A 144,179-nucleotide genomic window follows, 5' to 3' on the forward strand; every position below is an offset into this window, starting at 1 on the left:
TTTCGGGCCAGATAAATAAGGTCAAAAAACCCCCCTATCAACACTGGGCAATGTAAGTGTCTCACAGAATGGAAATGTACACATATCCCCATCTTCTCCCTGTGGTCAGACCCATGTGGGAAGCCAGAATATAACGGGAAGTCTTTTGGTGAGTAAGAAATCAAATAGTTTCCAGTGTTTGAAGACATCAGGTTAGGATAACCTGGGGCCTCCACCCCCACTCTAGGGAAAACCTTGTCAGTGGGGCCATTATTTGTGAAGTCCACTTTTTGGCCAAGATTCTGTCTGCCAACATTGCTCGGATGGGTTCTGCCAGCCTGGCCTCTCCGATTCTTTCCCTTTTCTAGGTTTCCATTCTTATGATGGACACATTGCTTCTTAAGATTTTCCAACCCCTTCAATCATGTTGGAGGGTATGAGGAGGTCTGTACTTGACTCTCAGCAAAGACAGTGTAGCATCATGTGAGTGCTAATTTAAAGGCTGGCATTGACCCCACTCAGGAGTTCACATTCCAGGGACAGTCAGCTAACATTGATCAAACCACACCCAAACCCATTGCCACTGAGTCGACTCCCACTCATGGTGGCCCCACGTGTTACAGAGTAGAACTGAGCTCTGTTGGTTTTTCTTGACTGTAATCTTTATGGAAGCAGATTGCCAGGACTTTCTTTTACGGTGCTGCTGGGTGGGTTGGAACCAGTAATCTTTAGGTTAGTAGTTGCGTGCAAACCACTTGCGCCGCCCAGGACCTTTAACTATTCATCAGGGAGTCCATATTTCAGAAGCGGCCACCACAAATGCTTTGCTAAATAGCAAATTGAAGGTTAGAAATGGGGTTTCATTGGTGACATTAGCTTGCTGACCAGTACAAGAGATGTTAGAAATGACCTCATATTGGTGAAATCAGTGATATTCAAGATATGTGGGGTGGCTAAAATATTTGAGACTCTCCCCATCCTTGCATTAACAGAGTCTAAAAATCTAGCAAGTCCGAAGTCTGTTTCTTTATGGATTATACTCTAGGCTAAACCTTTAAATGGTCCCGTGTCCAGCTATTAACTCTGAAGATTCCATTCCCTGATACTGGTTATAAGCCAAAGGCATCCTATCCTGCCTCTATCATAGTGGCCAGTTGGCTTCACTGAAACTTTCACGCAAAATGATGCTCAGAGCACCTCAAAGGACAAGAGAGCTGGGACATCGTTGAGCTTACAGTCCTATGCATTGTTTTGTGCCTGCTTGCTCATGACTATTTAATAACGATTCAAATAAATGGGAACATATTCAGGTTATATCCACAGCCCTTGAGGAGTCTAGGGAGAATATTCCCTTCCTCCTCCCTCTCACATTGAGCAGCTGTGTTTTCCTGTAGTCTTTACTCTCCTGGAGTCCCTGGGTAGCACAAACATTTAAGCAGTGGTAGGCTACCAATGAAAGGTTGGCAGTTCGAACACACCCAGAGGTTCCTTGGGAGAAAGGTCTGGCAATCTACTTCTAAAACTCGGCCATAGAAAACCCTATGGAGTGCAGTTCTACTCTGACACACAAGCTGCTGCCATGAATCAGAATCGACTTAAAGGCAACTGGTTTGATTTTTTTGCTTTTTTTACTCTGCTGGTAGGCATAGTTCTTAACAGGCAGTGATTCCTGCAGCAAAAGTGAGAGCAATTAATGTCGACAGAACAGAGTGTGCCCCTTAAAGACTTGAAGATAAAGAAATGATGGCCCTTGAAGACCTAAAACTGATTCAACAATGGTTCCCAACACCAATAATGGATCCCAGCAGAGATAAGTAAAGTGCTTCACAGAGCCTAGGCAACGGCTTGACAGTACCCTCTTTGAAGGCTGAAGATGAAAACCTAAAGAAGGAACGAGTCTATCAAAAATGAGGTTAGTCTGACCCAGGGAAGAAGAGAGTGATGGTGACGCAGAGAGCCAGGCAGAAGCTATTATTCTTTTTCTCACATAACTTTGGAAGTTATATATCTCTTCTGCTACACTGTATTCCTTAGAAGCAAGTCACTAAGTCTGGCCCCCATTCAAGGGGAGGGGCAGTAACTCCACCTTTTGAAGAGAGGAGAACCAAAGAGTTTGTGGACAGACTTAAAGCCCACCAGGTTGTTGTGTGCCATCGAGTTGATTTCGACTCACAGTGACCCTATATGACAGAGTAGAAGTGCTCCATAGGGTTTTCCAGGCTGTAATCTTTACAGGAACAGACGGCCAGGTCTTTCTCCCATGGAGTGCCTTGGGGGGTTTGAACTGTCAGCCTTTTGGTTAGCAGCCAAGGGCTTAACCATTTGCATCACCAGGGCTCCTAAAACCCACCATCCAAAAACCAAACCTGTTGCCATTGAGTTGATTCCGACTCACAGCAAGGCTATAGGACAGAGTAAAACTGCCCCCATAGGATTTCTAACTTCACAAGGTGAAAGGAGAACCAAGATCAACATCAACAGTCCAAGGCTGATGCCTATGAGGCGAAGGTCAGGCATACCTCCTCCCTGCAGACTTTCTAACCAATTCTGATACCAACCATCCTGCTCACTGCACTCTCTACTTCTCTGCTGGGTTCGATAATTCATTGCAATGGCCACACAAAACTCACAGACCACACTCAAAGTTAAGTGGTTTATTAGGGAAGTTGTTGTTGTTAGGTGCTGTACAGTCAGTTCCGACTCACAGCGACCCTGTGTACAACAGAACGAAACACTGCCCAGTCCTCTACCACCCTCACAACTGTGGCTGTATTTGAGCCCATCATTGCAGCCACTGTGTCAATCCATCTCGTTGAGGGTCTTCCTCTTTTTCACTGACCCTCTACCAAGCATGATGTCCTTCTTCAGGGACTGGTCCCTCTTGATAACATGTCCAAAGTATGTGAGACAAAGTCTCGCCATCCTTGCTTCTAATGAGCATTCTGCCTGTACTTCTTCCAAGATAGCTTTGTTTGTTCTTCTGGTAGTCCATAGTATGTTCAATATTCTTCAACAAACCCATAATTCAAAGGCTTCAATTCCTCTTTGGTCTTCCTTATTCACTGTCCAGCTTTCACAAGCATATGAGGTGATTGAAAACTGGTCAGGAGCACCTTAGTCCTTAAAGTAACATCTTTGCCTTTAAACAGGTCTTTTGCAGCTGATTTGCCCAATGCAATGCGTCCTTTGATTTTTTTGACTGCTGCTTCCATGGGTGTTGATTGTGGTCCAAGTAAAATGAAATCCTTGACAACGTCAATCTTTTCTCCATTTATCATTATGTTGCTTATTGGTCCAGTTGTGAGGATTTTTGTTTTCTTTATGTTGAGGTGTAATCCATACTGAAGGCTGTAGTCTTTGATCTTCGTCAGTAAGTGCTTCAAGTCCTCTTCACTTTCAGTAAGCAAAGTTGTGCCATCTGCATAATGCAGGTTGTTAATGAGTCTCCCTCCAAGCCTGATGCTCTGTTCCTCTTCATATAGTCCAGCTTCTTGGATTATTTGCTCAGCATACAGATTGAATAAGTATGGTAAAAGGATACAACCCTGACACACACTTTTCCTGACTTTAAACCACAGAGTAACCCCTCGTTCTGTTCAAACGACTGGCTCTTGATCTAAGTACAGGTTCCTCATGAGCACAATTAAGACTCTGGAATTCCCATTCTTCTCAATGTTATCCATAATTTGTTACGATCCACACAATCGAATGCCTTTGCGTAGTCAACAAAACACAGGTAAACATCTTTCTAGTATTCTCGTTCAGCCGTGATCCATCCAACATCAGCAATGACATTCCTCATTCCATGTTCTCTTCTGAATCCAGCTTCAATTTCTGGGAGTTCCTTGTCGATGTACTGCTGCAACTGTTTTTTAAATGATCTTCAGCAAAATTTTACTTGTGTGTGATATTAATGATATTGTTTGTTAATTTCCACATTCTGTTGGATCTCCTTTCTTTGGAATGGGTACAAATATGGATCCCTTCCAGTTGGTTGGCCAGATAGCTGTCTTTCAAATTTCTTGGTATAGATGAGTGAGCGCTTTCAGTGCTGCATCTGTTTGTTGAAACATCTCAATTGGTATTCTGTCAATTCCTGGAGCCTTGTTTTTCACTAATGCCTTCAGCGCAGCTTGGACATCTTCCTTCGGTGATCAGTTCTTGATCATATGCTACCTCCTGAAATGGCTGAATGTCGACCAGTTCTTTTTGGTACAGCGACTCTGTGTATTACATCCATCTTCTTTTGATGCTTCCTGCATCGTTTAATATTTTTCCCATAGAATCCTTCAATATTGTAACTTGAGGCTTGAATTTTTTCTTTAGTTCTTTCAGTTTGAGAAATGCTGAGCATGTTCTTAGGGAAGTAACAGGTTACAGTTCAGGTTCAGGAACGTTCAGGATATAGTTCTTCCATCAGGACAGCCTCTTCTCAGCTGTGCCACAGGAAGGCCTCTCTCTGGCCCTTGGCCCCTTGGGCCTCTTGGGCCGGGGGCCCACTCAGGCAAGTGTTACAAAGCTCTGCTGATAAGTGCCTGGAGGCATCCCACTCTGCCGGTAAGCTTTCGCCTGAAGGCGCTCAGCTCTCTTACTCCATGGATTGCATACCCACTGTAACGGCCTTATTCCGTGGGCCGGGAAGCCCACCATGCTGTCTCCTGCTGGTCTTCTGGTTCTGCTACCTCTAATGCTATTTCTCTGTTGCTGCTTCTCGACATGTCCCACCATCTCTGATGCTACAGCTCTCTCTCTTTCCTGGGTCTAGGAGCTTCTCTGCACAGAGAGCCCAGGTCCAAAGGATGCACTGCACTCCTAGCTCTTCTTTCTTGGTGGTAGTGAGGTCTCCCCTTTCTGCTTCTGGAATGGCTCATTTTAAGCCTAGCAGGATAGCTAAACTGACCAGTCCCCTCGTTAGGGTTCCATACACCTGATTTGCACAGTCCCACCCTCACAAGGGTGCCATGCACCTTATTTACATTATTAGCAAGCTACTCAATCCCCTTAGTGGGCCACAACACACAAGCACCTCATTTACATAGTTCTACCCAGTCATTTGGTGAAAGTTATGAAGGTTATGGCTAGAATGGCCATATTAAGTAATTCACTGCACCGCACCAATGCTGTCAACCTTTATGGAAGCACACTGCCACATCTTTCTCCCGTGGTGAGTTTGAACTGCCGACCTTTCGGTAAGCAGCAGAGTGCTTAACCACTGCAGGGCCAGGGCTCTTTAAAACCCATCAAACCTTACGTTAGAAGATGTTATAAGAAACAGACCTCTAAAATTCCTATTTCTCCCAGGACCAGTAATACGTACGCTTTTCTTGAGCAATCAGTTTGTTTTTATTTAGTGATGCTGTGAGTCACCAGGGAAACCCTGGTGGTGTAGTGGTTAAGTGCTATGGCTGCTAACCAAAGGGTCGGCAGTTCGAATCCGCCAGGCGCTCCTTGGAAACTCTATGGGGCAGTTCTACTCTGTCCTATAGGGTCGCTATGAGTTGGAATCAACTCGACGGCACTGGGTTTGAGTGAGTCATTCTGTTGCTTTCCTCTTTTTCTCAGCTATCAAGAAATCCAAAATGAGAAAAAGTTGGCTCACCTCCAGCTTGTGTACAAAACCTTAAGGCATGTGCTTCTAAATGTGCTTCTACTGTACCATAATTTAACTAACTACAGTGGATTTCGACAGTCAGTTCCCTAGATGAGTTAGGAGGAGCATTACCGATATATTTATTCCACATCTCGCTGGGACTTTTGCCCTTAAGAAGGTGTCATTCTGGTCTTTATATAGTCTGGGTATGGGTCCATCATCTACCGCCATGTATGCTTCAAGCTATGCTCTAGGTTTGAAATTTCAAAGCTGGACTAAGGTGTTCCAGCCATGAAACAAAACAATGGCACCTTTTCCAAATTTACAGAAAAAATGAAAATTAATGGATGGAATCTCTGGAATAGTAAAATTTACTATTGCTTATGCTCTTATATTTTTGGTGCCTGCCACTATTTTGCATTCAACTATAGTTTAAAAGAAATGGTAGGGGATTTAGAACAAGTTTTCACACTGAATTATGTAATAGGTCAGGATTTCCTCGGGGTCTGTAACTTTCAGAAGTGCGGTCATTGGAGATCTGGTTACATTACATGAAAATCGGGAATATTCCTGAGGAACACCCCTCACCCTATCACATCAGGGAAAAAATCGATTCAGCAGACCGAGTTTATTGAAAAATCTAAGTGATGAAATGCTTGGCGGAGAAAGCAGGATCCATTCAACAGTTTTTTGGTCGCCAACTAAGAGCAGAGGAGAACTGTGCTAGCAGCCAGGGAGCTGGCCAAGGTGAACGTACGCGGCCCCACCCCACAGGAGCTCCGGACAGGTACAGGTAATGCTCTGGTGGCGGGGCAGGACTCTGGCAGGTGTCTGAGTCCGGAAATTCCAAATGTGAAAGCCATTACACCTCCCCCTTGAAAATCGCGAAGTACTTCCCCTTATCCCCAAATCATTTGGGGTCTCTGCCAAAGAACGGCAGGCGAGGCCCCTATCGGGTAACACAACAAAAACAAAAACCCAACAACTTGTCACTGATCCCGCTACTTCCCAAACAACGGACTACTAAACTTTACCCACTGGATGATAAACTAAAACCAAACCCATTGCCATGGAGTCGATTCCGACTCACGGTGACCCTATAAGGACAGAGGGAAACCCCACAGGGTTTCCAAGGCTATAATCTTTATAGAAGCCGACTGACACGTCCTTCTCCTGCGGAGCTGCTGGTGGGCTCGAACCGCGGACTTTTCTGTTAGCAGCTGAGCGCTTAACCACTGCGCCACCAGAGCTCCTCCACGAGACGATAACTAGTACCTTTGGGTATCGGGACACCGCCCCACAAAACTACACATCCAGGTAGGCTGCCCGCGCAGCCAACCGGCTACGCTCCCCTTACCGGAACGCCGCACTACGCTCCAATCCCTATCCGGCCCTGCAACCCGTGGCCGCATAGCCCACTGGGACTTGTAGTACGCTCCCGCGAACCTTTTTCTGGTCCGCGCAGACTCGCGCGGCCTCTGTCTGCCCTTCGGTCCTGCGGAAGCCCAGCCCAGGCTTCAAGGCTCCCCACCCCCATTCCGCACCCCTCCCTCGGGGCCCAACCTCCTCCGGTCACGTGAGGAGACTGGCGCGCGGCGATTGGCCGTGGGGGTTCGGGGGCGGGGCACGAGGTCCTGCGGTTCCGTGCCCCTTGTCGGGCTGCTTGTTTGGCTGCTGCCGTCACCTCATGGCGACTCGGTTAGAGGAGGCAGCGCGGGGAAGAGGCGGCGGCGCTGAGGAGGCGACTGAGGCCGGACGGGGCGGACGGCGACGCAGCACGCGGCAGAAGGTCAGTCCGGGGAACACCCTGGTTGCTGCCGGGCGGGGGAGATCCACGGGGTGCCTTTTTCGGAGGCCACCTCTTCACTCTCCCTGATTACCTTTAGCGACGGGACGAACATCCGGTCCTCTTCCCTCCTGGGGCAGACGGCTGTAGGAGCAGGTGGGGGGGGTGGGACAGCTGGGGCCTGGGGGCGCGCGGCTGGAGGGGGAGGGCAGGCAGGGGGCGCAGCCAGGTCTGCGGGCGCAGGGATGCGAGGGGGGCGCGCCAGGTGTGACAGCCACGTGCGGTCAGGGCCCCGGCGCCAGGTGTCCTCTCCCAGCTCTCGCTGTCCCTGTGCGCCCCGCGCTGGGCGCCTCCGTCGAGGGGCTGCCTGGGGTGCCGGGCGCGCCCCCTTGCCTTCGGGCAGGTGCGCATGGCGCGCTTGCGGGGTGCGCGCGGGCCGCGCCGGCGAGGCTGTTGCGCAGTAAGATAACCGCGCGGGAGCCTGGGCTGCGCGGCGCCCCCTTCCCCCCGCCCCCTGCGCTCCCCGCCACTGCGCGGGCGGCCAGCGGGCTCTGGGCTGGGCTGCACGTGGGGCCGCTGATGAGAGGTGATGCCGGGGCGCCTTGGTCCTGCAGCATGGGGAGCAGCATCGCCTGATCACCTGTCTTCCCAATCCAGTCTTTTTTCCCATTTTCTTTATTTTTGATTTTTCTCCTTTTATTTCTTATATGTAATGTGTAAAATATTGCGTATTATATATATGTTACGTATAGGGAAGCAATGCGTCGGAATTCACTCAGTGGCACACAGCAACAATGTATATATATATATGTGTGTGTGTGCAGTTTGTGTGTAAGCTTGAGCTCCTCCCAGACCCTGGCCTTTGGTCTGTTAATCTGGGAGACAGGCTGGACCGTTCCCCTTGCCTTACTTGACCCATGTCAAGTTTTCAGCTTCTCCCTGGATACAGGAAATAGAGACGTCTTCTGAATGGAAGAATTACACTTGTTCTGGAGTTCAGTGGGTGAAGTTCGAAAAGGATTGCGCAACAAATGGGCTACAGGGTACAGGGCCCAGGAGTGGAGAACTGCGGGGAAAGGGCCTGGGAAGAAGGAAACCCGGTTTCTTTTGTCTTTGCAGTTGGACATATTGAAACGTTCAACTTGTTGGACATCCTCCTTGATCACTCAGGGCTATTTAATGTTACTTAATTATGCATTTGAATACCCTTAAAAATCACTCCTGTATGAAATTACGAAATAATATTTTTCTAATGTGGCTAATGAACTTCAAAACGGAGAGAGAACAAAGGGTCTGGTTTGCATCTGAGCAACGTGTCAAGAAAAAAAAAAACCCGTTGCTGTGAAGTGGAATCTGACTCATAGCGACCCTGTAGGACAGGGTTTCCAAGGGTCAGCTGGTAAATTCGAAGTGCCGACCTTTTGGTTAGTAGCCAAGCCCTTGACCACTGTCTGTCTCTCAGATCAGGTATTTTCATGCCTTTCTGCATGAGGGTGTTACTACTTCTCAGTTACCTCTGTTTTTTTTCTCTTTGTACTCTGAAAGAAAGATCCAGAGCTTGCCAGACTGAAAAAGAAGCTGTGGACCAAATGTACTCTAGGGATTCAGCATTGTCACTTTGGACACTTCACTTATTCCCAGAGAGTGGGGAGTCAGTCTCAGTGTTTGATTTCATAGTTCCCCCAGGGGAGAACTCTGATAAAAAGCCACTGCAATTCAGGACATAAGCTCCCTTTTATGCCACTGGGATAAGGACAAAAAGTAGTTGAATTAGGAACAGAAATTTAATCAACTAGCATTTTAAACTACCAGGATAAGAGGTGATGACCCTTTGAGGCTCAGAGCTCTGGAAACAGCTGGATATGAATAACCAGAACCTACTCGTATCTGTACTGTCTCATTTTGGTAGAGTGACCTCATATTCCTCTCGTCTTTGCTGATGCTGTTCTGGGTGCCTTTTTCCTTTGGATTTCTTCCTCATCGAACTAGCCGATGATGGAATGGAAGTACATGGTTAAACCAGTTGCTATTTTTTTTTTATTGAGTCAGTTCCGACTTACGGTGTCCCCAGGTACGTCAGAGTAGAACTGTGCTCCATAGGGTTTTCAACAGCTGATTTTTTTTGGAAGTACATTGTCAGACCTTCTTTTGAGGCACATCTGGGTGGGTTCAAACTGCCAAACTTTTGGTTAGCAGCCGACGTGTTAACCTTTTGCACCACGGAGGAACTCCAAATGCACGGTTAAATATTAGTTTTTGAGTTTTCATTTTTAAAAAAATTCGGTGAATATCTTGTGTCTGCAAACATCACTTTTAAGTTACTTCCTTGTGGCTCTTAATTTTTTATTTCCTCTGGGTCACTGCCTTGAAAAAATATCCCTTAATTCTAACCTAACCTGTTCCTTCTTTTTCAGGGAGCAGAAATAATGTTTAACAAATTGGGTTGTAATTTTAAAAAATATTGAAGGAATTAAAGAATAGTGATTTTTTTTACATGGTTTGGCTGCATTATTCAACTTGAAGTGAGGAGCAATTGGAGATGGGCTTTATTGATTCCTGGTTGTTTTAACCATGTATTTAGTCACTTTTGACCTGCTTTAGTTAATTGTAGCATTGTTTCTTAACTACATCCATTTGAATGGTCTCTGGAGTGACTTTTTTCTTCTAAAGTTAATATTACAGTACATTTTCAGGGTTCCCTTGAAGAATTGTCTAAAACTACACTAATACGGTAGCTGCTGGCCCCATGTGGCTATTTAAATTAATTAAAATGAATTCCGTTCCCCCATCTCATTAGCCTCATTTCAAGTCCTCAATAGCCAACGTGGCTAGTGACTACTGTATTGGACAGTGCAGATCTAGAACATTTCCATCATTGCAGAAAGTTCTGTTGGGCAGCACTGGTCTAAAAGGGATCATTGTCAAGTACTCTGGACATCTTTTTGAACGTCAGGCTCATCCATATAACTTCTTAAATCTCTACTTAGAATTTATCTTATAAGGATTTTGTATTTTGCTTGGGAATGTTAAAAATTTTCTAACTACTATTAAATTTATGTTTAGGCACATAAACCATTTGTAAGGATAAAAATACGTGGAACCTAGGCCTAAATTAACAAGGTGTCTTGTAGTATTTACAGTATGTGTGCACATACATTAAGTCTTTCAGCATCACTCAGATACTGTGGAGAAGTCCAGGCTGCTGTCCTTGCCCTCATTAACAGGTGAGAAACTGCTCAGCAAGGTCAAGTGATTTGCCCAGGGGGTGAAGCCGAGTCTGGCCCCAGTAATACCCTTTCATCTACACTACAGTAATAAGTAGTGTAGTAATGGGTAAATAGTATGGATTTGGAGTCAAGACTCTTGGCTCTTTAGCCCTGCAACCTGGGGCAGATTTCTCAGTCTTTCTAAGCCTCAGTTCGATCATCTGTAAAGTGGATGATGCTAATACCTACCACCTAGGATTGTTACGAAGGTTAAGAGTTCAGGTAACACACTGGGCACAGTGAGGGGTGTGGAGAATTTTACTTGATTTGGAGGGGAGGATATATAAAAGATACATTTTTCTTTTGCTTTTTGGGTGCTATTTTCTAACCTTACTTTGTATTCTTCCTTCTTCCCAGAACCTCTACGTGATAGATGTAATGAGGAAAAATCAGGTCAGGGTTTGGCAGGAGTATGTGGGTAGGAAGAAACCACTTCATTGTCTTGCTTCTCTTCCCCGTCTGAGGATGCCCTGAGCTTCCAATCTTCTGGCACAGTGATTGATAAGAAACAAAGTGATCTTCTCTTTGAAAATTGTTGTCAAATTTTATCCCCACACTTGGGTAAATTTCATTTTTGCATTGAGCCAAAGGAAAAGCAGTAATGAGAGCAGGCAAGGTGCAGCACACTCCTCTGATAATGCCACATTTGTGTATCGTAATATGCCACATTTACTCATTATGTTGTTACCAGAAGATGTTCATGTTGTTTTGTGTATCGCTTCTATTGGCCTTGACTGGAGCAGTTTTATTTGGAAAAGTATACGTCAGATCCAGAGGACACAAAACGAGGCGTGTGTGATTTGCTTTCGTGGGATTTCTTTATGAAAGCATTCACTGTAATAGATTTCTTTTAAATAGATAGCTGTTCAGACTTTATACTTTTTGTAGAGTTATGTTTCAGAGGAAGGAAATTTGAGTCCTCACTGTTTCATGTACTGTGCTAGGCACTTACAGTGTACATGTGTTCTGATATCTCCTCTCTGCCAGGTTGATGGTATCCCCTATACAGATAAGTTTACTCAAAACAGAATAAAGCCCCCACAACTTCCATAGGTAATGTAGCTTCTAGTAGGTGAAGTTTGCCTAGAGTTGGTATATACAGGTAGTCCCTGAATTACGACAGGGGTTCTGTTCTCATGATGACTCCATCCATAGTTGGTTCCAGTCTAAGTCGAATACCTCTTTTTTTTTTTTTTTAGTTTTCATTATTATTGCCTTTTATCACCAGTGTCTTTATAAACCCAGCAGTGTTTTGAACAGTAAATCATAAAATTGAATATCTTCGAGTGAACATCTGTGAATGATAACATCAGCAAATTACACGCCGCAACATGTTATTAATGATAAGATGGAAAAAAAAACACAGTCGTAAGTGCAGTTCCTCATAACTAATGCATTGTAAGTCGGAGACTACCTGTAGTTGTATAATTGATAGTGCTTACCTAGCATGTTTAACCTGATAGCTTAAAGAAATCCCACTGCCTCCTTTTTTTTCTTCCCCCTAAAATACTTCCTTTTTGTTTGGTTCTAACATGATTACTGGAAACCCTGGTGGTGTAGTGGTTAAGTGCTACGGGTGCTAACCAAAAGGTCAGCAGTTCAAATCCGCCAGGCGCTCCTTGGAAACTACGGGGCAGTTCTACTCTGTCCTATAGGGTCGCTATGAGTCGGAATCGACTCGACGGCAGTGGGTTTGGTTTTTTTTTTTTTGGGTTAACATGATTATTAGTAACTTTTAGTCAATACAACAGATGTGACAGTATGTAAAACATGTAAAGTAGTATACATATTTAGTTTTCATCAACACAGAGAATTAGCTTTGTTTAACGTTTTCCTGGTAGAGCATTTATAGAAGAGGATAAAGTAGATCGGGTGATCTTTAAGATCCATTCAGATGCTGAGACTCTGTCTTTATGATTCAATCTGATTCCTAGTTGAAATTCTGTTGACACTTATAACTACTTAAATTTTACTACTCGAAGGAAAAGACATAAAAAAAAACAGTGTTGCCTTCCTGTGCTATCAAAATAATTTTGCTAGTATTTATTACTTAAGGTGTTGACTTGCATTCTATGTGACTTTTCTAGAATGTCCCGAGAATGACCCTTGCTGTCCTCTGTCTCTCACCCTTTATTTGCTATGAGTAATATGTACTTGCTAAGCAACCACTTTTTTACTTTTCTTTTTTCCCTACTTGCAGAAAAGTCAAGATAGAGTGGTTTGGCAAGTAAGATGTACCAGTAGCTTAGAGACAAGTTTCTTTAAAGAACTTTTCTATTGAAATGTGAGCTGTATTAAAGATGAGAATGTATGTATTTTATAAAATGTCCATATTTAAATATAAAGTTCCCTATGCTAGCAATTTATATTCATTGTATCTAATCTTCTTACAACTCTGGAAGGTTAGATACTGTTCATCCCCACTGTACAGAGGAAAAACTAAGAGGTCGACCTGCCTCTGGGCCACACAGGAGATGTAGTAAGTGTTACATGCATATTCAAAGGTTGGGCTCTTTTGACTCCAAAGCCATCATCCATTCCATGTATCTCGTGCTCTGTTAACACATTTCTTGAGGATAAACCCAACCCAGTGCCCTCGAGCGATAGTAAGGGTCAAAAATATGTTCCTTATTGAATGTGAACAAAGCTTGGTGATAGGTAAAATGAGTAATAGTTTTTGCTAAATGAAAATATGAAGGGTGAAGTTGGGTGATTAATTAGAAGGTGCTAGAGATCTGGAATCACCTAGGGACTAGGAGAGTTTTGAGCTTTATAGACTTAATACCTTTTGTTTCATTCACTTAAGCCCTTGCTTGATCTTCAGATGTGTGATTTAGGAGGTGTGCTGTCCTATGACTCCCTGCAAGGGTACCTCCAAGTGAATTTGGATAAATTGAAAGGTAGAGTGGAATAAGCTGCTTGTTGTTTCAGGTGCCAAGTTTACAGAGACCCGTTGTAACTTCTGTTAAATAAAGTCCACACAACATGGTATTAACAAAGAACTAAAGTGGTCTGAGTAAGTAGGACAAGTGAAAAGAGAGGGCTTGATGTTGAAAAGGTGCATCATGACTGGTCCAGCTGGGACTGGGGAAGGGTGACTTCATAAAATTGGGAGGAGGATGCTCCACTTAGGTAACTGAGAGAAGTAGAGGGCCATTTTACATGTAGGAGCCTGTGGCTTTAGGGTGCTCATTGTGCGACCCAACCCCTGCCCTCTGCAAAATAGATCAGGCCAGGCATATTGAAACGGCTTTGGCTATTAGAATCTTTGGATTTTCTGATCTTTTTGCTGCTAAAAAAGATAGGTTTATAGGCTAATACAGGTATTTTTCAGATTGCAGGTAATCATTGAATGATTGCTTTAGAGCCAGAAGTGATTTTGCAAATCATGTAGTCCAGCAGCCTTTATTTTTATGAAAGAAATAGCCACAGAAGTTAAATGAAATTCAATACAGTCGTTTTTTAATTAAAAAACAAATCATATATACAGTCTAATATATTACATGTAAAAATAGAATAGTAGAACCAACTGCTACTACCATAGAGTTGAGGAGACTGAGGAAACTATCCTAACTAGACCTTTTCCAGACCCTTTTGCTCATTCTTGGGTCCTTCACTAGTGGGGAAAATCAGGTGCCCTCATCCATTTAATTTAGCATTGGCTTACCCACCTTTTCTTCTCATTTCCCTATTAATGCCTCTGTGTTCCTCCATCCTCTGTCACACTGTAACAATCACTTTAGATTCTTTTGCTGCCAACCAGTAGTAGTTGGGACAACTCTTAGAATTTACTTGCCTCCAATTTGTGTCCCTCCCCAGAAATCCATCATGGCTGTGGCTTCACGCATTTATATTTAGCCTGTAACAGCTTCACTGAGAAACAGTCCACACACCATACAAATCACCCATTTAAAGCACACAGTTCTGTGAGTTTCAGTATATTCAGAGTTGCGCAGCCACGACCACACATTTATTTATTTTTTATTGTTGAGAATATACACAGCCAAACAGACACCGTTCAGCAGTTTCTACAGGTACAATTCAGTGACATTGATTACGTTCCTCTTCAAGTTGTGCAACCGTGCTCACCCGCTTTTCTGAGTTGTTCCTCTGCTATTAACATAAACTCACTGCCCCCTAAGGTTCCTACCTCATCTTTTGAGTTGCTGTTGTCAGTTTGATCCCATATAGGTAGATCTTAAAAGAGCATAATGCTCAAGGCAGACCTTTTTTACCAGTTAAGCTGAGCTATTGTTTGGTTTTAAGAAGACTACAGGGGATATTTTTGGTTTAAGATTTAAAGATTATCTCAGGGCAATAGCTTCAGGGGTTCATCCATGCTCCATGGCTCCAGGAAGTCTAGAGTCCATGAGAATTTGAGATTCCGTTCTGCCTTTTTCCCACTTTTGATTGGGATTCTTCTGTAGAACCTTTGATCAAATGTTCGGTAATGGTAGCCGGGCACCATCAGTTCTTCTTGTCTCATGGCAAAGGAGGCAGTTTGTTCCTGGAGGCAATTAGCCACACATTCCATATCTTTCTCCTGTTCCTCACTCTCCTTCCTTTGTTGCTCCACACACACTTATTTTTAACGTAACCTGGGGAGAACATACTCTTTGGGACGTAATAGATAAGAATTTAGTGTCTGCTTTGCATGTTCTAGGTCCAAGACTTTGGACAAATTACTTTAAATTACCTTCTCACAAAGGCTGTTTACTTATCAGCTGTAAGCCAGTTCTGAGGATTAAATGAGGAAATATATCAAGTAACGTTGCCATCAACTTCTGAGTGAGCCAAGAACAATGAAGGCCTAGGGAAAATGATTTCTTCCAGCTCCCCCTCACCAGCTATTTGGACTACACTGATTGGTACACAATCACTTAACAAAAAGGGTAAATGAGGCTTATGTGTTGGGTATAACTGGCCAAGGAGCAGGTGGCATTCTTTCCCCTATTCTCCCACCTGGTCTCAGAGCACTTTCCTCAGAGGTGGATCTGCCTGGTAATTGGTACCAGGAATGGGCCCCTTGTAGGTCATGTTTTGTCAGAGCAGGCCTTCTGTTCTCTCTCTGTCCCTGTTCCCACCAGTCCCAGGGCAGCAGTTCTTAAAACTTTTTGGTTTCAGTATCTTTTTACACACTTGAAAATTACTGAGAGCCCCAAAGAGCTTTTGCTTATATGGATTGTAGCTGAAAATACCGTATTAGAAATTAAAGCAAAAAACTTTAATTTTTTTAATTAATTCATTAAAAAAATGAATTAATATATAGCTGTGTAACAAATCACCCCAAAACTTAGTGGCTTGGAACAACATTTATTATCTCACAGTCTCTGCGGGTCAGGAATCTGGGTATGGCTTAGCTTGGTTCTCTACTTCAGGGTCTCACGCAGGCTGCGGTCATCTCAAGGCTTGACTGGGAAGGCTCACAGTACAAGCTCACACATGAGGTTGTTGGCAGGATTCAGTTCCTCATGGGTTGTTGGACTGAGGCCTCATTTCCTCATCAGCTGTTGGCCTGAGGCCTCCCTTGGCTCCTTGTCGTGTGGTCTCCATGGGCATCTTACGACACGGCAGCTGGCTTCATCTGAGCTAGCAAGAAAGAGTTAGCAAGAGAGAAGGAATCAGTTTTTTGTAACTTAATTATGGGAGTGACATCCCCTCAACTTTTGCCCTGTTCTGTTCCTTAGAAGCGAATCACTAGGTCCAGCCCATACTCAAGGGGAGGAGATAATACAAGGGTGTGAATAACAGGAGGCTGGGATGATTGGGGGCCATGGTAACATAAGTAACAGTTTTTGATTAAAAAAATAACTTTTCCAAAATCAAAGTTAGTGAGAAGAGTGACCCAGGTTTACATTTTTGCGAATCTTTTTTCATGAATGGCTTAATAGAAGACGGTTGAATTCTCGTAACTGCTGCTGCATTCAATCTGTTGCCATGTGCTCTTTTAGTTGAAGTATATGAAGGTAGTCTGGCTTCACACATACATGTAGTGTGTGAACAAGGAGGAGGATGTTAACGTACTTTTTGATTAATTCTGGAAATTCTTTGGTGGTACACCAAAACTTGACGAGTAGTAGTGGTTCTTAAAGGTTAGTTGCAATGTACAATCTGAAACGCTGTCAATGAACTTTTTGGATGGCTTCACTAAAATCCATTGGTCCATTTGCACTTTGAATGGGTCTTGTTCCCATGCATCATTTTGTAACCTAATTCATTAGTTGTCTGAAAAATACTGCTTTACTGAATTGTGTTGATCTTCCAAATGCTGGCACATTTTGTTATACAGTGTAAAAAAAATCACATTAGTTAATATTGCCACTGATGGCATGAGGAAAATCTTTAAGTTTTGGGAGGCTGTCAAGCTCATGGTTGAAAGCTCAACCAGTTAACCAGTAAATACTGTGAGTTGTTTACCTTGAAGTGACAGACTCGCTTCATATATTTTTGAGAAAATGTCTGCCGAATAATCCAAGTCTGAATAAACAGCAATTGTTCATCTTAAAAAAAAAAAAAACCCAAAAGTGCTGGATGCGAAAAGTGGTAGGTTCAGCTCATCATTCAAACAACTGCACTAGCGCTCTCCCTCTGGACAGCCATCATCCTTCAGGGTGCAACAGAAGTGCTTTATGTGTATTTCCCGTATTATCACACAGAATATTAAGATGTGTACTCAAGGGTTGAGATGAAATAAAATTAATAATATGCATTGCTTTAGCAAGGGCATTCTTAAGAGAAAATGCCTCCCCCACCTCCTCATGAGTGCATGGTGGTGAAGAAAACCATGACTGCTCCTTCTCTGGTGTGGTGTTCTAAGGGGCCAGCAGGGTGACTCATTACTGTTTGTGTCCCATCAGTACAAATACCAATACCAAAAAGGGCAGATAGCATCTTAACTATTATGAAGGAGCCCTGGCAGTGTAACGATTAAGTGCTTGACTGCTAATGGAAAGGCCAGTGGTTTGAACCCACCAGTCACTCTGTGGAAGAAAGACCTGGCAATCCGTTTTCATAAAGATTTAAAGCCTTGGAAACCCTATGGGGCAATTCTGCTCTGTCCTATAGGGTTGCTATGAGTTGGAATTGACTTGATGGCACCTAGCAACAACATTATGAGAATAGTTTTTGACCTTGCAGACCCCCTGAAAGGGTCCACAGACCATACTTTGAGAACCACTGCCCCAGGGTTTATTACAAATGGGATCTGCTTTTCCTTGTTCCATCTTCTCTAAGGCCATTCTGTTTATTATTTTTCATGGGCCTGTGTACTCCTAACACTTGCTCTTAAGAGTGTAGCATCCAAATTGTTAATTGTCCAGCTGCTTTATCTTGTTAACTGAAGCAGTTCAGTAATCCTAGCATTGGGATATTTTTACATTTAATTCCCGATGACCAGTATAAAATTAGGTCTTACTTGCTAAAGGCTTGAAGAACATTCCACACTAAAAGATAGTCATCATGATTCTTAACTTAAAATGTGGTTCTTTAGGACATCCACCATAGAAGCATCAAGCTCCATACTAGGCTTTTAATAAATGTAGATCTCAAATAGTAGCTTTCTTCCCTTCACTACCTACTCACCTTCTTCCTTAACCTGGGGCAATACTCTCACCATTTTAGAATTGTAAGGCTAAACTACAGAACGTATTTAAAATAATATCTGGATGTAGAATAATTAATAAATGTTAGATTTTTTTTCTTCCTCCCTTTCACTCAGAATTTAGCCATATACATTATGTTAACCTAGCGCTCTTTTGTATATTTAAATCTCAGACTCGAGTATTGACCATCTCATTCCACATGGGAATAGTTAATTATCCATAGAATCCATTTTTTTAAACTGATAAAGTAACTTGATACATGTCCTAGCTGTAATAATAGAGGCCAGATTTAAAAGTGATATTTCAATTTTCAGAATTGTTTTAAGAAGGATGTTATGGATTGAATTGTGTCCCCCCAAAATGCGTGTTGTAAATCCTAATCTCTGCCTGTGGTTTTAATCCCATTTGTGAATGGGTTATTTTGGTCATGTCAGTGAGGATTAGGGGGTACTGTGTGGTTTAAAGTCAGGAAAGGTGTGCCTCAGGGTTGTATCCATTTACCGTACTTATTCAGTGTGTGTGCTGAGCAAATATAATCTGAGAAGCTGGACTATGTGAAGAACAAGGCATCAGGATTGGAGAAAAACTCAATAACAACCTGTGATAAGCAGAAGACACAACCTTGTTTGCTGAAAGTGAAGAGAAGTTGAAGCACTTACTGATGAAGATCAAAGACCACAGCTTTCAGTATGGAGTATACCTCAACACAAAGAAAACAAAAATCCTCACAACTGGACCAATAAACCAGCACCATGATAAACAGAGAAAAGGTTGAAGTTATAAAGGATTTCATTTTGCTTGGATCCACGATCAACACCCATGGAAGCACAGTCAGGAAATCAGATGATGGATTGCATTGGGCGAATCTGCAAAAGATCTCTTAAAAGTGTTAAAAAGCAAAGATGTCACTTTAAGGGTTAAGGTGTGCCTGATCCAAGCCATTGTGTTTTCAGTTGCCTCATGTGCATGTGAAACCTGGACAATGAATAAGGAAGACTGAAGAACTGATGCCTTTGAATTGTGAAGAATATTAAATACACCACGGGCTGTGAAAAGAACCAACAAACCTATCTTGGAAGTACAACCAGGAGTGCTCCTTAGAAGCCAGGATGGCGAGACTATAGCTCACATACACTGGACGTGTTTTCAGGAGGTACCAGCCCTTGGAGAAGGACAGCACGCTTAGTGAAGTAGAGGGGTCATCGCAAAAGGGGAAGACCCTCAATGAGATGGATTGACACAGTGGCTGCAACAATGGGCTCGAGCATAGCAACAATTGTGAGGATGGTGCAGGGCCAGGCAGTGTTTCATTCTGTTGTACATAGGGTCGCTATGCAACTTGACTGCATCTAACAGCAACAACATTATGTTAATGAGGCAAGATTAGGGTGTATTTTTTTATCAACTTTTATTGAGCTTCAAGTGAACGTTTACAAATCAAGTCAGACTGTCACATATAAGTTTATATACACTTTACTCCGTGCTCCCACTTGCTCTCCCCCTAATGAGTCAACCCTTCCAGTCTCTCCTTTCGTGACAATTTTGCCAGCTTCCAACTCTCTCTATCCTCCCATCCCCCCTCCAGACAGGAGATGCCAACACAGTCTCAAGTGTCCACCTGATATAATTAGCTCACTCTTCATCAGCATCTCTCACCTACCCACTGTCCAGTCCCTTTCATGTCTGATGAGTTGTCTTCGGGGATGCTTCCTGTCCTGTGCCAAGAGAAGGTTTGGGGACCATGACCGCCGGGATTCTTCCAGTCTCAGTCAGACCATTAAGTATGGTCTTTTTATGCGAATTTGGGGTCTGCATCCCACTGATCTCCTGTTCCCTCAGGGGTTCTCTGTTGGATTAGGGTGTATTTTGAGTCAGTCTCTTTTGAGATGTAAAAGATTAAACAAGCAAGCAGGAAAAGAGGAGATGGGGAAAGAGATGCCAGGCCACATGAAGATCGCTTAGGAGGAGAAACTCAAAAGAGACAAGGACCTTCTTCCAGAGCTCACAGAGAGAAGGCCTTCCTCTAGAGGCGGCACCCTGAATTCAGACTTGTAGCCTTCAAAACTGTGAGAAAATAAATTTCCCTTGGTTAAAGCCATCCACTTGTGGTATTTCTGTTATAACAGCACTAAATCCCTAAGACAGAATTTTGGTACCGAGAGTGGGATGGTGCTCTAACTAATACCTAAAATGTGGAAGTGGCTTTGGAATTGGGTAATGGGTAGAGGCTGGAAGAGTTTTAAGGTGCCTAATAGTAAAAGCCTAGGTTGCTGTGAAGAGACTGTTGATAGACTTACGGATGTCAAAGGTAATTCTGGTGAGGGCTCAGAAGGAAATGAGGAGAGCTATAGAGAAAATTCTTATCATCTTAGAAAACACATAATAGCACCAGCAACAAAATGTTGCTAGAAATGTGGACAGTAAATGTACTTCTGGTGAGAGTTTAAAAGAAAATGATGAACCTGTGATTGGTCAGTGGAGGAAGGGTGATGGTTTTTTATGCAGTGGCAGAGAACTTATTTGAATTACGTTCACATGTTTGGTGGAAGGTAGCACTTCTAAGAGATGAACTTGGATATCTGGCTGATGAGATTTCTAAACAAGATTTTAAAGGGGGTCATTGCCTACATGATCTCAGAGAAGAGAAGATTATTTTCAAGCCTTGAGAGCTAATGTAATTTGTATTGCTAGGTTTTGGACTTGCTTGGTGCCTGTTATCCTTTCTTTTCCTCCAATTTCTCCCATTATAATGGAACTACTGTCTACTTTGTGTCTCTTCTCCCATTGTATTTTGGAAGTAGATAACCTGTGTTCTAGATTTCATAGGTTCTCTTTGAAGAGGACTTTTACCCCAGGATGGAATACGCCTAAAGTCTCACCTATATTTGATTTAGATGATTCAGAAGATGAGATTTTGGACTTGGAGTTAAGACTTTTTGGATGATGTGATGGGGTCAATGTGTTTCACATGTGGCAAGGACATGAATTTTGGTGGGCCAGAAGGTGGAGTGTTATGGATTGAATTGTGTCCCCCCAAAATTTGTGTTGTAAATCCTAATCTCTGCCTGTGGTTATAATCCCATTTATGAATGGGTTGTGTTTGTTATATTAATGAGGCAGGATTAGGTTATGTCGGTGAGGATTAGATTATGTTTATTATGTTAACGAGGCAGGACTAGGGTATATTTTGAGTCAATCTCTTGAGATATAAAAGAGATTAAACAAGCAAGTGAGAGAAGCAGAGATGGGGAAGGTGATATGCCAAACTACAGGAAGATGGCCCAGGGCAGAAGAGACAAGGACCCTTGAGCTGGCACCCTGAATTCGGACTTCTAGCCTCCTGAACTGTGAGAAGATAAATTTTCGTTTGTTAAAGCCATCCACTTGTGAAATTTCTGCTATAGCAGCACTAGGTAACTAAGACAAAAGAAGTAAGTGAGGACTGCTGCAAAAGTTTGTGCTTAGTAGATTGTACTTCTACTATAATCTGTGGAAGACATGACTGTAAAGATTTGGAGCGACAGACCAGACCCATAGATAGGTCTCATTTTGCTTCTTAATGCCTTTGGAGAGGTAGACACTTTCAAAATATGTTTACTTGTTAGTGTGTTTTCTATCAGAGTATTCTCATCCTGAACAAACTCAGACCTCTCCTTTCCTCTGTGTTTATTCGAATTCTATTGCCAGGACCATCTAAAAAGTCTAGAACTCTCCCTTTCTACTCAGTCGTCTACTGACTTACTTAAATGGAATTCACCTTTCTCTCAAGGATAACCTTTTCCTTATAACTGTGAGTAGGAATTCAGTATCTCTTGGGGTTAAAAGGAAGGAGGTTGTTTTCTCTGCTTACTTACTTACCTAATCTTCAATTTTTGGTGAACTCTCCTTCCTTTGAAGTCCATATTGTGCATTTATTTTATCCTTAACATCAGCATCATCTGTGGTCCCTTTGAAGACTGTGGTCGTTGTAATGTAGTTATAGAAAGCAAGGGCTTTGAGCAAAACCAGACTGCCTCAGTTCAAACCCCGGCTCTGCCACCTATCAGTTGGGTAATCTTGGGCAAGTTGGGGATATCTGTTCTTAGTGGTTCTGATCATACTCTAAAAAGCCGAAACCAATCCCATTGCCACTGAGTAGATTCTGATTCATAGCGACCTTATAGGACAGAGTAGAACTGCCCCATAGGGTTTCCAAGGAGTTGCTGGTGGATTTGAACTGCCAACTTTTTTTTTTTTTGGTTGGCAGCCGTAGCACGCTGTAGCCCTTGACCGCTGCACCACCAGGGCTCCAAAACCAAACCTGTTGCTGTCCAGTCGATTGCGACTCCCAGTGACCCTATAGGACAGAGTAGAGCTGCCCCATAGAGTTTCCAAGGGACAGCTGGTGGATTCAAAATGCCGACCTTTTGGTTAACAGCCGTAGCACTTAATCACTGCGCCGCGTGCCGCCAGGGTGTTTTTTTTTTTTTTTTTTAATCATTCTTTTAAAGCTGTTAGGTAAAAAGATGGTGTCTTGATTTGCATTTTTATTTGTATCTGTTGAATTATGAGTGAGATTGAACAGCTTTTTATATATTGCGCATTTTTAGTTCTTCAGCTGATCTGCTTGTTCAGAACCCCTTGAACATTAGGTCTCTGACTAATATTTAATCACATTTATCTCCTTTTTTTCAAAAATAGCTTTTGAGTTCTGTGATTTCCTTAGAAAGGTCTTTTTCATGCCAAGATTATGGGGAAAAAAATGACTAAGGCTTTCTTCTTATTCTTTTTGGTTTTCATTATTCATGTTTAAGCCTTGGTTCATCTGGAACAGTGAGACAAGATGCACTTTCCCCTGTGTGGTTTGGGAGAGATTGCAAATTTGTTTCTTTACCAATTTGAAACAATACCAGCTAGTAAATTTGCATATATGGGTCTGCCTGGTCTGTTTTTGAAGGCAAGTGCTGTATAATTAAGTAGTCTCAGACAAGTATTACATGACTGAAATAAAAGTACGCTCTCACCTTTGGGAGCTTATATTTTGAGATGGTAAGAATTTATTATTTTAGAGAATATAGGCACACCGGTCAGAATCTAATTATACACTAGTTCACAGTAATACATCATTTTATCTGTTAAAAATAAAACCTTTAATTTTATTTCACCCCTTTGTTCTAACACAGTAAAACAGGCTATTTAAGGAGGCATTGACTTATGTAACATGTATTAAAAAGATTTTGACCCAAAATGGTTAAAATAGAATTCTGAGATGAATGATTAATCAAGTGTTAGCTGCGTGGAAAACTTGGTTATGCAGAATAATTCTTTGAAAGATTAAAATAGCCCTAGTATATAAAACTATTTTAAATGATCTATATTAAGTTAAAGCGAGTTTTCTAATTTAAACCCATGAAAATATAATGGTTTGTTTGTAAAATTTGTATTTGGAAATATAAAAGCCCCTCAAATTACTGGGCAAGCTTCGGAGGGGCGTTCTTATTAAAAGATAAATAGGCCAATAGCTGGTGTTATGAGAGCTCTAGGGTATCTCTGATATCTTTTTGTACTTTTCGGGGAGATTTTGCCTTTACTGGCCTGTCCTGGAATAGTAATAATAGTGGAGTTTTCTCTAAATTGTGTGTTAACATGTAGGTACTTTCTATGGCATTTTCAGCAGCCATTTTTCCCCCTTAGTTGTCCAAACCAAAAACCAAACCCAGTGCTGTCGAGTCGAGTCCGACTCATAGCGACCCTATAGAACATAGTAGAACTGCCCCATAGAGTTTCCAAGGAGCGCCTGGCGGATTTGAACTGCCAACCATTTGGTTGGCAGCCATAGCACTTAACCACTCTGCCACCAGGGTTTCCCTTAGTTGTCCATCAGTTGACAATTGAAATGCATTTTATGCATAAGCTCTTGCTATCTAGGAAGATACACCAGTACATACCAACTAAGTGATAATGTAGTATGTGTCACCGGAGTTTAGAGGTGAAAGGAGTATCTGGAAAGACAAAATGAGTAGTAGTGACTACAAATTGATGAGATAAAATTAGAGGGAAAATAGGAGATGTGGATGGTTGTACACTGTACAGGTGAATTTAATTTTAATATCCATATTTATGCTGAATGCCACTGTCTGTAATTTAGAATTAGGTGATTGTCCTGGCCTTTCGAAAGTTTTTAAACTCTTGTCTTTTTTTCTGTGTATGGTGGTAGTAATTGACCTATATGCCTTAATCTGAAAACAAGAATACCATTTAATAGATTCTACTTATGCCATTTTGAAATAGATGATTATATTGTGCCTTTTCTCCAAATTGAGGAACTGAAGAAGTCCTCTGGAAAATCAGTAATGAGAGAAAATCATAAGGGACTCGTATTCAGAATGTAGGAGTCCCTGAGTGGCATAAACAGTTAAGCATTCTACTACTAGCCTGAAAGGTTGGCAGTTTGAGCCCACGCAGAGGTGCATCAGAAGACAGACATCTGCTTGAAAACCCTATGGAGAGCGGTTCCACTCTGTACATAAGGGGCCGACATGAGTTGGAATCGAATGTAAAAAGAACTCTTAAAACGCAATAATAACAAGACAACCCAATTAAAAAATTGGCAAAAGGATCTCAGTAGACATTTTTCCAAGCAAGATATATAAATGGCCATAATATGCATATGAAAACATCATCATTAGTCATCAGGGAAATGCAAATTAAGACTACAATGAGATACCACACCAACACATACTGTTGCTATAATAACAAAGACAAGTATTAGCAAGGATGTGGGGAAATTAGAACCCTCATACATTGCTGGTAGGAATGTAAAATGGTGCAGTCAGTTGGGAAAACAGCCTGACACTTCCTCAAAACATTAAACGTAAGAGTGGCTGTATGACCCAGCAGTTTGACTACTAGGTATACTGGGTGTGTATATATATACCCAGTGCCATCGAGTCGTATACCCTGTGGAAATGTAAACATATGTCTACACAACAACTTGTACACGAATGTTCATAGCAGCGTTCTTTATAATAGCCCAAAATAGAAATGACCCAAATGTGTACCGACTGATGAATGGATAAATACAATGTGGTATATTCATACAATGGAATATTATTCAGCCATAAAAAGGAATTAAATACTGGTATATGCTACAACATGGATGAACCCTGAACACATGTTAAATGAAGGAAGCCAAGCACAGATAACCACATATTTTATGATTCCATTTATGAGAAATGATCAAAATAGTCAAATCTATATTGACAAAGTAGATTAGTGGTTACCTAAGGCTAAAGGCTAAAGGGTACAGGGTTTCTTTTTGAGTAATGAAAGTGTTCTAAAATTGATTTGTGGTAATGATTGCAAAGTTCTGAATATACTAAAAGCTAGTGAATTTTACACTTTAGTGGGTGAATTGTGTGGTATGTGACTTGCATCTCAGTAGAGTTGATACCAAAAAAAAAAAAATTGATGGAACTGAAAAAACCAAACCAAACCCGTTGCCGTCAAGTTGATTCTGACTCATACTGACCCTGTAGGACAGAGTAGAACTGTCCCATAGAGCTTCCAAGGAGCACCTGGTGGATTCGAACTAGCGACCTTTTGGTTAGCAGCCATAGCTCTTAAGCACTACACCACCATGGTTTCCAGTGGAACTGGAAAGGGCCTCCTAAAATACTAGAAATGTAACCAGTTCCATTCCTCAGGCAGTTTTCTTATTAAAATTTATCTTAGGAGAGGCCTTAGGTTTTCCTTGATGACAATTCTTTTATGTTCCTCCCCCGCGCATGGCCAACAAATTGAGTACTCGTTGTATGTTTTAAGCTTTTCTTAAGTCATTTGACAAATTTTCTGGGATTATATGGGTTTTTTTCCTATCATTATTACTCTTCTGAAAAATTCTTAAAATCTATTAAGAAAACATTCTGCATCCCACTTTGGGGTCTCAACCCACCGGGAGCAAAGGAGAATGAAGAACACCAAAGACAGGGTAATTATGAGCCCAAGAGACAGAAAGGGCCACATAAGCGGGAGACTACATCAGCTTGAGACCAGAAGAACTAGATAGTGCCCAGCTGCAACCGATGACTTCTGTGACAGGGGACACAACAGAGAACCCCTGAGGGAGCAGGAGAGCAGTGGGATGCAGACCCCAAATTCTCGTAAAAAGACCAGACTTAATGGTCTGACTGAGACTAGAAGGACCGTGGAGGTCATGGTCCCTAGATCTTCTGTTAGCCCAAGACAGGAACCATTCCATTCCCAAAGCCAACACTTCAGACAGGGATTGGACTGGACTATAAGATAGAAAATGATACTGGCGAGGAGTGAGCTTCTTGGATCAGATAGACACATAAGACTATGTTGGCATCTCCTGTCTGAAGGGGAGAAGAGACGGTAGAGAGGGTCAGAAGCTGGCCAAATGGACTTGAAAAGAAATAGGAGGAGGGAAGGAGTGTGTTGTCTCATTTGGGGAAGAGCAATTAGGAGTATATAGACAGGTGTTTATAAATTTTTGTATGAGAGTCCAAATTGATTGTAAACTTTCACTTAAAGCACAATAAAATTTTTTTTAATTCCATTATGTGTCAGAAAAAAGTAATTTTCTATTTTAAGTATGTTTTAATGGACTTTCATCAATATTTAAGGCCATTGTTGTAATTTCATGTAGTTGTATTCCTTTATACTTGATGGTTTTAAAGGAGTAGGTTTATAAATTTTTTTTTTAAATATTGGGGAAGATGGTGTTAATCATTTCTCCATATTGCTGTTGTGTAAAGGGTCTTCGTTAACATTATACATGTGCCCAACTAGTATTTGAAATACTGGTGGCATAGCTTCTATCATCACAGCAACATGCAAGCCAGTTTAGGATGACAGACTGTCAGGTGAGTGTGTTGGCTCTGTCTAATACAGCATTACAAATATTACTTGGCATCTGGCTTGTTGATGTTAATACTTATGGAGTATCTTATCTGGGCATATTAATGACATTTCTTAAAACTTCACTGTGGATTTTTTTTAACTTAATATTTATAGATAACATTTGAAACTGCTCCATGGAATATATTACATAAAGACATGAATTAAAAAATTTTGGAAGGAATTTAAGGAAGGATCTTTTAATATTACTTTATAAGTTTTTGTATCTGAATAAGGCTTAAAGTGTGTGTCATCAAGCCAGAACTTTGGATATAGACACTCATTTCCCCTTAATACATTAATTTTTAAAGAAATCAGTGTATTACATCTCATTAATTTAAAAGTATCTTTAAATGCGACATGTCTCTTGTCTCTCTCCCCATTGATTGTCTCCGTCCATTGATTGTATTTCTGTTGTTTTGGTTTTTTCTTCGTAACTCTTGAAAAAATGTATAAATTGCAACTTGTAAAATAAACTTTTTATCAAATAAAATATTCAGAAAAGTATACAAATCAGATGTACTTAGCTTAATGAATTTTCATGAAGCGAATACTTGTGTTTACCCCAGCCACATCAACAAAGAGAATATTGCCAAGCGCCCCAAGAGGGCCTACGCCCACTGGTGACCGCTGTCCTGGTTACCAGCACCGTCCATTAGCTTTGTGTGTTTTTGAACTTCATATACGAACGGTTTACATTATGTACTCTTCTGAAAGCTTGCTCACAAAATTATGTCTGTGAGATTCATCTATGTTGTGTCTAGCAGTAGCTCATTTTCATTGCTGTATAGTATGAACATAACCATCGTTTATCCATTCTGCTGTTAGAAATGTGGGTTGGTTGCATTTGAGGGGTATTAGGAATAGTGCTGCTTTTAACATTCTTGGCCTTTGGGTGCACGTATGTACACACTTCTGTTGGGTAAGAGTTGGGTTTTAGTGGGTTCTGTTGGGTAAAATCCTAGCAGTACAGTTGCTGGGTTAGAAGGTATCCATGCTGCCAAAGAGTTTTTCAAAGTGGTTGTACCAGTTTAGTTTTTCAAAAGCTTAACTTGATTTACCAGTTTTAAATTATAAAAGATGAGGATTTAGTTCCATTGACCTCTCCATCCCTTCCCACTTTGATAGTTTAGTTCTTTAGTTGGATGCTGTTGTAATTTGAAATAATCTCTCATTAACTTTTGGGTGCGTGTGTGTATGTGTATGTGTCTGGTAAAAATACGTATAACGAAACATTTGCTGTTTCAGCATTTTTTACATGGACAATTCAGTGACATTAGTCATTTTCATCATGTTGTGCAACCATCACCCACTATCTGTTTCCAAATGTTTCCATCACCCTAAACAGAAACTCAGTGTCCCTTAAGCAATCATTCCCTCTTCCTCTTTCCCCCACCCCTTTGGTCTCTGTACATTTGCCTAGTCTAAATATTTCATATAAATGCCATTAACTTTTGTGTGTGTGTGTGTGTGTGTGTGCTTTAAGTGAAAGTTTACAGTTCAAGTTAGTTTCTCATACAAAAATTTATACACATATTGTTATGTGACCCTAGTGGCTCTCCCTATAATGTGACAGCACACTCCTCCCTGCTTTCCACCGTAGATTTCCCATGTCCATTCACCCAGCCCCTGTCCTTTTCTGCCTTCTCATCTAGCCTTCTGACAGGAGCTGCCCATTTAGTGTCATGTATCTGCTTGAACTAAGAAGCTCTCTCTTCATGAGTATCATTTTATGTCTTATAGTCCAGTCTAATCTTTGCCTGAAGAGTTAATGCCATTAATTTTAAAAAATTTTTTATTGTGCTTTAAGTGAAAGTTTACAAATCAAGTCAGCCTCTCACACAAAAACTTATATACACCTTGCTACATACTCCCAGTTGCTCTCCCCCTAATGAGACAGCCGGCTCCCTCCCTCCACTCTCTATTTTTGTGTCCATTTTGCCAGCTTCTAACCCCCTGTACCCTCGCCATTAACTTTTGAAAGTAGCTTTTGTCCACCAGTGATACAAGAGAAGGATATTAGATTTTTCTCCCCTCAATTTTATTCAAAAGTGGTGGGTATATGACTTACACATTTGCCAAAACCCATGGGACTGTACAACACACAGAGTGAACCTTAATATGAGCTGGGGACTTTAGTTAGTAATTATCAGGACCTGTCCAGTGATCGTAACAAATGTACAACACTAATGCCAGATGTTAGTAATAGGGAAACTGTGGGAGAGGCATGTATGCACACTTGCTACTTTCTGCCTGAGTTTTCTGTAAACTAAAGCTGCTTTAAAAAAATAGTAATTAAGAAAAAAAAAATAAGTCCTCTCTCCTACAGCGAGGAAATATAGAAAATTAAAATTTGTGCTGCATCTTGTGATGAAGTGTTAAGGGGGGGACCACACTTAAATAAATAGGGTCAACAATATAATGAAGGGCAAGTGAGGTAAAATGATTGATTCTAGAATAAAATACTAGAATAAAGCCATTTTTAGCATGCCTGCTATCTTTATTAGTTACAGCAGGGCTTGTTGTTGCCATTGAGTCAGTTCCAACTGATGGAGACCCTAGCTGTGCAGAGTCGAACTGCACCATAGGGTTTTTCAAAGCAGGCTTGCCTTCAGGGCCTCTGGGTGGGTTCAAACTGCCAACCTTTCGGCTAGGGATGAGGGACAGTCATCGCTTCTACCCACATTCCATTGGTAGAAACATCACATAGAAGGCCCACCTAGGTGTAGGGGTTTCTGGGAAACGTCCTAGTCCACCCGGCCCAACTCTATAGGATAGTGGGGAAGCTTGGCTTGTTGATGGCTAACTAGCCACCTTTCTTGCACCAGTTCCTTGAGGATAATAAGATCAGAATTCTTAATGTTAACCTGGAACACTTGAGTTTCTGTTAAAGTGCTAATTATTTTAAGTAGTTGAGTTTTTATATGAAAATAAGTTTAGATTTACAACCAATGACCACATTTCCTGCCTCCTTTGGTACTACTCATTTTTTTTTTTTTTTAGTTTCCTTGTACTTTACTGTTAGGTCACCTCTCAGTGAAACTTAGAAACCATGTTTACAGCGATTTCACAAACCACTAAGAAAAAAAAGCTGTGTAACTACGATGTGCCATTGATTGTAAACATTGATTACATTTGACTTAACCACTTCCTCCATCTTTTTTCTCTTCCCCCTTATAGTTTGTAATCGGCACAATGGAAGAAGCTGGAATTTGTGGGTTAGGGGTGAAAGCAGACATGTTGTGCACCTCTCAAGCAAATGATGTTCTTCAACGTCAAGACTCCAATTGTGATAGTACAAGTAACAGACACTCACTGGAAGAAGACACAGGCAGCGCCTTTGTAACAAATAACAGGAATTTGGTGAGCCCATCGTACTGCACACAAGCGTCCAGGGAGGAAACTCCTGGGCAAGAAGCTCGAACCGACCCCCCTGATGGGCAGCAAGATTCAGAATGCAACAGGAACAAGGGGAAAACGTTAGGTAAGAGTCTGCTCAGTGGTTCAGCGTTTTCACAGACCGCTTGTTTTCCTTGTATTTTCACCAGCACAGACGGTTGTAGAACCTGACCGGTTTTGAGGTTGATGTTGCCGAGCTAACACACCTTTTGTCTTTGGTCAGGTCACTCTGCCTGTGCTGCGGTTACCTTCAGGAGGTGAAAACAGCAGAGTAGGAAGCTTAGTTATTTCTCAGAATAATAAACAACTGGTTTTCTTGAACAAATTTGGGGCCTATTTGACTCACCTTCTTTGTATCTTTAAAGTAGTCTGACCGAAAATTATGTGAAAGCTGCATTTATTTGCTCAGTTTTATTTAAAAATTAGTCACAGAATGACTGAGTATTATCTGTAGTTTAGGAAGTGAGTTAAGACTGGTTTTCATGGGTATATTTTCTCCCTTCTGCTAGATTCAGGACTAAGAATGTAAAATCTGAACTTCCCTTTTATTTTAGCCTTGGTGGTTGCTGTTCCCACTTATTATACCTATTATATCTGAGATTTATATTGTTTGACTTGCATGGTTTCTGTACTTATTCTGTTCATATTTTATGAAATATCTTACACATGAGTGAACATTTTAAAAAATAAAAAAGGTACTTACCTCCCAGATTCGGAACTAAAACATTGTCACGTGTTTTGAAATATCATTTGTCTCCTCCTACTTTTTTTTTTTTTACCTCAGCCATGTGCTTCTCCCTGCCAGAGTTCTTAAAATACTGTCCTTAAAGTCTTTTCATAAAGCATCAGAAAACAGTCATAAGTTACATAAGGTTTTCATACTAAAAGACGTGTTAATAAGTACGTGCATTTTAGGCAAGAGAACTGAAACTCCTTTTGCTTCTATATTTGTACTGGGTTAGGAAGAAGCTTTTTAAAATATTCTCTGCCTTTTGTCAAATGTTTTAACTCAGGTATCAGTGGTTAGGCAAGGGGAATTTTTAAACCTCCACCAAGTGTTCTTATAGTTAGCGTCAGTGAGTGAGTGAAGAAATCTGGGGTGATAGGGCTTGGGAGGGAGGAGTACCTGCTAATCCATAATTTAAAAAAGTTGTTCGGTTAATTTAGTAGGTAAATCTCTATTTCTAGTTATCGGGGTAAAATATCTTACTCTGGATGTCAGAACGTGGGAAACGTTCTGTAGAATTTACAGTTTAGATTTGATCTCATTCTTCTTCCGGGACTTATTTCTTATCTTGTTGATCATCAGGAAAAGAAGTTTTATTATTGATGCAAGCCCTAAACACCCTTTCGACTCCAGAGGAGAAGCTGGCAGCTCTGTGTAAGAAATATGCTGATCTTGTGAGTATTTAATCAAGGGAGCAAGGCCCATATAAAATACAGCAAAATGTGTGCGTGCTTGATAAACTTTTCAAACTGTAATATTGATATAGCTTTACATGTAAAATTATATTTTATTCCAGAATAGACAGGAAGAATCTGACTTCTTGGGCTTTTTGTTGGTTGCATCAATTTATGAGGTGATATACATAGAATATTCTAATGCTTTTTAAGATGTGGCGTGGAGTTCCTATAACTCAGGCTGCCTTAGAGTATTTTACGTCAGCATCTGTGTTCCTGTTATGATACTTTCCAATGCCAGGCAGTTGGGATCTAGCGGTTCCCTGTTTGACTTTTCCCAAAGGAATTCTAGAGATGAAGACTTGAACCATTTTGAATGAAATCGTGTGTTAGATGAAATAGTCTAGTAAAGTAATATCACGTCTCAGGAAATACTTAGCATCTAATTACGTGCCAGCAAGGAGCCCTGGTGACCCACTGGATAAAGCACTAGACTGCTAACCAAAAGGTTGGGGGTTTGAACCCATCAGTCACTCCACGGGAGGAAGATGTGGCAGCCTGCTTTCATGCAGATTTACAAACTTGGAAATCCTACGGGGCAGTTCTTCTCTGTCCTATAGGGTCTCTGTGAGTCGGCAACCGCTTTTGGGTTTTTTTTTTTTGGCTCTAATTTAAATGCTATAATGATTGTCTTTTGTGAACGACTTGGGTGGATTATCACTGGCAGCCTTTATGCATCTGTTGTGAAAGCAGTTGTTCCATACCAGAAACATTTTTATTTTACCAGTGATCAGCTCTAAGAAATGAATTCTGTTTATTTCTTGCTGGAAAACTGACAGTTACTTTCTGTCAGTTTAAAAAGTGTTCCCTGTGTACTGCACTTAGCCAGCATTCATCAGTCCGACACCTTCTGTTAATCGGAACAGCAGGAAACCCTGGGCACCAGGGAGCAGGAAATGCAGTATGCTGGATTGCTGCTTTCAGGAAAGGAATGCTTCCATTGTCCCTGGAAGCCAGCCCCCTATTGGCTGCCATTCACCTGAGAGTCTTGTGAGAAGAGATAGGAAAAGAGGACCTGAAGAGAAAAAGGACAAGCTTAGCTGCCTGCTGGGACAACAGCAGGCAGCCGGGAATGGATTCGGAGAAGCATAGTTGCCCAAGGCAGCCCTTTTCAAACTCTTACATATTCTTGGCACTTTGTTAACATTCTGATTGAGATGCAGACTCTGGGGTGGGGCCTTAGATTCTGCATTTCTAATTTGCTCCCGGGTGGTGGTGGTGATGGTGCTGGCAGCCCTGTTTGTTTGTTTGGTTTGGTTTTTGTGTGGATGTGGTAATCTGTCTTGGAAGTAGTACAGCCAGAATGCTCCTTAGAAGGGAGGATGGCAAGACTTCCTCTCCTCAGGTCATGTACTTTGGACACATTATCAGGAGGGACCAGTGCCTGGAGGACATGATACTTGGTAAAGTAGAGGCAAAAGGAAGAAGACCCTCAATGAGATGGGTTGATAGAATGACTGCAACAATGGGCTCAAACTTAGCAACAATTATGAGGATGGTGCAGGACTGGGCAGTGTTTTGTTATTGTTCAGCATTCATTTTAGGAAGTGACACATTAACAACTTGCCTAGTGAGTAACCTCCCTTTGATTTAGTTTTACCTTTTGGAGATCAGTGATTATTTACATCGAATATATGTAAGATATGTACTGTTTTCAGAAAATGTCCTAAAGCTTTATTTCTTGAAACATGACTCATTTCTTTTAAAAGCAGAGTGCCTAGGTTATGTAGCAGTGAGATCTCCAACGGTTATTCAGAATGCCTCCGTGTGGCCATCGCTGTCCTCTGCCTTCATTGCCGCACTTGGCCACATCACTAGTGTAGATATTCTGGTGATCAGGTGGACTGCAGTCTTGGGCACTGTGATCTGGGTGTTGCTGGTCTTTTGGGGAGACCTTGTGGTGGTTGCCACGTTCATGAAATTGGAGTGTTTCCCGTTCTAGGTGTGGATAACATTCGACATTTAACATGATGGTGCAGTGGTTAAGTGCTTAGCTGCCAACCAAACTGTTGGTGGTTTGATCCTACCAGCGACATCTTGCTGAGAAAGCTGTGGCAGTCTGCTTCCTTAAAGATACAACCCTGGAAACCCCATGGGGGCAGTTCTACTCTGTGCTGTGGGGTTGCCATGAGTCAGAATTGACTCAGCAGCAACAGGGTTGTTTTTTTTTTTTTAGGTACTTTATAGTGCTATTTTTCATTCCTTAGTCACTTTGTCTAAATGGTTATAGTGTAATAATACATCTTGATATCTTGTAGTACAGGCACACCCTTCTTACTTTTATTGTCACAGTTATCTTGCTGATTGTTGGCCCTTTATTCTGGTATAAAATTTTAGAATCAACTTGATGGGGGAAAAAAAAAAACATTTGGGATTTCGATCAGCATTTCATGGCCTCCACGATGAATTCAGGGGCATGATCATCGTGACGGTATTAACGGAGCTTAAGAAGTGGTTATCACCGTGGGGAAAATAAAATTGGATCCTTAGACACCATACACAATGATCAATTCCAAATGGATGATGGATTTAAGTGCCAAAAATGAAACTTTAAGTTTTTTAAAGTTTATGATTAAGGTGAATATCTTTCCAGCCTTGGGCTAAGGGAGGATTTTTTTATGACACAAAAATCACTGTCAAAGATCACAAAAGTGGGCTGTTGAGATTGAGAATTTCTATTTATGAAAAGACACCTTGAAAGAAAGTAAGACACATTACAAACCTCGGAGAACATATTTGCAACACACAGAACCAACAAAAGACTTAATATCGAGAATTGATGTAGGAAAAAAAAGCCTATATAGAGAACACCTACAAATGAATACACAAAGGACAGATAAACCAGTGGGACCCTGGGCAAGAGACATGAAGAGGCATTTCATAGAAGTGAAGAAACGTAAGGCTATTAAACATACATACAAAGACACGGCCAACCTTATTGGTGATCAGGGAAGCACAAATGAAGACCACAGTGAATGAGGTGCCCTTTTCTGCCCACTGTAGTGTTGGAGAGGATGTGGAGTCACATGACATCTTCTACATTGCTGTTGGGAGTATAAATTTGCCAGCCACTCTGGAAAACAGTTTGGCATTATCATGTGAAATTGAACATTTAGAAATCCTACGGCCCAGCAACCCGACTTCTAGATTTGCACCCAAGAGAAATTCTTGTACATGTACACGAGAACGGTCCTGTCACTGTAGTGACAAAACCTGGAAACAGCCTATATCCCCATTGACAAGAGAATAAATAAAATGCCCCCCCAAAAACAAACCCATTGCAATTTGATTCCAACTCATGGTGACCCTATAGGACAGAGTAGAACTGCCCCATAGGGTTCCTAAGAAGCAGCTGGTGGATTCGAACTGCTGATATTTTGGTTAGCAGCCATAGCTCTTAACCACTGCGCCACCAGGGCTCCAGATAAATTAAGGGGATATATGTTATTGTTTGTAAGGAGCCCTGACGGCGCAGTGGTTAAGTGCTGGGCTAGTAACGGAAAGGTTGGTGTTTCAAACCTAACTAGTGGCCAGATCTTCTGTAAAGATTACAGCCAAGAAAACCCAGTGTGGCAGTTCTACTCTCTAACACAAGGGGTCGCTATTGAGTTGAAAAATCGACTCGATGGCACCTAACAATGTTTTGTTTTCTTTTTAAAAAGCATAATAATATCTAGCCTGTGGACCAAATCTGGCTGATGAGTGTTTTTATACTTCCCACGAGCCAAGAGTGATTTTTGTATTTTTAAAATGTTTATAAAAATAAAGAATAATATGAGAGAGGGACTGGACATGGCCCTCAAAGCCTAAATATTACCTTCTGGCCTTTTACAGAAAAGCTTGCTGACCCCTTGTCTGTAGGCACATGCAAGGGTATAGATGACTCTCAGCAGTATAATCTAGAGTTCTCCTGTCCAAAACGGTAGCCACTAGCCCTATGTGGCATTTAAATTAAACAAAATTAAAAAATTCCGTTCCTCAATTGTACTAGCGACAATAAAGTTAAAAGAACTGAAACAACAACAACAAAAAAAAACACTTTCTTAGGACTCCACATTGATGAAATAAAATCACGTGGAAAGGAAAGCAACGGAATAATGAAGACAGGAAGAGGATATGGTTACCTTAAGTCAGGGAATACAGGGGGACTTGGGTAGATATAAGTCATTGTCCATGTTGACAGGTTTTGTATTGGATAGTAAATAAATAAACAAGGCCTCTCGCATAGACCAGTAATTGTGTCATGAACCAAGGATTTTGACGAATCCAATTCTGTGCAACTGAGGTCCAGAATAAAGAGAGAAATTACCCATATAGCCTATCACCCAGAGGGAAACTGTTCTATGAGTTTGTAAAATTTTCCTGTGTGTATAGGTGACTAAGAGATTTATGTGTTTTATACAGATGGGGACTCCTTTTTGTATATATAATTTAGTATTTTCACCCACGTAAAATTATTTGTGAGCCTTTTTCTCACATCAACAATAATTCCTCAAAGCCCTCATTTCTAATGAAAATAAGCATTTAACTACTGGGCAGAGGAAACATTTTAAAGGCCGTTGGTGCATACTGAAAAATTGTTTTCCAGAAGGCACCGTGTGAGTGAGGGTCTTGGCGTACCTCTCCCATGCTGGACTTAAAACTGTGTGCTGAGCAGTGGAGCTAGCCCATGGCTTTACATTTGCTTCTTGGCTTGGCTGTCAGATACCTGTGTGACCTTGGGCCAGTTACTTAACCTGTCTGAAGTCTTGGTTTGTACATATTTTCACAGCTATCAAGTATCTTAATTTCCTTTGTCTCCTTGCCCTTTGGGATGTTGTTTTGCACTTTTTAGTACAGCAAAAAGAACATTATTTTACTTCGTTGATTCGAAAGCCATGTTTCAAAATCTCAAGCCTAGCCCCCTAGCCCCCTACTCCCCTCCAAAAGAGAGAGAACAAAAAAAGATGAAGTAGACAGTCCCCCGAGTTGCCGTATCCCGTGTCTTCCAGTTTCCTCTTCCCTGCTGTGGAGGTGTTTAGGTGGCAGCAAGTGCCCTTTGGATTTTAATCTTCTCTGAGCGCCCTTAGGAGCTGTGGCGTGAGGGCCCTCCACTGTTGAGAACACTGGTTATGTGTCCGAGCTGTCTGAAACCTTGCAGAGTGCCTGTGAACTTAAAATCCTTCAGGCTGTCCCATTGCTGCTTCCTACGTGTCCTTACTACAGCTGCTGACGCTGGTTGTCTGTGAGAAATTTGGTTGCCGAACCGCTGCACCAGGCCATGGTAGACTTTTAGGTTCTGACTTGCCCCCTGCCCTTCCTTAAAGAAACCAGCATCTAGCATGCCTCCTGGCCAAAGTGTAAGCCGTGGTACCCAGCACTGTGGGGATTGGGGCTCTGAAGATGGGCAATCGTCTGGAAAGTACAGCCCCCGCCAAAGAAAAAAAAACTAAACAGAAAAGCTTCCATGGTGTTTTTTGACACTCCTACCCCATGAAATGCAAACTACAAAATCCACAACCATTTCTGTGATTAGTGCCTCAACTTCTTGTGTTTACTGAAAGCTGGCTCTCCCACAGGACCTTACTTCCTTTTTAGTCCTTTTTTGCTCCATGTATGTCAAGTCTGGGAGGTGAGTTTGGTACCCTTGCTATTTCCCTATTTTAAAACAAAAAATTCCCTGTATTTTTAAAGATCAAGGTACATTCAGCTGTCCTACCTTTTCTCCCTTCTTCTTACCAGTTACCAACTTTCACAGACTGCAGACTTTTGTCCCTGTCCCACAATGGTCCTGTTTGCCCAAACTCCTTTCTTTCAGTCTAGGTTGCTTCCTCACTGTGGGCAGCCTGGCCTCTTGTTCCTTGGATGCCTCATCACCGTACTGTCCAGGCCACCCACTGCTCTGATCACCCCATGGGCCATAGGGCTCCAGAGACACTACCAAAAAAAAAACCCTGTGCCGTCGAGTCGATTCCGACTCATAGCGACCCTATAGGACAGAGTAGAACTGCCCCATAGAGTTTCCAAGGAGTGCCTGGCGGATTCAAACTGCAGACCCTTTAGGTCAGCAGCTGTAGCACTTAACCTCTACGCCACACTAGCACAGCCCATTTGGTCTGTAAACACCTTCAGTCCAGCGTCCTTGCTCAGGGATCCCCACCTGTGCACGGCCCTCTGCTTTCTGTCTGTACGACTTTTCTATCTTTCTGTCTGCTCTTTCCTTAGACTTCACACATCATCAGAATCATCCTCTTTGCAAATACCCTCTTCCCCTCCGATCATCCACGCCACCTGCCTGGCAGAATGCCAAATCTGAGCATTGAAAGAATGCAGCCAGGTAGATGGAAGTGCAACCAGGCCTTCAGTGCTGGGTGGTGATCTTAATACATTTTTCAAAATCAGTTGCTGTGAGTCTGTCCTGACTAGTCACCCCCTCCACAGTTGCCTGTTACATACCTTTAATTACAATGCTCAGCTTCTCTCTACCGCTTTACATCTCTCCTAGCAAACGACCAGGCCCCGTATTTCTTAGAGGAAAGAAAAGCCTGTCAGCATCCCACCAGCAAATCTACAGATGAGTTGCATCTGCACCCATCTTCTGGGACTCTTACTTTTGTATTAGTAGTGGTGAGCTGGGTGCCTGGTATCTAGTAAGGTTCGGCATAGTATAATATCACCATGAGTGTATTGGGACAGTCTGAGCTGCCACACCAGTAATTTATCAACGCGACCACGAAAGAGTGCAATTAAAATAGGCAGCGTTTAGGTTTTCCCCATGATGCCATTTTGACTCATGCTCGGGGCTTTTTTACTTGGAGTGGGAAAGAGAGGTGGCATCACAGAGCTGGCAGGAAGTCACGGGTAACGCACACAGAACCTGCAGTCCATTTTCACCGTGGGGCAGCTCACAGTCCATGGGAAGTTAGGAAAGCCAACTTATACTTTCCTGCAAGGATTTCAATAATGGTTTGGTTTTTTAATTTGTGCTTTAGGTGAAAGTTTACAGCTCAAGTTAATTTCTCATATAAAAATTTATACACGTATGGTTATGGGACATTAGTTGCAGTCCCTATAATGTGATAACACACTCCCCCTTCCACCCCAGGACAGTAGTGGTGTTTTTAATAACTATAAGCAGATCGTGAGGATGCTTGATATGTTTTAATGGGCCACAAGATGTCACTCTTGCCCCTGACAGTGTGACTCATCATCATTTCCTTCTCCAGGAAAAGCTTTATTTGAAAGGTCAGTAAGGCTGCCATCTTATCTGTTAGTCTTGATTTAACCTTGAAATAGACTCATTTCTGCAAATCTGAAATTGCAGCCATTCCTCCCTCGTGAAGAACCCTGAGTGCTGCTGATCGAGTTCTCATTTCGATGAGTAGTTCAGAAAAGTAGCCTTTGTGTGTTTTTAGATGCTGTTGATTCCTAAAATGGTTTTCTAAGATACCAGTTTTTATTTTTATTGAGAAAATAGGTAATTTTGCTGACTGTTTCAGGAAGGTAGCCTTTGTGTGCTTTTAGATGGTGTTGATTCCAAAAACATTTTCCTAAAATACCCATTTTTGTTTCTAATGAGAAAATAGATAATTTTGCTGACTGTTTCAGGAAAGTAGCCTTTGTGTGTTTTCAGATGGTGTTGATTGCTAAAACGTTTTTCTAAAATACCAGTTTTTGTTTTTATTAAGAAAACAGAGATTGAGGTTTTTCCCCCTACCTGAAATCATTTGCCTGCTTTCCCATCTCCACTCAAAAAGAGAGGAGCAGGAAACGGGGGCCGAGCAGCAGCGACCAGGAACAACTTCAGTGAAATATCACATGACAGTTCTGGGCCCTTGGAAGCTTTGTTCGCCAGGTGGAACTCTGGAGGGTCTACCCCTGCTTCCTAAATGTAAAGTGCTGCTTTGTTCTAGCTGGAGGAGAGCAGGAACGCTCAGAAGCAAATGAAGATTCTGCAGAAGAAGCAAGCCCAGATCGTGAAGGAGAAAGTTCATTTGCAGAGTGAACACAGCAAGGCCATCTTGGCAAGAAGCAAACTCGAGTCTCTTTGCAGGGAACTTCAGCGTCACAATAAGACATTAAAGGTTGGTTGGTTTTGCACAGGGTGATGAACACAATGCCATTGAACTGTACTTGTGAAAAATGTTGAAATAGCAGATGTTTGGTTACATATATATTTACCACAATTAAAAAAAGGTCAGTCGGTTCATTTTTCTGTTTTTCACAAAGTAATTACTTAGCTGATTTTATAATCACCGCATATCTATTTGAAATCAGTCCTTGTCTCCACCTGCTTTAATGGGAATTAGCTGTGATGATGGCTGCTGGTTCATAAATCCCTGGGACATCTGTGCTGGGGCCCTGCGGGACAGAGTGCCTGGCTTTCTGTCTGCACGTGCTGAGGCCATGTGGGAGGTCGCCCTGAATCTGAGACCTCCTTTTAGTATGTAAGTTGTGGTTTTGCAGGCAAGGAAGAACTCGTTAATGGCCCACAGACTTGATCACAGGGATCTAGATGAGCTTGATGTTTGTGTCCCCAGCGCTCCTGCTGAGAGCCCTGGCTTAGGCAGCTCTGAGTGCTGGCTTTCTGCTGACCACTGACGTACTTGGTTACCATGCCTCCCTCAGATAAAGCATGAAAAGCTGAGCGGAAATGAGAAACTCGTAGCAACAGACCTGAGTCAGAGTGAATTTGAGAAGGGAAAACAGGTTGCTGAGCTCTTGTGTGAATGTGAACTGGCCGGGTTGCCGAACTCCCCCTGCTCACCCCCATCCCCCTTCAGTTGCTCAGTACTTTGAGAATAAGTACTTAAACTGTGGCTGCTTGGAAAAGGAAGAGGGAGCAGGTAACAGAAGATTCGTTGGTTGTCCACAGGGGAAGAAGGACAAAGACCAGAGACTTCCTGGCAAGACTGCTTCCTTCCAATAATGGGATCCGTCTTGTCCCGGTAGTGGCTAAGCAGGTGTACAGTTGGGCTGTGGTTTTGATTGAGTGGGCTTGCTGGTCAAATGCCCACCCCCCCCACCCCACGGCACCCCCCCCAGGGCCCTGGCGTATAGGCTCACTTAGGAAATGAATCCTCAGCTGTTCTGAGGAGCTGCTTTTTCTTTGCCTTTGAAAGCTTGGATTTAGATATGAATAAAAGCAGCTGGTATTTTTTCCATAGCAGATCAACATTTTGATTGGACTGATAACTGTCTAGAGGTAAAGGTCTTTGACACTTGTATCCTAGCAAGAGTTGAAAGTAAGTTTTTTTTTTTTTAAGTTTTATTGAGTTTTTGGTGGAAGTTTACACAGCAAGTTAGGTTCCCATTTGACAGTTTCCACACAGATTGTTCAGTGATGTTTATCATAATGTGTCAATATTCTTTGTGTTCAGTTTGTTTCCCTGACCTTTTGGTCTCATACTGATGGTTTGTAAGTAGGGCAACGATCTTACGGGTAATATCGTTTATTTTGTGTGCCACTCTGGTATCTCACTAAAAGGTGGTAGACTTGGTTCTAAGTTTAAAGAATGTCTCAGGGCAGTAGCCTCAGGGCATCCTCTGTTCTCTACTTTCCTAATTTGTCTGGCTTTTTTTTTCTTTTTTAATAAGAATTTGAGTTCTCCGGGTTTTTCTCCCATTCTATCCAGGATCAACTGTTGTGACCCCGGTCAGAGCAGTCAGTGGTGGTACCTGGGCACCATCTAGTTCTGGTCTCAGGGTAGATAACGTCGTGGCTGGTGTAGACTTGTTTCTTCTCTGAGCTTTTGGTTATATTCTTACTGTTTTTCTTCTAGCAAGTAGAGACCTGTAGTTGTGTCTTAGATGACCGCTCACAAGCTTTAAGACGCCAGATGCTACTGACTGCCATAGGATGAAGATCATGATTTTTGTGAACTGTGTTATGCCAATTTACTGAGTTGTTTGATGTGACTATGGTCCTAAGCCTTCAAACTCGGAAAACCAGTATTGGAAGGTGTTTGGTCATGTCTGAAGAGTGTCTGTATGTGTGTCTTCAATGAATATATGTGTCTGCAGCCACCTAATTGTACTTGCATGTACCTGTAGATACTTCTAAGGCACCCTGATGGTGCAGTGGTTAAAGAACTCGGCTGCATACCAGAAAGTCTGTGGTTCAAACCCACCAGCTCCTACGCATGACAAACATGTGGCAGTTTGCTTCTGTAAAGATTTGCAGCCTTGGAAACCCTTGGGGCAGTTCTACTCTGTCCTATAGGATCATTCTGATCTGTTCTTACCTGTACGTCCCCATATACCAGTTTACCTGTATCCATCCATATGTGCTTGAACACTCGTTTTTACTTTGGTTGTGCTGTGTTCACCAGGTCTACATTCGGTGCTACTTTCCCCATCACCAAAAATAACTAGCCTCTACAGTATAAAGTGTACTTTCCCCACATCATCGAATGACCATTGGTCACTCTCTATGTGCCTATTCTTGTCTTATAGAAGAAAAAAAAATTTTTTTTAATAGAAGAGGGATCATAAAATATTTGTCCTTATGTGCTTAACTTATTTCACTTAGTATTATGCCCTCCAGCTCCATCCATGTTATGTTTTCAGGACTTACCATTGTTCTTCATGGTTGTGTAGTGTTCCATTGTATGTATGTATGTACCACAATTTGCTTATCCATTCATCTTTTGACGGGCAGTTTGGTTGTGTCCATTTATTTGCTATTGTGAATAAAGCAGTAGTGAACATAGGTGTGGAAGAAGCTTTTTAAAATAAGTAATCCATTTGTCCCCCTCCCTCTAGGGAATGGTAGATGTGACCCAGAGAGTAAGCTCCAGTGGGGTTACATCGCTTCAGGCTGATCCAAGATGATGTCCTGTCTGGCCAGTGAGGAGAGTACTTGGGGAAATCATGTGGAGGGAGAAGCCTCTTTGATTTCAGTCTAATGAAGTGTGAGATGGTCTGCTAATACTTGTTTTCTAGCAGGACACCTTGCACCTCTCTGCGTATTGCTTAGTCTTAGGAGAGGGTGCTTGTTTTAAACTGAGAGCCTCTGGTCATAAACTAGGAGGAGGGATTGTAGTCAGAAACAACATGTCAGGGCTGCAGTAAATGACCCCACAGAGCAGGACTGTCTTTGTGAGCATCTCTTCTATGGGTTCGTACTATTAACAAACATTATTTTGGATAATAAGGAAGAAAATATACAGCAAGCACGAGAGGAAGAAGAAAGACGTAAAGAGGCAACGGCACATTTCCAAATGACGTTAAACGAAATTCAAGCCCAGCTGGAACAGCACGACGTACATAATGCCAAACTCCGTCAGGAAAACATTGAATTGGGGGAGAAGCTGAAGAAGCTCATTGAACAGTATGCACTGAGGGAAGAGGTAAAGACATTTTGTTTGTTTTTTATTTAGATGGCTACCATTACTAGCAAAAACTTTTTCCCGTTCTTTACTCATTGAACTCAACATTCCCAGGGTTTTGAGAACTTGGGTGTATGCACATTGGCATCAGGCAAGGGAAGGCCCAGGCACCCAGTGAACAGAGGGACCAATTCCTGGCCCAGCCGTTGGCAGGTTTGGATATATGAGGGGATTTCCAGTAGACATGTCTGCTACCTCTTGTCTTGCATGCATGTGATACCGGAAGGTTCCCTCATCCACTGAAGTAAAAAGTTTCCAAGCTAGTCTGAAACTTCAGAGGTGGCGTCTAGATTAAAAACAAATAGGTGATAACCTGCTTTTTGAAGTTCCTCACTTTTAGAGGCGCAGTGGGGCAGGGTTAGAGGCTCGAGTTTTCTAAATGGCGTGTCCCTTGCTTTTCAAGCTGGTAAAATGTGCTTTTGTGTGCGTTGTACCCCGTCCATAAACAGATTAAGATAGATGATTTAAAAAAAATTGTCACATGTCTGTGGGTTCGTTTACCTAGTTTTCAACTCAAACTTTAGATTATTTTTAGTTTTACATACAACCCTTTGAAAACCGAACTTTTTTTTTTTAAGTTTTTTAAATGACCCTCTCCACATTTACCTTTTTTTTTTTTTTTTTTAAATTTTTATTATGGAAAATTGCAAGTTGAAGTAAAAGTAGAGAGACCATGTCACCTCATCTGTATTCCCATCACCTCCCCCGGATCGTTCTGAAGCAAATCCAAGATGTTGCATTATTCCATTCATACTTGAGTGTGTGTATCTCAAAAAGATAAGGATTCTTTCTGAAGCATAACCACAGTGCCATTTTCACATCTAAAAAATTAACAATAATTATTTAAATATCTGGTCACTGTTCAGATTTCTCTATTGTCTCTGTTTAAAACTTGTTTTAATCAAGATCTGAATAAAGTCCATACGTTTCACTGGTTGATGTATCTCAGATCTCAAACATATCGGTTTCCTTCTCTCTTTTAGTTTTTTAGTTCTTGCAGTGCGTTTTTACTACAGAAGCTTTTTTTTTTGTCCTATGTAATGAACTTTATTAAATTATAAAGGCTGCAACTTCCTTAAAATGATCTTTTAGCTTTCTTGACAGTCTGTCTAATCGTCAGTGTAGCAGATATGGAAATGATATATGTTCCAACCATATTACCTGTAAGTTGTTTCATTTGAATATTCTAGAACGTTTTTTTTTGATCATACTATAATAATGATCCAATGCAGATAAAAACCGGGTCATCTTTTCTCTCCTCAGTCCATAGATTACCTTATTAACCCACCCAGTGCCGTCGGGTCGATTCCAACTCATAGCAACCCTATAGGACAGAGTAGAACTGCCCCGTAGTTTCCAAGGAGCGCCTGGTGGATTCGAACCGCCGACCCTTTGGTTAGCAGCCATAGCACTTAACCACTATAATACCACCAGGGTTTCCGATTACCTTATTATCAGCTAGTATTTCTGCCTCCTACATAGAGTATTGGAAACCCTGGTGGCGTAGTGGTTAAGTGCTATGGCTGCCAACCAAAGGCTCGGCGGTTCGAATCCACCAGGTGCTCCTTGGAAACTCTACGGGGCAGTTCTATTCTGTCCTATAGGGTCGTTATGAGTCGGAATCGACTTGACGGCGCTGGGTTTGGTTTTTAGTTTTGGTATATAGAGTACTGCAACAAGAGGAGTTAGTAGTTCTCCTTTTGAGAAGTGATGTTCTGATGACTTTACAGGACATAAATAACCACTTAACAATGTCGTTTGGAAATAATAATGACCAAACGTCCAGTGTGTGCCAGGCACCAAGCACCTTCCGTAGTTTTACAACTATGCAAGGTATGTGTGGGCATCCCCCTTGGCAGACAGGAAGCTGAGACTAAGCAAGGTGCATTTGCCCAGGGCCACACGCTGTGCCAGGGTTTGACCCCGGCCCATCCCTACCGTTGTATCGTGCTGCCTCCAGCTAAGAAATGTCAGAAAATTTAATGGGAAGAAAAAATATTTATCAATTATGTGTGTGATGAAAGGGTTTAATAGTTTAAGCTCCTTATTTGTCTTTTTCTTGATCCAGTTTTAGCCTTATTTTTGAGGTAGGGCAGAAATAGGAAATAAAAAGGTGGCGGCTGCCAAGGCCGTCGATGAGGATAGCCCACCTCCCACAGGGTGGCCCTGCAGGGCAGCATGGTTGCATGGTGATGTCAAGCAGACTCTTGTGCAAGCAGACAGACAGAAGGACCCAGTGTTTGTAGCTCTGGTGGTATAGGCAGGAATAGCCAGGCAAGCAGGGTATTGTATCTTGTGTTATGTCCCTTCCACACAGAGGTCCTTTGTTCACTAAGTGATGGAAGACATTTGCCTTTTCCCGTAGCATATCGACAAAGTGTTCAAACATAAGGAACTGCAGCAACAGCTCGTGGATGCCAAACTTCAGCAGACGACACAGCTCATCAAAGAAGCTGATGAAAAACATCAGAGAGAGAGAGAGTTTGTAAGTTGTTTCTGAAAAAAGTGATGGTTGTTGAAATTGTAACCAGAGCCATCAAAACCCTTTAAACTTACTCTGTATTTAATGGAGCATGTGGGTGCACTGTTTGATGTTCTGCTCTAGATCAAGGAGGAAGTGTGTGTGAGGAAAAATTCAGCTTTGTATTTCTAATAGTTTATTTAAAAAATGCACTGGAGTATTAGACCACATTAGTGGCAAGACCTGCACATGCTTGGTTTTTCTGTGCTTAGGATGTTTATTTCACTCCTTCAGTAATGGTCCCCAGGCTCAAGAATCGTGCCAGTTATTTGGCAAGTTAGATCTTGAGAGCTAGGGGCAATTAAATTTAACATGAAGCCTACCCTACACTGTTCCTCTGTATACTGTTACATTTTGCTTTTAAGCAAGTAGGCTGAAACTAGGTTCAACAATTTGTTTACTTACTCTGGTATAATTTTCTGATAAAATTTTAACAGAATTCCGTGTGCCCTAATCACTCAGCATTGTTCCCACAGTATATGCTCAGATTATATTGCCTGTCAGTTGTCAACACAGTGGAATCTCAGTGGGTATGTATACTCAACACGTGCAAATTCAACTCTGTGTGCTTAACCAACAAGATAATAAAAGTGAGACATGGCAATAAGAATGTGGACTCTTCCAACCAGCGTTTCACTCAGTAACCTAGGCCCTGAGGGGAGCATGGTAAGGAAGACAGTGCCCCAGTGACCCTCATGAGGGAGAGCATCTCTTGCTGAGTATAGGTCTAGGGTTTAGAGAGAGATTCTTTCCATAGCATGAGCCTTCTGTGCCAGCTGACAGCAGTACTCAGTGCTCAGCTGAAGAAATGTTTGCCATGTCCAACGTTGCAGTATAAATTATATATACAGCGCCTATATATTACGCACACACACGTGTTACATGTCTGTACTTTCTGGTTGGTTTAAGGACTTTTCAAGGCTAATTTGGACTGTGTGACTTCTCACATCAGGGACTGTATTTCACAGCTGCCAACTGTGCAGCTTCCCTATATATTTTCCTTGGAAACCCAGGGATATGAGTTAAAGCTCTGGTTCCTGCCGCCGGCTTTCTTAAAGTGATCAGAAACCGGATCTCTCTGCATTGCTTTGCCCTGTGCCCTTCCAGCCTCCTCATCTTGCCTCACATGGAGTGGAGGGCCTTCGAAACCATCCAGATAATGTCAAGATTCCTAGCTATGTTTTCTGCTAATAAAACCAGACACCTAATTGTTCTCACCCAAAACACAACAATTTAACCGTGAGTTTTGTAACCTTATAAGTTTCCAAGGTACTTTTTCCTACTTAAGCAGTAAAAGATGATTGCTGCCTTCCTAAGTGCTAACAAGGAGCAGACAGAAGATCTAGGTGATTGGCCGTTGATGTCACAGGGTATTTTATCCATAGAGCAGTGAGGACTCAGCTTAAGTCTGTGGTCATTTGACATAGTCATATTTCGTAATGACTATTAGTATTTTGCCAGAATGTTTCTGTTTTCTAGTTACTAAAAGAAGCAACTGAATCGAGGCACAAATATGAACAAATGAAACAGCAAGAAGTACAACTAAAACAGCAGGTAACTTGACGGCGGGGGCGGGGGAGGGGGAGTAGAATGTCTAAGGATCCTGTGTGGTGTGTTTGCTGGGTGTCTTGATTCCTGGCCAGAGCCAGCCAGAACTAGGAGCAGGTCACGTGTCCCTCTTGGAAGTCTCCTCTTTAGGGAGACCAGCTTGTCCCAGGAACCCCCTCCATCTCAGATAGACCAGGACATTGGTCACCCTCCCCTTCAATGCCCCCTTTCCATCAGCCCGGATAGCCCCTCCCTTTCTCAGTCTGTTTCCACATATAAGTTCGTTGTCAGCTCATTTCCAATTAAGGAAAAACTGATACATCTTCAGGTTTTAGTTCTTTTATATGAACTTGAGCCACATGAAATTGGTGATATTTGGCTTCTTTGACCTCGAAAATGGCAATTTCATACAGTGTAACCTAATACCTTCAGGATTTTGTGCTCTGAGCACATAATCTATTTAAAAAATGGTGAATCTCCCCCCGCCCCCCAGCTCCACCCCCAGGTGGAGCTGTGTCTGGTTGTGCTCTTTTAATTGGAGCCCTCCCTACTTTTCAAACGACCTTTTAGTGTGTGCTGTTCCAGTCTCTGTAGTTGCCTTGTGAGGAGTAAGGGGAGCAGATGCTGTCTCCTCACGAAAGAAAAGATAGAGGAAAGACTGGACTTCCCTGTCCTTACAGACAGGCGAGCTTAGGCTTTTGTCCCTAGAGCTCACCTCTTCTGAGTTAACTAGATTACATTGAAGAAGCCCTGGTGGCACAGTGGTTAAGCACCTGGCTGCTAACCGAAAGGTCGGTGGCTCAAACCCCCCAGCTGCTCCGAAGGAGAAAGATGTGGCAGTCTGCTTCTATAGAGATTACGGCCTCGGAAACCCTATGGGGCAATTTTATTCTGTCCTTACAGGGTCCCTATGAGTCGGAATAGACTTGATGGCAATCGGTTATGGGTAGGTTAACCATCGGACATGCTTTTTGTTGAAAAAAGTATTACTTACAAAAATAGTTGATTCTATAATGAGTTCCTTTAGCGTAAGGACTAAATAAAACATACTGTCTATCAAGACTGGCGTGGTCTTCAGGGTCCCCCCCCGAGTGCTGTTGTCTCTGGGAATGTTTACAAGGCATTGGTGGTAATTTTCTATAAAGCGAGCCTAACTTACAGTAAGAATTCAAGAGGAGTTAAATGTCAGAAATCTTTTGAACTTTCCACCACAAGTTATGATCTTGCCAGAATGCTTCTAGAAAATTTGAACTCCTTTCTTATTTGCTCTGTAAATTCAATTCACCATATAAATGGAGAAGAGAATCAATGTGGAGAAGGTATATAAAGTCTATACATGGCTTCGGAAGATGTTCTTGAATAGCTCCAGAGGAGCCTTTTACCACGCTCACGGTCCAGCTCAGGTTGTCATGGTGTTGTCCGTGAAACTTTTGTTACTGTCAGTCGTGTTCATCCGGAGTCGTCTTATCTAATCGTTATTTTGTTTCCTTTGCCGGCACCTCTTTTTCTCCACGCTACTTAAATGTGCTTGTCCTTCCTGAGCCAGTTTCATCCCCTGCTCTTACCGTGGTGTTCTGGATCATTTGCTGCTGATACCATGGTCTCACTGGTGTGTGGCGACCCACTGTTTGGTGACCCAGCCGCGTGTGTCCCGGTGGGATGGTCCTTGCCATTTCTGAGCTCTCAGTTGCGGCAGTCTCTACCTGGATGTTCCATCTGCGATACGAATGTACCTTGCGAAAAGTGCCATAACCTCTAACTTCCCTCGACTGCTACAGCTGCGCCCCTTGGGCCTACTGCCTGAGCACCACCATTGCACCAGGCCAGGAGCCTTGGAGCCATTGGCAGTGGGCGCCTCCTCTGCAGGCCGCCATACAGTCTCCTCCGCTTTGCCCCTACATCTCCGTTTCTGCTGCCATCGCCCTAGCCCGGACCCTCACTTCCTGCAGGCTTGGCTTGGCTGTCTCGTAGTTCTCTCTTCCAGCCTCGCGTCATGGGCCACTTGCTTTCTGTCTGTCTCCTCCTCCCACGTAGGGCAGGACTTGCTTCTCCTGCGCTTCCCGTGTGGCCCAGCCCGCCTGGCCACGGTGGGCTGTGCTCCTGATGCGTCGCTGCTGAAAGGCGGAAGCATTGTTTCTGCTTTTGTTCCGCCTCTGATGAGCTTTGATTCTCCTCTGCTTTTGGTCTGTGTATTGTGTGATCTTGGGCAACACACTGTTCCTCTGGGCCTCTGTTTCCTCATCCTGAAAATGTCATTAGGCATCTCTGAACGGTTCCCATCTGTTCTGGAATGCATTAATTCAGCCCATCCCGAGGCCTAGGCCAGGCCTCACCGACATGAAGCTTTCCCTAACTGTTCTCACCCCTCTTGGGCCTCCCTCACTTCCCTGAACTCCTGTTCCAAGGGGTTTGAGAAAAAGGTGACTCCTTCTTTTTCTCTTAACTAGATTCCCACGGAATTCTTTCTTTCCCAACCAAACCAGTTCTTTGGCTTCTGTTTTATTTTTCCTGCCTGTGTTAAGGAAAGAGATATCCTTGATACCAAGTTAAGAATTATGCACATGGTATTCTAAAAGAAAGATCTTTTTCCAAGGACAATTTTTTAAATGCAAGTGGGGGATAGTTCATAAAGCATATTATGGTTGTGTGAAATTTCGAGCCATACTGCTATACTTCAGCGTTTTATTATAATTGACGGAGCTAGGAAATGTCTGCAGTTTCAACACTTGCGTTGAAAGATGGTTACATCAGCAATAGTAAGTTTAAATGCATTTCAGCCATCTCTGGTGTTCAAGGATCGGGTGTGCCGTTGTTCTTATTTCTATCACTTATAACAGTGTTTAACCATATTGTGTTCTTTTGAACGCCTTTGGGGTTTTAAATTGCCTACCTGGAACTCAGAATATTTAATACTTTTTCCTGTAGCTTTCTCTTTATATGGATAAGTTTGAAGAATTCCAGACTACCATGGCAAAAAGCAATGAACTTTTTACAACCTTCAGGCAGGAAATGGAAAAGGTACTTGCATATTTTTAGTAGAATATTACATAAAAGCAGATTTATATAAGAAACGCTTTTAAGCATGATTACTGTGTGGGCGAGTGTATGTTATGATGCTGTCTCAATTTTCTCTTCTCTGGTCTTCCATTGGCATCTTCACACATCTTGCCCTCCGTGTACCCCACGTAGCTAATGACCCTTATGCTCTTGAAGTTCTATCTTTATTAAAGTTCCTCTGTGACATAAAATTTGTTAGAAATAAAGTGATGCTTTTTTTTGTTTGTGTTTATTGTTTAATCACTTCAGGTAATTACTCCCCTGGAAAAACCTGCAAGCCCAGAAGAGTCATTACACATCTTGGTTGGTTGATATATACGTATCAACCAAAATGAATTTCGTGTCCATCCATCCATCTGTCCATATCCATCCATCCTTATTAAACGGGGGATTTTTAGAAATGGTGGTAACTGGGGATAAGTACAGTAGTGCCTGGCACTTTGTGAGCATTCAGTTGGTGTTAGTCGCAGGTATTATTAGCTCTTACGGAGCGGCTGAGAGCACGTGCTCGGTAGTCAAAGTCCCTGGGTTAATAGCCCAGTTGCATCATTTAATGTATAACTGTGGACAAGTTGTTTAGCTTTCCGTGCCTTTCTGTTCCTTCGTCATTAAAGATGAGGACAACAAAAATACCCACTTTTCATAAAATAGAGTATTTCAAACAGTGCTTGGCACATGTTAAGTGCTCAAATTACCACCTTCAGGTATTTTTAGACCCAGTAATCTGGAGAATTCAGTGAGCAGCAGAGGCCTTCTGTCTGCCAGTCCTTCCGTTGAGGCCCCAGTCCAGTGTCAGGGGCAGTGGAAGTGTGTTAGCTGGACTGCAGCACATGCTCGCCTATTGAGGTGGAACAGAATTTAAGAGAAGGACCGCCCAGTTAGCTCTCCTTCTGGAGAATCCTCTGGACTGGAGCATGCTCTTCTCTGCTATGGCTACAGAGATCACTGTAGGTCAGCACGCAGCCTTGATCTCCCCTGAGCTATCCCATGGCCTTTGTCCCAGTTTGCCTTGTATTACAGTTGTATGTGTAGTTGCCCAGGGCCCAGGCTATTGGCTCTGTCTTCTCTTTGTTTCCCTTAACAGCACCTGGCTCAGTGCCCCAGTTTGAATGGTCAACAGTGAATACAAATATTGAAAACGTGGCTGATTGAAGGGCATAGAGATACAGCTTATTCTGAATTTCTGAAAATTTGGTTCTTGCAGCCTAGGTTTAGTCACGTTGCCCTTATTTTTGCACCCATTTTATCTTTGGCAAAATATGAAGTCAAACAGCCTTGAAAGTTATGAGGATAACCAAAGCTAAGGATGAAGTACTTTGTTTCTTGGTCACTGGAGTCTTACCTAAATTGTGCTGCCCCTAGTTGGGAAACTGATGTGGGCTTGGATGTTGTGGTAGAGCACCAATTCTTAATCTTTTTTAGGGCCAACAAGTCCCAAGATTCAAGAATCTATGAATTCATTTAATGGACCATCTCTCCAGAAAACTCACAAGCATGCATTTTTTCACACAACTTGGGGAGATGGGGCTCTCGTTGCTTGCTACCCCTGCTGTAATGAGGGCTTGCATTCCAGCCTTAACTGAAAGCGTTCCAGAGCCTGGTGTCTGATGACTTTTCCCACAGGCTGCTTCCTCAGAGTTGAGGAAATCACCTTTGATTTTCTTATAATAGGAACCTTGCTTTGGTTCTTGCTGTGGTCAGCCGAGGAGCTTCTGAGATCGGCTCTGCTACCCACAGCCGGGCCCAGCTCCTTTTACAAAGACCTCCACAGCTGTCAGCTGGGTGGGGCACGCACACTCACTGATGGAGGAGGGGAGGGACACACAAAATACTTGTTTTGTGGCAGGACAGGGTGTAGAAGTGAGAAATGGAACTTAAATTTGCAATCATGTTGATTTACAGATGACCAAGAAAATTAAAAAATTGGAAAAAGAAACGATAGTGTGGCGTACCAAATGGGAAAACAATAATAAAGCGCTTCTGCAGATGGCTGAAGAGGTGAGGTGGTCTTTCATGAATAAGGTGTATTCTTAGGGGGCTCGTTAACTTCAGGAACCTATCGGGGTAACGAGTTACCGACAAGATTGTGATAGGACTGTGTTAAAAGTAGAATTTGTGAGGGCTCAGGTAACTGCAGACTTGGTTATATGATGCCTTTTCCAACAGAAATTGAGGTTGTTGGTGCAGGGTACTGAGTGAGGTATTCAAGCTGCTTACTGCCCAGTTCCTTAGGCCAGATTTGGGTAGGAGACAGCTGGAAAGCATCTAGGTTTTGCTTGCTTCTGCAGCAGTGGTTTCTCAAACTTGCATCAAACGCTGGCCTGTTAAGATGGGGCTCACACCTGGAGAAACACTGGACGAACTTCCCAGTGGAGAGAACACAGCGAACAACCCAACTGATTATCTTGACTTAATCTTCTTAAAAAGGCAACAAAATACTTTTTGCCCCTCTTACTATAAAGCTGAAATAGAATGCATTTGCAATCACTAAATTTCACACATTCAGAAACTTGATAGGACTAACTAGTTCATAGCATCTCACAAGAGAAAATGCTGGGGCATATTTATGCAGGTATCTTATGCGCATCTAAAGATTGGCAGAACAGAAATTACATAGAAATAAGGTGACTCCTTTTTGTTTTTAATTCGGCCTCTAAAACTTAGTTCTGCTGGTCTTTGTGACTGACGTCTTGAATTTCTTCAATATTCCATCAATACAAAGTGTTTTTTTAAAAGCTACGTGGATTTTGGTTATTTTTAAGAAACGCAGCAAAGAGGTAACTTGTGTTGCCCTAGAACAGTATTACTATGTGAAATATCGATTGGTATACTCAGATGCGTATGCAGTGAAGCTACATAGAATGTTCAGAGGTGTTTTTAAAAACTGATCATGTTCACTTCGAAGGCTAGAGTAGCAGGGACGGGGGTTTGGGGACCATGGTTTCAGGGGATATCTAGGTCAGTTGGCGTAACAAAATGTATGAAGAAAACGTTCTGCATCCCACTTTGGTGAGAGGCGTCTGGGGTCTTAAATGCTAACAAGCAGCCACCTAAGATGCATCAATTGGTCTCAACCCACCTGGAGCAAAGGAGAATGAAGGACACCAAAGATACAAGGTAATTATGAGTCTAAGAGACAGAAAGGGCCATATAAATCAGACTACATCAGCCTGAGACCAGAAGAACTAGATGGTGCCCGGCTATAACCGATGACTGCCCTGACAGGGAACACAACAGAGAACCCCTGAGGGAGCAGGAGAGCAGTGGGATGCAGACCCCAAATTCTCGTCAAAAGACCAGACTTAATGGTCTGACTGAGACTAGAAGGACCACGGAGGTCATGGTCCCCGGACCCTTTGTTAGCCCAAGATTGGGACCATTCCTGAAGCTAATCCTCCAGACAGGGATTGGACTGGACTATAAGATAGATAACGATACTGGAGTGAGCTTCTTGGCCCAAGTAGACACATGAGACCATGAGGGCAGCTCCTGTCTGGAGGGGAGATGACAAGGAATGTGCTGTCTGATTAGGGGGAGAGCAACTAGGAGTACATAGCAAGGCATATGTATGTTTTTGTATGAAACTGACTTGATTTGTAAACTTTTCACTTACAGCACAATAAATAAAGTTTAAAAAATTGAACATGTTCAAGAGGTGATAGTTTGCAACATGGCTCAGATTTTTTTATTTTTTTATACAATAACCTGTTTAACAAGGTTACAAAAATTGTTTTCCTTACAGAAGACTGTCCGAGATAAAGAATACAAGGCCTTTCAGATAAAACTGGAACGGTTGGAGAAGCTGTGTAGAGCTCTTCAGACTGAAAGAAATGAGCTCAACGAGAAGGTGGAAGTCCTTAAACGGCAGGTCTCGGTCCGAGCAGCAGACGTGGAGTTAATGGTGCCGGCGTCACAGCCCTGCGCTGCCCTGGAGCCCCACAAGGAGCCGAGCCTGGCCTCCGTTGGTGCCCCCAGAGCCCCTGTGGCGGCAGAGCCCGAGGCTGCCCGAGAGACCCTGTGCGCTGGCACAATTCCAGGCATTGATTCCCTTGACTAAGTGTGTGATCACTGTATCGAGAGAGATTTTGTGTATAACTTTCTCTGCTAGTAGTTAACTGTTGGTTTTGTGGTGAGAACTTTCTTACTTTTTCTACCATAACTGTATTTTTCTTAGAACTACTGGACTTAATGTGGTGGTACAGGAGGCGGCTTAGCAGTCTCTTTTGAATCTCTACCTTTTCCTCAGCTGTGTTGCACATCTGCCTCATTTTCCCCTTCACTGGAATGCATGCACTCATTGCCTGGTCCTTTTCCCTGCTCCTTGCCCATAATTGAAATTTCAGTCAGGACAGGACCCACCATTACCAGGGAACTCTGTTCTGATAATGTTTCCTTGATGTGAAAACTATTAAATTTCCTGGCTTCCCCTTAATATGATTCAACAAAAGAAAACATAAAGATGATTAGTTTTGTCTAAACAGCCCATTTAAATGCCAAGTGAAAAATAAAACTCTAGTGCTGGATCAGAAGCAAGCCAAGCGTATTTAATCTAAATTGGCTTTCTGTTAATATATCACTTGACAAATTGAGATGGCCACAAGCCTCAAACCCTTCAAAGCTGTGGTAGGGTATGTATATAAAGATGTCTCTTGTAAACCAAGTAGTACATACAGGCAAAACACTGGACAAACAAGCTTAGGTTTCAGGTGAGAACAGGTGTGTGGGATTTGCACCACCTGAAGGCTGACTGCAGAGGGTATTGGTCTTACTTGATTTCAATTTGGGATTTGGTACTATTCTCCACTTCCACGGAAAGCTGGTTATGCTCTGAAAACAACTGTTCACGTCAGTTTAAGACGAGGGTAAATTCATGGGTAGCTTTCAACAGGCAAAAAGTCCGTCTGTTACCTTCTGGTTTCGTGCAGGTTGGTGTTCAACTGTTCTGAGAATGTTTTGCTAGTAGGAAACGACATCAGTTTTCAGAAATCAGTTTCAGTTAGGAGGAAACTGATTCCATTTCCAAAACATAAAAGACTGGAACAAACATTTTTACTTTGGGAAAACTTGGCAGGGTGTCAGTCGTGATTTGTGTAGGCTTTCAGTCTATTTCTCACCCCTTTCTTATATACTGTGATTTAAAAAAAAAAAAAAAAAGTATTATCAAGGTCCCTGCACTTGGAATGGGGGAAATGCTAAATTAAAGCACGTAACTTTTGCGTTAGTTTCCTTAACTTTGGCTTTTTTTCCCCAGTGTCGAATGTGGCTAAATTATGGAAATGATTAATCAGGCTGCACTGATGAAAGTTGTGTCCCTGGTATAATTTGCATTGAAATACTTTTTGTAAAAAACGTTCTGCTAGACATTCCACTGAGCAAAACTATCAAACTGACACTTCTTAAATTGATTACTGGAGTGAATAAACTGTTCTCTTCTGTCCAGTTAAAGTTTTCTCTTTGTTAAAGTTCTCTGTGAGGTCCTGTCACATTCATGGTCTAAACTGGGCTGAAAGAATTGAAAATTGCCAATACATGGCAAGCAGCACTGGAGTGGAGGATTATACCTCAGCTTCCACCGCCCATCATTTTCATCAAGGTCTAGAGAGCAGAGGACGAGATACCTGCAAAGCAGGTTATCTCATTACTGTCAAAATGAGGCGGAAGCAGAAACAAAAACAGCCTCTTGCAGCCTTTTGTAAGTACTCCCCCTTCGGCTGCGAGAGGAAATACGGGACTCATCGATGAAGGTATATAGCAGAAGTGTAATCTACCTTAAAATTAGTAGTAATGATCAGTTTTCACAGGAACTCTTCGAGGTGTACAGCTTGTGGCATTTTATTCAGCCAGCTTTGTGGCCCACCGTGTCGCTCTGTGGTACTTGTTGTGTGTGGACGATTGTGAATCTTGGACCTGTGGCTTATTTTCAAGGGCTTTGTTAAGCAAATGCGATTATAGTACTTGGCCTGCTGCTTACGGCTTACGATGTATTTGTAGCTAGACGCTATCATGGTGTTTAAAGGACATGGACTCTGTTGGGGATGCATTTGGTGTCCTTTCTGAATCTCTCTTCCCATTACCCTGTGAAGACTAAAAACACGGCCCTCTGAGGAGGACACTCTCCCAAAGCAATCACCTCACCAGCCCAGTGTTGTGGCTTTGTAGCACACCCTGTATCTCCCGTATTCTAGAACACTGTAATGCTACTAGGCTCAGAAAAGGTTTAAATGTTCACTCACTCAAACTGCATTTGTTGCACCATCACGGAATCTTGATTTGTACTGTTTATAGTGACAGACTCCAAGGTGTAGAACAAACCTGAGTCTTCGATAATGGACCATTTCATCCTCAGACTATAAGAATACATTTCTTGGTCTTGAGACCAGTGATTTTGAGTTATGTGTGTATGTATGTATGCAACTGCCTTTATTACACCTGGTGATCACAATTCAATTCTCAGGTGTTGCAGAAAAATCTACCTCTTTCAGACTGTAGATGGTAATAACTGTGAAAAAAATGATGCAGATATCTTCTAGTTTGTGCTAAACACACTGCTTTATTTTTACAGCCCACATCTTTCATGAGGATATGAATTAAGAGGCAGTCTTGTTTTGCTTTTCAAAGACATTTTGTAGAGATTTTTCACTGATGTGAATCTGATTTTATCTACTCAATTCTGTATAGCTTCAGTAAATATGTATGAGAAATTTCACAGCTTCTGTGTATTTTTTGTTACCTGTGTGTCCTTAATTCTATGAGGAGAATCAGGTCCTAAGACTTGTAGATAGCTGCTTTCTCAGGTTTTAAAACAGCTTAATTATTGTACGAACCAACAATCTTCTGCTTGGTTGAGGGAAATCTCATTTTATGTACCTGATTAGTACCTATTTTTCCCTTTAAAATAGAGGGCTCTAGAATTACAGAGCACAGCTTCTGTCAAGACTTTTGAAACCTACAGGGACTCCACATTTCCGCAGTCTCAGCTGGCCTCAGCATACACCTATTTGGACAACAAGGGATACTTGAACATAGCAAGGGTCTTAGGCTTAAGCACATGTAATCCTATAAAGAGGGGTTGGCATTCCATATTTCTTTGTTAAATGACCCTTTAAAAATAAGAAAACCATTCCTACCTGGTAGGCCCTGCAAGAACAGGCCAAGAGGCCAAATTGCAGGCTGGCGTGTCCCCTTTGATGAGTCCTGCTATAGGAGCAAACAAGCTTTCATCTCTTGGGGAGAAAGCTAGTGTCTGTTTAAAACTGCCCAAGTGAAGGCACAAAGAGCATATGGGTTGAACGGTGTGTTTTTTTTTTTTTTTTTTTTTTTTTTACAAATCAACCACCAAATAGATGACTAGCCCCTCTTCCCCCATTCTGGATTAGGACAAGCATGTGCCCTGGAAAGAAACGTAATAAAAGTTCTACGTGTATGCATTAACAGCTTCCTCACTTATAAAACAAGGAAACTGGAGGCAAAGTCAAATTTGACCCATTTCTACTCTTTAGCATGCTCCTAAAAGAAGAAAACGAAATTTATTTTAAAACTTTATTTATGCAAAGCCAATCAAGAAGTATTGGAGGGAAAAAGTGTAAAAGTTATTCTTGCATATTTGGGAACAGCAAGCATTTAGTTTGAGAAAACAAGGACTTAAAACAGTGGAATCAAAGGCAGTACCCCTGCTACTTGTACTTTAAAACAAAGAAGATGCTTTCTCTTAAGCAACATCCCTTTCTTCCCTAACAGCTACAATATGATACAGTACGCAACAGCTCACTTGAAAGTGCTAGAATCAAAGGTAAAGAACGTCATGCCACCCACTCACGTTTCCTACTATACAATGCCTTTTTGGCGCTCGATAAGGCAAGCATTCATGGAACATTTCATTCAACAGAAAAATCTCTTGGCCTTGGGGTTTAAGATCCTTGCCCCTCCAGTTCCGATGCTGTGACATCTGACTCTTCATCATTGTAGATGTTTTCAGCCTGGAGAAAACCAAATAAGTCTGTAGGTAAAACTCCCGTGGTTTTTATAAAAGCATCTAAAAACGGCATGTCATAATTCTGTCTGACTAGATCTTAGGATTCATTGAACAACGTGTTTCAGTATTAGAAATTAAATATGGGCACATTCCTAGGGTGATTTATTTACCAGTTTCGTTTTCGTGGTTCCCCCCCCCCCACCAACATCAATAATTTCATGAGAAAAGGTAGGCCAGTATTCTCAGAAATTATTTGCAATTGTGTAATTCCACACACATACATACAAAGCTACCTACATACAACTTTTTTCAATTACTGTTCATAAAAAGTTTTCCAAAAGCATTTTGAAACACCCGGGGGGAACGATAGCCCTGATGCTGCTAAAAAGGTTGGTTAGCAACAAAAGATCTTCAAAAGGTCAAGTACTCAGTGCTCATCATCAGAAAACTCAGTGCCATTTGACTGCCTTGACATTTTCCTCCGGTATCCTTCATGGCCACGACACAGTAGAGATGCCACCTGACAAAACACTGCGCCAGTCACAAACAGTGGCGCAGAAGCTGCATCTACATCTGTGTGTTTATATAGAGATTTCTCCCCACCCACAGGTGATAGAAATGGTGGATAAAGCCCTAGTACTGAACTAAACGTTGTGTTGTCAAAATGGTTGAAATTCTCTTTTCTATAAATACTTGGTACAATATGCACCTAAATATTTGAAAAATGTCTGCTATATCACTGTAAATGTCTCCTATCCAGGAAAAACAATTTTTTTAGCTCACCATTTGCCATATTTGCATGATGTTATCCTCAGACACCGAGCAAATAACCCAAGGCTCATTGGGGTTCCAACTAAAATCTGAGATCTTGGCGGTGTGTCCTCCATGAATAAACTGTTAATAAGAACAACAACAAAAAAAAGCCTTCATTTCATATGCTGTCACGGTAATCTGACACTTGTATCCATTAAAGATTTTAAAAGTTTGTTTTTATACCACGGGTCTTTCAACTCGGAGATCCTGTTCCCATGGTTTGGAGGGAGGAGGTATAGGGTCAGTAATCTAGCCCTTACCACTTAGTATTTTGAAAATTTCCAAACTTTCAGAAAAGTTGATAGAACAGTACAATTAACACCCATATACCCTTCACCTAGTTTCACCAAATACTAGTATTTTGCTACATACACTTTCTTTTATCTCTATCCATCCATGTTCACACAAACATACACACACTTGCTGAACTACCTGAAAGTTGCAAATTGGATACTTCACCATTAAGTCCTCCAGCCTGCTTTCTCATAAGCCTAATGACATTGTCCTGCATGACCACGATGCCATTTCCATACCCAGTGCAGTAAGCATTAACTCTAGAGTCCTCTAACATACACAGTTAGGTGCAAGTGTTTAAATAACGCATTTCCAGATAGTCATTCCCTGAAGTTGGCCTACCCGAGGAGTCTCCGATTCTCTAACCCCTTTCACAGATTCACTTTCCCAAAGCAAAGGTACATCTCGCCCCTCCTTGGTCACCCACCCTCAATCAGCCAAGGTGCACTGGCCCAGGGTGAGAAAGCCCTTGGGGCTCCAAAAGCAGAGCTCCAGAGTCCCAGTGAGGGCGAAGGCAAGAGAGCTCTGCTGAGAAATGAAGGAAGGAGGCTAGAGTTCACTGGAGACCACCTCATGGGAAAGCTCTGTGCTTTATTTACTTTAGGATTAAGATTCCAAAGAAACAGTTGTCACAAGGGCAGTATTAATGCATTGTTTCAAAGTAGAAAGTCACACTTTGTGGCAGAAAGTCTGACTGCGTTCTTGTTCAACAATGGACTCTCTTGTCTAGTTGTATGCAATGTAACCATTTTACCTGATAATTTTATCAGTTCAAGAATGGAAGATGGATAAACAGCTTTTCATAATACCCTTAAGGGGGTACACAAGTGAAAAAATATGGTAAGCTCGCTGCCTTGGAATATATACAGAAATTGAATCATCAATACAACTTATTGTTATATTAGTTAGAGTCAGCCTCCAGTTTATGGTATTTTCATGTCCCTTGATTTCAGGCAAAAAAAAAATTTTTTTTTTTTTTAATGAAAAGAGTCAACATCCTAGTGGATTTTATCAAGGACCATGATATTGTTGCAGAGCCACCACATACAAAGTAATACATTCTCCTCTCCCTGCAACAGCAAAGGAGCTGGAAACCTTGAAAACAGTATGCTAAAGGAAGAAGTCAAATAGCTGAGGAAAAATAGCTGGTTGCTACACCGTATCTAGAAAATACTTAAAAACCATCAAACCCTGCTTCGCAAAACAGATTTTAAAGAAGTCGCTCAGTGTAATGAGTTGGAACTGACTCAGCGGCAATAGGCTTTTGGTTTTTGCTGCCATCAGTACAGGGCAGCAGTGTGTTGAGAAACCTTGTTCTTTAAGCAGAAGAATAAAACTTGGGCTTACTCGCAAGGGCCTTCTTTACCTTTTAAAACTGGTGGACAGAGGACCAGTGTACAACCAATTAAATAAAGGCCTAAAAAAACCCCACTGCCGTCGAGTCTATTCCGACTCACAGTGACCCTATAGGACTAAGAGCTAAAGAAAACAGACATCACAGAGCAATGACTGGTTATGTGCCAAATGACGGGTGAGATAAGTGTTGAATTTAAAGCAAGGACAAGGAAACCACTGCTAAGGCTGGCAACGCTTCAGAGAAAAGTGACTTGAAGTAGGCCCTGAAGGTCTCTGAGAGACAGACGGACAAGGATGGACACCATCAGGTGAACCTGGGTAGGGGGGCTTACACGCGAAGATAACTGAAGGACAAACAGGAGGGAGATGGCTGGGCATTGCTGACATCAGTCAGATGGATGAAGCATTCATTTTCTCGGTAGGAAACTTAAAAATCATGGTCATTAAGAATACCCATACTTGAAGTGTTAAGTATTGCTAATTCAGTATCAATACACTCCCCTCTCCCCCCCAAAAACTTCAGGAATACTACAATTGAAATCAGTGCGAAATTACTACCCACTATTTTCCAGGATATCTCAAACTACTTTTAAGTGGAAAATTCTTAAAAACCTACTGGGCTATAATTTACTAGTTCCAATAAATACTGAAACATGGTCAAGATAACCTTCAAGACTTCCATTTTGAAATCATCTTCAAGAGCTAGAACTTGATGTTCTGCTGCGTATATTCTCAACAACAAAAAAATAAACTAAAAAAAAAAAAGTTAGAACTTGAAGTTCGGACACGTTATCAAGATAAACAGACCCATTACAAATAACCCAATCTGCAGATGACATTTCATCTTGTGCAAGAAAGTCAACATGTACCAGGAGTTCTGGAGGCCCATCTTCTGCATCTTCTGCTGATTGTTCTTCTCCAATTTTACTGTTAAGAAAGAACACAATGCTTTTAGTACTGACATTTCCTATAGCACGAATGTACACAAAGCCTTTATCAGCTCAGAAGGCACACCCTAAAACACGCCCAAACACAAACATACGAACACCCATATTCAACTCACCTGAAAAACAGCTGCTTATTGCCACACTGATATCAATTAATTTTCATATAGTTTTGGTAGGAGGGTATAGAATGTTACTTTCTACAACTGGGCTAAGACTTGTTCATAATTGAATTCTAGAAATGGGGTAAGATGTTCATAACTGAAGCAAGAGGATGAGAAATTGTTAACAATAAACGTTACCTTAAAATTCAGTCACTACTGTAACCGTGCTGCTTACTGTCTTAGAATGAAAGGTGAGAAGTATATAAAAGATCTAAACGAGACTAATGCGCAGTCTTTTTCATCCCAGCAGTGCGGTAAGACCACGCAGCAGTCCTACAGATCTAAGATACGGCAACAGAGCACGGAACTTTCATCACGGGTGGTATAAGCCAAAGAAAGGTTTTCAGTTTTACTTCGTTCTTCTCTGCAAGACTTCGGTTTGCAGAACTCACCCGCAGCCCAAGGTGACAGCACTCAATCAAAATTACACACCAATATCAGCCCTACCTTTTATCTAGCCCAAAGCTGAACCCTGCTAGTAAAAACTGTCGGAAAAAGAGCCAAAACACAGAACCTTCGAAATATTTTTTGTCCCTCTTCATAAAGCTAATCAAAGAAACCCAAACACGTGGGATTGCCAGTTAAGTTTCTCCTCCCTCTGTCATGAGTACAGTCGCTAACAATGACCACCTTGATTTTATCTAATGTAACAGCAAAAGTCATAAATGAATTTTAAGAATAAATTACACAATGCCTCCAAGTTTATTACTGGCACATTTGGGAGCAATTCAGTTGCCAGGGCATGAGACTTCCAGACCTTGTTGTACCCTTCACATGACAACTATGTCTTTTTTAGATTTTTAATTTTACTATTAAAATTTTTTTCTAAATAAAATGGAGGCAGAATATACTGAAATGTCTGCTTACAGATTTTCTGTATTTTCAAGTATCCAACAGGGCCAGAGATTGTTCCGTAAGAACCCCAAACCTTCGATGTTTAGAAGCTTTATAAAAAAGGACTTTATTCAGCAACGTCTCTGTCCCAGATACGGAAGGATGAGTCTTCTGTCTCTATAATTAAGGCAGCCTTGGTTTCAACATACTAAATTTAGTCCGCTTGAAAGCAATAAATTTAACACAGTGGAAATTATTTTTTTTTCTAAGTTAATGATTTAAACTTAAGACGATGCCATGTTATGGATTAGTTTAGTTTAGTGGCTCTAAAGGCCCAAACCAAAAAAGGAAAGCAACCTGATATTCTCAGAACATCCACATCAACTCTGGTCAAGGAACTTGAAGAATTGGGAGAAACTTATATATAGAATTAAGCCCCCGGAAGAATCTAAGGTCTCTGACAGCATGGGCTGTGCTTGTCTGTTCACGAGGCTACCATCAGCCTTACACAACGCACAGCAGGAGCCCACACCTGCTGAATAAATGGTGAGCAAATGAGTAAATCCTGTGAAAGCTGGACCCTGTGTAAGGCAGAAACCTGTCAGAGAAGAAAACGCAAATATTCTGCAATGAAACGAGTGATAGAAAAGTGGTAAGACTGCACCCTGTCAAAGGTGAAAAACCTCTGAGACCCGGAAAAACAAAGCAGTCCCATCGAGTTCAGGCTCTCACAGGTTTCAATAAAAAACTATGACTTTAAGAACAATCCTGCCAGTACACTCTCAGACTCCAGACAGGAACAACATGGTGATGCCTTTTACAGCAAGTGTTTTAAATACAATCATTTGGATGTTAAAGTGCGCCCTGGATGGATACTCACTCGTGTGCGTGTGCACATGCATGAATATCACTAGAAAACAGAAATGCATTTTATAGTTGATCTGTTGACTCAGTGGTTCACCTCTATTTTATGGAGCAAAAGATCTTCAAAGTACTTAGTAGTTACTTTAATATTAGGTTTATTAAAGCAGATTAGTGAATTGCTCTTATAGTTTATCAACTATTGTGTAATCTGTCAGATTAGCATATTTGTGCAATCTCTTGTCAATAGATTCTAAGTTACCTTAAATCCCACACATTGAGGCGGCGATCGGTACCACTTGAAGCCAGAATGGTTTCGTTATGTGGAGACCAGTGGACCTAACAATACATATTTTGAAAATGTATTTCAGAAATCATGCATTTCTAGGTTTGTGAAAACTGTGCTTATTAGCAGTTTTTCCCATTCTGTGTCTTCTCTGGGCCAGGCCCACGGTCACAGCCAGGGCCCTCACCCCCTTCTAGCCTTTCAGGTGCTCTGAAAGGGCCCATCTCCTGGCCTACTGCCGTGAAGGGCACACTCCCCAGCTAGGCAGGCTCTCAGGAGGCGTCCCAATGAGCTTATTCAGCCCCATAACTATCGCAGAAGCACTGATGGTTCTCAGTGAGGTCTATCTTAACCTAAGCAAATCTGTCCCGTACAGGGCAGACATCTTTCCCCTGTGGACCCACCAACCTGGCATGCCTCAACTGAACAGTCCCTGGATTTCGCTTTTTAAACTGATCCTGTTTTGCAAGGCTTTTTCTTCTACTTCAGAACTGGCTTCTCAAAAAATCTCCACTAGTTTATTAATATAGTACAACTAAGAGTAGCTTTTTAAAAATGCAACGTCCCATGCCTGCCATACAGTTGGAAAAAATTAAAAATTTCCCCTACCAAATAGTTACTAAAATCTGACATACAAATACCAGAAAACTGTTACATACCTGGAAAATCTCATCTTTATGTGACTCAAAGGTATGGAGTTTTAATTTTAAATTACGCAGATCCCATAAAGCTACCGTCTGAAGAAAAAAAATAACAAAATGAATTTATTTCTGGTACTTTACGTAAGATAAGGTTAAAACATCTAAGTAAGGCCCAAAAACATTTGGGTTTGTAAACACCAAGTTTGCAAAAACTTCAGAAACCTTATCCGCAGAGCCTGTTGCTAGAATGAACTCGCTGTAGGGATTGAATGACAGGCAGTTGACCTCGGCTGTGTGAGCATCCACCAAGTGACTTGGCTTGGAGGTGGTGTTGGATCTGGTGTCCCATCTAAAAACACAAAGATACAAAGCCAGCACACGTGGGGAAGAGTACACCTCACCAGCTGGTCCCACACCCCTGCTCTTCTCCAAGACAGCAGCACCCCACAAGTGCCAGCACTGCTGCAGGAGCTCACCTCGATACCAAGGCCAAACACACAGGGAACGGGAAATTAGCACTCCCAACTGAAACGATCAACCCTAACCTCAGAACAAACTAAGAATTCTCATTAGAGTCCTCTGTTTTAACTACGAACTATTTCGAGCCCACACAAAAGTACAGACTTCTAGGAGATAATGAAACAATTTGATACCTACAACCTAGTCTTGTCCTTTTGGCCACAAGTATTTTCTTTATAAGGTTAAAAAGTTATCAGAGGCAGCTGAATCCAGTGCTGCACCATGCCCTGACTGAATCATTTTCCTCCCTCATCTCCAGCTGAAGCCACCCTGATCCTGACTTTGCTATCAGCCAAGCCCCGACATGTTTCTTCCCATTCACGTCTTTTTTTCTTTCTGTAAATAAGAAACTGTACTGGTTCATAGAGCACAGTGACTCTCCTGTCAAAAGGCCATTACATACATGTGTGCAGTTTATCATCAGGCAATTATACCACAATAAAACTGCTGCTGACATAACTTAAAAAGAAGAACTCAAACCAGAGTCCACAACAATCACTGATGGTCCCTCAGGGTACCCGTCTAACTCCCCGCTGAACTTTCCGCCTTACATCATAAGTTTCTGATCATCAGCGACGGATCCGAACAAAGACTCGTGGAGCAGATGCCAGGCCACATCCTCCACAACAGCCGAATGGCCAGTGAAGATTGCTTTCGCATCCACGATTTTGCCTTCCTTTGGTCCTGCATTTATATCCCATAAGCAGACAGTCTGAAGGAGAAGGGAGGGGAAAAAAGAGAACAAAAGCTGTAAGAGAGTGAATTCAGATACTAACATCTTATTTAAAACATTTTTGTTAAAAACAAGACTCTATGAAAGTTACAAATAAACAGAAGGGAAAATATAAACCAAAGTGAAACTTCCGGAACAGAAGGGAGTGTCTGAGTGCAGCTTCCATGGCTTGTGGTGCACACGGCAAGAAGATGGCACTGTAATGGAGGCGAGGGGACCAACCATGTGGCAGGCAAGGGACACTCAAGCTGGAGTGCCTCCATGCAGACAGCCAAGTAGCCAAAATCCACAGAAATGGCACATCACTGAGAGCCAGGTGCTCGGTATCAAGTGAACATAAACACACATCCTAAAAATTCACACTGAGTTGGGACAAGTGGGAATTAAAACTAGGAAAATTAAAAGGCACTTCTTACAGAGAAAAAGTAGTTTGGATAAGCCTCTCACTTCAGGACAGAGATCACCACAGACATCAAGAGACAGCTGAATGGCCCTGGCCCTAAACTCCCTAGGCGACTTGGAGAGGCCAGACCTTGTGGCCTGCAGATCTCTACAGCAGGCTCCTGGAAATGTCAGCAAAGCCCCAGGGGAGGCCACAGGGCCTCCACAGGCCACAAAGATCACACTCCCACAGATCCCAAGGCTTCCACCTTCTCTTGGAATCCCATCGTAAAAGTTAAGAGAAAGTAGGAAGGAAGACAAAGGTAAATTTCAGGGTACCCAGAAAGGAAGTTAGCAAATTTACTCATCAAAAAAAAAAAAAATCATAAAGACTAAGTACACACAAAACCAACAACAAAGTAAATGAAAAGAAACTGCACAATCAAAAAGAACTCAGCTCAGAAAATTAAGTGGAAGAAACCACCAACACACACACACACAAAAAGCCTAACAAAATGACAGCGATAAACTTATAACTAGTGATAATCACACTGAATGTAAACGACCTAAAGGCACCAGTAAAGAGACGAGTCATAAAATGGATTAAAAAATACAGCCTTTTTTTTTAATTGATAAACTGTCTGCAAGAATGCATCTTAGACACAAAGATATAAATAAACTAAAACCTAAAGGATGGAAAAAGATATATCAAGCAAACAACCAAAAAAGTGCAGGAGTGGCAATATTAATCTCTGACAATCGCCTTTAAGGCAAAATCCATCATAAAAGACAAGGAAGGACATTATACACACAATCCACCAAGAGGACATAATAATATATACGTACCCAATGACAGAGCTTCAAAATACATAAAACAAACTCTAAGAGCACTGAAAAGAGAAATAAACACATCCACCATAGTAGTAGGAAACTTTAACATACCACCTCCAGTGAAGGACAAAACTAGAAAGAAACTCAAAGACAAAGAAGATCCATACTCCACAAAAACCAACTCGACCTCCCAGACATACACATAACACTTCACCCAATAAGCGGCAAAGTATACATTCTTCTCCAATGCTCGTGGATCATTCCCCACAATAGACCACATTTTAGGGCTCAAAGCAAGTCTCAACAAATTAAAAAACTTGGAAACAATACAAAGCGTGTTCTCTGATCGCAATGCTCTAAAAGTAGAAATCAGTAACAGGAAGAACAAGGAAAAAAAATCAAATATGTGGAAACTGAATAACGCCTTGCTTAAAAACTAGTGGGTAATAGAAGAAATCAAAGATGAAATTAAAAAATTCCTACAATCAAAGGAGAATAAAAACACATCGTACCAAAAGCTTTGTGACACACCAAGAGTGCTCAAAGGTCAATTTATAGCAATACATGCACACATCAAAAAAGAAAAAAGGGCAAAAATCAAAACATTAACCCTACAGCCCAAACAATTAGAAAGTGAGCAGCAAAAGAAGCCCAAGGTCGCCAGAAGAAATGAAATAATACAAATTAGAGCAGAAATAAATGAAACAGAGAACAGAAAAATAATAGAAAGAATCAAACTAAAAGCTGGTTCTTTGAAAGGATCAATAAAATCGAAAAACCACGGGCAAACTGACAAAACAGAAGGTGCAAATAATCGAGTAAGAAATGAGACGGGTGACGTCACAACAGAATCAACTGAATAAAATGGATCATAACAGAATACTATGAAAAACTGTACTCCAAAAAATTTGAAAACCTAGAGGAAACAGATAAATTTCCGGAAACACTATTTACCGAAACTAACACAAGCTGAGGTAGAAAATCTGAACAGACCCATAACGAGAAGTTCGAAGAGGTAATAAAAAAAACTCCTGAACAACAACAACAAAGCCTGGGCCCAGGCAGCTTCACTGGAGAGTTTTTCCAAACATTCAGGGAAGAGTTGACACCAATTCTACTCAAACTATTCCAGAACACAGAAAAAGGAGGAATACTCCCGAATTCATTTAAGGAAGCCTGAATAATCCTGATACCAAAGCCAGGCAAGCACGTCACTAAAAAAAAAAAAAAAAAAAAAAAACAGACCAATATTCCTCATGAATACAAAGGTAAAAATTAAAAATCGTAGCCAATAGAATTCAACAGCATATCAAAAAAATAATACATCACGACCAAGTGGGATTCATACCAGGCACGTCAGGATGGTTCAACACCAGAAAATTAATCAAAGTACTCCACTACACATAAATAAAAGGAAAAGAATCACATGATGATCTCAATCAACACAGAAAAGGCATTCGATAAAGTCCAATACCCATTCCTGACAAAAACTTTCACCAAAATAGGAACAGAAAGAAAATTCCTCAACATAATAAAAGGCATTTATACAAAACCAACGGCCAAAACTATCCTCAACAGAGAGAAACTGAAAGCACTCCCCTTGAGAACGGGAACCAGACAAGGCTGCCCTTTATCACCACTCCTACTCAGCACTGTATTGGAGGTCCTAGTTAGAGCAATAAAGCAAGAAAAGGAAATATAGGGCGTTCAAATCGGTAAGGAAGAAGTAAAATTATTCCTATTCGCAGATATGACCCTATACACAGAAAATTCCAAAGAGTTCACAAAAAACCTACTGGAACTAATAGAGGGATTTGGCAAAGTTGCAGGATACAAGATCGACATACAAAAATCAGTTGGATTCCTCTACATCAACAAAGAGAACCTTTGAAAAGGAAATGAGGAAAATACCATTTACAATAGTCCCCCAAAACATAAAATACTTAGGAATATATCTAACCAGGGACGTAAAAGGCTTAATCAAAGAACTACAAAACACCACTTCAAGAAACCAAGAGACTCACATAAACAGAAAAACACAGTGCGCTCCCGGATACGAAGACTTAACACTGTGAAAACGTCAATACTAGCCAAAACAATATACAGATATAACGCCAGCCCAATCCAAATCCCAAGAGCATTCTTTAACGAGGTGGAAAAACTAATCACTAACTTTACATGGAAGGGCAAGAGGCCCTAAACAAGTAAAACATTATTAAAGAAGAATAAAGCAGGAGGCTTCACAACACTTTCTGATCTCAGAACCTACTATACAGCTATGGTAGTCAAAACAGCCTAGTACTGATACGACGACAGATACACAGACCAATGGAACACAACTGAGAGCCCAGACGCAAATCCATCCACCTATGGACAGCTGGGAAACCCCAGTGGAATAGTGGTTAAGTGCTATAGCTGCTGACCAAAAGGTCAACAGTTCGAATCCACCAGGCGCTCCTTGGAAACTCTAGGAGGCAGTTCTACTCTGTCCTTTAGGGTCAGCTGGAGTCGGAATTGACTCGATGGCAATGGGTTTTTTTTTTTTTTTTATGGACAACTGATCTTCAATAAAGCATCAAAGTCCATTAAATGGGGGAGAGACAGTCTCTTTAAAGAAAAGTTGCTAGCAAAACTGGCTATCTATCTGTAGAAAAATGAAATAGGACCCATACCTCACACCATACATAAAAACCACCTCAAAATGGATCAAAGATCTAAACCTAAAACTATAAAGATCATGAAAGAAAAAATATAGACAACACTAGGAGCCGTAACACAGCATAAAGAGGATACCAAACATAATTAAAAAATGCACAAATAGCAGAAGATAAACTAGGTAAATGGAACTGCCTGAAAATTAAACACCTATGCTCAACAAAAGACTTCTCTGAAAAAGTAAAAAGAGAACCTACAGACTGGGAAAAACTTCTGGCTATGACATATCCAACAAGGGCTAATCTCTAAAACTCATAGAAAACTTCGACACCTCAACAACAAAAAGACAATCCAATTAAAAAATGGGCATGGATATCAACAAACACTTCACCAAAGACGACATTCAGGTGGCAAACAAACGCATGAAGAAACTCTCTCTGTCAACAGCCATCAGAGAGAGGAAAATCAAAACTACAATGAGATATCATCTCACCCCAATAATGGCAAGCATTAATCAAAAAAACAGAAAACAACAAATGCTGGTGACATTGTGGGGAGGCTGCAACTCTTATACACTGCTGGTGGAAATATAAAACGGTACAACCATGGAAAACAATGTGGTGCTTCCTTAAAAAGCTAGAAATAGAAATACCATGAGCTCCAGCAATCTCACTCTTAAGTAATACACCCTAGAAAAATAAGAGCCATGACACAAATAGACATATGCACTCCCACGTTCACTGCAGCACTATTCACAATAGCAAAAAGATGGAAATAACCTAAATGCCCATCAACAGATGAATGGATAAACAAACAGTGGCACATACATGCAATGGAATACTACGCAATGAACGATAAAAAATGATGATGAATCCGGGAAACATCTCACAACATGAATGAACTTGGAGGACATTACCCAGAACCCCAGTGCCGTCGAGTCGATTCCGACTCACAGCGACCCTAGAGGACGTTATGGAGGACACTATGCTGACTCAAATAAGTCAATCATAAAAAGACAAATATTGCCTAAGACCACTACTGTAAAAAAAAAAAAAGATCAGGAAAAGGGTTACACGCACACACACAAAATTCTGATAGTGAGCAGGGATGGAAGAGGGAGGGAGAGAAAACCTACTAAAAAGATATCGGTGAAGGGAAAGACATTAAGCTATTTTGCTCTGTAAACCTTCACCTAAAGTACAATGAAATATTTTCTTTTTAAAAGTTAAAAGAACACCTTAAGTTTTGGTGGAAAAAGACAGCAAGCCAGAAGGCAATGATTCTCATCGAATGGTTTAACTTAAGAGGTAACTCCATGAAGGAACATGAGCATTAATTATAAATTCCACTGATATTGGAGTGAGCACCATCTCTTTTAAAACGACTATCTTTTGTTGTTGTTGTTGTTGATCTTATCTGAACGGGGTTCTGTAACAAACTGATTTCCCAGCCTTAAAAAAATAATGTTCTACAACACTTACGCTCTAATTAGCCACTGTTGTTGTGTGCCATCTAGTTGACTCCAGCTTATAGTGACACTATAGGACAGAGTAGAACCGCCTCATAGTTTCTTAAGCTATAATCCTCACACGACAGGAGCCCTGGTTGTGCAATCATTATGCGCTTGGCCGCTAGCCAAAAGGTCAGTGGTTTGAACCCACCCAGTGGCTCTGTGGGAGAAAAGACCTAGCGTGCTGCCGCTCCTGTAAAGATTACAGAAGAGGAAAACCCTATGGGGCAGTTCTACTCTGTCATACAGGGTCACTATAAATCGGAATCCACTCAATGGTGCACAACAACAACGTTTACGGAGCAGATCTTTTGAGGAGCTGCTGGTGAGTTCGAACCACTGACCTTTTGGTTAGCAACTGAGCACTTAACCACCGTGCCACAGGGCTCCTTCTGTTGTTGCACACTCAAATATACAATTTACACGCACTGAACAGAAAAGAATGTGTACAGCTGCTCTTGTTTCTCCCCTGCTCCTCTCCTTAGAAGGATATTAGGAAGATCACCCCAATGCCTGCCACACAGAAAACCCTGGGTAAGCTTCAGCTCTTATTACTAGTAATTCCCAGCTTGGTGTCTCTTCAAAAGGTACCAGTAATTGTTACTGAGTATAACGCCCTTCCCTACTGGGGAGCTCCGCCATACATACTTGGAGGAGAAGCAGAGGGAAAGTTTCCTTTTTGAGAACCAAGGCACAGCCTTGTGTGTCTGCCTCCCTTGCAGATCCCCACGGTGGATTTAACATGGGCTCCGACAGTCCAAGCAGGACTTTGAATTGTGAACAGCAACAGGAGAATCTGTTCTGAGGATGAGGTGGCAAGTGATGTCCTCATTCTTGCTTAACATGACTTGGGTCGTGGATCTGGCCTCTCTTTTTCTGGGAACTTTCCCAGGCCTTGTTCTCAAGCCATCACAGCAAGTCTATCTCTCAGCTATCCTACCCAATGTCCTTCTGATAAATTCCTTTTTTTACGTCAGCCAGTTTTGGGTGCTTACAACTAAAGAACCTAGACCAGGCGCAATCATCTACCTTCGATTATTTCCAACAGCTTAACAGAAACTATAATCAACAAAAATATAAACAAGATCTGTCATGTGACAGACTTCGGCACTGGAGAGAGAGACGAATGCTACAATCCATCCAAACCAAACCAAACCCAGTGCCGTCGAGTCGATTCCAACTCATAGCGACCCTATAGGACAGAGTAGAACTGCCCCATAGTTTCCAAGGAGCACCTGGCGGATTCGAACTGCCTACCCTTTGGTTAGCAGCTGTAGCACTCAACCACTACACCACCAGGGTTTCCTACAATCCATCAATCCACAATAAATTATCAATGTCACTTCACATTCATGTGGTACTTTCAATTGTTAAAATACTTTATGTACTAAGGCAATGAGGAATTCAACAGGAAAGAACAGTCTTTACAACAAACGGTGCTGGCAAAACTGGATATCCACACGCCAAAGAATGAAGCTGGACCCCTACCTCACATCGTACATCAAAATTAACTCAAAATTGGTCAAAGACCTTTTAGGTAAAGGGTATACAGGACTTCTTTGTACGATCTTTGCAATTTTTCTGTATGTTCGAAATTATTCCAAAATAAATAGATAAAAAATCAAAAACTAAATAAAAATTTAAAAAACAAAACTAAACATTAAGAGCTACAAGCATAAAACTTTTAGAAGAAAACGCAGGTGTAAATCTTCATGACCTTGTATCAGGCAATAGTTTCTTATACAGACACTAAAAGTAGAATCAACAAAAGAAAAAATAAATGGGGTTTCATCAAAGTTAAACTTTTGTGCTTCAAAAGAAACCATCAAGGTGAAAAGACAAGCCAGAGAATGGGAGACGATATTTGCAAATTATGTATCTAAGGCAGTTATATCCAGATACAGAAAGAACACTTACAACTCAATAATAAACACAAATAACCCAATTTAAAAACAAAGGATCTGAATAGACACTTCTCTAAAGAAGATACACAAATGGCCAGTAGGCACATGAAAAGATACACAATGTCGTTAGTCATCAGGGAAATTCAAATCAAAACCATAACGAGATACCACTTCACACACACTAGGATGGCTATAACCATAAACACAGATAGTAACAAGTGTTGATGAGGGTGTGGAGAAATTCCTGGTGGGAATGTAAAATGATAAAGCCACTGTGGAAAACAGTCTGGCAGTTCTTCAAAAAGTTAAAAACAGAGTTACCACATGATCCTACAATTCCACGCCCAGGTACTTACCCAAGAGAAATGAAAACGTATGTCCACACAAAAACTTGTACACAAATGTTCACAGCAGTATTCACAACAGACAAAAAGTGGAAACAACCCAATGTCCATCAACTGAAGAATGGATAAACAAAATGTGGTGTATATCCATAGACTATTCTTCAGCCATAAAAATGAACAGAGTACTGATATATGGTACAACATGAACCCTGGAAACATTAGGGTAAATTAAAGCAGCCAAAAAGAAATGGCCCCATTTATATGAAATACCCAGAATAAGCAAATCTATTTTTATAGAAACAAGAAGATTAATGGTTCTCAGGATCTAGGGGGAGGAGCAAATGGAGGAGTGCTAATGGGCACAGGGTTTCTTTTTGGGACATCTGTTGAAATTGTTCTAGAATGAGATAGTGGTAATGACTGTACAACTTCGTGAATATATTAAAACTACTGAATCATACACTTAAACTAAAATACACTTTATATTAATTAGGCCCCACAAACACACTGTAGACTTTCCATTATGATTAGGTCCTCAATGTCCTCTTTTAAATATTAGGACGCCTTTGGGCCATCCTGCCTCCATTCTAAGGCTGTTTCAAAAGAGCTCTGTGGACTTCTAAGGCTCCACTGGGCTGTCTGAAAACCACCATTGTAAATGTTACGGAAATGTTCTCACAGCCATCAGCGGTATCGTCTTGGAAAACCTATCCTCTACACATCTCTCCAGTGCGGAGCTGTCCATGACATTCCTTTAACTGCCAGTATATGAATAGATTAGAAAGAACACATTTCTCACATGGTCGTCAGATGCACTGAGCAGATGTCCACTCAGATTAGAATTCCAGGAAAGGCCATAGCCTTCCTTCTGGTGACCTCTTAAGCGAAGATCAGGATTACATTCTCCACTTGGGTCTGAGGAAAAAAGAAATACATTAAGTACTAAGTTACTATCTGTTTATTAGAAAGTTGAGAGCAAATTCTCAGTCCTTCATCGAGGGAGCCGTAACATTAATTGTACTGCGGAAAAAGCATTATACAGGAACAGGACTTGGTTTGACCCACAATTGCTTTGAAAAGCAATTCTTTATGCTTCATTTTAAATACTCAATGCAAACCTGGTCTCAGAACCGTTAAATTTAAGATTGGTTTCTTTGGAAAACCTAATCCTATTTCCAACACAGAAATACTAAAAACTATAGCTAGCCCACAAATTTGGATGGTGGCACTCCCCACCCGCCTCCACAGGTCAATTTTTGAAATATTTTTGTGAGGAATAAGTTAACATAGCAGGTCTGGTTACTCAGTCGTTACATGTCTCCAGGGTAGCCTGGAGCCTCAGCAACCCCAGGGAAAGTAGCCCTCAGAATGTTCTTCAATGTGATTAAGTTGTGTACGCCCAGAGCAATGGGACATGCTGTAGCAACTTGTCAAAACTTGTTAGGATTGTCTGGCAAGATTCATGAAGTGCCTGATTTCACTGTTGGGGTCCTGAGTTTCTGTTACTTATGGCTGGTCACCTCGCAGGTTGGGCCTATGTGGCCAGACCTCCATAAAAACGCCAGGTCCTAAGGCTCAAATGGGCTTCCCTGGACAGAGACATGGAGCACGTCTCTGTAGTTTGCTGCTCGAAAGAAGGCACGTACTATGCGGCCCCAGATAGGGAAAGACACAAAAGCTAGAGCCTTAACTCTCTGGACCCTGCCTGATGTGTTATCTTCTTCTTGCTGCTTTTGCTCTGTATCCTTTCTTGTAATAAACCTTAGCTGTAGGAATAATCTGCTATTGAGTCCTGGCAAATCACTGAGCTTGAGGACCCCCAAAACAATTAAAACCTTTAAAAAAATATATAGTACTTTGGCCTTAAATACTATCACCACCTTGAATCAAGAAAAAATTCTAGCAATGGCCTGACTTTACTACCATGTACCTACCTGGTTTAGCAGGGTGTTTTGTATAGTCAAAAACCAACACGTCAGAAGATGGAGTTTTTGTAGCAATAATGTGAGGATTCTGCGGCATGTAGCGAGCACGGTTCACTTCTCCTTCATGGTTGATTTTGATTTCACATTCAATTTTTCCTGTTACAGAACCAAAGCCGCCAAATTCTAACACAAGAGAAAGAAATTAAATACATACACTTAGGGTTAAAATCCACAAGTCAATTAGTTTAATCAACACAACAGGTTTTACTCTGATGGTATGTAATGTTAACTGAACAGAGAAAGAAAACACAAAAATACGGGTCTGCTTGCAGGTAATTTATTCTCATAGCCCATTTTCCTGGAGGTAATTTATTCTCAACGCCCATATTCTTGGAAAATATTGATAGCTATTTTATGCCAGTTAATTTGGCTCTACCTTGGATGTAAAACAATTTGTTCTGCTTTAAAGATGATTCAGTTATGTAGTAAAATCTCAAGTAACTGCACAATAAACACCCCAACAGCTTCTTAGTTCAAATGTGACTCATTGGGAGCACTGTATTATACTAGCATCTTATTTGAGGTTTCATCAAAACAGGAAAGGTTTAACCACCAGGAGTACGAACATTCCTTGAGTCTAAAAGTAAAAAACATCCTCAAATCCAAAACCCACTCTCACCCAATTCCAACACACATACACACACACACTCTCATATTATGCTGGTTCTGATAAACTTGGCTCAACTGCCAGTGGGCTGCCATAGCTAAAACAAGGGGGCTAACCCCTCCATCTGGTCTGTAAATAAGGCTACAGTCTTTAAAAAACAAAGAATCCTTGGTAAAGTAACAAAGCCTCATAAAAAGTACACTAACTTCTGAGAAACAGCAAGATGTCAGCAAAAAGCGTAACAGTAGAGAACATCTAAGCAGATAACAGCAAACAAGACTTAGCATTTTTGCTCAAAGATAAAAACTTGCATTAGTTGCTGACAAAGTTAGGAGTTTTCAGATTATATTAAATTGCATCTTCCTTGCACGTTACTTAGCTCACCCTATGTCTCAGGTCAGGGATCACTAACTCAAAAGCCTAATGGAGCCAGGCAGGTAACAAGTAAAATATACTGGCTGGGGGCAAATCTAGCTGAAGAAAAACACACTGGAGTCAGTCACTCCTCAGTTCCAGCCAGCTCTTGCTATGTGGGAATGCTCAATGCCCACAACTCTCACGCCTTGATGTAGGCTAGGCATCTAGCCATTCTTCCCTGTGCAAGCACAGCTCACTACTTCAATGTGGCTGAAAATCCCATCCCATTCCACGCACCTCCTCCTCCTCCAACTCTTAGGACATGAGCAATGCCCCCGCTTCTGTCCCAGCACTCTCTTTTGCCATCATGTCAATGAAGTGTTTCAGCTTATAAGACCGCCTTCTTGATCCTACCATCTCCTAACCTCTTCTCAGACCCTGCTCCAAACCTACCCCCCTCTTTGAATATCCCACCTCTGTGGACTCCAGTGGTTCTAACCCTTCTGCTACAAAGATACTCAAGTTTCCCAATTTCTTTAGCTAAAACAACCTGAACAGCTCTCCTTTTTAAGGTTTAGTTTGAACACAGGGTTTGTAGTCTCAAACACAAAAAAATAAAAAGTTGAAAATCACCGTGTTAATCATCATAACAGTACTCATTAAAAAAAGACCATAACTGAAAATAAAAGCCGTTAACCAAACTATTTCAGTCACCGGTTAGAATGCACTACTACGCTGAGCATGTACCTTTGATAATCTGATGCATTCACATATTATGCGCAAAGACTGTTAACCTCAAAGTCCAATAAGTATATATTCCAAGACTAAAGCCATTTAAAATTTTTCTGATTACAATAATTTACAGAAATAATGCGTAAGGTTGACCCTAATGCCAAATATCAGCAAGGTTGCAGGGAAATGGAATGTAAATTGTGACGGTGGTGAACTGGGTAAATTATTTTGAAAAATAGTTTCATTATTATTTTAAGGTGACAATGAATATAACATACAGCCCCGCAATTCCACTATACTAGATAAATTCTCTCACAACTGTACAAAGAGACACGATAAGGATGTTCACTGCAGCACTGCTTTTAAGAGCAAAAAACTAGATATAATCTAACTGTCCCTTGCTTAAAGGAATGGATAAACAGATTTAATTGCAATGGAATACTATATGACCGTTAAAAATGAAATAAACATCTATATGGTATACACACACATAAAAAAAATGTTGAATGAAGAGAGCTGAAACACAGTATTATACATACTCACTACTGTATTAGTAAAAATACAAACTGAAAAGGACACAATAATTTCAGGACAGTGACTAACTATAGAGGAAGGCAGGGAGGATTGGGGTAGTGAGCACTGGAATTTTAGCTTTATTTTCTTTTCAATAAGAAAAAACCAAAAGCGAATATTGGGAAACATTAACCTCTATTAAATCATCTGGAGGTACGAAGAAAAAGTTAACACAGGAGATCTGGTTACCTGTCTCTCCCATCTTTGAAGGACATCGGAGCCATGATTGACCCTTGGCCAACTCCTGGGAACATGGGCCTCAGGATGTTCTTTACATCACTAATAGATTGGTGATTTTGTGGTATACACCTGGAGCAATGGACCATGCTGTACCAGTTTGTCAGGGTTGCTTTTCACGGACATCAAGACTGATAACGTACACCTGGTTTCATTACTGGGGTCCTGCGTTTCAGCTGCCATGGCTAGTTGCCAACAGCATGTGCCTAAGTAACCAGCCCCTCCGCCCCCCGCCAACCTCTATGAAAGCCTCAGACCCTGAGACTCAAATGAGTTTTCCTGGGCAAAAATATCCCATGTGTCCCTGTAGTTCACTGTCAAGACGGCAAGCACAACCTCTGCGGCCTTGGATGAGACTGTGCCAGACCTCCCCGTACTTGCCACTGCCTCTTTTTCCTGCTGTTTTTGTTCTCTATCCTTTGCTATACTAAACTTTAGCCATGACTATAATTTGCTATTGACTCTTCTAAGTCCTTCTGGCAAAATCACCAAACTTGGGGTGGTCACGGGAATATTAAAACGGGGTGTTTGACAGTCAAGGAAAAAAAAGGGGGGGTCCAACAGCTTCCATGATTAACCATAGCACTGCCTCCCATCCCATTCTCCCTTTCAAAAAAAAAATCACCCTTAACTGATTGGTATATACGTGTCCTGATTTTTTTTCCTACACTTACACCAACACTTTTACAAAAATTGGCTATTAAAATTATACATTGGATAAATTTCCGAAATTAGCCTGATGTGCCACAGAAGATATTAGTATGAAATTTTATTTTGTTGTTGAGAATATACACAGCAAAACACAGAACAATTCAACAGTTTCTTCATTGACATTGATTACACTCTTCGAGTTGTGCAACCACTCTTACCCTCTTCTGAGTTGTTCCTCCCCCATTAACATAAACTCACTGCCCCCTAAGGTTCCCATCTAATCTTTCGAGCTGCTGCTGTCACTCTGACTCCATATAGATAATTCTTCAAAGAGTACAATGCTCACGGCAGTTTTTTTAACTAGTTAAGTTAAACTATTGCTCAACTTTAAAATGACTTCAGGGGATATTTTTGATTTAAGGTTTACAGGCAGGGCAAGAGTTTCAGGCATTCATCCACCCTCCGTGGCTCCAACAAGTCTGCAGTCCCTGAGATCTCGAAATTCTGTCCTCCATTTTTCCCCTTTTGATCAGGATCCTTCCATGGAACCTTTGATCAAAATGTTCAGTAAGGGTAGCCGGGCACCATCCAGCTGTTCTGTTCTCATAGCAAAGGCCGCAGCTCTTCTTGAAGGCAATTGGCCACACATTCCATATCCTCCTCCTATTTCTGACTATCCTTCTTCCTTGTTGCTCCAGGTGAATAAACACCAATTGTACCGTGGATGGCCGCTTGCAAACTTTTAAGACTTCAGACACTACACAATGAACTAGGAGGTAGAACAGAAGCTCTAAACATGTTCTTAGGCCAGTTAACCAGGATGACCCATGATACCACGGCCCTAAACCTGCAAACCAAGGAACCAAATCCCACGAGGTGTTTGGCTACACATGGGTATAGTTTCAATCAAGTATATATGCTCAGAAAGAGACATACTCCCTTCAACGCCAATACTGGAAAATGTATGATATACCTACCGCCCTTCTCACTGTCACAGTGGGAAGCATCAAACTGTGCATCATCGTTCGGAATATGTACTCGAGCAACCACCAAATGATTTTGCTCATCAGACGTGTGGGTCCCCAGCACTAGCCAATGAAGAGCATAATCCTTTCCTTCTGGTCTGTTTGAGAGAGAAAAGTAAGTTACACTGATCCTGTAAGAAATCTTCAATTGCTAACAAATCAAGTTCAGTCCTCCCAAAATACACTAAAATTTCTTCAACAAATATATACTGAGCATCAACTACGCACCAGCTCCCCACTCCATTTACCAACTTTATAATCCCCACATGTCCAAATGTAAGGAACTATTCTAGGTACAACATGCTTGCTTCTCTCCTCAAAGAGCCGTGCTCCTCTACCTCCAAGTATCAAGGTAAACACTACCTTTTGTACTGCAGCTTGCTGGGCAAGGCAGGCCCAACTTAGTAAACACAGACACACCTACACAGGGGTCCATTCACCAATCCCCATACTCATAAATCATGACTTCACACCTAAAATCTCTCTTCTGCCCATGTTGCTGTTGTGTGCCATCGAGTCAATTCTGAGTCATAGAGACCATATAGGGCAGAGTAGAACGGCCCCACAGGGTTTCCTAGGCTGTAATATTTCTGTCTTTCTTATTATACTTTCAATGAACCTAGGCTGTAACCTTGACGGAAGCAGATCCTCAAGTGTTTTCTCGCACAGAGCTGCTGGTGGATTTCAACCACCGACCCTGCAGTTAGCAGCTTAGTGCTTAACCGTTGTACCACCAGGGTTCCTCCTCCTACCCATAAAAAAAAAAACATAGTCCCATTTTAATACACAAGATGTTTCTGATTTCCCAATAAGAGCCAACAAGGTAGAATGGAAAGAATAAAGAGTCAGAAAAGTTGGGTTTAAATCCTGGCTCAAACTAGAATTAGTTATATGCAATTACTTAAAAAACTTCCCTGTGGGCCTCAGTTTCTTCACCTAAAAAATAGCTTATAAGTACAAATGACTTGATGCTGAAACCCCTTATTTATGTTTATGGTGCTTAAAGTTTATGAAATTTCTTTCTCAGATTTTACCGAGGGGTCTTTGTTACCTCATTCTGTGATAACTCAGGCTGAGGCTGAAGAACCTGCTAATACCTCCTGGTATCTTGGTCCAGATAGTAATTTGGCATCTTGACATGTTAACAATGTTTTTCACCTGTGGTCCATGGTCCCACCTCAGTGAGGAGGGCTGAGGAGTAGGGCTCTGGGCCCCAACACCAGACAAGCTAGGCCATTTATCTGTTTACATTTCTAAGTTTCAGTTGTACAAAGGATTCACTGATTAAAAAAAGGTCTGAAGGTTACTTGTAGGCATGTAGTTTAGTTAATAACTACAGGAACACAAGAGGAAATTTAACCAAATTAAGATTTGCTTTAAGGTAAAAAAAACCACCACACACATACAACTCTAAGAACTGAACAGCACACCCATGGCTAAGCAACAGCAACCTGTTTGGAAAAAGCCTTGAGTCTTAGCCGATGCATGCTCAGTGGACCAAAAATATGATGTGTCTCTCAGAAAGGTAACCCCATCTTAGATGGCCTCAATATAAAGGGAGCGAGAACGTGTGCATGAGCGAGCAAGCAAGCGGGCAGACAACGGGCGCTCGCGCTGATTTTTAACTGGTAAAACCACTTAGGAAATTAAGCCCTAGGCAATGTATTTTAGGAGGGATTAGACAAAATGAAACATTTGCAGGGAATAGTGGCTTGAAATGAAAGGAAACTTAAACAAATCCCATGAGAAACATCTGAAAAACAAAACCAGGAATGCTTGAAAGAAAGGAGGCATCACAGCAACACTAGGGCTAATATAAGGGAAGCGGCTTTATGAGTGTGCGTGTGTGTGGGTTTAAGCAGTAAAACTAAGCCCAAGAGGTAGAAGTTACAGGTAGACACATCAGTTTGTCATAAGAATGTTCTAAAGAGCACTGTCCCAAAATGGACTGGAGGATCTTAAAAATTCCTCAACTCCAAAATTCAACTGGTCCCTTTTCCTCTGCCTCAATCATGTAAGGATTTTTCTTTAATACAAATCCTTTCACCTCCATCGTTAAAATACAAGCCTACTTTCCTAAACCAATCAATATGAAACTATTTTCCTCCAAGCTGGAGGCACCGAAAGGCTGCAGAAGCACTAACAGTAAAAGAAAGTGCTTGTCCCTTTTCAGTGCCAGAATCCTTTGGCCCAGTAACTCCCCTGCTAGGAAATTTACCCCCCAGTCACACGACTGTGTCCTATTACAATATTATTCTTGGGCAGCATTGTTTGTAGTAGTAAAAGACTAAAAACAACCTAAATGTCCATCAATAAGGAACCGGCCAACATAAATTATACCAGGTCCATAAACAGAATTCTATGTAGCCCTTAAAAAGAATGAAGCATATCTAAGCATGTGGATAGGAATGGCTCCAACATACAGTCAATTAAATGACAAGTGAACAACTTGCCACAATAAAAAATGGTGGAGCTGAGACATGTATGTACTTCTGTAAGCTGGCAGGACAGGTAAGAAATTGAAAACAATTTAACTGCTCTTGGGAAGGGAACTGGAAGAACAGGGAATGTGGACTTATTTTTCACTACGCACTTTTTCTTAAAATTTTATTTTGTTGTTGAGAATATACACAGCAAAACACACACCAATTCAAGAGTTTCCACATGTGACACAGGTTATATTCTTGAGTTGTGCAACCCTTTTCACCTTTCTTTTCTGAGTTGTTCTTCTACCATTAACACAAACTCTCTGCCCCGCAAGGTTCCTATCTTTCAAGTTGCTGTTGTCACTTTGATCCCATATAATAGTTCTTAAAAGAGCATAATGCTCAAGGCAGAAATTTTTTACTAGTTAAGCTAAGCTATTATTTGGTTTTAAGAAGACTTCAGGAGATAGTTTTGGTTTAAAAATTATCTCAGAGCAATAGTTCCAAGGGTTCATCCAGCCTTCACGGATTTGAAAGATTACTAAGCTTTTTAGGTAGAAAATTAAGACAGTCTCAGTACATTTATGATGTATGTATTAAGAAATACCAACAATCCACCAGTTTTTAAAAACCATTTCTTAGAAATATTTAAATATTACATAACTCAATTTTAAGAACAGCTCAAAAAGTTCAAGTAATCGTAAGGAAGCTTCTTGTACGTAGGCAGAATCAACTCCCGCAAAAGAAAAAAAAAAAAAAAAACAAACCTGTTGCCATTGAGTCGACTTCCACTCACAGTGAGTGACCCTACAGAACAGAGCAGAACTGCCCCACAAGGTTTTCAAGGCTGTAATCTTTATGGGAGCAGACTGCTACATCTTTCTCCTGTGGAGTGGCTGGTGGGTTTGAATCACCAACCTTTTGGTTAGCAGTTGAGTGCTTAACTACTGCGTCCCCAGGGCTCTTTATGTAGGCAGGAGGACCTACGAAATGGAGTAGGGTCCAGTTCCTCAAACAGCCAGGTAGTAAGATGGTAGCAGACATTGACATTCCCCCTCCCTTCACACCCCAAACAGAATCCTGCAAAGCACCACACACCAGTGCTCAACAGCTAAAATGTAGGCTGGCTGGAATTTTCTTGCATTCTCAGGGCCACTGCCCGGCCCACAACCATATCCCACAACTTCTTTGTATGCAAAGAACGCTATGGAATATGTAATTTAAAAAAAAAAGCATTTTCTCTTAAGTTCCTATGTGCTAATAGTAAAAGCAATAAGTCTGGGCTAAGAGGAACACACAGATTATTGCTAAAAAAAAATATAAGCAAAACACATTACAGGTAACATTTAACAGTTACCACCTAGTTTGTGCCAGAGGCTTTACCTCCAGTGTAGGCAGTCGGCACTATTGGCATCTCCACTCACAGACACCTTGGGCAGGTAGGGATTACAAACTAACAACTTGGCCCAGGCCACAAGGCTACCTGGAAGCAGGGGCAGGATTTGAACCCAGATCTCTGGCCTTAAAGCCCCTGTTTTCTCCTATTATGTTAGAGTAAGTCAAGAAATTCAAGAGGAAGTAAGTTGCTGAAAAGTTTTAAATTTGCTTAACAGGAAGATAGAGAGAGTCAAATTCACAGGATGCTCCAATCCAGCACCTGCGTATCTTTAAAGTATATGATGGTCACTCTATTTTAAAAATCTGTTCAAAGGCAGCTACAACTGCCAACGTTTAGAAGTCTCTATTATTTGGTTCGTGGCTACTCTTCCCTTATCTGTACATTTACACTCAGATTTTCAGGGGCACCGATGGATGCCCCTACCTGTGTGGAGCTCAATGTTTGCATATGGGAAATGTAGTTCTTATAGAAGTAAATTAATTTTAGATAAAATCATAACCTTTCAAAAATCTTCTTTCTAGGTTAGAATTTGATTAGATGTTCACTGAATTATATGCTCACAATATCCAAAGCCAATACAATTTTAAAAATATGTACATAGCCACGTTCCTGACAGAAATGGGGTTGAGTGAGGGTGTCTAGCGCAGGGGCTGCCTGAACTCTGGAGCCAGCCAGTTTTCTGAGTTTTTACATCTACTCCGGCACTTACCAGCTGCATGATCTCGGACGTATCACTTAAGCGCTCAGCCTCAGTTTTCTGATCAGCAAACGGAGATGATAAAAAGTGCCTATATCATAGTATTGCTGTGAGGATTACACCAAATAATAGGACATAAAACTCTTCAGATGCGACAGGCCCTGTTCTAGGTGCTCAGTAAGTGTCAGCGATTATTACCGATACCACTTGCCGTCGAGTGGATTCCGACTCATAGCAACCCTGTAGGACAGTGGAGAACTGCACCAAAGGGTTTCTAACGCTATAATCTTTACAGAAGCAGATTACCACGTCTTTCTCCCTAGGAAAGGCTGGTGGGTTTGAACCGTTGACCTTCCGGTTAGCAGCTGAGTGCTTTAACCACTGCTCACCAGGGCTCCCTATCAGCAATTATTACTCAGACAAATATAAGAACTAGCTGAAACGACCACTCTTATGAAGACTAATAGCAATCTCAAAGTGTATTTCACACTATAAGCCAGTAACAACACCCTTTCTTTGGTGGACTGTTGCCAAATTCTTTTTTCCTTTGCCAATTAAAAGGTATTTGTCTTGAGTGCCGGTTACATGGTGTGTTCACTTTGTAAAAATTTATCAAGCCATATGCTTCCAATCTGTGTGCTTTTTCTGTACATATGCCATTTTTCAATAAAATTTTACAGAAATGCACTAGTCTGAGGCCCAGATACTGCTCTCTATATAAACCCAAGAAATGTCAAATGCCTTGTGTTTCCTATAAACATTATTAATGTCAACAGATTCTTTCTCCCTTTTCAATGGCACATTTATACATCAGAAATTATCCCATAAATCACTTCAATTTTGAAAATACAACCTATCACCTCATTCAAGGGCCAATTCATTACCTCTTATGTTCTGTGTGTAAAACGCCAAAACTAGGAAATTCATGAGGACAGTTAAATTTATGCAAAATAAAAGTTGCCAGAAACCCTTACTTAGTCACTTCAGGAAGCCACTGAACCGTAAGACTCGGCCACTGAAGAGCATGGGTCATAACCAGGTCATACAGAAACGGTGTATTCTTCTTCCAGATTTTATATTCTTCATTGATGACACGCTCCTCCACAGTATCTTCGAACACTGCAATTTGGAGAAAGCCCACAGGATTAAGCTGAGAGACGACACTCAGAATCTGCACCCAGCTACTGGAGGTCGCCCCGAGATGGCCACACCTAACCTACTCTTTCCCTCCTCTCTCGAATTTGGACACGAACAACAAACTGCTCCTCCGGAACGTGGGGAAAATATTAACACCAAGCAGCTTATTTTTCGCACTGTGAGATCAGTATCTCCTGCGTCCACAGATCTCGGTAATTACACGGCCATCAAACTGCCGCTGACCTTAGAGATTGTTTGGTCTCTTACAGCTGCTCGCACCTGTGTAAAAAAGACGACCCGGATCCCGATCCGCTCGGACAGACAAATGCACTCGGAACGGACAACCATCAGCCCCTGCCCTCCGGCCCCCGCCCCGCTAGGCCCCGCTCCCACGACGCCCGCGTGGACAGCCATAGGCCCGCCCGCTCCCGAAGCCCGCCGACCAGGGCCGCGACCCGAGGCGGCCGCCGCGCGCGCGTGGAGCGAGCCGCCGTTCCCGCGCCGAGGACGCCGGAGGGAGCGCCTCGGCCGGGGGCCCACCCCTGGGCCCCGCGCCCGGCTCCGGAAGTGCTCGGCGCCCTCAGCGCTGCGGCCCGTCCCGCGCAGGCCCCTCGAGGCGCGCGCCCCACCTCGCGCCGGCCCCGCCCCCGCTCCGCACGCCGATTCGCGCCTTTCACCGGCGCGTGCCGCGGCCTGGCTCGCCCGCCGCCCCCCGCAGCCCGGCGCGCGCCGCCCCGCAGGGCCTCTTACTCTCTTTACTCGCCATCTTGCGTCGGGTCGTTCGCCCCTCGCCGCGGCCTCGGACTCCCCTCACTAGCCAAGTGCAGCTCGACCGCAGACGCTCCTGCCTTTCCCAGGCGCGTCACGCACTTCGAGCTCTCGAAGCCTGAGCTCCGGCCTGCCGCCTGGGTCCTCCCCAGACGCCGCGTTCTTCTTTCCTGCCTCCTCACGCTCGCAGGTACCGAGGTCTGAGGCGCTCTTCTCTCTCTCTCCAAACTTGGAACGAGACTTTTCAACCCGCGCCTCTCAGCCCGCCCAGGCAGCTGAGCGCAGGCGCACCCGCTCTGGGAAAAGTGAGAGGCGGCGGAGAGGCGGTCCTGGGAGCCAACGGCTCCTCCGTCTCGACCAATGGCGTGAGGCGGGCGGGTCTCGCGCGGCGTTCGGGGGCAGGCTTCTGGGGGTGGGCGGGGCGCTCCGCGGCAGGAAGTTGGCGAGGCGCAGGCGCCAGGCCTCGCCCGGCACTCCCAGGGCCGGCCGCGGGGGCGGATGGGGGCGAGGGGGCAGGGCGAATGGAGGCGCGGCGTGCCGGGCTGCGCGGGGGCTGTGAGCCTTGGGGCAGCGAGCCCTGGGGCCGCGGGGCGTGGTTGTTTGAAGCGGCGGCTGGGGGGGGGCGGGGAGGCGGGAGGCGGGAGAGGGGGGCAGGGAGCTTGAGGACCTTAGCGAAGCCAAGGCCCGAGGGAAAGAGGAATTCAGAGACTCAGGGTCGTAGTCTTAGGGAGTGTTTTCTGTTCTCGAGAAATTAGTGCACTCTCAAAAACCTCCCCAGTAGTCATCCCCTTGCAATTCTGTGCACCCCGAAAGGCTCCCCTTCAGCAGGGCCTGGCCTTTCCTGGAGCCGGCGGCGGACCCAGGCGGGCTGCGGTGGGCTTTGTGGGCGTCGAAGGGGCCTTTGGGAGAGGCCCCGGGCGTTTTCTGACTGCAGGGCCGCCAGGCCGCCCTGTTAGGCTGAACGTGCGGCCTGCGATGACACAGGCAGCCGAAACGGTGCCAAAGGAGCCAAGGCCGACTGGAATAAAGTGTTCGTTTGTTTGCACGTTTAAGTCTTTAAGTGCGGCCTCCTTGCACTGCAGGGGCCTCGGGCCCAGCCCCGCACCCTGCCGAGCCACTTTTCTTGCCTGCAGGGGTCCCGGGGCGACCTCACCTCAACCGGCTGGAACCGGGAGAGCTGGAATGAGCTGGCCCAGCTCCCCTGAATCCCGACGCGGGAATTTGGTAGTCCGAGGACTGTGTGGGGATGAGAACGCGGGCTGGAAAGCCGAAAGGGGAAGCTAGAGGCGAAAATCAGGGCCCGAAGCCGAAGTCGAGGGGCCGGGTGGGGGAGGCGGCTGAGGGACTGACAGGCAAAGAGAACTGCAGTCCCCCTTCAAGAGTATCTTCGGAGCACTGGTTGCCTTGACAACTTTCCAAATGCCTTCACGCGGGTGACCGCGGCGACGCTCGCATGAGACAGTGCAAGTGCTGGGGTGATGCTCAATTTTGTGATCGTAGAAGAAACCCAGAAATCACTCAAGTCGGTGGCAGAGCCACTCCTGTTACCTTATATAGAAATTTACTGTCCGGTGTTTTGGGTTGACTATACAATTCATTAATAAATCGCCCTCTGTCCGCGTCAGGCACAGGAATCTTTTCTTGCCTGAGGTGATGGCTGGAGAGGGAAGAGGATTGGAAGGTACTTTAAGCAGTACAGCCCTCACATTCTAGAACCCAGATCCGGCGAACTTTGTCTCCAAAGGGCCCGATAGTAAACATTTTAGGCATTGCAGGCATTTATATATGAGTCGCCATCGACTCGACCGTAAGGCGTTTGGTATTTTGGTTTGTAAACCCTGTTGCCATAGTGGTTAACAGTTCGGCTGCTAACCAGAAGGTCGGCAGTTCGAATCCACCAAGCACTCCTTGGAAATCCTATAGGGCAGTTCTACCCCGTCCTATAGAATCGCTCTGAGTCCGAATCCACTCCATGGCAGTGAGTTTGGTTTTTTGTTTTTTGGTTTACTCAGCTCTGCCGTTGTTGTTGCACTAAAGCAGCCATAAACAATGCGAATGAACCTGGCTATTCCAATAAAACTTTATAGACACTGACATTTGAATTTTATAAAGTTTTCACGTCACAAAATATTCTTCTTTCGTTTTGTTGTTCCCCAATCGCTTAAAAATATTCATAGTTCCTGGCCATACAAAAACAGGCGGCGGGTTAGCTTTGGCTCGCTGACTTTGCTCTGGAATAATTGGGTATTACTGCCTCAATGCGAACCTTCTCGTCTGTACAGCAAGAAAAGGCTTGGCAGAGATTTCCAGTCTCCCATTAAAATAACTTACTCATTTCTAATGGGTAGGCATGATTTCCCAAACCTTTTTTTTTTTTAATTAAATGTTTACAGGGTTGAAAGACAAGAAATCTTCCCAGATGATAGGGCTTTAAAATCTTTATACTGCCTACCTCACCGAGGGTCAGAGAAGGGACTGTGGAACCAATAAGTTAGAAGTTTCTGAAAATATTCACCCAGTTGTTGTTAGTTGCCGTCAAGTCAGCGCAGGCAGTAGTCGTAAGTTTAATCGGGAAGTGTGCACGACATAGTTGTTAGCTTTGGATTTTGCTGGGGTTTTTTTTGTTTGTGTTGTTAAATTGGATGTGTCAATTCATTTCTCTCTCTCTCTCTCTCTTTTTAATATTTTTCCCATCAGGTACTTTTAGCACAAAAAATGTGATACCAATTTTCTCTTTTGAATTGCTGGACTGTTCATTTTTGTTTTGCCTTTCTCCCCAGCCACTTTGCTCTGATCCTGATCTTTTCTCCCGCTGTTACTGTGGTAGTGTTTTTGTCTCTTTGGTACTCAGCTAGAGCTGTTAATTAAAACAGAAGCAGGTGCACACACAAGGTGAGGAGGGTCTTACTTCAGAGAGCCCTTGCCTCAAAATTGCTAAGTGTTAACTACCACTTTCTCCAGGCCGCCCCAACGGTGTTCCACGGAGAACTACACGTGTACATAAACTGAAACAAGTTGTACACCAAACTGTGATTTGCTCTGGGGTTTTATATTTTCTTTTTTTTTTAAATATGCAGATCACCCTCAATTGATTTCATGATCGTAATCAGTCTCAACTTGAAGTGCACAAAAACACTCGGTATATTTTTGAAATCTTTAGCTTTCTCTGACCACCTTTTATAAAATAGCAACACTCCCCACCTGGCCCCACCCATGCTCACTCTGTAGCCCCATTCCTCTATTTTATTTTTTTCATAGCAGTTATCACCACCTGACAGAGGTTTGTTCTAGGCTATCTCCCCTACCCTAGAATGTAAATGTGAGGGTGTGGCCTTTGTTTTGTTAAATCCCCAGCACCTGAACCAGCGCTGTGCAGCTGAGGAAGCTGATGGGGGAGTCTGAGAGTCTGAAATTTCTGGCCAAGGTCACATAGCTACTGAGTGTTGGAGTTGAAATTGGAATCCAGTCAGTCTTAAATAAAGACAACAAGCTTATTGAGAACTGATTGTATGTTCTAGAATGAACTGTTTGCTAAAAGGAAAAAGAGAGGGAGCGAGAGAAAGAATACCCATTATTTCTCATTAGCAACCCCGTCTCACTAGTTTTTTGTGAAAATCTTAGCCATTCACAAATATTTTTCCCAACACAAGCAGTGTGCTGGGAACTGGGGCACATGGATGAACAAGACATACAGAGATCCCGCTTTCTTATACATTCCTTTATTGCTTGTTTTTCTTATTACAAAAGCAAATCTCATTACAAAAAAATCTGCAAATTTAACATGCAAAAGAGGAATGTAACAAATACCAATTTTGTTTCTGGTCATATTGTTTTCATCCAAATCATCAGGAGCTAAAGAAAATACGCTAAAATATTAATAGCCATCGTCTCCTGGTACCGGTAATATGGATAATGGTTATTTTATTTTTCATATATTGCTCTATTTTAAAAATTTCTCCAGTAGACAACATTACTCCTGTAAACAGGAAAAAAAAAAAGAACAACACCCCACACATTTTAGGAAAAAATATTTGACTAAATGGTAGAAGAGTAATGCAGACAAATGAAAAGAATTATCTTAGTGTGATAGAATTCTAGGTAATTTTCTTAAAATATTGTTTAATTGTGTGAGGGAGTTAAAGGAAAATTATTATAATAGAAAACTTACTGTACTTGTTTGAGCTTGTACTTTGTTTTCATTTGGTATTATATTTTTATTAGGTAAACTGAAGTAATTGTTTTATACTTATAAATGTGTTAATATTTAACCTTCGTGGGGTGTCTGTCTGGATTCAAAAAGACCAACGTACGATGTTGTGCTAGCTACTTATGTTAAGCAACACAAGGTCCTCATTGGTGACAGTGAATAAAGGAAATGACCTAGACCAGAATCGCTGGGGCTTAGACTTAGAATAGTAAATAAATATTTGTCCAACGAAAAATAATGAATAAGAAAGTCCTTCTGGGCTGGTCCCAATCCACAAGCGATGATGGGAAGGCTTCCTGTGGACAACCTTATTTCAGAAAAATTGCTCTGAGTATCCCATCCCAAGCACGTGGTTCTTTTATTCAAAGATTTAGTATACACTGCATTCATTGTAATTTACAACTGAAGGCCTTTCCTGACGTTCAGGAGAGTGAAAGTTTTTTGTCCTTGCTGGCAACCATCCATTCTCCCTTCTCCAGTGAACGGCATGCTAAATTTCTTGTCAGTGGGTTACTCTTAACAGACTGGATAGTTTGGCAGGACTGTCCATCAGGATGGCCTGCTCTCCTCCAGCCAATGGATGGGCACATGACCCCAGCGGGGACAATCAGCCATGTCCTTCCTGGAATGTGGATGCCCTAGATTCTTGCAGGTAAAGCATTCTGAAGGGATGCTTCCTGGATATCTGGATGAACTCTGATTCCCAAATCTTCTCCTTGGATTCTGTGAGCTCCTTATATCCTTCCATAGATTCCCTTTTTTGCTTAAATTAGTTAGCCTGAGCCCACTTGTTGCTTGCAACCAAGAACTCAATATTCACCTAATTTTAACCACTCCACTCATGTCCGGGATTCAGCCACAGATTCTCCTGAGTAAGGAAGATGACCTTTGTACTTGATGAAGAAATAGATAAAATACTTAAAATTTTGTTTGGAATTGTGTAAAAGTTAAAACATTCAGGAAAACAGAAGTCATGTTTCAAATAGAGCATATTTAACACAGGGAATTGTGTACGTGGGTATTTGAACGCTGATAGAGGAGATAACCCAGATGTTTGTCACTGCTGCGCAGTCTCCCAGGGTTGATACTATTCATAACTGCAGGAAGCAGCTAGCACACCTAGAGCTAGGAGAACCAATGTATGGAAGTGAGGTGATCAGAACCTCTCTTTGAGCTTGGAGGAGGGGTGCTGTGAGGGCTGGCTTTGGGACTTCCGATGGAGGTGCTCCACACAGCCAGTGCTCAGATGGCCATGGGGTGGACTACTGGGCTCATGCTCAACCCATCAAGGCAGGCGAGGCTGGTGGGTGCTGGTTGGTGCCTCTGTCCCGGCATGGTCCTAGAGTGCTGGGGAAGCTGGAGGCTGTAGCCATGGGGGGATGGTGATGGCAACTGGTAGCAAGAAGTCCCTTCTCCCTCCCCCCCCCCGATTTTCAGATAGCACTCCCCTCTCCCCACCATTGTCAAAACCCAACAGGAAGACACCCAGCCCAGGAGTCTGGAAAAAGCAGTTTGCAGAGTCCCAGCCCTAGCATCGCAAGAAAAAAAAAAAACATGCTGTTGAGTTGAATCTGACTCATAGTGACCCTATACGACAGAATAGAACTGTCCCTCATAGGGTTTCCAAAGAGCACCTGGTGGATTTGAACTGCCGACCTTTTGGTTAGCAGCCGAACTCTTTTTTTTAATTGTATTTAGATGAAGGTTTACAGAATAAACTAGTTTCTCATCAAACAGTTAGTACACACATTGTTTTTACAACATTGGTTAACAACCCCATGACATGTTAACACCCTCCCTTCTCAACCCTGGATTCTCTAGTACCAGCTTTCCTGTTCCCTCCTGCTTTCCAGTCCCTGCCCCAGGGCTGGTGTGCCCCTTTAGCCTTGTTTTGTTCCATGGGCCTGTTCAGTCTTTGGCTAGCAGCCAAGCTCTTAACCACTATACCACCACAGTAGCTCGGAGCTAAGAGACAACAGGTAAATAACCACAACAAGAACATGTTTCAGTTTTAAGAGGATCAGTGATGGTTGTTGGAAATAGAATTCTCTAGTAGATTGGAAATTTTCTGTCTATCTGTGGTTGAATGTAAATTACATCATTAGTGTACATTATGCTGAAAGACTTAAGGGCACACATTTCAAACCTAGAACAAGTTCTCTGACCCTTAGTGATGGCATATGGATGTATCAGTTGGAAAATTAGTCTTTTCATACATATTTATGAGGTGTGGTAGATATAGCAAGATTGTTCAGTTTGATTATTACCAAAAGGGAACCAGCATTGATATAAAGCTATCTTAGTCATCTAAAGGTCTGTAATTATAAGGTCATTTACAGATTCCTATTGAGAATTGTTTTTCAAAATATTTCAGAAGAGAACACCAAAGACACAAGGTAATTATGAGCCCAAGAGACAGAAAGGGACACATAAACCAGAGACTACATTAGCCTGAGACCAGAAGAACTAGATGGTGCCTGGCTACAACCAAGGACTGCCCTGACAGGGAACACAACAGAGAACCCCTGAGGGAGCAGGAGAGCAGTGGGATGCAGACCCCAAATTCTCGTAAAAAGACCAGACTTAATGGTCTGACTGAGACTAGAGGGACCCCGGAGGTCATGGTCCTTCTGTTAGTCCAAGACAGGAACCATTCCCAAAGCCAACTCTTCAGACAGGGATTGGACTGGACTATGGGATTGAAAATGATACTGGTGAAGAGTAAGCTTCTTGAATCAAGTAGACACATGAGACTATGTGGGCAGCTCCGGTCTGGAGGTGAGATGAGAGGGCCGAGGGGGTCAGAAGCTGACAGAATGGACACAAAAAGAGAGAGTGGAGGGAAGGAGTGTGCTGTCTCATTAGGGGGAGAGCAACTAGGTGTATATAGCAAGGTGTATATAAATTTTTGTATGAGAGACTGACTTGATTTGTAAACTTTCACTTAAAGCACAATAAAAATTTTAAAAAATGTATTTCAGAAGAAAAACCAGAGAAATTCATTTTATCATTGAGAAAATACTTTATACTCTCACATAAGAGAAATTACATGCTTCAAATGTATAGGTAGATTAAGCCAAGAGATTTTTATTGGAAAGTTTGCACAATTAGCAATCTTTTGAGATTACTTCATAGAAGTAGAAATTGTTATAGTAGTAGTGAAACAGAATGTTAGATGAAAAATGCCTCTATGAATGTGCGTAGCAGCTTTATTTGTGAGAGTCCAAAACTGAGATCAGCCCAGATGTCCTTCAGAGGGTGAAGGGTTAAACAAACCATGGTACATCCATACCAAGGAATTTTACTCAGTGAGAAAATGGACTGACTATTCACACACACGACAACTTATGAATCTCTAGGGAATTATAATGATCAAAAAAAGCCAATCCCGAAAGATTACATATGGTAAGATTCCATTTATAGAACATTTTTGAAATTTCAAAATTATAAAGTGAAAATCAGATTAGTGGTTGTCAGGGCTTAGGGAAGAGGTGAGGAAGGGAGGTGGGTGTGGTTATAAAGGGACAAGATGAGGGATCCTGGTGGTGAACTATTCGTTATCTTGACTGGACCTACACATGTGGTAAAATTGCGTAGAACTAAACACATACACACACACAGAGTACAAGTTAAACGGGAAATCTGAATAGCATTAGTGGATTGTACCAATGACAACATTCTGGTTGTGATATTATACTATGATTTTGAAAGATGTTACCATTGGGGGAAACTGGGCAAAGTGCACACAGGATCTCTCTGTAATATTTCTTACAACTGCACATGAATCTACAATTAGCACAATAAAAAATCCAATTAAAAATGCATCTATGGTCTGCAGCAACAACAACAAAAAAAACCTTAGTGATGCTTTTAATCTTGGTCCACTTATTAATTGAGATAATAAAATAGCTCCAGTATGGGTGCTTTTTTTTTTTAATTTATGGACAATTTCAAAACATATGCAAAAGAAAATAGTGGAAGGAGCCCCCATGTACCCATCATCCGGCTCCAATAATTTTCAGGTGCTAGCCAAACGTGTTTCATCTACAGCCCCATCCTCTCCTCTCATCCCTCATTACTTTGGTGAAAATATCAGATATATTATTTCATCTGCAAGTATTCCTATACGCATCTTTAAAAGATAAGGACTCCCTTTTAAATTGAAAATAACTACGATAAATTCTCACTCACAAAAAATGTAACAGTTCCTCGATATCAATCTCCAGATAGCGTTTACATCTCTCAATTTTACTTATCGAGGGGAGATACACTATTTATATAGCCACTGTGTCCCATGTTCCCTACAGATAGTCATACATGTTTGATGATGGTGTTCAATGAGTCAAGCAGAGGTACTAGAGAATTAGATTAAAAAATGTCAGCACACCAGAAGATAAGCTAGATAACTGGAATCTTCTAAAAATTAAACACTTAGGCTCATCAAAAGGCGTCACCAAAAGAGTAAAAAGAGAACCTACAGACTGGGAAAAAAAATTTGGCCATGGCACATCCGACAAAGGTCTTATGTCTAAAATCTACAGGAAAATCTAACACCTCTACAACAAAAAGATAAATAATCCAATTTAAAAATGGACAAAGGAAATGAAGAAACACTTCACCAAAGAAGACATTTAGGCGGCTAACAGACACACGAGGAAATCCTCACAATCACTAGCCATTAGAGAAATGCAAATCAAAACCACAATGAGATACCATCTCACCCCAGCATTACTGGCACGAATTAAAAAAAAAAAAACAGAAAATAACAAATGGTGGAGAAGCTGCAGGGAGATTGGAATTCTTATGTACTCCTGATGGGAATGCAAAATGGTACAACCATTTTGAACAGTAATATGGCACTTCCTTTGAAGGCTAGAAATAGAAATACCATATGATCCAGCAATCCACTCCTAGGAATATATCCTAGAGAAATAAGAGCCATCACATGAATAGACATATGCATACCGATATTCATAGTGGCATTGATCACAATAGCAAAAAGATGGAAACAACCTAGATGCCCATCAACAGATGAATGGATAAACAAACCATGGTGCATACACACAGTGGAGTACTAATGAACAGTGAAGAACAATGATGAGTCTGCAAAGCATCTCACAGCGTGGACAAATCTGGAGGGCATTATGCTGAGTGAAATAAGTCAATACAAAAGGACAAATATTGTATGAGAACACTACTATAAAAACTGGTGAGGTTTACACACAAAAAGAAACAATCTTCGATAGTTACAAGGGAGGGGAAGAGTGGGGAGGGAAAAACACTGTGGACAATAGATAAGTTGTAACTTTGTTGAAGGCTAACACAGTACATAATACTGGGGAGGCCAGCACAACTTGTCCAAGGCAAGGTCTTGGAAGATCCGTAGACATATCCATACTCCCTGAGGGACTGAATTATGGGCTTAGGGCTGTGGGGACCATGGTCTCAGGGAACATCTAGCTCAATTGGCAAAACATAGTTTATAAAGAAAATATTCTACATTCTACTTTGGTGAGTAGCGTCTGGGGTCTTAAAAGCTTGTGAGCAGCCATCTAAGATACTCCACTGGTCTCACGCCTTTGGGAGCAAGGGAAAATGAAGAAAACCAAAGACACAGGGAAAAATTAGTCCAAAGGACTAATGAACCACAACTAGCACAGCCTCCATCAGACTGAGTCCAGCACAACTGGGTGGTGCCCAGCTACCACCACTGACTACTCTGACAGGGATCACAATAAAGGGTCCTTGGACAGAGCTGGAGAAAAATGTAGAACAAAATTCTATCTCAAAAAGAACGACCAGACTTGCTGGACTGACAGAGACTGGAGGAACCCTGAGTGTATGCCCCCTGGACACCCTTTTAGCTCAGTAATGAAGTCACTCCTGAGGTTCACCCTTCAGCTAAAGCTTAGACACTCCCATTAAAAAAAAAAAGACTAAAGGGGCACACCAGCCCAGGGGCAAGGACTAGAAGGCAGGAGGGGACAGGGTAGCTGGTAATAGGGAACCCAAGGTCAAGAAGGGAGAGTGTTGACATGTCGTAGGTCTGGGAACCAATGTCACAAAACGATATGTGTACTAACTGTTTAATGAGAAGCTAGTTCTGTAAGCCTTCATCTTAAAGTACAATAATTATAATAATAAAACACGTCAGCAATCGTCCTAAAGTATATCATAAGGCTCTTTAAGTTACTTGTAAATGTATTAAAAGGGTTCTGTAGGGTCACTATGGAAACCCTGGTGGTGTAGTGGTTAAGTGCTACGGCTGCTAACCAAAGGGTCAGCAGTTCAAATCCACCAGGCGCTCCTTGGAATCTCTATGTGGCAGTTCTACTCTATCCTATAGGGTCGCTATGAGTCGGAATCGACTCAACGGCACTGGGTATAGGGTCACTATGAACTGGAATCGACTGGACGGCAGTGGGTTTGGTTTTGGTTTTGGATGGTTCTTAAGGAATCACTTAATTCCTAAAAAGTCAGGGCAATTTGAATTGATGGAGCCCTGACCTTATGTAATATAATGTAAATATACGTTAACTAATATTTAGTATGGGAGTTAGTATTTCTTTTCTAGGGAGTTACTCTTAACGCTAAATATTTTTGCTTACGTTATATTAATTGTTCTATTTTAGTTAAGAAAAATTAGCCCTGCCGCATGTACCACTTCACCTTCATTATAGAAAGGAATACACCCGTTGCCATTGAGTCGATTCTGACTCATAGAGACCCTATAGGACAGAGTAGAACTGCCCCACAGAGTTTCCAAGGAGCGCCTGGGGGATTTGAGCTGCTGATCTTTTCGGTAGCAGCCAAAGCACTTAACCATCATGCCACCAGGGTTTCCAATAGAAAGGACTGGTGAATATGTATTTAAATTGCTTAAAGCACTGGCTTTTAAATTTTTCTTGGCTACAACCTAAAGTAACACATACATTTTACATATCTGTGTGTGTGTGAATACATACATATATATATATACATTCACACACACACATATGCGTGATACTGAAACAAAATTTCCGCAAAGTAGTGCCTACCCTTACTGTGTGCAGTACCCTCTTTTCTGATCGGTTCTGTTCTATTTCATTTAAAAAAGATGCTGGTCGTGACCCTCTAAATTGATTTCACTAATGGACCAAGAACTGTAGTGTGAATAACCTGGCTTCGAGAGCTCCGGATGAAATGTGCAGTGAATAGACCAAATTATCACATGTAATGATAAAAATGCATTCAAAGAAGATTTTTGCCCCTCCACTTCTGAATAAATTCAAAAAATTAAATTGACACACCATAGACTATTTCTGGGGAGTGAAATTGAGAGAGCCTTTTTTAAAAATCTTCAAGATTGTTTAAAAGAAATTTTTCCTTTTTTTTATAGTAAATATATAGGCAACCCAACATTTTGCACTTCAACAATGTTCACATATATAGTTCAGTGTGATTTTTTTAATTGTTTTTAAAAATATAGATTAACACAGTATTTGTCAATATAACATTGTAAAAAATTTTTTTCTATGGTTTATTTATTTTGCTTTTTACTGTTTGAAATATGCACAGCAATACATACACCAATTCAACAGTTTCTACATGTACAGTTTAATGACATTGATTACATTCTTCCCGTTGTGCAAACATTCTTGTCCTACATTTCTGAGTTGTTCTCCCTTCATTAACATATACTCACTGCCCCCTAAGATTCCTATGTAATCTTTTGAATTGTTGTCAGTTTGATCTCATACAGGTAGCTCTTAAAAGAGCAATATCTGATGGCAGCCCTTTTTTACTAGTTAAGGTAAACTATTGTTTGGTTTTAAGATGACTTTAGGGGATATTTTTGTTTTAAGATTTAAAGATTATCTCGGGGCAATAGCTTCAGGGGCTTATCCACCCTCCATGGCTCCAAAACGTCTACAGTCCATGAGAATTTGAAATTCTTTTCTGCATTTTATCCCTTTGAGTCAGTATTCTTCTGTGGAGTCTTTGATCAAAATGTTCAGTAATGATAGCTGGGCACCATCGAGTTCTTCTAGTCTCATTTCAAAGGAGGCAGGAAAAATTTTTTAACATGTATAACTTTTATAATAAAAAAGAACTAGTGTGAGCTAACTATTTATCCCCAAAGAGCAGATGTCATGCATTGTAAAAATTATATTTTACTTAAAAAGTGAAAATTTGGACACAACAGAAATGTGCAGTTATAGGCTATTATTTGCATAAATTGTAGATTATCCATGGGCTGTATTACACAGACATTAAGAACTATGACATATGGCCTGGCTTGGTGGTTTTCAACCGAAGATGATTTTGCCTCCTACAGGATATTTGACACTGTCTGGAGACATTTTTGGTTATCACAAATTAGGGGTGGAGAGGGAGGCAGTGCTACTCATATATAGTGTTATTGGGCCAGGGATGCCGCTACACATCCTACAATGCACAGGTCAGCCCCTCCCCCAAGAAGGAATATCCCCCAAATGTCAATAGTGGTGAGGCTGAGAAACCCTAGTCTGCCTAATTAGCTACATCTACATGGAAGCTTTACCTTATTCCTCGTATCTGTAAGTAATCTTTTTTGTGGCATTTTATCTATACTTCTCTAATACTTGGAATACAGTTATTTATGTTTATGCCTTATTTCCCTTCCTAGGTAGAAAGCTCATTTTTACATATGGAATATGTGCCTGATTCATCTTGGTATTCATCTTGGTATAACCAGCAACCATACCGCCTTGTATCTTGTAATTGTTTAATGAATATTTGTTGAATGAATAAATAACAAAAGATGAAACTCTGTAATTATTGAAATGGAAAGTTAAGATATACTTAACTGGAAAAAAAACATTATCAAACAATGTGTGTGATCTACAGATTCAGCACAATCCCTACTAAACTTTCAACTACCTAACCTCTTTGCAAAAATTGACAAGCTGATCCTCAAATTCATATGGAAATGCAAGCGACCCAGAAAATCCAAACATGATCTGGAAAAACTTTGGTTGGACGACTCACACTTCCCAATACCAAGACTGATAACAAACCTACAGTAATCAAGACAGTGTAGTACTGGCATAAGGATACACATATGTTTCAGTGGAATAGAATCGAGAGTCCAGAAATAAACCCTTACATTTATGGTCAATTGATTTTTGACAAGGATGCCAAGACAACAATGTGGGAAAGAATAGTCTTTTCAACAAATGATGCTGGGACAACTGGATATTCACATACAAAAGAATGAAGTTGGACTCCTACCTCACACCGTATACAAAAGTTAGCTTAAAATGAATCATAGACCTAAATGTAAGAGCTAAAACTATAAAACTCTTAGAAGAAAACAGGAATAAATCTTCATGTCTTTGGGTTAGGCAGTGGTTTCTTAGATATGACACCAGAAGCACAAGTGACAAAAGAAAAAATAGATGAACTGGACCTCATCAAAATTAAAAACTCTTGAGCTTCAAAAGACACCATCAAGAAGGTGAAAAGACAACCCACAGAACAGGAGAAAATATTTGCAAATTACATATCTGATAAGGCAATTGTATCCAGAATATGGAAAGAACACTTACAACTCAGTAATAAAAAGACAAATAACCCAATTAAAAAATGGACAAAGGATCTGAACAGATATTTCTCTAAAGAAGATGTGCAAATGGCCAGTAAATCCATTAAAAGATGCTCAACGTCATTAATAATTGAGAAATGCAAATCAAAACCACAATAAAATACTACTTCACACCCGTTAGGATAGTTGTAATCAAAAAGGGATAATAACAACTGTTGGTGAGAATGTAGAAAAATTGGAACACTCATACATTGCTGGTGGGAATGAAAGATGGTGCAGAAGCTTTGGAAAACAGTTTGTCAATTCCTCAAAAACTTAAATATAGAATTATCATATGACCCAGCAATTCCACTGCTGGGTCTATACCCAAGAGAAATGAAAACGTGTTCAAGCAAAAATTTGTGTGCAAATGTTCATAGCAGCATTATTCATAATAACCACAAAGTGGAAACAACCCAAAGATCCATCAACTGATGAATGTATAACTGAAATATGTATCCATGCAATGGTTTGACAATAGAAGAAATGAAGTCCTGATACATACTACAGCATGGATGAACCTTGAAAACATGCTGAGCTAAATGAGTCAGTTGCAAAAAGAACAAGCACCGCGTGATCTCACTTAGATGAAATAAGCAAATATGTAGAAACCAAAGATTATTAATGGTTACCAGGGTGGAGGGAGGGATAAAGGGGGAGTTTTTGTTTGGGGGGCCATTGAATTTATATTAATGGTGGTGAAATGATTTAGAAAAGGATAGCAATAATGGTTGCACAACATGAAAAATGTAATCAATGTCATTGACTTGTAAGTGTGGAAGTCGTGTTGGTGAGCGTTTTGGTGTTTCTATTTTCACCACAATGAAAAAGAAAAATCAAACCTAGAAAACATTACGCTAAGTGAAAGAAGCCAGACACTAAAAGCCACATAATGTCTGATTCCATTTATATGAACTGTCTAGAATAGGCAAATCCACAGAGAGAGAAAGTAGATGAATGGTTGCCAGGGCTTGGGGGTCTTGGGGAGAAATGGGGAGTGACTGCTAACAGGTACAGGGTTTCTTTTAGAGAGGATGAAAATGTTCTAAAATTGACTGTGGCGATGATCGCACCACTCCATAAATACACTAAAAACCAGTGAATTGTACATTTTAAATGAGTAGATTGTATAGTATGTGAATTATATCTCAGTAAAGCTGTTAAAAAGAAAGGAAAATGCCATACTATATGTCTGCCCTCCGGAATATAATGAGCTAAGATAAATGTGGAATGTTAATGGGTCAGCTTGTACCTGGTTTTCAAGCACATTCATTGTGAAACCCTTGATTGATGAGGTGCAGTGGCAGTAGGAGAGATGTGGCTTGGCCCTTCGTCCCAGAGAGACAATGTACCAAGCAGGGTATATGCATAGGTACCACAGGTATGGATTAGAAGGCTGCCCTGAGTAGTCTGCATCCAGTCAACCTTATCTCCTGCAGCTGAGCATGTGCCTGACACGTGGCCAGAGCCCAAGAGGCAGTGACTTTTGGGCCAAAGGTGTTGCTTACTGTGTATCTTCTAAAGCTAAGTAGACTAGTGCGGTGTGGGGTGGGAAACACTATGTGGAGTACAGCCCTATATCTAGTAAGTGACCAAATAGACGGTATGCGTGAATACACACTCTGTGTGGTACAACCCCATATTAGTGAGTGGCCCTCTTTGGGTGAGCAGATTAGGGGTGATTCTTTATTTTCTTTATACTTCTGTGTGTTTTCTAATAATTTTTTGAAATGATAGATTACTGTAGTCAGAAAAAAAGAAGAAAATTTTTAACAAGTTTTAGCTCCCCCACCCCCATAGCAGTGTTGTCCCTGGGTCACTGGTGAGGCTGGAACCCTGGGCAGAAGGGTCATACTCTGAGCATTCTGTGGAGAGAGTGCTTGAGCTGGCCACTGAACTCAGGCTGGGGCTACCCTCCCACCCCACCACCTGAGAAGAGCTTTGCATGACAGGTGGAGGGGTGAAGAATCAAACCTTTTGGGCTCGACACCAAACAGTAGGAGCTTAGATGCCCGCTGAGCTTAGTGCTGGGAAGGGCCAGCTACCCAGCACCCACAAACCGGGAGCCCTCCCATTCCCCACAGAGGGAACCACAGGTTCCAGCCTAGTTTGTTGCCAGGTACTGCTGAGAGAGCTCTACCTTTCTCAACGTTTATACAGTATGCCCGTTGTTTAAACAGGGTGTGTGTTTATCTCACAAGGTAGGGAGTTCAGAAAATACTGAGATTTAGGAAGAGTATGTTTACGTGCTCAAACCTTCCCAAACAGACTTTCCTTGGTAAACTCTAAAAAGAGCATTCAAAATCCATATACTATTTCATGTTCCTTTTCTCTCTAATGGCCAGATTACTAAAGATTTCTCAACTATTCCTTTTATAAATGTGCTCAAAACCAAAACCCGTTACTGTCAAGTTGATTCTGACTCATAGCGACCCTGTAGGACAGAGGAGAGCTGCTCTATAGAGTCTCCAAGTCTGTAATCTTTACAGAAGCAGACTGCCACGTCTTTCTCCCACGGAGTGGCTGGTGGGTTCCAACTACCAACCTTTTGGTTAGCAGCTGAGCACTTACCCACTGGCCACCAGGGCTCCTTATAAATGTGCTACCAAAAAACCAAAACCAAACCCAGTGCCACTGAGTCAACTCTGTCTCATAGCAACCCTATAGGACAGAGTAGAACTGCCCCAGAGGGTTTCCAAGGAGCACCTGGTGGATTCGAACTGCCAGCCTTTTGGCTAGCAGCCATGGCACTTAACCGCTACGCCACCAGGGTTTCCACAAATGTGCTACTTGGTCTGGGTCATCTTACATACAGGCTAGTTCCCACCTCTAGCCACAGGAGGGCGCACAAATACATCCATCAAGTGAAATTTGGTATAAAATATTTGGGAAGATCCTTACCTGGGTTGAGGAAGAAACCTTGAGCGGTATTATACTTGGTTACCGTAAGTAGCACTGTCCAATAGAACTTTCTGTGATGATAGAAATGTTCTGCATCTGTGCTATCCAGTACAGTAACCACTAGCCAAATGTGGAATTCGAGCACTTGATGTGTGCCTGATACAATGGAGGAAATGAATATTTAATTTTAATTAATTAATTTTAAATTTAAATAGCCTTATATGGCCAGTGGCTACCATATTGGACTGCTTAAGTCTAGAGCAGCAGACTCTGTTAGAGCATTGTTTTTTCTGATGGCTTTATGAAGTATACATTTAAACTGCTTTGAGTCTAACAATAACTTAAGAGGCGAAGGAGAACATTGATGTCCCCGCCATTGGTCAGCTACTGTGCCAAGTATACCTACATATCCATCTTATTTAACCCTCATTATGCGCCTGAAGAAGTTCAGCCAGAATGCTCATTAGAAGCACAGATGGTGAGACTTCATCTCATATACTTTGGATGTGTTATCAGGAGGGACCAGTCCCTAGAGGAGGACATCATGTTTGGTAGAGCAGAGGGTCAGCGAAAAAGAGGAAGCCCCTCAACGAGATGGATTGACACAGTGTTTGTAACAATGGATTCAAGTGTAACAACGATTGTGAGCATGGCACAGGACCAGGCAGTGTTTCTTTCTGTTGTACATAGGGCTGCTATGAGTCGGAACTCGACAACACCTAACAACAACAACATGCTTCTGAAGGATGGGTATTATCATGCCCATTTTATACATGAAAAAGCAGAGATGAAGTAGTTGGCCCAAAGTCATAGTCATGGAGCTAGATATACCCATCTAACATTTATTGAGTACCTACTTTGTGCCAGTAAATGTATGTTAGGCATCACTATATAAGGAGTTTCTGGGTGATGCAAACAGTTAAGTGCTCAGCTACTAACCGAAAGGCCTGGTGATCTACTTCCGAAAGGTCCCAGCCATTGAAAAATCCTAATAGAGCACAATTCTACTCTGACACACGTGGGGTTGCTATGAGTCAGCGTTGACGCCTTGGCAACAGGTTTGGTTTTTTGTTTTTTTTTTAGGCACCATTATAGACACCAGGAATCTAACAGAAACCAATGCCTGTTGTGAGGACCTTTTTAGCTGATGCTATCATTCTGTCCTTCATAGCATGTCCCAAATTATCATTTTAGAACATCACGATCTCTGAGGTAGAAGGAACCTCCAAACTCACCCTTATCACCTTCACTGATGTACGAAATTGTTACTGTGAGTTCTGATCTAGGCAGGGAGATAATTGGGTTCCATTTCCAACACTGTCACTGCATAGTCCTGTGACCTTAAGTAGAAAGTTTGCCCTTCCAGAGCTAAAATGTCCCTATTTCTAAAACCATGCTTTTAGCCTAGATTTCCAAGGGCTATTTTATATTTCACCAGTTCTGAGACTCACACTTTTTCACATTTTAACACCTCTGAATTCAGGTCTTATCTGACAGTCAATAGCATGTTACAGTACAGTTGGCAGCATTTGTTCTTATTTTTAGGTATAAAATAATGATGTGTCTTATAATAGGGGCACCTTAGATTAGATAAAATAAGGTCTACATAATTTTAGAGTATCAGTGAAAAGATATATTTTTAATATAGATTTTAAAAATAGAGGCAAAGACAATGATTTTTTATTGTGATTTTAAATCCGCGCAAGAATACTGTATTACATATGGCATAACCAGTGTGCCCCCAGGTGGCCACGGCATGGAACGCAACATACAGACAAAAATCTCCACTGCAGTGGTTTTCCCATCCTGTGACTCGACGGCAGTGGGTTTGGGTTATGTAGAACTGAAGGAGCCCTTGTGATGCAGAGGTTAAGAGCTTCGCTGCTAACTAAAAGATTGACAGTTCAAATCCACCAGCTGCTCCTTGGAAACCCTATGGGACAGTTCTACTCTGTCCTATAGGGTTGCTATGAGTTGGAATCGGCTCGATGGCATTTGGTTTGTTTTTTTTTAATAGAATTGAAGGTCAGTTGGGAGGTGGATGCAGTTTGTTTTGAGAATTTTCCATCCGTTTTTAAAATTTCTCTTCTTCAGGTATTCACAGCTCTTAAGCACCTTCTCTGTCATGCCCCCTACTCTCTTTTCCCTCCCTAGCCCTCATCTCTCTCAGCCACACTTGAGAGTAAATTCATTCCCAGGACGTTTTCTTATGAAGATTTGTGACTGATAAAATCACTTAGTACCAATGATTTGCTGGCAAATGTTTAACAACCAGCTCTCTGCAACGGGAGAGAGGGAGCTGACTGGTAGCATTTGCCAATTTTCATGATATAAATAGTGGTTGATTTCAAGCTACCAATGTGACATCAACCACCTTGAAAAATTCCTGAAAATTTAACAGTTAGCTCTTGTCTTAAGCTGGGTTCTCCAGAGAAGTAAAACTAGTGTCCCATGTCCATGGATCAGGCATCAGGCTGGAGACTTCTCCTGACTCACTTAGCTGCAGGGGCTGATGAACCCAAGATCAGCAGGTCAGACAGCAGCCTACTGGCTCATGGACTACAGAGGCTGTGACAAATCCAAGACTGGCAGGTAAGAAGGCAGGCTGCTGGCTCAAGTCCTAAGAACCAGAGGTCAAATGATATTGAGCTGGTCGCAGGATCCAGAGTGAGCAAAAGCCAGTGAGTTTTGCCAGAACATCCATATATATTGTATGCAGGCCATACCCCCAAGGAAACTCCTCATACAAGTGATTGGCTGATCACATCATGGAGGTGGTTAAATTATATCACAAAATAGCGGATATCTGCATCATTACATAACTGCCAAACTACTGAGAATCATGGCCCAGCCAGGTTGACACACAACCTTAACCATCACAACTCTTATGAGGCTGTGTGTCCTAGGTCCAACATACCACCATTTGGTACAGATCTGTTTTTCCTATTCTGCTGCCAGAATCCTGTGATGGTTCCCGATTGCCTGTAGGGTAAAATCCAACTTCTCCAACTTGATATTTAAATGCAGGGACAGTGGCATGGATTGATTGTGTCTCCCCCAAGTATCTGTCAATTTGCCTCGTCATGATTCCCAGTATTGTATGATTGTCTACCATTTTTCATCTGAAATGATTTCCCTATGTGTTGTAAATCCTATGACTATGATGTAATAAGATGGATCAGCGGCAGTTATATTGATGAGATCTACAAGATTAGTTAGTGTCTTAAGCCAATCTCTTTTGAGATATAAAAGAGAGAAGCGAGCAGAGAGACATGGGGACCTCATACCACCAAGAAAGAAACACCAGAATTAGAGTGTGTCCTTTGTCTCCAGGGTTCTTGCACTGAGATGCTCCCAGACCAAGGAAAGACTGATGACAAGGACCTTCCTCGAGAGCTGACAGAGAAAACCTTCCCCTGGAGCTGACTCCCTGAATTTGGACTTGTAGCCTACTAGACTGTAAGAAAATAAATTTCTCTTTGTTAAAGCCAGCCACTTGTAGTATTTCTGTTACAGCAGCACTAGATGACCAAGACAGACTGATACAATCTCATGGGTCCTGAAGCTTATGCTGTTTAGGGTCCTCTTTAAGAACAATAATACAAACTTTATAATACAACTTGCATGTGAAAGCTGGACAATGAATACAGAAGACCGAAGAAGAATTGATGCGTTTGAATTGTGGTGTTGGCAAAGAATATTGAATATAAAACGGACTGCTAAAAGAACAAACAAATCTGTCTTGGAGGAAGTACAACCAGAATGCTCCTTAGAAGCAAGGATGGCTAGACTACATCTCCCATACTTTGGACATTATCAGGAGGGATCAGTCCCTGGAGAAGGACATCACGCTTGGTAAAGTAGAGGGTCAGCAAAAAAGAGGAAGGCCCTCAACAAGAGGGATTGACGCAGTGGCTGCAACAATGGGTTCAAGCATAGTAACAATTGTGAGGATGGCGCAGGACCGGGCAGTGTTTCATTCTGTTGTACCTAGTGTTGCTATGAGTCGAAACTGAATTGATGGCACCTAACAACAACAACAACAGTGATAGGGTTTTAACAACAACAACAGTGATACAACTACGATTAAGTACAAAAGTAAATAATTTGAAATGAGAAAAGAAATTGTGACATTGCAAATGTTAAAAAGCTGGCAAAGACTGAGAAAATTGGAACCCTCATCTATTGCTGGTGGTATTGCAAAATGGTGCAGACTTTGTGGAAAATAGTCTGGTGTTCTTCAAAAAACTAAAAATCAAACTACCATATAACCGAACAGTTCCACCCCTAGGTATATACGCTGGGGATCTAATAGAAGTGACATGAGCAGACATATGCACACCTATGTTCATTGCAGCACTATTCACAATAACAAAAAGATGGAAAAAACCTAAGTTTCCATCAACAAATGAATGGATAAGCAAAATGTGGTACATACATACAAGGGAATAATATTAAGCCATTAAAAAAAAAAAAGAGTCTTGAAACATCTTGCAACATGGATGAACCCGAAGGACCTTATGCTGAGCAAAATAAGTCAATCACAAAAAGACAAATATTGTTATGTTCTCACATTTATGAAATGACAAGAATAGGTAAATATACGGAGACTAATATTCATTTTTGGTTACCAAGGGTGGTGGTGGTGGGGAAGTATTCCCTAGGTGGTGGTCACTTTTTGTTCATGGTGATGGGAAAGGTGGCACCGAACGTAGGTGAAGTTTGCACAGCTTGACTAGTGTAATTGATGTCAATAAGCTGTACCTAAGAAAAAAGGATGAACTGGCAAATGCCAGGTTATATATAATTTTGCAGCAATAGCAACAACCAAAAAAAGGAGGGGCTACGGATGCTGATACTAATTAGCCATACCCAATCACCTCATGGGATTAGTTCTCTTAGTTTGAAGACTTAGCATCAAGGTCTCATGGGATAATCTAGTCTATTGGCATAATATAGTTCTTAAAGGTTATGTTCTACCTCCCAGTATGGTGGGTAGTGTCTGGGGTCTTAAAAGCTCGCAAGCGGCCAACTAATATACAACTATTAGTCTCTACATCTGGAACAAAAAAGAAGAAACCCAAGAATCAGAGAAAGAACTGAACTACAGGACTAATTGTCTCCATGAATTACTGCTTCCCTCACCTTGAGACCAGAAGAACAATTCAGTGCCTGGCTACCACTGCTGAATGTTCTGATCCAGGACACAATAGATGGATCCTGATAGAAAAGGAGAGAAATGTGGAATGGAACTTCAAATTCTAAAAGAATTCAGACTTACTGGACCTATTGAGGCTGGAGGAGTCCCCAAGACAATTGCCCTGAGTTACTCTTCAAATCTTGAATCGAAACTATCTCCTGAAATCACCTTTAAACTAAGTAACAGTTTAGCTCAAAAAGTAAAAATTTTCCCTCTTGAGTATTGCGTTCTTTTACATAAAAAATTGTCTATATGAGACCAAATGGTCAACAACTATTTTAAAGCATAGATGAGAAGGTTGGGGGCAGGGAGTTTAAGTCAATGGGAGTGAAACAACTAGAACAAAAATAACGAGAATGTTGACACAATGTGAAGAATGTAACCAATGTCACTTATCATTATGCCTAGAAACTGTGGAATGGGAGCAGGTGTTGCTGTGTATATTTTCACCAAAAATGAAATATTAGTAAGAAAAAAGTTGGCAAACACCAGAAACATCACAAAATCTGACAAAATTGCATAATATGATTGGAAGAGTTTCCCACAGATTCACTTCTGGCTCTGTACATTTTAAACCTTGCTTCTTGTCCACTATTCACATGCTTCTGGTGCCAGGTACCCTGAGACCTGATCACATCAGCTATGACCTCTTGCAGTAAGCTGGAGAGGTATTCCTGGAAGCCATTCCCGATGACTATCAATGACTTAACCATTCGTGCAAGTGATTGTGAACCATGTAACTATCTCTCTGAACCCTAGAGACATACATCTCCACCTCAACTTCACCTTACCTTAACTGAGTCCCCAAAATGCCTGTGACCACTCCAATGCCCCTGAACAGGATGGGAAGTGGATCAGTCAGGGTGGGATCAGAGAAGCAGAGCTGCCACAAGTGATGTAGAATATAAGGGATTTATTTTAGGGGTTAGATCTTATGCAATTGTGTGAGCTGGTGGGAGAGTCCGAGTAGGCTGTTGCATCTATGTGTATTGTTGAACCGGAAGTTGCTGTAGGTCAGCCAGGCCAGCAACTGGGAAGGAGAGCTGACTGTGGACAAGAGCAAAAATGAAGTGGGACCCACAGGGACAGTTGGAATGCCTGAGGACACACTGAAATCTGTGTCCAGTCTCTCACCACTTCCAACCATGATGTCATGAGTGACCTGCACAAGAAGCTGGTCCCCTTTGGCATGGAGCTGTCCATCCATTTGGCCTAGAACTTGCAGGTGCAGAAGGAGGAGATCTGGTGGAAGTTGAAGGAGCTGTGGGTCTGGGTGCTGCCTGATGCCATCTGAATGAGGGATCAAATCCATGACACTGTGTGCCAGCTGCCACAGTGCCTGGCACCCTGTACTGACCACTGAGCCTAAAAAACATGGCTGCTGCTTTGCGTCTGCTTTTTTTTATCTCCTGCAAAATGTCTCTAGTGGCCACTGCTAGCATGGACCCACACAAGGAAGAGAATTCTGGGAAGCAGTCTTAGCTTAGCTGGGTTGATAAGAACAAAGCCGTGAAGAATGACGGGGCGGGGGGCGGGGAGGGATTGAAATGGAAAGAGACAGTGTTCTTAACGAATTGTGCCTTAAGCATTTTACTTTTACAAATTTATGAAAACATATGCCCACGTGAACACATTGCTAGAGTCTTTCCTTAAGCTTCATTAGCTTCAGGGTAAACTCATCCTGTTAGAGAGCCAATAGACTCTCATTCCAGCCTACCTCTCAACCTTACCTGATCTCCCTCCTCTTTCTCTCTAACAAATATTTGCTGAGCTCTTATGTACCAGGGGAAACCCTGGTGGTTTAGTGGTTAAGAGCTATGTCTGCTAACCAAAGGGTCGGCAGTTCGAATCCACCAGGGGCACCTTAGAAACGCTATGGAGCAGTTCTACTCTGTCCTATAGGGTTGCTATGAGTCAAAATCAACTTGACAGCAATGGGTTTAATGGGTGTGTACGAGGCACTGTTCTAGGCAGTAGGGATACAGATGTGAACAAAGATGACAAAAATCCCTATCCTCAAGGAGCTTAATTCTCCTGGGGTGGGACAGACGAAACAAGTTTGTATGTCAGATGGTTATAAATGTTACAGAAAAAAGTAAAACCAAGAAGGAGAGAAGGAATAGGAGTGAGCAGGAAGGACTTTTTTCGGGCAATTAGAGAAGACCTCACTGAGAAGGTTAAGAAGAAATCTGAAGGAGGGGAGGAAGAGAGCCACATAGCTATGGGGACACAATGTCCCATGCTGAGGGAAGTAGCACAAAGTCCTCAAGGTAAGGCGGGTGGCTTGCTTTGTTCCAGCAGGACTAGGGGACTGAGTTCACTGAGCTAGGGTGGAGGAGTGGGAGAAGAGACCAGAAAGGTGTGTGGGGGCAGTTCATGCGGGGCCTTGTCGGGCACTTAACCTTTAACTCTGAGTGCAGCGAGGGGTGACAAGATGGCATTTATATTTTTAAAGGCTGGCTCGGGTTTCTGTGTTGAGATAGACCAAAGGGGGACAGGGATGGACTTAGGAGGTTCAGCTAGGGGGCTATCAAAGTCATCCAGACTTGATCCTTGGCTCAAAGCACACAGGACCAGTACCATTTTCCCAACATGCCCTGCCTTCTCCCATGTGCTCTGCTTTGGTTATTTTTATCCCCTCCACCTAGGTTGCTCTTCCTGCTTCCTCTTTTCTTCTCATTTCAATTAAATTTGATATCGTGAACTTATATTTCAATTTTATTTTAAAAATTTGGCAAGATTTCCTCCTGAACATGGTAGAGAAATGGCAGTGAATTGCTTCTGTAACAAGTTGATTTTTAAAAAGGAGGAGAGTGTCTCCCCATGAAGGCCAGGACTAGCACTTCCAGGACCTTGGGAGGGAGAGCCTCCTTAAATTCTGCACCCTAAGGGCCTCACTCCCCTCCTCCTAGTCCCAGCCCTGCAAGTCCCCACAAAGGAACAAAATTAGTAACTTCTCAGCAGAGAAACCCAGCAGACACCAAATGCCCTCCTAACCAAGTGTTCAAGGTTAATATCACTGGTAACAGGACAAACTCACTTCATGAACCTCCTGATACAATACATTGAGAAGGACATCAGATCTTTTATGTAGCATTCCCATCCAAAAATATGTCACCTGAATCTGAGCCGGAGAAAACATCGGGCAAACCCAAATCGAGGGGCATTGCACAACATAACTGGCCTGCATTCTTCACAACTTGTCAAGGTCAGGAATGACGAAGGCTGAGAGGTGGTTTCTGATGAAAGGAGATTAAAGAGACACAATTCAATGCCATGTGAGATCCCGGATTGAGCCCTAGACTGGAAAAAAAAATGCTATGAAGAACATCATTGGGACAATTGGAAAATTTTGAATATGGACTGCAGATTCCTGACTCTTGTGGTTGAATTGTGGTTATATAAGAGTATATCTTTGTTCTTAGGAAATGTACTCCGAAGTATTTAGGGGTAAAGGGACATGATGAACTTACTCTCATATGCATCAAAACAACACAGAGAGAGTTGGAGGGTAGGAAGAGAGAGAAGAGAATGATAAGCAAATGTGGTAAAATGTTGACAACTGATGAATCTGGGTGAAGAAGGTATACAGGAATTCTTTGTACTATTTTTGCAACTTTTCTGTAAGTTTGAAATTATTTCAAAATAAAATTTAAAGAAAAGGTGGTTCCGATTTTAGAATTCTAGATGAAGGGAACAGAGATTGGAATCTTTCTTTATAGGAAGCATCTCCTTTGCTTTCAAAATAAACATGAGTGTTATCAAATAGTCATCTTTCTGCAACAACAAGGGAGGAGGAGGAAGATGAATCATTAACTTTTTGATAGCTTTGAACTTGCAGTTCCCATTTACATCTTAAGTCCACTAGGCAATTAATAAGGTACAAGCAGTTATGGGTTCAAATGACTAACCTGTTTATCTTTAATTGCTTGAACAGACAGAAATACTCAAGGAAAAATTACTTTATATAAAAAAATAAGAATAGCATGTTATTAATAAGTGAAGTACCTCTATATATAAATGCATTATATGTTTTTTACAGCACCACATAAGATTTAGCATGTTACTCTGGATACAATAGTCTGTTCATTCTCAACCTTGGCCGCACATTGGAATCATCCGGGGAATTTTTGAAAATGCTGATGCTTGGGTCCCTTCCCAAAATTCTGAGCTAATTGGTCTGGGGTGCATCCTGGGCATTGGGAGCTTTAAACGCATCCCAGATGATTGTAATCTGTAGCTAAGGACAAGCACTGATACGGCAATTAAGAATAACGCTGCTGTGAACATTCACATGTGAGTCTTGATGTGGACATGCTTTCGCTTCTCTTGGGCATATACATGGGAGTGGAATTGCTGGATTATATGGTAAATTTATGTTTACCTTTGGGTTTTTGCACTGGGTCTTTTTAAGAAACTGCCAAACTGTTTTCCAAAGTGACTGCACCATCTTCCATTCCTACCAGCAATGTATGATGGTTCCAGTTTCTCCACATTCTCACCAACACTTGTTATTGTCTTTTTGATTATAGCCATTCTTGTGGGTGTGAGGTGGTATGTCCTTGTAGTTTTAATTTGCATTTCTCTAATGGTGTTGAGTATCTCTTCATGTACTTATTGGCCATTCATTTCTCTTTTTTGGTGAAATGTTTATTCAAATCTTTTACTCATTTTTTAATTGGGTTATTTGATTTATTATTGAGTATTAAGAGTTCTTTATATATTCTGGATAGAAGTCCTTTATCTGTATATGATTTGCAAGGTTTTTTTTCCCCAATTTGAGGCTTGTCTTTTGTATTTTCTAAATGAACAAAATTTTTAATTTTGATAAAGTCCAATTTATCAATTTTTTCTTTTATCATTTGTGCTTTTAGTATCCTAAGAACTCTTTGCCTAACTCAAAATCATGAAGATGTACTCCTATGTCTTCTTTCCAGAGTTTTATCTCTTACATTTAAGTCTATGTTCTATTTTGAGTTATTTTTTGTATATGGTGTGAAATAGGAGCTCAACTTCAGTCTTTTGCATGTGAATATCCAGTTGTCCCAGCGTTGTTGAAAAAACGCTATCCTTTCCCCCCTTGAATTGCCTTTACACCTTTGTTGAAAATCAATTGACGGTAATCATAAGGGTTTATTTCTGGGCTCTTGATCTATATCCTTATGTCAGTACCATGCTGTGTTGATCACTTTAGCTTCAAATGTTTTTAGAATGACAATAAAACTCCTCAACACATCCCACAGGACAGGACCCTACATGACCTGGCTTCTGCCTACCTCTCCAACTTTATCTCCCAGGACACTCTCCTTCTCTCTCTCTCTCTCTCTGTTCCTGCCACACTAGCCTCTTCCAATCCCCACGCTAGCCATGCTTCTTCCTAGTACTCAACTTTCACACTTGCTGTTCCCTCCTCTCTTGGCCTGGTTAGCTTTATGCATCTGCCAGATCTCAATCCAAATGTCACTTCCTCAGGGAAGCCTTCCCTGACCTTCCTGACTATATCACATATTCTATTAAATGGTCTCATAGAGCATGTATTTATGTGACTATTTAAGTAACATCAGGCTATAAGCTCTGTCATGAAATCAATTGTGGTATTTCCACGTGTGCTATTTCTATTACAGCAGCACTAGATAACTAAGACAAGCTCCATGAAGGAAAGGGCTCTGTTTCCATTTTGGTCACCATTGGCTCCCATGCCTGGCTGTGTCTTGCACATAGAGGCTACCTCATGACAATATATTAAATGACTGGATGAGTGGTTTAGCCAAAAGATAATCCATTTCCTGGCCACAGGCTGTGTGTCTAACCATTTTGCTGCTGAGCTTAATTTTTTTTTTTTAGGATTTAATATTTGTTTTCATAAGTGACACTGGTTGATAATTTTCGTTTTTAGGCCTGTATCAGTTAGGGGCCAGCCAGGAGACAGAAATCACACCAGTTATTTAAACAGAAGAATTTAATATGAAGAATTGTTAAATAGCAAAGGAAAAATAGAGAACTCTTAAGGTGTCATGGGTGATTGAGCAAAAGAAAGAGGTTGGAATTATTAAAATTTAAATCTTTGAAGAGGGGTCTGGGACTCGGACCTCTGGAGAGGGGCACCAGCCAACTGGTGCTGGTATCTCTGGCACTGGGGGAGTGTGGTGATGAAGCTGCTTCTGTAAGTGCTAGAAAAGCTCCCAACTGGATTCAGATGCTACATGGGAAGGAACTGCTGCCACCAAGGGGTAGAAAGCAGATAGCAAGGAGCAAGTCTTTTCTCCCTTCTCCAGCCATGCAGTCTCTCTCTCTCAATACCTCTGTTGCTTGCTCACTGTCTCCCCCTACTGGCAGAGCCTAACAAGGAGCACCTGGCAAAGCAGAAGTGTGGTTTGCAGTCCCAGACCCAGCATCAGTGATCAGAGTACAAAAGGACTGGTTTGGGACTGAGAGACAATAGCTTAATACCTGGCACAAGGTCTTAGAGAAATAAGGTAGTGTATTAACCATGAATTACCATAATTTATTTTATCCTAACTTCTCGCCTTATCAGCTGTGTAGGACTAAGGTGCACCTGACCCAAGCCATGGTGTCTTCAATTGCCTCATATGCATGCGAAAGCTGGACAATGTACAAGGAAGAGTGAAGAAAAATTGACCCCTTTGAATTATGGTGTTGACGAAGAATATTGAATATATCATGGACTGCCAGAAAAACAAACAAATCTGTCTTGGAAGAAATACAGCCAGAATGCTGCTTAGAAGCAAGGATGGTGAGACTTTTTCTCACATACTTTAGACATATTATCAGAAGGAATCAGACCCTGGAGAAGGACATCATACTTGGTAAGGTAGAGGGTCAGCAAAAAAGAGGAAGACCGGGGCGGGGCCAAGATGGCGGACTACGTAGACGCTACCTCGGATCCCTCTTGCAACAAAGACTCGGAAAAACAAGTGAATCGATCACATACATAACAACCTACGAACCCTGAACAACACACACAGATTTAGAGACGGAAAACAACAAATACGGGGAAGCAGCGACTGTTTTCGGAGCCTGGAGCCAGCGTCCCAGTCAGCAGATTTTCTGGAAAAACAAGTTTCCCAGTGAGGGCTCGGAGACAGCAGTCGATATCAAACCACATAAAGAAGCAGACCATGACAGCTTCTACAACCCCCCAAACAAAAGAATCAAAATCTTTCCCAAACGAAGATACAATCCTGGAATTATCAGATACAGAATATAAAAAACTAATTTACAGAATGCTTCAAGACATCAGAAATGAAATAAGGCAAACTGCAGAAAAAGCCAAGGAACACACTGATAAAACAGTTGAAGAACTCAAAAAGATTATTCAAGAACATAGTGGAAAAATTAGTAAGTTGCAAGAATCCGTAGAGAGAGAGCATGTAGAAATCCAAAAGATTAACAACAAAATTGCAGAATTAGACAACGCAATAGGAAGTCAGAGGAGCAGACTCGAGCAATTAGAATGCAGAGTGGGAAATCTGGAGGACCAGAGAATTAACACCAACATAGCTGAAAAAAAAAAAACAGATAAAAGAATTTAAAAAAATGAAGAAACCCTAAGAATCATGTGGGACTCTATCAAGAAGGATAACTTGCGTGTGACTGGAGTCCCAGAACAGGGAGGGAGGACAGAAAACACAGAGAAAATAGTTGAAGATCTGCTGACAGAAAACTTCCCTGACATCATGAAAGACGAAAGGATATCTATCCAAGATGCTCATCGAACCTCATTTAAGATTGATCCAAAAAGAAAAACACCAAGACATATTATCATCAAACTTGCCAAAACCAAAGATAAAGAGAAAATTTTAAAAGCAGCCAGGGAGAAAAGAAAGGTCACCTTCAAGGGAGAATCAATAAGAATAAGTTCAGACTACTCAGCAGAAACCATGCAGGCAAGAAGGGAATGGGACGACATATACAGAACACTGAAGGAGAAACACTGCCAGCCAAGGATCATATATCCAGCAAAACTCTCTCTGAAATATGAAGGCGAAATTAAGATATTTACAGACAAACACAAGTTTAGAGAATTTGCAAAAACCAAACCAAAGCTACAAGAAATACTAAAGGATATGGTTCGGTCAGAAAACTAATAATATCAGATACCAGCACAACACAAGGTCACAAAACAGAACATCCTGATATGAACTCAAATAGGGAAATCACAAAAACAAATTAAGATTAATTAAAAAAAAATGCTCATAACGAAATCACTGAAGTCAATATGTAAAAGATCACAATAATCAAAAAGAGGGACTAAATACAGGTGGCATAGAACTGCCATATGGAGAGTGATACAAGGCGATATAGAATAATACAAGTTAGGTTTTTACTTAGAAAAATAGGGGTAAATATTAAGGTAAACAAAAGGAGGTATAACAACTCCATAACTCAAGATAAAAGCCAAGAAAAACGTAACAACTCAACAAACATAAAGTCAAACACTACGAAAATGAGGATCTCACAATTTACTAAGAAAAATGTCTCAGCACAAAAAAGTATGTGGAAAAATGAAAATGTCAACAACACACATGAAAAGGCATCAAAATGACAACACTAAACACTTATTTATCTATAATTATGCTGAATGTAAATGGACTAAATGCACCAATAAAGAGACAGAGAGTCTCGGACTGGATAAAAAAACACGGTCTATATGCTGCCTACAAGAGACACACCTTAGACTTAGAGACACAAACAAACTAAAACTCAAAGGATGGAAAAAAATATATCAAGCAAACAATAAGTAAAAAAGAGCAGGAGTAGCAATATTAATTTCTGACAAAATAGACTTTAGACTTAAATCCACCACAAAGGATAAAGAAGGACACTACATAATGATAAAAGGGACAATTGATCAGGAAGACATAACCATATTAAATATTTATGCACCCAATGACAGGGCTGCAAGGTACATAAATCAAATTTTAACAGAACTGAAAAGTGAGATAGACACCTCCACAATTATAGTAGGAGACTTCAACACACCACTTTCGGAGAAGGACAGGACATCCAGTAAGAAGCTCAATAGAGACACGGAAGACCTAATTCCAACCATCAACCAACTTGACCTCATTGACTTATACAGAACTCTCCACCCAACCGCTGCAAAGTATACTTTTTTTTCTAGCGCACATGGAACATTCTCTAGAATAGACCACATATTAGGTCATAAAACAAACCTTTGCAGAATCCAAAACATCGAAATATTACAAAGCATCTTCTCAGACCACAAGGCAATAAAACTAGAAATCGATAACAGAAAAACTAGGGAAAAGAAATCAAATACTTGGAAACTGAACAATACCCTCCTGAAAAAAGACTGGGTCATAGAAGATATCAAGGAGGGAATAAGGAAATTCATAGAATGCAACGAAAATGAAAATACTTCCTATCAAAACCTCTGGGACACAGCAAAAGCAGTGCTCAGAGGCCAATTTATATCAATAAATGCACACATACAAAAAGAAGAAAGAGCCAAAATCAGAGAACTGTCCCTACAACATGAACAAATAGAAAGTGAGCAACAAAAGAATCCATCAGGCACCAGAAGAAAACAAATAATAAAAATTAGAGCTGAACTAAATGAATTAGAGAACAGAAAAACAATTGAAAGAATTAACAAAGCCAAAAGCTGGTTCTTTGAAAAAATTAACAAAATTGATAAACCGTTGGCTAGACTGACTAAAGAAATACAGGAAAGGAAACAAATAACCCGAATAAGAAACGAGAAGGGCCACATCACAACAGACGCAACTGAAATTAAAAGAATCATATCAGATTATTACGAAAAATTGTACTCTAACAAATTTGCAAACCTAGAAGAAATGGATGAATTCCTGGAAAAACACTACCTACCTAAACTAACACATTCAGAAGTAGAACAACTAAATAGACCCATAACAAAAAAAGAGATTGAAACGACAATCAAAAAACTCCCAACAAAAAAAAAGCCCTGGCCCGGACGGCTTCACTGCAGAGTTGTACCAAACTTTCAGAGAAGAGTTAACACCACTACTACTAAAGGTATTTCAAAGCATAGAAAATGACGGAATACTACCCAACTCATTCTATGAAGCCACCATCTCCCTGATACCAAAACCAGGTAAAGACATTACAAAAAAAGAAAATTACAGACCTATATCCCTCATGAACATAGATGCAAAAATCCTCAACAAAATTCTAGCCAATAGAATTCAACAACATATCAAAAAAATAATTCACCCTGATCAAGTAGGATTTATACCAGGTATGCAAGGCTGGTTTAATATCAGAAAAACCATTCATGTAATCCACCACATAAATAAAACAAAAGACAAAAACCACATGATCTTATCAATTGATGCAGAAAAGGCATTTGACAAAGTCCAACACCCATTTATGATAAAAACTCTCACCAAAATAGGAATTGAAGGAAAATTCCTCAACATAATAAAGGGCATCTATTTTTTTTTTATGCAAAGCCAACAGCCAACATCACTCTAAATGGAGAGAACCTGAAAGCATTTCCCTTGAGAACGGGAACCAGACAAGGATGCCCTTTACCACCGCTCTTATTCAACATCGTGCTAGAAGTCCTAGCCAGGGCAATTAGGCTAGACAAAGAAATAAAGGGCATCCGGATTGGCAAGAAGGAAGTAAAATTATCTCTATTTGCAGATGACAAGATCTTATACACAGAAAACCCTAAGGAATCCTCCAGAAAACTACTGAAACTAATAGAAGAGTTTGGCAGAGTCTCAGGTTATAAGATAAACATACAAAAATCACTTGGATTCCTCTACATCAACAAAAAGAACACCGAAGAGGAAATAACCAAATCAATACCATTCACAGTAGTCCCCAAGAAGATAAAATACTTAGGAATAAACCTTACCAAGGATGTGAAAGAACTATACAAAGAAAACTACAAAGCTCTACTACAAGAAATTCAAAAGGACCTACTTAAATGGAAAAACATACCTTGCTCATGGATAGGAAGACTTAACATAGTCAAAATGTCTATTCTACCAAAAGCCATCTATACATACAATCCATTTCTGATCCAAATTCCAATGTCATTTTTTAATGTGATAGAGAAACAAATCACCAACTTCATATGGAAGGGAAAGAAGCCTCGGATAAGCAAAGCATTACTGAAAAAGAAGAAGAAAGTGGGAGGCCTCACTCTACCTGATTTCAGAAGCTATTATACAGCCACAGTAGTCAAAACAGCCTGGTATTGGTACAACAACAGGCACATAGACCAGTGGAACAGAATTGAGAACCGAGATATAAATCCAACGACATATGAGCAGCTGATATTTGACAAAGGCCCAGTGACAGTTAATTGGGGAAAAGATAGTCTTTTTAACAAATGGTGCTGGCATAACTGGATATCCATTTGCAAAAAAATGAAACAAGACCCATACCTCACACCATGCACAAAAACTAATTCCAAGTGGATCAAAGACCTAAACATAAAGACTAAAACGATAAAGATCATGGAAGAAAAAACAGGGACAACGTTAGGAGCCCTAATACAAGGCATAAACAGAATACAAAACATTACCAAAAATGACGAAGAGAAACCAGATAACTGGGAGCTCCTAAAAATCAAACACCTATGCTCATCTAAAGACTTCACCAAAAGAGTAAAAAGACCACCTACAGACTGGGAAAGAATTTTCAGCTGTGACATCTCTGACCAGCGCCTGATCTCTAAAATCTACATGATTCTGTCAAAACTCAACCACAAAAAGACAAACAACCCAATCAAGAAGTGGGCAAAGGAAATGCACACACACTTCACTAAAGAAGATATTCAGGCAGCTAACAGATACATGAGAAAATATTCTCGATCATTAGCCATTAGAGAAACGCAAATGAAAACTACGATGAGATTCCATCTCACTCCAACAAGGCTGGCATTAATCCAAAAAACACAAAATAATAAATGTTGGAGAGGCCGCGGAGAGATTGGAACTCTTATACACTGCTGGTGGGAATGTAAAATGGTACAACCACTTTGGAAATCTATCTGGCGTTATCTTAAACAGTTAGAAATAGAACCACCATACAACCCAGAAATCCCACTCCTCGGAATATACCCTAGAGAAACAAGAGCCTTCACACAAACAGATATATGCACACCCATGTATATTGCAGCACTGTTTACAATAGCAAAAAGCTGGAAACAACCAAGGTGTCCATCAACGGATGAATGGGTAAATAAATTGTGGTATATTCACACAATGGAATACTACGCATCGATATAAAGAAGAGTGAGGAATCTGTGAAACATTTCATAACATGGAGGAACCTGGAAGGCATTATGCTGAGCGAAATGAGTCAGAGGCAAAAGGACAAATATTGTGTAAGACCACTATTATAAGATCTTGAGAAATAGTATAAACTGAGAAGAACACATACTTTTGTGTTTACGAGGAGGGAGGGAGGGAGGGAGGGAGAGAGTTTTTTAGTGATTAATTAGTAGATAAGAACTGCTTTAGGTGAAGGGAAGGACAACACTCAATACATGGAAGGTCAGCCCAATTGGACTGGACCAAAAGCAAAGAAGTTTCCGGGATAAACTGAATGCTTCAAAGGTCAGCGGAGCAAGGGCGGGGGTTTGGGAACCATGCTCTAAGGGGACTTCTAAGTCAATTGGCAAAATAATTCTGTTATGAAAACATTCTGCATCCCACTTTGAAATGTGGCGTCTGGGGTCTTAAATGCTAACAAGCGGCCATCTAAGATGCATCAATTGGTCTCAACCCACGTGGAGCAAAGGAGAATGAAGAACACCAAGGTCACACGACAACTAAGAGCCCAAGAGACAGAAAGGGCCACATGAACCAGAGACCTACATTATCCTGAGACCAGAAGAACTAGTTGGTGCCCGGCCACAATCGATGACTGCCCTAACAGGGAGCACAACAGAGAACCCCTGAGGGAGCAGGAGATCAGTGGGATGCAGACCCCAAATTCTCATAAAAATACCATACTTAATGGTCTGACTGTGACTAGAGGAATCCCGGCGGGCATGGTCCCCAAACCTTCTGTTGGCCCAGGACAGGAACCATTCCCGAAGACAACTCATCAGACATGAAAGGGACTGGACAGTGGGTAGGAGAGAGATGCTGAAGAAGAGTGAGCTAATTATATCAGGTGGACACTTGAGACTGTGTTGGCATCTCCTGTCTGGAGAGGGGATGGGAGGATAGAGAGAGTTGGAAGCTGGCAAAATTGTCACGAAAGGAGAGACTGGAAGGGCTGACTCATTAGAGGGAGAGCAAGTGGGAGTACGGAGTAAGATGTATGTAAACTTATATGTGACAGACTGACTTGATTTGTAAACATTCACTTGAAGCTTAATAAAAGTTGGTAAAAAAAAAAAAAGAGGAAGACCCTCAACAAGACGGATTGACACAGTGGCTGCAGCAATGGGCTCAAGCATAACCATGATTGTGAGCATGGCGCAGGACTGGGCAGTGTTTCATTCTGTTGTATGTCGGGTCGCTATGAGTTGGAACCCACGCGACAGCACATAACAACAACAACATAAAGTTTCCACTCCCTTTGTTTCCTCATCTATGATGAGAGCAATACTCCTGTACCCTCCTCATAGCGTTATCATTTGCAAGTTTCAAATAAATTCTCTAAGAAGCACAATGGTGCTAGGTGCTTTTATTTTTGGAAGGTCTTTTACAAATTTTCCTCCTGTTCTTAGTTCTCAATTTCTTGTTGTATCCATTTAGGTCACATTTAATTTTCATGAAAAGCCATCTCGTGTTCACCTTATCCAGAGTCAAGAAGGCTAAGCCCGTCTCGAACTTAACATGTCCAGAATTAAACTTTTTATTTTTATTTTTTTATTAACTTTTATTGAGCTTCAAGTGAACGTTTACAAATCAAGTCAAACTGTCACATATAAGTTTATATACACCTTACTCCGTACTCCCACTTGCTCTCCCCCTAATGTCAGCCCTTCCAGTCTCTCGTGACAATTTTGCCAGCTTCCAACTCTCTCTATCCTCCCATCCCCCCTCCAGACAGGAGATGCCAACACAGTCTCAAGTGTCCACCTGATATAATTAGCTCACTCTTCTTCAGCATCTCTCTCCTACCCACTGTCCAGTCCCTTTCATGTCTGATGAGTTGTCTTCGGGAATGGTTCCTGTCCTGGGCCAACAGAAGGTTTGGGGACCATGACCGCCAGGATTCCTCTAGTCTCAGTCAGACCATTAAGTATGGTCTTTTTGTGAGAATTCGGGGTCTGCATCCCACTGATCTCCTGCTCCCTCAGGGGTTCTCTGTCGTGCTCCCTGTCAGGGCAGTCATCGGTTGTGGCCATGCACCAACTAGTTCTTCTGGTCTCAGGATGATGTAGGTCTCTGGTTCATGTGGCCCTTTCTGTCTCTTGGGCTCTTAGTTATCGTGTGACCTTGGTGTTCTTCATTCTCCTTTGATCCAGGTGGGTTGAGACCAATTGATGCATCTTAGATGGCCGCTTGTTAGCATTTAAGACCGCAGACGCCACATTTCAAAGTGGGATGCAGAATGTTTTCATAATAGAGTTTATTATGCCAATTGACTTAGAAGTCCCCTTAGAGCATGGTTCCCAAACCCCCGCCCTTGCTCCGCTGACCTTTGAAGCATTCAGTTTATCCCGGAAACTTCTTTGCTTTTGGTCCAGTCCAGTTGAGCTGACCTTCCATGTATTGAGTATTGTCCTTCCCTTCACCTAAAGTAGTTCTTATCTACTAACTAATCAGTAAAAAACCCTCTCCCACCCTCCCTCCCTCCCCCCCCCGTAACCACAAAGTACGTGTTCTTCTCAGTTTATACTATTTCTCAAGATCTTATAACAGTGGTCTTATACAATATTTGTCCTTTTGTCTCTGACTGATTTCGCTCAGCATAATGCCTTCCAGGTTCCTCCATGTTATGAAATGTTTCACAGATTCCTCACTCTTCTTTTTCGATGCGTAGTATTCCATTGTGTGAATATACCACAATTTTTTTAACCATTCATCCGTTGATGGACACCTTGGTTGCTTCCAGCTTTTTGCTATTGTAAACAGAGCTGCAATAAACATGGGTGTGCATATATCTGTTCGTGTAAATGTTCTTATTTCACTAGGGTATATTCTGAAGAGTGGGATTTCTGGGTTGTATGGTAGTTCTATTTCTAACTTTTTAAGAAAACGCCAGATAGATTTCCAAACTGGTTGTACCATTTTACATTGCCACCAGCAGTGTATAAGAGTTCCAATCTCTCCGCAGCCTCTGCAACGTTTATTATTTTGTGTTTTTTGGATTAATGCCAGCCTTGTTGGAGTGAGATGGAATCTCATCATAGTTTTGCTTTGCATTTCTCTAATGGCTAATGATTGAGAGCATTTTCTCATGTATCTGTTAGCTGCCTGAATATCTTCTTTAGTGAAGTGCGTGTTCATATCCTTCGTATTGGCTAGCATTTTGTTGAGGATTCTTGTATCTACATTCATGAGGGATATAGGTCTATAAAATTCTTTTCTTGTGGTGCCTTTACCTGGTTTTGGTATCAGGGATACAGTGGCTTCATAGAATGAGTTTGGTAGTATGCCATCCTTTTCTATGCTCTGAAATACCTTTAGTAGTAGTGGTGGTAACTCTTCTCTGAAAGTTTGGTAGAACTCTGCTGTGAAGCCTTCCGGACCAGGGCTTTTTTTTGTTGGGAGTTTTTGGATTACCTTTTCAATCTCTTCTTTTGTTATGGGTCTATTTAGTTGTTCTACCTCAGTTTGTGTTAGTTTAGGTAGGTAGTGTGTTTCTAAGAATTCATCCATTTCTTCTAGATTTTCAAATTTGTTTGAGTATAGTTTTTCATAGTAATCTGATATGGTTCTTCTAATTTCAGTTGTGTCTGTTGTAATATCGCCCATCTCATTTCTTATTTGGGTTATTTGCTTCCTCTCCTGTTTTTCTTTTTCTGTTTGGCCAGTGGTTTATCAATTTTGTTGAGTTTTTCAAAAAAACAGCTTTTGGTCTTACTAATTCTTTCAATTGTTTTTCTGTTTTCTATTTCATTTAGTTCAGCTCTATTTATTATTCGTTTTCTTCTGGTGCCTGTGGGTTTGTTTTGGTGCTCTCTTTCTATTTGTTCAAGTTGTAGGGATAGTTCTTTGATTTTGGCTCTTTCTTCTTTTTGGATGTGTGCATTTATTGATATAATTTGGCCTCTGAGCACCGCTTTTGCTGTGTCCCAAAGGTTCTGATAGGAAGTGTTTTCATTCTCATTGGATTCTCTGAATTTCTTTATTCCATCCTTAATGTTTTCTATAATCCAGTCTTTTTTGAGCAGGGTATTGTTCAGTTTCCAAGTGTTTGATTTCTTTTCCCTGCTTTTCCTGTTATTGATTTCCATTTTTATGGCCTTATGGTCAGAGAAGATGCTTTGTAATATTTCAGTGTTTTGGATTCCGCTAAAAGCCAAGTTCTTTTGAGTCTACCTCCAAAATATATATTTGGAGTCCCCTAGTTCTTTCCATCTTGTGGCCGCCAGCCCCATCCCAAACAACCACCATTATTTCTCACCCGATCAGAGCCACAGCCTACTACCTGGTCCTCTACCATCACCCTTGACCATTCCAATCCATTTCCCACAATACATCAATAGCTACTTGATTATTTTGTTTCCCTGTTTTAACTCTTCAATGCTTTTGTATTGTACCTTGAATAGAATTCAAACTCCTTGCCATAGTCTCTAAGACCTTACAATTGGGCTCCTGCCTACCTCTCAGGCACATCTCATGCCAAATGTCTCCTTGCTCATTGTGTGCCAAGTACATTCTGGTCTTCTTTCAGTTTATCGAATTTGCAAAAATTTTTTTCCACCTCAGAACATTTGGATTTATTATTCTGTTTCTACCCCTCTACACCTACAACCCTACCCCTCCTCGTCTTTCAGGTTTTAGCTTAAATGTCATTTCCCCCAAGAAAGCCTTGCCAACTGCCCAATCTAAGTAGGCCTTCCTCCCTATTACTTTCTATTCTAGTAGAGAACTCTTCTTACCTCCTAGTGCTTAGCACACTGAATATTCTCTTTATTTGTTTATTTACCTTTTTTCCCCTATCCCTCACTGGAATGTAAGCTCCAAAACACTAGACAGGCCTATTTATGCCTTGTTCACCATCCTATCCCCAGTACATAGCACACAGCATTTGTCCCATAGCAGATATTCAGTATCTGTGGAATGAACAAATAAAATGAAGGTGTGTTCCTCCATCTGGCAGGCTGGGAATCAGATCAAGGAGTGTGAAGGAGACTGTTGAAGGTGGGTGAGACAATGGTCAGCCTGCTTTTCCCATCTAGGCATAGTCCAGGCCTAAATCCTACAGGTGGGGTCAGCCAGGGCTCATGCACTTCCTCCCTCTTCCTCAGGGAGAAACTAAAGGGGTGTGAGAGGAGGCTGACCAGATTCACCAATGCAAGTTTCCTGTTCTGCCAAATGAATAAAAGGAAGAGTGCTGAGCTATTTAGGAGACACATAGAACACAGATTGTAGAAGAGCAGGGAAGACTCATCAGGGTAATCCAGGTGAGCAGGATTATGGTTTGGACTGGGGTGGTAGCAGTAGAGATGGGAGAAGTGGTTGTATTTGAAATATACAAGAAAATCTTATAATGGTGTTTTACCATTCTTGCTACTTCATTTATCTACCTTTCCCCAATATTCTATTTAAATTCTCTGATATTTTTATGTCTATGGGATGTTTGTGCAAGTTTCTTAAAATCTCCAAGGTTTAGGGTACTTACCTATAAATTGGAGCAATACTATGGTGTGAAATCCATGGCGATGCTAAGGGGTTGCTTGGGGGGATGCTCCTACCAATAATCTTCATGATATGGAATTCCTGTTCTTAGATACGGACAACTGACCTTTCCTCAGTGTTTGTAAATTGCTCAGCAAATGCAGATTCAAGCAGATAGCTACTTCTAGACCCTTTCTATATAGAAAATTGGAAGCAGCTATTGTGTGGAATAAAGGAAGAAAGTCATTTGGAGAAATCAACTAGCCCAGTGTTCTGGTAGGCACTGAGAAAACGTGACTTGCCAACTCTTCAACCTTATTGATTATTGAAGAAATAATTTAAATAGAAACCAGAATTCCTTTTTTACTGAGTTTAGCAAAGATGAAAAACAAAACAAAATCAACAACAACAACAAAAACCCACAGGGCTTTTGAGACTTTGGTGAAATGGGTACTCAAACAATGTTCACAGGTGTGTATAGGTGTGTAAATTGGTATGAAGTCCTTTGGGAAAGTTACCAAGATTTATTACTTCTAAAAGATATTCATATCGTTTTAAAAATTTTTTTATTGTGCTTTAAGTGAAAGTTTACAAATCAAGTCAATCTCTCATACAAAAATTTATATACACTTTGCTATATACTCCTAGTTGCTCTCCCCTAATGAGACAGCACACCCCTTCCCTCCACTCTCTTTTTTTTGTCCATTCGGCCAGCTTCTGTCCCCCTCTGCCCTCTCATCTCCCCTCCAGACAGGAGATGCCCACACAGTCTCATGTGTCTGCTTGATCCAAGAAGCTCATTCTTCACCAGCATCATTTTCTAAAAAAAGATATTTATATCATTTGATCCAATTACTCTACATAATGGGATATTCTAAGGAAATAATTGTAAATTTGAAAAAAGCTTTATGTTTATGAAGGTTCGTTGCCGTATATACCTAATTGCTAGACAATAGCTAAGAAATTATGGTTCATTCACTGGGTGGATATTAAACATGATTATTTTGGAAGAGTAACATATGAGAAAATATACTTGTTTAATAAAATTTAAAATGCAGGATGCAAAATTGCCCATATAGGATTACGAAAAAAACCTATGCAGAAAAAAACATTGGAAACAAAGATACTAAAAAAGCCTATAATGGTTGTAGTTAGGTAGTAGAACTATACCAAAAAACCAAATCAAACCCACTGCCGTCAAAGTTGATTCCAATTCATAGTGACCCTAGAGGACGGAGTAGAACTGCCCCATAGAGTTTCTAAGGAGTGCCTGGTGGATTTGAACTGCTCACCTTTTGGTTAGCAGCCGTAGCTCTTAACCACTACACCACCAGGGTTTCCAATAGAACTGTGAATGATATCTTTTCTTCTTTCTAATTTTCCCTAATGAGTATGTATTAATACAGACTATTGGTCTAGTATGGCATCACTCACGTATCTGGAAGTTGGTGCTGGCTATTGGCTGAGGTGATGAGGGTAACTGGTCCCATGTTTCCAGCAGGCTAGCCTGAGCTTATTCAGATGGTGATGGCTGCATGTTTCTCAGGAACAGCAACAGAGGTCAAACTTCAATGCACAAGCACTTTTCAAGTCTCAGTTGGCCTCGTATTTGTTATTGTCCCATTGTCCAAAGCAAGTTACATGGCCCAGCCTGGAGTCAGAGTGGAAGACTACTTAAGAGGAATTACGGTAGTCATTTTTAATCTGTCGCAGTACTCATTGGCCATATTAGCCACTCTGAATCAGGATGATATAGGCTAGGAAATAAATATAAATGATCAGCCCATGGCTTAGGAGTCCCTACAAGATAAAGTTCAAAGTCCTTAGCTTTTGACAGTTGGCTATCCTTCTCACATTATTTTGCTATGCTCCTTCCCCCCACTTCAAAACCACAAATTCAGGTACACTGAGCTTTTGGCAGGTATTTGAACATACCTTGCTATTGCACACCCTATATCATTGCTCCTGAGCCCTGGTGGCACAGTGGTTAAGTGCTACGGCTGCTAACCAAAAGGTCGGCAGTTTGAATCTACCAGCTGCTCCTTGGAAACTAACTCTGTGGGGCAGTTCTACTCTGTCCTATAGGGTTGCTATGGGTTGGAATTGACTTGATGGCAATGGGTTTTTTTTTTTTTTTTGGTTTATCATTGCTCCTGATGCTTCAGTTGGAATGCAGTCACCCACCCTGAGTCCCATACGCTAATCCACTATGTGTTTTTTAACACCTTTCAAAAAAGAACCTTTTCAAGGAAACCCACCCTCCCTTCTGGTTAGAATTGAACACTCCCTTCTTTGGAACCAATGGAACCTCATTCAGATTTCAAATTTTGCATCTACATAACTTTAGTACTCATTTATTAACAAGCCTTCCTCTCTCCTGTAGACTGTAAGGTCTTCAAAAAAAAAAAACCCAAACCCGTTGCCACCGAGTCAATTCCGACTCATAGTGACCTATAGGACAGAGTAGAACTGCCCCATAGGGTTTCCAAGGTTGTAATCTTTATGGAAGCAAATTGCCACATCTTTCTCCTGTGGAGCAGCTGCTAGGTTCGAACCACCAACCTTTCCATTAGCAGCCTAGTGCTGTAACCACTGCACCACCAAGGCTCCTTTCAGGTTCTCAAAGTCAGGGACTATATCTTTCTTATATTTATATCTCTTGTAATCATATGTTGGATGATGAATGTTTAGATAAATTGTTTTAATGTACATTTTATAAATCACTGGTGAAACCAGACTTTTTTCATGTATATTTGCTGTTTGCACCCCCCCATGGAATAATTTAATCACTAGTGAAATTAAACATTTTCAAATACATATTTATTTTTGCATTTTTCTTGTGGGATTAAAGTTTTCTTTTGGTACATTACACATAATTATAGGATTATGTATGTTAAGGGATTAACTCAAATATGTTTTCAAATAGCATATACTTTCATTTACTTTGCAAGACAATAAACTTTAAATTCTGAGAATTCATAACAAACTTTGTGGGGAAAAACCTGCTAGTACTCATTCTGAAAGCAGAAATATATAGCCCTGCAGCCTAAACAGAGACAAAACTCAGCTTGACACGACATTTTACATGTAGAAATTATGACTTAGGTAGAAAAATAACAACTTTATCAATTTCCTTTAGAGCGGACACCCATTCAAAGCTCTAATAGTACTGAAATCCATAAAATCAATCATCTCAACGGATTTAACAGCCAGAGTGTTTTTCATAAGCGTTTCTAAAAGACATGAAGACAAAAAATCCAGGAAGTAGGGTGATAATATTACTACTTATAATTTCTATTTTTAACACCTTAAATTGCTTAGTTCTCATTTCTTTTTGCATTTCAGCTTGTGGTTGCGTTTGCAAGGCTAACGTTTTCTTTGGTGACAGTTTTTAAAATATAAACCAGAAGAATTTGGTCTATAGCTTCCCTATTCCATAGAATATTTGAGAATCTTAAAAAAAAAAATAGTATTCACAAGGAGAAAAAATAATTAAATTAAAACTATACTTCATCTAAAAATAGTATTTAAATTGGATTAAGAAGATAAGTAATATGATATTTTTGTCAGTGGTGTTTTTTGTTTTTTTGCTTTAGAATCTAGAACTCTTTAATGATAGTGCGAATCTTGCTCACCAGTTCTGTTTGTTAAAAAAAAAAACTTACTTATGTAATATATATTTTCACCCAATAATATTCCTTTTCATATTTTTAAATTATTGTTCAGAATTTAAAAATATGAAAAGGAATACAGCCAAAAGTCTTTCTATCCCTCTACACCTCTCTTTGCAACAGAAAATCATTGTTAATTAGTTTCTTCTGGGTCTTTCCAGAGACATTTATGTGTGTATAAGCAAATGTAAGATACGGATATTTCTCCCGTTTTTCTTACCCAGGTGCTTACATAGTACACCGTCCTGAATTTTGCTTTTTTTTTTCCCTTAACATTCTATCCTGAAGATCTTTTCATATCGGTGTTTTCTGCAGCTGCTTGGTGTTCCATGTATGGATACGCCATGATCTATTTCATCAATCCACTATGATGGAGATTTACATAATATTTAAACTTCCGCTAATAAACAAGGCTGCAGTAAATAACACTGTACATAAATGATTTGGCACATGTGTGACCATATCTTGGAAACCCTGGTGGTGTAGTGGTTAAGTGCTACAGCTGCTAACCAAAAGGTCGGCAGTTCAAATCCACCAGGTGCTCCTTGGAAACTCTATGGGGCAGTTCTACTCTAACCTATAGGGTCTCTATGAGTCGGAATCAACTTGACGGCAATGGGTAACGGGTGACCATATCTAAGATAAATTCTTAGAGATATAATTGTTGACTCCAAGGATTTATACATTGTAACTTTGATAGCTAAATATCGCCAAGTTGCCCTTTGTAATGGTTTCATCAGTTTACCCTGGTTATCGTCGTTTAATATATTCTTTCAATTATTTGTTGATAGGTGGGGTTTTTTTTTGTTGTTGTTGTTTTACCTCCTGCACCCATCCTAATGTTTTCCAGGACCATGAAAACATGTAAGGGTGGCTTTTTCTTTGTAACTATCCTTTTGTAACAGGATAAGTTATTGACAAACTAATTTGTATATTGGAAACCCTGGTGGCATTATTGTTAAGTGCTACGGCTGCTAATCAAAAGGTCAGCAGTTTGAATCCACCAGGTGCTCCTTGGAAACCCTCTGCGGCAGTTCTACTCTGTCCTATAGGGTTGCTATGAGTTGGAATCGACGGCAATGGGTTTGGTTTAGTTTTTTTTTTTGTTTTAATTTGTATATTATCAGAGGGACAGTCAATGAAGGGGAGGATTTTGATGAATTTGGCCAAATCCAGAAGGGAGAGTTGGCTTCCTGGGGAATGGGAAGCAGGGCCAGCTTCTTAGGCAAACCACCTGTCACCCAGGGCCCTGTGCTTGCTTTCATGCTCTGCTCTCACCGTCTTCAAATTCTCAATAATGTTTGACTAAGGGGTCCCATGTTTTCATTTTGCACTGGGCCCCATATGTTATGTGGCTGGTCCTGTTGGGAAGACCAAGGGGCAAGGGGTGGCAGGGGTGGAGACCTTTTCCTCTGACAGGAAGTCTTAAAGACAGACCACCGTGGGGCAGCCTTAGGGGCCACTGTGAGGGTCCCTGAAGCTGAGCTTGGCAAGAAATCCCCTGCTTTTGTAGGGGCACAAGAGCTTGGCCAGTGACCATGGTAGACTAACAAGAAGCCCTTTCCCCAACTTCCTGGATGTCGCAAGCCCCAGGATTCAAGTATGAGCTAAAGGGAAGGGGCTCTCCCTCCAAAAAAGACAGATCAGGCCTGTGTCAGTGAAGTGCTTGGCTGCTGAGGTGTAATTTTTTTAAAGAAGGAAAAAGTGTTTCTTGTCCCTCTGGTCTCTTTTAGCAGGAAAATAAAAGCTTTCCAGAAACCTCCTAGGAGACTTCTTCCCTTACACCCCATTGGCCAGTGTTGCATCACATGGCTACTCTTAGCTACAAAGGGGACAGGGGAAGTGGATATTTAACATAGGGGAGCAAGATAGCTAAGGCTGAATGGCTGCCCTGATGGGAGTTTTGTTTGCAAACAGAAGGTGCATGGCAGTGGAGAGCAAGGGATAGCAGTTTGCTAGGCAGAGTATATCACTAACCATAGTGGGAGATTTCATGTTCTAGTATCAGTCAGAATAGCTACGGGGTTAGGATTCTTCTGTAGCCCCTTGCTACTAGAGTGTGGCCCTTGGACCAGCAGCATCCTCATCACCTGGGAGCTTGTTAAAAATTCAGTCTTGGGCTCCACTCCAGACCCACTGAATCTGCATTTTGGGAAGATCTCCCGGTGACACTTATGTACATTGAGGTTGGAGAAGCACCAGTTTTCATGACTCAGTAAGATATGACTAAATTACTCAAGATAAAGCAAGTTGCTATTGTAAAACAGGAACAAACTGATATCAGTGCTCAAAAGCCCAGAAAATAACAAGTTCAAATATGAAAGTGTACATATAGAAGTTCAAAAATCAAAAAACTTTGAAATGCTGTGATGTGACCATAATGCAATAGGCACACAGGAAGAAAAGAAAGTTGTTTTTTTTCTTGGTCAAGTTTAAGTGGAATAACATACCCAATGGCCATTGTACCACATCCTAGTGTCTCATTCATGAATGCATCCAGTGATATTAAGTTTCCAACAGCACATGACGCTGTCAATTAATGAGTCTTCACAGGCAAAAAAATAAAAGCCAGAATAATTCAGCATTCAAACTGATTAAAGTACAAAGACAAATCAGGTGTCACCAGGGATATCCAACATTAACGTTAGATGAATTGGTGTAAACCTACCTCGTAAATCCAAGACTTCCTTTTCGTAAGACTTTGGTTCTTTGTTGAAACACTTTGTAGTGAGTGAAAATGACCTTTTGTTGTTTATTCTTTAATGAGACTACAGTTTACTTCATGCCAAACATTCTAAAGCTGTTTAAGACCCATTGATTTTATAGAGAGAGAGAGAGGGAGGGAGGGAGGGGCAGAGAGAAGAGCACCCTGGGGTGGCGGCAGTTTGAATCAACCAGCCACTCCTTGGAAACACCACGGGGCAGTTCTACTCTGTCCTATAGGGCCGCTATGAGTTGGAATCGACTCCACAGCAGCGGGTTTTTTGGATTTTTTGGTATATATATATATGTTGTTAGCTGCCATGGAGTCGTTTTCGACTCATAGGGCCCCCATGTGAGTAAAACAGCCCCATAGGATTTTCTTGGCTGTAGTATTTATGGAACAGATTGCCAAGTCTTTCTTCTACGGAGCCACTGGCTGGGTTTGTCTTAGTCATCTAGTGCTACTGTAACAGAAATACCACAAGTGGATGGCTTTAACAAAGAGAAATTTATTTTCTCACAGTCTAGTAGTTAGAAGTCCAAATTCAGGGTGTTGGCTCCAGGGGGAGGCTTTCTCTCTCGGCTCTGGAGGAAGGTCCTTGACATCAGTCTTCCCCTAAACTAGGAGCTTCTCTGCACAGGAACCGAGGGTCCAAAGGATGCGCTCTGCTCCTGGTGCTGCTTTCTTGGTGGCATGAGGTCCCCAGCTCTTTGCTTGCTTCCCTTTCCTTTCATCTCTTGTAAGACAAAAGGTGGTGCAGGCCACACTCCACAGAAACTCTCTTAACATTGGATCAGGAATGTGACCTGAGTAAGGGTGTTACAATCCCACCCTAATCCTCTTTAACATAAAATTAGAATCACAAAATGGGGACAACCACACAATACTGGGAATCATGGCTTAACCAAGTTGACACATACTTTTGGGGGACACAATTGAATCCATGACAGCAGCCAAGCACTTAAATGTTGTGCCACCCATATATATATGATTGTTGCCTCAGCCTCATTTTGTAGGACTAGAAATACTTACGATTTTCAGTGTTCACCCAGGCCAGAATTCATTAAAAAGCAAATAGATTGGGTTTTTAAACCATAACTTATAATAAATCATAGCCTCCAGTTGCCTTGCTTTGTGGTGAAACTTTATTTAGAATATACACATCAATCCCAAAGTTGGAAATAAAATGCTGGAGTCAGCATTTTACTTTGAGGAGGTCATACCAATTTATTTGAACAAGGGTATTTGCTTTTTAACAGTGAAACTGGACCAGTAGAAAAAGCTGTATCGGCGAAATGTACAGCTTGAATTGATTGGTTAAGTCACAGAACTCTTTCAGGCAGAAAGCTTGGACAGCTGTCTCTTTAAGGGAGATAAAAATGGCAGATCAAAGATATTAAGAACAGACACTTCACAAAAGAAGATACAGGGATGTCCAATAAGCACATGAAAAGGTGCTCAACATCGTTCGTCATCACGGAAATGGAATTAAAACCAAGTGAGATACCACTATAGTGGCTAAAATAAAAAAGGCTGACAACATCCAACTATTGGCAAGAATGCGTAGCAACTGGAATTTTCTTGAGCTGCTGGTAAGAGTGTAAAATGGTACAGCAACTTTACAGAACTCTTAGTTCATTATAAAGTTGAACATACATCTCTACCCTATGAGCCAGGGACCCCGCTCCTAGATATTTTCTCATGAGTTATGAAAACATTTGCCCACCAAAAAGTGGACCAGAATGTTGGTAGCAGCTTTATTCATAAGAGCACCAAAAGGGAAACAGTTCAAATATCCATCCATCAGCAGGAGAATGGATAATCAAGATGTGGTGTATGTACACAACAGAATACTGCTGAGTAACCAAAATGAAATAAATAAATTGATAAAAAGGACACGTGCAACAACATGAATGGATCTTATAAACATGTTCAATAAAAGTAGCCATCCTGTCAAATTCCATATAAATGAAATTCTGTTGTTAGTTGCTGTCAAGTCGATTCCGACTCATGGCGACTGCATGTGTTTCAGAGTAGAACTGCTCCATAGGGTTTTCAAGGTTGTGACCTTTTGGAAGCAGATTGTCAGGCCTGTCTTCAGAGGTGCTTCTGGGTGGGTTCAAACTGCCAACCTTTTGGCTAGTAGTCTTAGCCTAGTAGTAGTAGCAGTCCTAGTAGACTCCTTCTAAATTAAATTCTAGAACAAGCAAAAGTAACCTATGGTGCTAGAAATCAGAAAGTGGTTGCAGGGTAGGAGGGGGATAGGAGTGGGGATTGACTGGAAAGGAGTATGGGAAGACTTTCTAAAAAAAAGTTTTGTTGTGCTTTAGGTGAAAGACTACAGCGCCAGTTAGTTTCTCAATCAAAAATTTATATACATATTGTTTTGCGACATTGGTTGAAATCCCCACAATGTGACAATGACAATGTGACTCCTTCTCCACCCTGAGTTCCCCATGTCCATTCATCCAGTTTTCCTGCCTTCTCGTCTTGCTTCTGGGCAGGAGATACCCATTTGGTCTCATATAGTTGATTTAACTAGGAAGCAGATTCCTCACATGTGCTGTTTGTTTTATAGGCCTGTCTAATCTTTGAAAAGTGGACTTCGGGAGTGGCTTCAGTTCTGAGTTAGCAGGGTGTCTGGGGGCCATGGTCTTGGGAGTTACTACAGTCTCTGTCAGACCAGTAAGTCTAGTCTTTTTTTGTGAATTTGAATTTTGTTCTACATTTTTTTCCTGCCCTGTCTGGGACACTCTGTTGTGATCCCTGTCCTGAGCTGTCGGTGGTGGTAGCTGGGCACCATCTAGTTCTTCTGGGCTCAGGCTGGTGGAGGCTGTGGTTCATGTGGTCCTTTAGTCCTTTGGGCTAATATTTTCCTTGTGTCTTTGGTTTTCTTCATTCTCATTTGATCCAGACAGGATGGGACCAATAGATGTATCTTAGACGGCTGCTTGCAAGCTCTTAAGACCCCAGACACTACTCACCAAAGTGGAATGTAGAACGTTTTCTTTATGAACTATGCCAATTGACCTAGATGCCTGGCCCCCGAGACTACGGTCCTTGAAAAGACGTTATGGGTGAAGAAACTAATCTATGTCTTTAATTGCATGGTGGTTACGTGAGTGTGTAATTGTCAAAATCCATTGAACTGTACATATAAGATCTATGCCTTTTATTTTATGTCAATTATACATCAATTAAAAAAAAAAGCCTCTCTCAACCCTTTACCACCAAAATAAAAGCCTGCCCAGATAACCTGCAGTGCGAAGATTCTTTCTGAGCTAAGGCCCTCTAGGTGGTACTTTACCAGCCCACGCTGTAGCTCTAGCCTCATTCATCTTCATGAGTTTCCTATCCTACCTTGATGATCCTGTGGTTTAACTCCCCATCTCACTTTGGTGTTTCAGTAAAGGCTGCTCTTTCTGCTTCATCTTTTAAAAAATTTTCTTCTCTTAGCTTTTCCTTAGTCCTTAGACTATAAGCATTTGTTGGTAAGGCATAATATATTATTATTATTATTATGTTTTTTTACCGTCAAGTCAGTTCCAACTCACAGTGACCCTATGTACAATAGAATGAAGCACTGCCCGGTCCTGTGCCATATTCACAATTGTTATCATACTTGAGCCCATCGTTGCAGCCACTGTGTCAATCCATCTCCTTGAGGGTCTTCCTCTTTTTCACTGACCCCCTACCAAGCATGGTGTCCTTCACAATGTGTATGAAGAAAAAGAAAAAAAATTGTTCTCTTTTGAGTCTTATTATTCCTGCTCTCTCTCTCTTTTTTAAAAAAAAGCACAATGGTGTATTTGAGTTTTCTGACTGCCAAATTCGATGCTATGTAAATTACTTACTTAGATCAAATTACTGCTTACATTAACCTCAAATAATGATTAAACTTAAAAGTTTCGTGACAAGAACTTACAGGTGAAATCAGCTAAAATCAACCAGTGCTTGTCCCAATCCATTCTTCCTGCATCCTGCCTCCATTACCAGGAGGTATTCAAGGCCCAGCTGACAGATGAATGCCCTCTGTGGATGGAGTCCATATAGGTCACAGTTAAGCTCACATAGGAAGCCAAACATGAGCAGTGGTGCTTCCAAATCTCTCTTTTTCATCACTGCCACGTGGCAGGAACGCAGGTGGGGGTCCTCAAGAGGACCAGAGACCCTCTCACTGGTGTTCTGCCTCCCTAGTACACACCCCGGCTCTCCAGCTTATTTTAGCCCAAAGAAAAGAAAACCTTTTCTTTGAGGTTTAACATATATATAGTTGTGGTAACTACCCTTCAAAGATAGCCTCAATGAACCACACCTCTCCAAATTCACGTCCCTGGTAGTCCCTTCCCACATTGGATCTGGCTGGCCTGCAGCTTGAGTTAAACAAGGCTGAGGCCCTGATTTGAACTTTTAGCCTCCTAAACTGTGAGAAAATACATTTTTGTTCTTTAAAGCTACTCATTTATGGTATTTCTATTATGACATCTCTAGGTAATTAAGACTCAGAAATAGGCAAAATGATGGCTGCATGTCCTTTCAGTATCGCACTGGAACATTGGCAGCGTAATTTACTATAATGGATAACATAATTGTCTGTCCCAGAATGGGAAGCCCAAACTTGCAACAAAAGCTGCTTAAGCTCAAATTATTTTAACATCAAGTTGTTCATATCCATGTCTTCCAAGGTTCAGCAACTTGTGTAGTTTACAGATTCTGACACATGTTCATTCCCTGCCCAAAGCAGCTAAGAACAATCGGAGCCCAACCCCCAAGAAGGAAGTATCTTCCCTGACTTCCTTCTTTTGTGTCCCTACTGAGACTCTGTGAAGTTGGGACTCTCCCTTGCTCAAGGAGTTTAATAAACCCAGTTTTGTGTCATCAAGAGGTGGCTTTTGTGGTCTCTGCGGGGACTTTGACAAAATCATTGGGGGTATAGCTGAATAGAAGTGAAGACTGGGAGAAAAGACAAAACTAGAGCACCCCCCAATATAAGTTGAAGCAAGATTCTACTAGTATAAATTTCTTGGAGTTAGCAATGAGTCAACAAGAGTCTCTATCATTCTAAGGTTTGAGGAGAGCGGGCCTCTGCTTGTATTTGCAGTCAATACCAAACCCTGGTTGAATGGTAGAAACTACTGTAGAAGGAGAACATTGAAAAAATGTTGAATCCCAAGTGGCTGCAATCTCTCTCCAAACAAATGACCTCCTACCAGCCAAAAACACGAGATGATTTTTGGTCCTTATCTCTCTGCAGCATTTGATGTTTTCTATTACCACCTTCTTTTTTAAATTCTTCTGCAGACTTCTATGATGCTATGCTTTCCTGATTGTCTCTCATCCTCTCTGCTAGTCCCTTCTCAGTATGATCCTGGGAGGGAGATCAGGCAAGATAAGGAATAAAAAGTGACCATTGAGTTAATAGTCATGAGGTCGTCCATGCTTTTAGCCAAAGCAGTGGAGTGGAGGTGACAAAAGCCATATGGCAAGGGACAGGGGAGAGACTAGCAACAGTGACTATGAGCCTTTATTTCAAAAAGCTTGGAAGTGGTTGTTATTGCATGTTCTTTATTCTTTCCCATCTGCCTTATTCAGGAGCCCTGGTGGTGCAGTGGTTAAGTGCTTGGCTGCTAACCAAAAGGTCGGTGGTTCGAACCCACCAATGGCTCTGTAGGAAAAAAGCTCAGGCAGTCTGCTTCCCTAAAGATTACAGCCTAGGAAACCCTATGGGGGCAGTTCTACTCTGTCACATGGGGTCACTGTGACTTGCAATCTACTCAACAGCACTCAACAACGACAGCATTGGACAGATTATAAAAGCCAATGCTTTTGATTCACATGAGCCAGGATTTTTGAGGAAAGATAAAGTTTCTGCAAATCAAAAGTAGAACCTAGAAGGAGTTGGGAAGATTTATTCATAAATAATGACTTGAAAAGAGAGAGGAGAAAGACATGAATGGCTGTCCTGATGACCGCATGAGGACTGCCCTGGCTGGGGAGTGGTGTGAGAAGGGAGGCCCTGGGCCTTTGAGGACCTGGAGGTCTACAAGGAGGAGAGAGCCTGGAGGGCCACTGTAGGCAGAGCCAGGGAGCCGTATGGGCACCCTGCCCATGTCCCATCTCCTCAGTCACTACATGCATAGCCACTGCACAGTCCTCTGACCCTGCCCGGGAAGTGATGGAACCTATCTCTACTTAGTGACTGTTCACCTATTACATTTATGTCCTGAGGCATGTCAGAATACGGTGGGCCTGAATCTGCCTTTTAAAATTAAAATCACAAGTTATTACTTTAAACGTTTAATTTTTTTTTTATTTTACTGTGGTGAAATATATCTAGCAAAACATTTGCCATTTAACCATTTTTATGTGTACAATTCAGTGACATTAACTAAGTTTGCCATGTGCAACCATTACTGCTATTCATTTCCAAGTATTTAATCATCCTTGACAGAAACTCAGTACCCCTTAAACAATAACGCCCTCTTTCCCCCATCACCCACCCTTGGTAACCACTAATAAGCTTTGGTTCCTATGCATTTGCCTATCCTGAGTATTTCATATAGCTGGGATCATATAATATGTGTCTTTTTGTGACTGACCACCACGCGTCTGTCAGTTTGTCTTACTGTGGTGGCTTGCATGTTGCTGTGATGCTGGAAGCTATGCCACTGGTATTTCAAATACCAGGAGGGTCACCCGTGGTAGTCATGTTTCAGCGGAACTTCCAAACAAAGACAGACTACGAAGAAGGCCCTGGCTATCTACTTAAAAAAAAATTGGCCAGTGAAAACCTTATGAATAGCAGTGGAACATTGTTAGATACAGTGCTGGAAGATGAGCCTCTCAAGTTGGAAGGCACTCAAAAGACAACTGGGGAAGAGCTGCCTCCTCAAGACAGAGTCGACCTTACTGATGTGGATGGAGTCAAGCTTTGGAGACCTTCATTTGCTGATGTGGCACAACTAAAAATGAGAAGAAACAGCTGCAAACATTCACTAATAATCGGAACGCAGAATGTATGAAGTATGAATCTAGGAAAATTGGAAGTCATCAAAAATGAAATGAATAGGGAATTAGAGAACAGAAAAACAATTGAAAGAATTAACAAAGCCAAAAGCTGGTTCTTTGAAAAAATTAACAAAATTGATAAACCATTGGCCAGACTGACTAAAGAAATACAGGAAAGGAAACAAATAACCCGAATAAGAAACAAGATGGGCCACATCACAACAGACCCAACTGAAATTAAAAGAATCATATCAGATTATTACGAAAAATTGTACTCTAACAAATTTGCAAACCTAGAAGAAATGGATCAATTCCTAGAAAAACACTACCTACCTAAACTAACACATTCAGAAGTAGAACAACTAAATAGACCCATAATAAAAAAAGAGATTGAAAGGGTAATCAAAAACCTCCCAACAAAAAAAAGCCCTGGCCCGGACGGCTTCACTGCAGAGTTGTACCAAACTTTCAGAGAAGAGTTAACACCACTACTACTAAAGGTATTTCAAAGCATAGAAAATGATGGAATACTACCTAACTCATTCTATGAAGCCACCGTTTCCCTGATACCAAAACCAGGTAAAGACATCACAAAAAAAGAAAATTACAGACCTATATCCCTCACGAACATAGACGCAAAAATCCTCAACAAAATTCTAGCCAATAGAATTCAACAACATATCAAAAAAATAATCCACCATGACCAAGTGGGATTTATACCAGGTATGCAAGGCTGGTTTAATATTAGAAAAACCATTAATGTAATCCACCATATAAATAAAACAAAAGACAAAAACCACATGATCTTATCCATTGATGCAGAAAAGGCATTTGACAAAGTCCAACACCCATTTATGATAAAAACTCTCACTAAAATAGGAATTGAAGGAAAATTCCTCAACATAATAAAGGGCATCTGTACAAAGCCAACAGCCAACATCACTCTAAATGGAGAAAGCCTGAAAGCATTTCCCTTAAGAATGGGAACCAGACAAGGATGCCCTTTATCACCGCTCTTATTCAACATTGTGCTAAAGGTCCTAGCCAGAGCAATTAGGCTAGACAAAGAAGTAAAGGGCATCCGGATTGGCAAGGAAGAAGTAAAATTATCTCTATTTGCAGATGACATGATCTTATACACAGAAAACCCTAAGGAATCCTCCAGAAAACTACTGAAACTAATAGAAGAGTTTGGCAGAGTCTCAGGTTATAAGATAAACATACAAAAATCACTTGGATTCCTCTACATCAACAAAAAGAACATCAAAGAGGAAATAACCAAATCAATACCATTCACAGTAGCCCCCAAGAAGATAAAATACTCAGGAATAAATCTTACCACAGACGTAAAAGACCTATACAAATAAAACTACAAAGTACTACTACAAGAAACTAAAAAGGACCTACTTAATTGGAAAAACATACCTTGCTCATGGATAGGAAGACTTAAATAGTAAAAATGTCTATTCTACCAAAAGCCATCTATACATACAATGCACTTCTGATCCAAATTCCAATGTCATTTTTTAATGTGATGGAGAAACAAATCACCAACTTCATATGGAAGGGAAAGAAGCCTCGGATAAGCAAAGCATTACTGAAAAAGAAGAAGAAAGTGGGAGGCCTCACTCTACCTGATTTTAGAACATATTATACAGCCACAGTAGTCAAAACAGCCTGGTACTGGTACAACAACAGACACATAGACCAATGGAACAGAATTGAGAACCCAGATATAAATCCATCCACATGTGAGCAGCTGGTATTTGACAAAGGACCAGTGTCAGTCAATTGGGGAAAAGATAGTCTTTTTAACAAATGGTGCCGGCATACCTGGATATCCATTTGCAAAAAAAATGAAACAAGACCCATACCTCACACCATGCACAAAAACAAACTCCAAGTGGATCAAAGACCTAAACATAAAGACTAAAATGATAAAGATCATGGAAGAAAAAATAGGGACAACGTTAGGAGCCCTAATACAAGGCATAAACAGAATACAAAACATTACCAAAAATGACGAAGAGAAACCAGATAACTGGGAGCTCCTAAAAATCAAACACCTATGCTCATCTAAAGACTTCACCAAAAGAGTAAAAAGACCACCTACAGACTGGGAAAGAATTTTCAGCTATGACATCTCTGACCAGCGCCTGATCTCTAAAATCTATATGATTCTGTCAAAACTCAACCACAAAAAGACAAACAACCCAATCAAGAAGTGGGCAAAGGATATGAACACGCACTTCACTGAAGAAGATATTCAGGCAGCTAACAGATACATGAGAAAATGCTCTCGATCATTAGCCATTACAGAAATGCAAATTAAAACTGTGATGAGATTCCATCTCACTCCAACAAGGCTGGCATTAATCCAAAAAACACGAAATAATAAATGTTGGAGAGGCTGCGGAGAGATTGGAACTCTTACACACTGCTGGTGGGAATGTAAAATGGTACAACCACTTTGGAAATCTATCTGGCGTTATCTTAAACAGTTAGAAATAGAACCACCATACAACCCAGAAATCCCACTCCTCGGGATATACCCTAGAGAAATAAGAACCTTTACACGAACAGATATATGCACACCCATGTTTATTGCAGCTCTGTTTACAATAGCAAAAAGCTGGAAGCAACCAAGGTGTCCATCAACGGATGAATGGGTAAATAAATTGTGGTATATTCACACAATGGAATACTACGCATCGATAAAGAACAGTGACAAATCTGTGAAACATTTCATAACATGGAGGAACCTGGAAGGCATTATGCTGAGTGAAATCAGTCAGAGGCAAAAGGACAAATATTGTATAAGACCACTATTATAAGATCTTGAGAAATAGTATAAACTGAGAAGAACACATACTTTTGTGGTTACGAGGGGGGGAGGGAGGGAGGGTGGGAAAGGGTTCTTTACTGATTAGTTAGTAGATAAGAACTACTTTAGGTGAAGGGAAGGACAATACTCAATACATGGAAGGTCAGCTCAACTGGACTGGACCAAAAGCAAAGAAGTTTCCAGGATAAACTGAATGCTTCAAAGGTCAGCGGAGCAAGGGCGGGGGTTTGGGAACCATGCTCTAAGGGGACTTCTAAGTCAATTGGCATAATAAACTCTATTATGAAAACATTCTGCATCCCACTTTGAAATGTGGCGTCTGCGGTCTTAAATGCTAACAAGCGGCCATCTAAGATGCATCAATTGGTCTCAACCCACCTGGATCAAAGGAGAATGAAGAACACCAAGGTCACACGATAACTAAGAGCCCAAGAGACAGAAAGGGCCACATGAACCAGAGACCTACATCATCCTGAGACCAGAAGAACTAGTTGGTGCATGGCCACAACCGATGACTGCCCTGACAGGGAGCACGACAGAGAACCCCTGAGGGAGCAGGAGATCAGTGGGATGCAGACCCCAAATTCTCACAAAAAGACCATACTTAATGGTCTGACTGAGACTAGAGGAATCCTGGCGGTCATGGTCCCCAAACCTTCTGTTGGCCCAGGACAGGAACCATTCCCGAAGACAACTCATCAGACATGAAAGGGACTGGACAGTGGGTAGGAGAGAGATGCTGATGAAGAGTGAGCTAATTATATCAGGTGGACACTTGAGACTGTGTTGGCATCTCCTGTCTGGAGGGGGGATGGGAGGATAGAGAGAGTTGGAAGCTGGCAAAATTGTCACGAGAGACTGGAACGGCTGACATTAGGGGGAGAGCAAGTGGGAATATGGAGTAAGGTGTATATAAACTTATATGTGACAGACTGACTTGATTTGTAAACGTTTACTTGAAGCTCAATAAAAATTAAAACAAACAAACGAACAAAAAAAAAAACCCAAACTCAGTGCCTTCGAGTCGATTCCGACTCATAGCGGCCCTATGGGACAGAGTAGAACTGCCCCAGAGAGTTTCCAAGGAGCGCCTGGCAGATTCGAACTGCCATAGCAAGGTGTGTATAAATTTTTGTATGAGAGACTGACTTGATTTGTAAATTTTCACTTAAAGCACAATAAAAAAAAATGCTCAAAAAAAAAAAAAAGAACTTTGTGGGGCAGTTCTACTCTGTCCTATAGGGTTGCTGTGAGTCAGAATTGACTCGATGGAAACGGGGTTGGGTTATATATTTTAACTAGGAAAATGTCCATTTAAGTTTCCAAAACCGCTGGAATGCATTTTTTCAAGTTTTCATTTATAATTTTTTCTTTGCCCCAGATAGATTCTCCTTCAGTCTTCCCCGAAGAATACAGAAAGTAGAACACAGAGTTTGGGGACTCCCTCTGTGCTGAGGGGCTCAAATAGAAGATGTCCTGTGTTAAGTGTTGTAAGCTGGGAATTTGTTTTAAATATAACTAAAGGAAAAGAAACATTAAATTTTCAGTAATCACATGTGAAAAAAAATTCTAATTTTGATGAAAAAAATGAAATGAATAGGGACAACGCTAGGAACCGTAATACATGGCATAAACAGTATACAAAACATTGCTAACAATGTACAAACACCAGAAGAGAAACTAGATAACTGGGAGCTCCTAAAATTCAAACACCTATGCTCATCCAAAGACTTCACCAAAAGAGTAAAAAGATTGCCTACAGATTGGGAAAAGGTTTTTAGCTATAACATTTCTGATCAGCATCTGATCTCTAAAATCTACATGATACTGCAAAAACTCAACAACAAAAAATAACCCAATTAAAAAATGGGATATGAACAGGCACTTTACCACTTTACCAAATGGGATATGAACAGGCACTTTACCAAAGAATACATTCAGGCTGCTAACAGATGCATGAGGAAATGCTCAGGATCAGTAGCTATTAGAGAAATGCAAATCAAAACTACAATGAGATTCCATCTCACCCCAACAAGGCTGGGATTAATCCAAAAAACACAAAATAATAAATGTTGGAGAGGTTGTAGAGAGACTGGAACACTTATACATTGCTGGTGGGAATGTAAAATGGTA

At 41.4% G+C, this 144,179-nt stretch overlaps 2 protein-coding genes across 4 annotated transcripts; one reads left to right on the plus strand and one right to left on the minus strand.

The window, feature by feature from the left end:
• The first annotated feature begins 7,226 nt into the window (after positions 1–7,226).
• TXLNG (taxilin gamma) lies at positions 7,227–66,666 on the plus strand. 2 transcript variants are annotated; one of them, XM_010595762.3, is made up of 10 exons: positions 7,227–7,358; positions 30,304–30,607; positions 31,832–31,923; positions 39,876–40,046; positions 43,119–43,313; positions 45,718–45,837; positions 47,353–47,427; positions 50,347–50,439; positions 52,381–52,476; positions 54,221–66,666. In XM_010595762.3, exons 1-10 carry the CDS (start codon positions 7,257–7,259, stop codon positions 54,533–54,535), a joined length of 1,563 nt encoding a protein of 520 aa, XP_010594064.1. In that variant the 5' UTR covers positions 7,227–7,256; the 3' UTR covers positions 54,536–66,666. The 2 variants fall into 2 exon arrangements, with proteins under 2 accessions (XP_010594064.1, XP_010594065.2); XM_010595763.3 differs by lacking the exon at positions 50,347–50,439.
• On the minus strand, positions 55,564–86,398 carry RBBP7 (RB binding protein 7, chromatin remodeling factor). Of its 2 annotated transcripts, none has more exons than XM_003415968.4 (12): positions 86,097–86,398; positions 85,184–85,328; positions 79,640–79,785; positions 75,455–75,628; positions 74,320–74,435; positions 65,714–65,874; positions 64,866–64,992; positions 64,662–64,739; positions 63,979–64,055; positions 61,783–61,840; positions 59,234–59,344; positions 55,564–58,454 (listed from the first exon to the last, which is right to left on the minus strand). In XM_003415968.4, exons 1-12 carry the CDS (start codon positions 86,110–86,112, stop codon positions 58,386–58,388), a joined length of 1,278 nt encoding a protein of 425 aa, XP_003416016.1. In that variant the 5' UTR covers positions 86,113–86,398; the 3' UTR covers positions 55,564–58,385. The 2 variants fall into 2 exon arrangements, with proteins under 2 accessions (XP_003416016.1, XP_010594063.1); XM_010595761.3 differs by lacking the exon at positions 86,097–86,398 and adding an exon at positions 85,430–85,660.
• Positions 86,399–144,179: the final 57,781 nt, after the last annotated feature.

The sequence above is a fragment of the Loxodonta africana genome, chromosome X (assembly GCF_030014295.1).
Source record: "Loxodonta africana isolate mLoxAfr1 chromosome X, mLoxAfr1.hap2, whole genome shotgun sequence".
NCBI classification, from domain to species: Eukaryota; Metazoa; Chordata; class Mammalia; order Proboscidea; family Elephantidae; genus Loxodonta; species Loxodonta africana.

Bases quoted from the DNA above. Each gene is read 5' to 3' on its own strand.
- TXLNG (XM_010595762.3), top strand. From the start codon at position 7,257: ATGGCGACTCGGTTAGAGGAGGCAGCGCGGGGAAGAGGCGGCGGCGCT. The intron at 7,359-30,303 runs GTCAGTCCGGGG...TCCCCCTTATAG, and splicing joins GACGCAGCACGCGGCAGAAG to TTTGTAATCGGCACAATGGA. The intron at 52,477-54,220 runs GTGAGGTGGTCT...TTTTCCTTACAG, and splicing joins TTCTGCAGATGGCTGAAGAG to AAGACTGTCCGAGATAAAGA.
- RBBP7 (XM_003415968.4), bottom strand. The intron at 64,993-65,713 runs GTAAGGCGGAAA...TTGTGTTTTTAG, and splicing joins GATGATCAGAAACTTATGAT to ATGGGACACCAGATCCAACA. The intron at 59,345-61,782 runs GTACATGTTGAC...TCTTATTAACAG, and splicing joins ATGGGCCTCCAGAACTCCTG to TTTATTCATGGAGGACACAC.